General features: G+C 36.0%; 1 protein-coding gene across 5 annotated transcripts; it reads left to right on the forward strand.

Annotated features, from left to right (window-relative positions):
• Window positions 1-469: 469 nt before the first annotated feature.
• On the forward strand, window positions 470-115,410 carry OTOG (otogelin). Of its 5 annotated transcripts, XM_039344645.1 has the most exons (57): window positions 470-735; window positions 911-971; window positions 2,543-2,597; window positions 6,747-6,837; window positions 7,546-7,644; window positions 7,985-8,139; window positions 9,211-9,329; window positions 10,119-10,324; window positions 11,886-12,019; window positions 23,625-23,731; window positions 25,041-25,150; window positions 26,432-26,557; window positions 27,194-27,302; window positions 28,339-28,385; window positions 29,553-29,698; window positions 33,431-33,563; window positions 34,483-34,566; window positions 34,606-34,660; window positions 37,991-38,115; window positions 39,494-39,706; window positions 40,627-40,792; window positions 41,031-41,105; window positions 43,042-43,082; window positions 51,879-52,029; window positions 57,266-57,373; window positions 60,367-60,505; window positions 61,828-61,962; window positions 62,717-62,863; window positions 65,148-65,267; window positions 66,429-66,545; window positions 70,331-70,487; window positions 71,842-71,868; window positions 73,383-73,550; window positions 77,412-77,690; window positions 82,899-83,016; window positions 85,546-85,625; window positions 86,689-89,780; window positions 90,542-90,710; window positions 91,548-91,693; window positions 92,025-92,114; window positions 93,851-94,034; window positions 97,599-97,819; window positions 98,166-98,400; window positions 98,885-99,079; window positions 100,230-100,442; window positions 101,379-101,483; window positions 103,309-103,419; window positions 103,980-104,081; window positions 104,421-104,519; window positions 105,744-105,784; window positions 106,897-106,972; window positions 107,387-107,565; window positions 108,127-108,231; window positions 109,812-109,931; window positions 110,212-110,257; window positions 112,592-112,671; window positions 112,778-112,978. In XM_039344645.1, the coding sequence occupies exons 1-57, from the start codon at window positions 681-683 to the stop codon at window positions 112,976-112,978; spliced, it is 10,068 nt and encodes a 3,355-aa protein (XP_039200579.1). In that variant the 5' UTR covers window positions 470-680. The 5 variants fall into 5 exon arrangements, 4 of the variants coding, with proteins under 4 accessions (XP_039200579.1, XP_039200578.1, XP_039200580.1 ...); XM_039344644.1 differs by having other exon boundaries at window positions 34,483-34,660; window positions 112,778-115,410; XM_039344646.1 differs by having other exon boundaries at window positions 34,483-34,660; window positions 98,262-98,400.
• The last annotated feature ends 338 nt before the right edge of the window (window positions 115,411-115,748 follow it).

The raw sequence follows: 115,748 nt of genomic DNA on the forward strand, positions 1-115,748 counted from the left end.
TTGCAGGCTATTTTCTCAACAGGGTTATCTTCGAATATTCCCAGTGAAAGGAAGCGGAAGCCATCAAATGATGGCTCTTTTGGGAGGAAAAAAAAATGCAATGAATTCAGTGGGCTTTTGTTAAGGCACAAAATCCTAAATCACAGGTGGGTGACTTTGGGCCAGTCGCTTTCCCTCAGTTCTAGGAAAGAGGCAATGGCAAACCACTTCCAAGGAGGAATGAAAAACAAAGCTTCTACTCAACCCAGCTACTGTACTTAATTAAGAAAAAAATATTGTTTTGTTCTCTTTCCTTCTTCTGACCAGCGTAAAAAAGCTCCTCAAGCAGAAATCTCCTTAGCTGACGAGTTCCTGTTTGAAGACCAGGCGTGCTGTTTGCAAATAGGGAGAAGGACCTTCCAGAGAGGGCAAAATTATGCTAATCAGGGTGGCACTCCCCAAGCGCCCCTTCTGGCGGTTGCTGCTGCCGTCACCTTCACCCTCACGCGGAGAACAGAAGTTCTGGAAGAAGAAGGGAAAGCGAGGCAGGCAGCGGATCCGCCCCTCGCCTCCCCCCGCCCAGCAGCCGGACGGGCTCCCCGGCACGGAGACCTTCTCTAACCGTGGGAAAGAGGAATCAAGCGCGCTCCTCCTCCCAGGCTCGAGCAGCCGTTCCTGAAGCTTCCCGCGGCGACGCCCAGATGGAACCGTGCTCCGGGCGTTTCAGGGCGCTTCTTCGCGCGTTGCTTCTTCACGGTGAGTTGCAGAGTTCGTGGGCTTTCGAGCAGGCGGGATTCCTGCTCCGACCGATCTGGGGCGTGGGGTGATGAGCACGAAGAGCCGGAGGGCCGATTCCCGGGGGAGCAGGTGAAGGAGCCTCAGGGAAGGCACCTTCCACTTGGTCCACGTCGATTCGATTCCTCTTTTGCAGGACTCTTCTGGCGCGGCGCGGCGGCGCAACTGTCCCCGGTTTCGGTTTCCTGGCAGTCAAGGTAAGAAATGTGGGCCGTGCGTGTTCGGGTCTCAGCCGTTTCGCCGAAATTCTCCCGCCGTCTCTGGACCAGAAGGCACCTTTCTTTGCCCTTTTTGCAAGGTGCAATGCAAGAGGGCAGTGAAGAGTGTCTGGCATTCTCGCCGCCCTTGTGATGGGTAAAGTGATACCTGGTGAAATTCTGCTCCGGCGCTTTGATTCTTGAGTGCTCAGGACTGGCCTGGTCCCTCGTGTGTATGTGCTGCGGTTGTCCCAAGAATGTGGTCCTGATTTGGAAAGTGATGCTGAAAAGTTTATCAAGCTTTGCCACGACTCTGTTAAGACTTTCTACAGGTGTTAGGCTATGGCTCCAATAATTCTCTGCCTATGCTAGGAATTATGAAAGTTGAAGCCCAAAACATCCTGAGAATACCAGTCAGGGAACAATATTTTGTGTTGTACTGAAATTTTTAGAGATGTGTTTAAGATAAAAGAAGGGCAACAGTCAAAATCCGTACACAGGGAAGCTATGAATCCCTTACAGAAAATCAGTAAAACGTGTTCTGCAACCTTTGAAGTCCAACTATGAATATGATTTAATGTGGACCATGGTGCACTTTTCCTGCAATTTTGGGGAAGAAAGTCCCATTGAATTTTTCAAGTCTAAGCAAAGATGTATTCTGATTCATGATGGGTGAATCAATTAGTTTCCTTATGTAGCAAACTAATTACATAACTAATGACTTAGCATTGCATAAACTTTGTCACAGATTGAACATTTATTTCTAAAGAAATGTGCTCTGATCTATGAAATAAAAAATAGTGTTTAAAAGTCACAAGGTTTTAGATATCTAGTAATCGTAGTCTAATAATATACAATTATATGTATATGTATTTTGCAGGTTAAGAAAGGGAATTTAAAATAACTATTTCATATTTTAGCATCCTGTAGAATTTTATAGATGAGTCATAGAGCTTGAATTTTTTTTGATGTGCTAAATATTGAAAAGTATGGAATGCTTTGGAAAATATATGAAAATGTAAGAAAATTGATATAAATATAATAAAATGAAAGTATTTTTCTATTTTTCAAGTAATTTGGGTAGAAGGATTTTTTTATTCCCAAGAAATGATTTGGTGATTGGAATATGTGGTATACAATCTGCTGGGAAAATTTTCGCATAAACACAGCATTTCTACCAATAAAATTTAAACTATTAAAATATTCAACATCAATTAATGCCTCCCAATTTCAGAAGCGAAGAATGTTCTTACTTCCTTTAAAAGTAAGTTAAAGTGTCTTAGGTTATATAAAGGAAAAATAGGATTATAAAAAGACACTGAAAAAAAATAAAGAAAGGAATTCGTTATTGCTGACTGAGTAGTAGCAATCAAAGCTCTCAAAGACAGGGCTTTATTTTCAGCAGCATCAAGAATTAAGGGGCACCCCTTAAATTCCATTTTTTTAATCTACTGATTCAGTCAGGAGGCCTCAAATTGAGTGGAGGTGCAGTTTTCCTAAGTTCTGCATGAGTAAGAAAGGTGCAGATTACCTCTGCTCAACAAATCCAGCCTTGTTCTTTTCTTCCTTAGGAATGACAGCAGCGCGGTTCCTCAGAAACGAGATCCTAGTGTCCTCAGCAATCAGGTAAGGCACCAACTCTGCAGCTGTTTTTAGAGTTTTAAAAGTTGGACTGATAGAACGAACAATTCCCAGACTAGCATATCCTGTATGTAAATTTATAATTCTATGATTATTTTCCTTCTGTCTTTTGACACTGAGTTTTTAAACTCCTGATCTGAATACCTTTACTATTTTCATTTTTGGCAGGATTGAGGAAAAAACTTGAGCTGTAGATAGCTTTGCAATTCAAAAAGAGTTTACTTTCATCAACAGACATATTTGTTAGCAGATGCCTTGACCTCTGTTCTTTTATTGGAATGGTATGATGAACAGTCGGATCATTTATGCACTTAGCATTAAGCAAAATGCTTCCCCTTTTATATTTTGAATGGAAGAAATGTATTAAAATGTATGAATGTGTCATACAACTGATTTAACAGATTCAAGAAAAAACAACTATGTCACTTTAGAAGCAATTATTACTACATACATTTAATAATACATCATACTTAAAATGTATTTTTTCCAAAAAAAAAATTAATAAAAAATTAATAAAAAGATTACACAGCACAAGGAGATATGAATTTTTGGTCCATTTTATAAATTTACAATTATAAAAATGAATTAGATTCTATAAACTTCATTTTATAAGATTTAGAACAAAATGTATAATGTGAATGGCATTGAAGGGTTGATTTAGTAATGTTGATATTAGTAGTGATACTTTGTAATCATTGTATATATATCCTTGTTTATGTGCAAGAAGCTTTGTAGGTGCTTTATATTGGGAAATTATATAGAAGCAAATGTTTCATGCTTTAGGTACAGGTGATTGCTTACATGAAAAGAGCACGGTAAGGGGAGGGGGAAAAAGGAGTTATGGATGGAGCCTGGGTTGCTGCGTATGAGTCATCTTGGAATTATTTTTCTGTACTTTTTTGTTCCTGATACAAAGACCTGATCTCTTTGTTCTGGAAAGGTATAAAAGATGGAAGTCATCTTTCCAGGTTGTTGCCTTCATCTCTCTACCAGTCACAAAGAGAGATGGGGATCACCCAAGTCTATTTTGATCAAAATAAAAGTTGTAATTCTTTGCTGAAACCTTGCCTCAGGAGTTTCTTTGGCTCTTTTAAATTCCTGAGTAATGCTGGGGCAATTGTGAGGCTAAGTGGGAAACCTTACAACCTGGTGCCCACATGATAATCATTCTTTCAATCAAATTCACAATAATTCAAAGCATATGGCCTTAGGTGCTTTTCTTGCTCTGCCAGATTTTGATTATTACATTTTAAAACAGAGTAAAATGTTACAAGCAAGCAAGCAAGAATAAGAAAATAAACATCAGGGTGAGTTATTGGAAATGATTACTGTACTATCATTTAACAGTTTGTCTAAAAATAATCACTAAAATATATTTCCTGTTTTTAATTGAGAAGGCTTGTTTAACATTTAGGCCTCATTCAGAAGTTTGGGAGTGGTATTTGACAAAAATCAATACGTATCTTGCTTGCTTTCCATTAATTCCCAAGTTAACAAATACTTATTAAACCATATTCCTAATAGTTTGACTACATTTAATAAAAGTACATTTATTATTTAACATATAGTATTTCTACATTGCTTCCCCTTCAATTGAATCTTGCAGTTACAATAAGGATTAAAAACAATCAAGATACATTGCTTTAATTTATTGTACTTTATCAGTGTAAATATGTTCATTGAAAGTGGGAAGAAAAAAGAATACAAAACAAAACTATTCATCCATATCATTTGCACAAAAAACCCTATTCTTTTTATTTTGTGCAGCCTATTTAACTCCTCTAAATTCAGATCCTGTCTTTTGTTTTTCTCCAATTTTTGTTACTGAAAACAGACAGCAAAAAATTATACAAAATACACACAGGAAATTAAATCAACTGGCAGGAAAACTGTGTTTTTGTTAAAAGAGTCCAAGAACTGGAAGCGGCCTCTTTTGTTGCCTTATCTTCAGGTTGTTGATCTTAATTAAGTTGCTCAGAGTACGTGTAAAATATTTGGCAGGTATAAAAGAAAGGTACTAAATATTATTAAAGCCACGTTACTGGAAAAATACGTTACAATGGATATACAAATGAAATTTACTCATGTCTTAATAATTATAAGGAATATAAAGTAGAGTGATATAGATAATTTTGTGACTTTGGCTTGTTAAAGTTTGAGGGATTTCTGAGAAGAGACAAAGAGAAAATGAAAATAAATTCTGGGATACCATTTAAAGGGATTAAAGATCAAGAATGTTAAAATCTAAAGGAAGGAATATAAAGCTGTGTATTTGATCAAGATTAAAATACGTATAGTATGCTGTTTCTTGTAACCCTTAATGGAGTTTGCTGACCAGGACCAAATACTGAGTCTTTAAAGATTTGGAAAAAGAGATTTTTGTTGTATTTTTAGAGAAAATGATAAGTTAGTGTGTTAAAGTAAAGGGAAGGAATATTTGTTTATTGGATTAAGGCTAAAATATATATGTTCTTTTTTGATAACTCTTAATGGACTTTTGTTGACTAGGATAGGTTGACAAGACTTTAAGAATTTGTTTATAGATAGAATATGACATATGAGAGGAAGAGATGTTTTACTGTATTCTTAGAGAAGGTGATAAGTTGTTGAAATTGTTTGTATTTGTGATGAAGAGGAAAATCATCAGATTGGAACTTCTGTTGCTAAGCTGTGACTATTAAGTGAGTTGTGTCCAATTTTGTAACTATTTTTACCATAGTCATTAAGCAAATCACCATGGTTGTTAAATGAATCACATAGTCATTAGGCAAGTCCACTTTTCCCCAATGACTTTGCTTGTTGAAGTTCTCTGGGAAGGTCGTAAATGGCAATTAAGTGATCCTAGAATCCTGCCACTGTCATAAATAAATGCTGGTTGCCAAGTACCTGAATTTTGATCAACATGACCATAGGGATAAACACAACAGTCATAAGTGCAAGGACCAATCATCAGTCACTTTTTTCAGTGCTGCCCTAACTGCAAAAGGTCAATAAACACATGTTTACAAGATGAGGACTACAGTGTACTTTGGTACTTGACTGCTTTGAAATGTCAAATTGCTACTTGACACATTTTTATGTGAAAATTTTGTCCCGGTATTTGCTGTTTGTTTGGTACTTGATAAGCAAGCTAGAACTTGTCGGTGTTGTGACTAATATATTATTCCTTATGGGAAAAATTTGTTTGGAATCAATTAACAACTGTACTTGTATTAGTCTTTTATCTTTATAACTGCAAATATTAATAAAATTATACATACATTTGTGTGTGTGTGCGCGCGCACACACACACACACACACACACACACACATTCATTCCATCTTTTTTCCTTCAGAATTTTTTTGTAAGGCCAAGTTAGACTAGGGCAGTGGTCCACAACCTTTCTAGCTTGGCAGGGGTGAGTGTGAGTGGCAGGTGCACACGTGCACGCACAGCTCCATTTGTGTGAATGCTGCATGTGCATACCCTCCACTCGCCTGAATAGAGTTTCATGCAAGCGGAGGGTGCCTGCGCTCATGCACGAAGTTCCACTGGCATGAGAGCAGGGCACTTGAGTGGAGGGCGCATATACTCATGCATGAAGCTCCACTTGGGTGAACAGAGGGTGCTCGGATTCAGAGCTCCATTTGCACGACTGGAGCTTGCACTAGTGGAGCTTCATGTGTGTGCTTGCCCACTGCTTGAGCAAGTGGAGCTTCACATGCATGTGTTTGCCCATTTCTCCCACAGCTCGGTTTTGAACAGGTTGTGGCCCAGGGGTTGGGGACCCCTGGACTAGGGGATGGAAGAAGGATTTCTATTACTAAAAAAAATAAACCCACAAAAGCCCCACATTGAAGAAATAAATGCAGATAAATACAATTAGAAGGGGCAAGAGTGAAGAAATAACTCCAGTGACATAGATGGCACCATGATTGTGCAACTACAATAAATATATTCTGTAAAGGTTCAATAAAGCATATTTTTGAGGACTTAAGCTTCTATGCTACGCCATACTGAAATATTTTAACTTGCAACAAAATAATGTGTCATAACTTTTTCAATCATTGGTACATTTTTCTAATCCATTTACACCTATGAATAATGGACTATTATATGTTATTTCAAATTAATAGATTTTTTTTTTAATGCAGGTATCTGGATTCTCATCTTATAATTCTTCCTCTACCACAGCATCTTCATACAGGGAAAGAAGATTCCGTAACATATTCTGTGATTCATCAAGTAAGCTCCCCAAGCTATTTGTAAATTTTTAAAATCACTATGATGAACCTTATTTCATCATAGCAGTAAATTAAATCAATTTTCCTTACCAACAATTATTTGAACATTTTCCAAAGTTGAACTTGCAAGGTACAATATTCAGCAGCAAAGTGGCTGATGAGGCTCTGCCATCCTTGTAGAATAATATCAATTTTGCAGTTACCTTATTGTTTCCTGGCTTAATTCAAAGTGCTGTTTATTACATAAGGTATAAAGCATCAATTTGTGTGTGGGTGGCCAGTTGAGGATCTCCAGCATTTTCTGAGGTTCATAGAATATATACCACTCTTTTTCAGTGGTGGCCCTCAGCTTATGTGGACATTTGCGAATGGCCTGTTGAGGGTCCTCATCTCTTCCTAAAGTTATTGGAGCATGTACCAAATGACAGTCCTTTTCAGTGGTGGCTTCCTATTTATGAAGCAATTGATTCTCAGAATTACTGCAATATCTAATGTTTATCCAAACTACACTGACTCTTTTTGTTTTATTTCAAATGATTATGTCATCTTAATATATATTCAGAAATCATTGTCATATAGAATAAAATACCATAAAGTATAATTATTTGCTGAGAAGATTTCTAACATTAATTAGAAGGTATGGTACATTCTAATCATCTGTTTATTATACATAACTTGTAACAAAATATTGCATGTTATTTAAAAATAGATTTAGGTTCATTTGCATGCTTCAATGGAGGTGAATGTGTACACTGGAAAATGTGCAACTGTAGTCGATATAATGCAACTGGATCAAGATGTCAGATAGGTAAGGATATGATATCATTTTAAACCACCCATTTTACCTAGAATGATCTAAGAAGCAGAAATAACCTTTAACAAGATTGATAGACTTATTCTCAGAATCAACACAATTGCCCCAAAGGCACAAATCTGTAGTTTGGAGTTTTCATGCCCTATTCTGAAAAATAAAAGGATGAGGGCAGGAATCCCAACAACCATAAATGTTATGTATCACCATGCCTATTGTGAAAACAAATATTTTCCCTCTTCTGACTACATGTTAACAGTCATCACTTTCTTGGATGCAAGTTAAGCCAAGAGTAGTATCGCTTCTGAATAATTCTTTCCCTCTTCTTTTGCTATAGTACATAACATGGGAACAGAACGAGACAACATTTGCCGAACGTGGGGACAATATCATTATGAAACCTTTGATGGGCTTTACTATTTTTTCTCTGGGAAATCTACATATGTTCTTGTCAGGCAGAATGAATTAGATGAACAGAGTTTTTCCATACAAGTAAGTGAACATAAGAATGAAGGGGTATTGTGTAGTATAGTTGTTTTCCTCAGCTCTGGGGTTTATGAATTAACTAGTTAGTCTAGTAGATGGGCTATTGGTGTAATATGACACTTCTGACACTATCAGTTTCAGAGAAAGTCAGAAAGAATAGGTGTGTATGATGGATGATTTTGTTTTTTTTCTATTGTTGTTTGGTTGAGATTTCATGCACCCATACAAAGTGCTTTTCTGCGCATGATGGTTAAAAACATTGATACTTTTATAACCCCCTTTTGCTTCATGATTTGCGGTCATGAAAATCTTTCTATGCTTGGCAAAGATTTGGGAGCAAGCGCAATTGGAGATTAATTAAACAATGTTTCATGCAAATATTGAAGACTGCAGAGATCCCAGCTTAATAGCGCTCCAAAGAATGTGGATTTTGATTGAACCTAAATGTTCCAAAGTTGGACCATAAGAAAGGCTGAGCACCAAAGAATTGAGGCCTTTGAACTATGGTGCTGGAGAAGACTCCTGCGAGTCCCTTGGACTGCAAGGCGTTCAAACCGGTCAGTCCTAGAAGAGATCAACCTTGACTGCTCTTTAGAAGGCCAGATCCTGAAGTTGAAACTCAAATACTTTGGCCACCTAATGAGAAGGAAGGACTCACTGGAGAAGGGCCTAATGCTGGGAAAGATTGAGGGCAATAGAAGAAGGGGACGACAGAGAATGAGATGGCTGGATGGAGTCACTGAAGCAGTAGGTGTGAACTTAAATGGACTCCAGAAGATGGTAGAGGACAGGAAGACCTGGAGGAACGTTGCCCATGGGGTCGTGATGGGTCGGACACGACTTCGCAATTAACAACAACAACAAAATGTTCCAAGCTTCACTTATATGTACTGTTTTGTATTTTGGGGAATACAGTTGTTACCAGATGTAGTGTCAAGCTATCAATTCAGCTGTAGTTAAGATATAGGCATTGATTTAATGTTTATAATTTCAATGTTATTTAGGATCCTGTTTCTGAAGTTGTATGCAAATTGTAATCTAACTTTTCTTCAAATTTTTATCTCATTTTTTTTGCAGATCCATAATGATCCAGAATGCAGTTATTTTCCATATTCTTGTAAACGATCTGTTAGCTTATATTTTTCTGGAGAAGAAGAAATCAGATTAAGTAATGAAGTTACTTACAAAGGCATTGGGTAAGTTAAACATATATTCACTTTCATGGTATTTTTACCTATGCTGTTATTTTAACATTGCAGATTTAAGTATTCTTTGCAATTTCTAAATATAGACAAGTTTCATTCCTGTGGATAATATATAGCAATTACTTTGTAATACATTGTGCAATTGAGATCAATAGTTATTTTTTAAAAAATAAAAATTTCATATAACTTTCTGCTGACTGACAGGTGTTTCTGGGATCACAGGGATACTTTTGCCGAATCAGTCAAAAGCTATATAGCTGACCAACATAAAAAGCAGGGTTACAGAAGAGCATCTTTAATGCCAATGGGGACTAAAAAAATATTGAAAAATGTAAATTGACATTTCCAGGCAGACTGTAGCAATTGTAGTACAGTCTCTTTGAAATATTTTTGTTTTATGGGCCGCAGCATATCTCTGGACCATGCTGCCTTTTTTTCTACACCAATTGAATTCTTCCCTTTGCTTGCCTTTTCCTATACTTTTTCACAAAGCCCTAGTTCTCCACAAGAAACATAGCTATTCAAAACAAGGGAATTAAGATTGTTCTCCAAGCCATATTAAGAACATTGTTACTAACAAGCCATATTAAGAACATTGTTACTACCATTGTCTTTATTTTCCATTAATAGGAACGTGACTCAGTAATAAGATCTGTGCAGTTGAAGGCAGTAATTCTGCTTGACTTTCATTGGCAGTTATAGAATCACAAAGATGAAAATGGGAATTTGAAAAGAAAACTATGTTCTTTTCTTTATGGTGATGTTTGTTTTGTCTCCTAGAATACAATTACCATATACCATAGGGAAATTACATATCCAAAAAGTAGCTGGATATGTCATTGTTAGACATCAGTATGCATTCTCTTTAGCTTGGGATGGAATATCTGCTGTTTATATTAAGATGGCTCCTGATTACTTGGGCAAAACCCATGGACTGTGTGGTAATAACAATGCCATTCTGCAGGATGAGCTTTCCACAAGTTACGGTGAGTATTTGCTTGAATTACAATGTTTGTTCAGTATTATATATATGTCATGTGTAATCCTTTATAAAGATATCCGAGGAAATGAAATGTAAATAAAATACAGATTAGAATAAATGGGTTAAGTGAAATCTAACACTTGAGGATAATTTTACTTTGGGCAGCTCAGTATGAGATAACAACAACAACAACAACAATAATAAGTTGGAAGGGACTTTGGAGGTCATCTAGTCCAACCCCCTGCTGAGGCAGGAAACCCTATACCATTTCAGACAAATGGCTGTCCAATCTCTTCTTAAAAACTTCCAGTGTTGGAGCATTCACAGCTTCTGGAGGCAGGTGGTTCCACTGATTAATTGTTCTAATTGTCAGGAAATTTCTCCTTAGTTCTAGGTTGCTTCTCTCTTTGGTTAGTTTCCATCCATTGTTTCTTGTCTTGCCTTTAGGTGCTTTGGAGAATAGCTTGACTCCCTCTTCTTTGTGGCAGCCCCTGAGATATTGGAACACTGCTGTCATGTCACCCCTCATCCTTCTCTTCATTAAACTAGACATATTAATTCCAGCAACTGTTCCTATAATATAATATAATATAATATAATATAATATAATATAATATAATATAATATAATATTATATTATATTATATTATATTATATTATATTATTACATTACATTACTGTACTGTACTATACTATACTATACTATATTATACTATACTATATTATATTATATTATATTATTATAAAACTGAACATAGAAAAAATACACACCTATCAAATTGTTCTAGTTTTATCTGCATGGAATATTTAAGACATAGGAACATTAGAACCAAACTAATGTAGTTTAGGAATTAAGTAAAGGGAATATTGTGCCAGCAAGGTATTTTTTAAATAGCCTGACCTTCTATTTTGGGTTATAAGTACCGATTTCATTATATGGAAAAATGGATGAGAACTGGAAAGTCAGGACTCTTGTAATCAGTCAAATAAGAGAGAAAAATCATGATGTCATCTATTATACTAAAAAAAATGTCCTTCCAAGGTGTATGCAGAAAATTTCTCATGATACTCTTCCCCACAGCTGATACAGACAGGTTGCTTGTGTTACGGGATCGTAATCAGTAATGTATGTCCTATATTATGCATTTTCTGTGTATTTGCATCTATATGCTTTATTGATTAGAGACTCATCCCATGATTGTTAGATGCCCACACAGTATGGCAGAAAATCTCTAAAGAAGATTAATGCAAAAAGAATTTTTAAAATTCATACAAAAAACATCATAAACTCCAACATTATTCTGAGTGAAGATTCCCAGTGTATGTTACAATACTATTCTATCAACAGCAATTGAACTGTCTTCAGTGGATCTGATTAGCATAAGTATGATGATTTCATTAGACAGCATGGTATTAATGGCTAGATGACTGAATACTGACTCTGTTTCAGAACTCATTAGAACTAATTTAATATTACTTAAGAAGTTAGATGGAAATTATGAAAGAAACATAGTGATGATAAAGTGAACTTCCCGCATTTATGCATCTGTGTATTTGCCCCCTAGAAAAAATTACAGAAGATATTGAAGAGTTTGTGGAAAGTTGGAGGGAAAATCCTCCCCAGGAGAACATCCGTTCCTGGGGCACATCTTTTAGTTATGAACCACCCTGTTTGAGTCGAACTAATGCATTTTTGCAGGTAAGTATGATTATTCAACACACCACACAAAATAAGATTTAGTTTTAAATATGAAGCTTTTTTGTCTATTCAGTCACAATCATCACCCTTTTATTATGTAAGTCTGCCATACCGGCTTATATTTTATTCTTAGTTGACATTGTGTTGAGAGACCCTGTGATCTAGAAGACTTTATAAATGCCAAAAGTGTCATAGGAGCTATCAGTGAAGTATAGTGAAGTAGTTATTGGATTGTGACAAGGAAGACTGTGATTGTAGTTATTAGATTGTGACAAGTTTTTGACCATGCTCTTCCACTGAGGCTGACTAAGGCTATCTCTCAGCTTAATATGCCTCACAAGTTGGTGGCTGTGGAATTTGTACATGTTGTTTAGATTTCCTGAAAAAAAGACAACATAGCAATCAAGCAGTCAAACAGAAAAAAAAATCTGATTCTTATCTAATTTCAACTAGTTTTTTATATACTGTAAGTTTTACCTCAAAAGATATAATTCTTTCCTTTTGGAACAAAACAAGCTGAGGAGTTACATTAGCTGATGAATATGGTTAGCTGATAGATTATATTCTTATTACGTCTGAGTTGGTTTTAATACCTTATCCTTTATTATTTTTCAGAATTTAGTATTTTATCATTTAAAGCTGTAGTCTGTAGATACTTGGAAGTGCCTGTATCAGAATTTAAGTAGATTTCAGCATTTAGATGAGCACCTGTGAAACAACTTTTCTATTTATAGGCAATTGTCAGTAACAAACAAATAAAAAACCAGGTACATTTATTACAATTTTGACCAATGTAGTTCAGTTTTCCATAAATTTCTAGAATTTTTTTCCTAGTGTATATATTAATAACATTCTTTATGTATCCTGGGATGAGTTTGCAAAATTTATTTACCTATGTGTAAAATGTGCCTCTGTTAACAGAGCATAGTAAGAATGCATTTTGCACAGGTAGTCCTCGACTTATGACCATAACTGACCCAAAATTTATGTTGTCAAGTGAGACATTTGTTAAGTGAGTTTTGCCCCATTTTACGACTTTCCTTTCCACCGTTATTTTTTTTTATTAAAAAGTTTTATAAGTTTTACAAAAAGAACAAAACCATACAAAGACAAAAAACAACATGTACAAAAAAACCCTAAACATTACATAACAAAACCCCCTTTCCCCACCCTCCACCCAAACATCCCCCCTTCCCCCCCCAGAGCTTCCCAGAGCAGAATATAGGCTTAATTAAAAAACAATTAAAAAAATTATATTTATAAAAAGGAAAATATAACATTAAAACATATATATATATATATATAAATGAAGATTATGAAAAGGCTATATAATATTTTTTTATATCCAGTTTAAATTGTATAAATTTTATCCACTTATCCCAAACAGCAAGAAATTTCTCTTGCGTTTGTTCCTTTAAAAAAGCCGAAATCTTTGCCATTTCCGCCAAATGAGACACTTTAAGAAACCATTCCTGCAATGTAGGCAAAGATTCCTTCTTCCAAAATTGTCCTACTAACAGCCTCGCAGCTGTAATCAAATTTAACATCAATATAACCTCCTTTGTATCACAATCAGTAACTATACCCAACAAAAATAATTGCGGAGTAAATTTTACCCTCCTTCTAAAAATTCTCTGGATATTCCACCATATCTTAATCCAAAATGCTTTTATCTCTCTGCACGACCACCAAATGTGATAATAAGTAGCATCCATGCAACCACATCTCCAACATTTAGGTTGTAAGTCAGGATACATAAGAGACATTTTTTGTGGATCAAGGTGCCATCTATAAAACATTTTATAAAAATTCTCCCTTAAGTTCTGTGCTTGTGTAAATTTGACATTTCTGACCCAGATGGTTTCCCAGGTGTCCAATGAAACTGGCTCACGAAAATTCTGCGCCCATCTGATCATACAATCTTTAATTAGTTCCGTTTCTGAATCCAATTCAACTAAAATCCCATAAATCCTCTTAATGTGGGTTTGTCTTTGATCCTTCACTTGCTTAATAAGATTTTCATCTTCTCTAAGAATACCCACCTTACAATCCACCTTCCATCTATCTACTAATTGCCTATATTGGAACCAAGAATAAATAATATTCTCTTGTGCTAACTCTTCCCGTGATTTTAACTGCCAGTTTTGTCCATCCTATCTAAGTAACTGTCTATAAGACACCATATCCATTTTAGCACCCCTTTTTATTCCTTCTATCGCATGCCAAGGTATAGCCCATAATGGTACTTTAAAATCACTTTTATAATATTTTCTCCAAGTCCTGAGTAAAGAAATTCTTAAAATATGAGCTTTAAAAACCCAATCCATTTTTTATTAAATATTAAATAGGCATGCCACCCAAAAAGTAAATCCCATCCCTCTAGATGGAGTATCTCAAGATTTGTCAAATTTACCCAGTCACTGATTAGTGTTAAAACCACCGCATCATAGTATAATTTCAAATTCGGTGCCTTGAGTCCACCCCTCTCACGGAAGTCTTGCATAATTTTAAACTTAACCCTTGGCTTTTTCCCTGCCCAAATAAATTTGTTAAGGCCTTTCTGCCATTCGCTTAAATTAATCTCATTCTTCAAAATCGGTAGCATTTGAAACAAAAAAAGAAACTTGGGTAGAATATTCATTTTTATCACTGCAATTCTTCCCATAAGGGATAATTGCAACTTCTCCCAATTCTTCAAGTCTTTCTGTACCCTAACCCACAACCTTTCATAGTTATTTTTAAATAATTTTGCATTAGAAACAGATAACATCACCCCCAGATATTTTACCTTATTAACAATTTCAAAACCCGTCAAATTAACCAAGGTCTGCTTCTCCTGGCTAGTCATATTTTTAGATAAAATTTTAGTCTTGTTAACATTAATCTTAAAGCCCGAGACCAAACCATAATAATGAATTAATTGTAATAACTTTACTACAGAATGAGTAGGTTGCGACAAAGTAACCATCAAGTCATCCGCAAAAGCTCTTAACTTATATTCTTTTTTATTAACTTCTATTCCTTTAATTTCCTGCGACTCTCGAATTTTAATTAACAATATTTCCAATGTTAAAACAAACAGCAACGGTGATAATGGACATCCCTGCCTGGTACCTTTCTCTATTGTGAAAACCTCTGACAACCCTCCATTAACAATAAGTTGTGCCGTTTGTTTTTGATATATTACCGTAAGAGCTTGTACTATCTTTTCACCAAAATTCATCTCCTCCATTACTCTTAACATAAAATGCCAATTCAATTGATCAAAAGCCTTTTCAGCATCTAAAAATATCAACCCTGCAGGGACTTGGTTGTTCTTGTCTAAATATTCTAATAAGTTAATAATTTGTCTAACATTATTTTTCATATACCTTCCAGTTATAAACCCAGATTGATCTTTATGCACAAGATGATGCACAACCCTCATAAGCCTATTTACTAAAATTTTTACAAATATCTTATAATCCACATTTAAAAGAGATATAGGCCTATAATTCTTTGGTAAAGTAAGATCTTGATCCTCTTTTGGAATCAGTGATATAAAAGCACTACGCCATGAAGGAGGAATCTCTAGACCCTGTAAAATATCATTAAAAAGATTACCTAATGGCTGAATCATCTCCTCCATTAAAGCTTTATAATAAACAGCTGTTAACCCATCCGTACCCGGTGCTTTCCCTGGTTTCAATTGCTGAATTGCTAACGTAATTTCCTCCTTGGTAATTAAGCCATTAATTTCCTGCTTCTGATTCTCTGTCAATTTGGGAAAACTAGCCTCATTTAAATATTTATTTATATCTAAAATTTGAACATTGGTAGATTTATATAATTTTTGGTAATACTCCAAAAAAGATTTCTTAATCAATTCCTTCTGAGAAACTAATTTACCCTGATAATTTATTTTATCTATTATTCTCTGTCTCTGTTTCTTTCTTAACTGGTAAGCCAACCATCTCCCTGGCTTGTTAGCATTACAAAATGTATTTTGTTTCATAAACAATAAGTTGGTTGCAGCTTGATCTGCTAACAACATATTGAATTGTGTCCTTAATAACTTTACAGATTCTTTAATATTTTCATCAGAAGGATTTAAAATCAAAGACTTTTCTTTTAATTTAATTTCATCTTCCAATTCTTTACGTTTCTGAGTCTGCTTTCGCTTATGATAATTGTTCATTTTTATCAAAATACCACGCATAAATGCTTTACCTGCATCCCCTTATACATATTTAAAGCAAAATAATCCTTTAAACACTCCTTTAACTTTTGAACATTCTTTTCTTGTCTAAATAAATTTTCATTCACTCTCCAGGATCTTCTCTCCTCTTTTTCTTGAGTCAGCTCCATCCAAACTGGGCTATGATCCGTCAGCGACCTAGGAAAAATCTTTACATTCTTTACTCTATTATATAAGTCCGTTGTAATAAAAAAAAAGTCAATTCTTGAGAAGGATTGGTGTCTATCTGAGAAAAAGGTAAAATCTCTCTCCTCTTGATTACATTCCCGCCAATAGTCCCTTAGTTCCCAGTCCTCTTTCATATCAAAAAAGGCTTTAGGTAATTTTGCATGTTTAAAAAAGGGAGAAGAACCTTTCATGTCCCTTTGTGTATCTAAGACACCATTCCAATCACCCATTAATACCACGGATCTATAGTCCAGCAAAGTTATTTTTTGATGTAACATCCTGTAAAATTGTTCCTGTTGCTGATTTGGTGCATAAAGTCCCACTATAAGTACTTTCTTACCATATAAGCCAAGTTCAATCATCACATATCTTCCTTGGGGATCCGATTCTACCAGACAAGCTGGTAGATTTTGCTTCACATAGATAACAACTCCCCCCTTTTTCCCCAGAGCAGAAGATACAAAATGAGATCCCAAACGAGCATTAACTAAATATTTCTGATCCTTAAGTAAAATATGAGTTTCCTGTAAACAAATAACATCATTGTTATGTTGCTTCAAATAATAGAAGATTTTTTTCCTTTTCTGAGGAGAATTCAATCCGTTAACATTCCAGGTCAGAAACTTTGCCATCTCCCTTAGGCAGGAGCCCGGAGAAGACACCTTGGAGATCTGCCATTGCTGCATGTGTTGCATAACTCTTGGGTCTTGCTCCTCCCACCGGCAATGATGCACTTTCAGAAGAAGCTTCTTTAACCTCTTTCTTACGTTGCTCCTTCTCTTTGCGTCTATAAGATGCACGGGTCATTCTCTGCTCTTTAACCTCCGTTTGACGTTGCCATTCAGCTTGCAGCATCCCAGCAGAGACCAAACCTAATGCCTCAGATTGCTGCTCCGACTCTTTGCCACTCAAAGACTTCTGAACAGGTGGAGCTGAGCCTGCACCCAGGACCGTATTATAAAACTCTCTGGCTTTGTCAACCGTATTCAATCTATAACGTGTCCCCGCATGGCTCAAAACAATACCCATCGGGATTTCCCATCTGAATGGCATCAATCTGGTTTTAAGCTCATTAGCCAGAAAAGAAAAATCTTTCCTGTTTCTTAAAATCTTTGATTGGATTTCCTTTAAGATAATAATATCTTGAGTAGCAATCTGGAATCTCTTATTATAAAAAGTTTGTACAATTTCATTACGCAGAGACTTCTTTGTAAAATAAATCACCACATCTCTGGGCAAGTTCTTCTGCTTCGCAATCCAAGAATTGACTCTATAAATTTTTTCAACTTCTCTGCGTAACTCTCCTTTATCCTTTATGGTTTGCATCCATCAAAAAAAGGGACTGAGTTACTCGGCTATAAATTCACAGATTTTCTGGAGGGAAATTTAAACTAAACAGCGGGGACAGGGAGTTAATTGATACGGAACAACCCTGTCCCCGGCAATTTAAAAACTATAGGGCTATCAGTGCATGTAGCACAGATGTGTGTGTGGACAAGAATACCAACCTTGCTACCAATCAAAATGAAGCCTCTAATAGCGAGTGCCATATAAAGTGCACTAACCAAATAGGTGGTAAGACAATAGGGGAACTCAGGCACCACACAGGTTATGTAGAAACGAAAACACAGGGCCACCCACAAAGGACTCAAATGTTTATACACCAATGCACAAAGTATGAACAGCAAACAGGGTGAACTAGAAATTCAGGTTAATGAGGGCAGATACGATATTGTTGCCATTACGGAAACATGGTGGGATGAAACTCACACATGGAACACACAGCTAGAGGGATTTAAATTATTTAAAAGAAACAGACCAAATAAAAGAGGAGGTGGAGTTGCTCTCTATATAAGAAATAACTACATCTTCACAGAAATAGAGTACAACAATGATAAAAACTGTCTTGAATGCATTTGGGTCAATATAAAAGGGGGGGGAAATGACATTGCCATAGGTGTATACTACAGACCACCCAACCAAACAGAGGAAATAGATGAACTTTTTGCTAGTCAGCTAACTAAGGTATGTAGGAAGCACATCACAATAGTAATGGGGGACTTTAACTACCCTGACATCAACTGGGAGACAAACTCCGCACCAAGTGGAAGATCAAACAGGTTCCTGGCAAACCTAGCAGACAACTTTGTCTCCCAAAAAGTAGAGAAGGGAACTAGGGGATTAGCCATTTTGGATCTAATTCTCACTAACAGAGATGAAATGATAGACGGTGTTGAAGCCATAGGAACCCTGGGAGGAAGTGATCATGCAATATTAGAATTCAACATTATAGAAGCACAAGCAATAGAACACAGTCAAACTAGAGTCTTGGACTTCAAGAGAGCTAATTTCAATAAACTTAGAGAGGGCTTGGGAAGGATTCCATGGATGAGAATCCTCAAGGGGAAAACAACTCAAGAAGCTTGGGAAATTTTGAAAAATGAGATAATAAAAGCACAGTCTAGCACAATACCAACAAAGAGGAAAAACAACAGCTCTCAAAAGAAACCAGCATGGCTGCATAAAGAACTCTCTGACAAATTGAAAGATAAAAAGGACAAGTATAGAAAGTGGAAAGAGGGGAACATAACTAAGTCAGAATATCAGCAAATAGCCCGAGCCTGCAAAGATGAAGTGAAGAAAGCCAAGGCTCAAAATGAACTGAGGCTTGCGACCAAAGTCAAAAATAACAAAAAAAGCTTCTTTCAACATGTAAAAAACAAGAAAAAAGTGAAGGAAATGATTGGTCCATTAGTGGGTGGAAGTGGCAAGAAGGTGACAAGCAACAGGGAGAAAGCAGAACTATTTAACTCATTTTTTGCATCTGTCTTTACACAAAGGGAAAAAACAGACCAACCTATCAAAAATAGTGCCACAAAAAACAAAACAGAAACACAAGTTAAGATAGGCAAGAAAATCGTTAGTGAGCACCTGTCCAGCCTAGATGAGTTCAAATCGCCAGGACCAGACGGATTACACCCCAGAGTTCTCAAGGAACTGGCAGATGTGATATCGGAGCCACTGAACTATATTTTTCAAAGATCCTGGAACACAGGGGAACTACCAGAGGACTGGAAAAGAGCTGATGTAGTTCCCATCCTCAAAAAAGGAAAAAAAATGGATCCAGGAAATTACAGACCTATCAGCCTGACCTCAATACCTGGGAAGATCCTGGAAAAGATAATCAAACAACGAATCAACGAACACCTAGAGGCAAACAAAGTCATTACTAAAAGCCAACATGGGTTTGTCAAAAATAGATCATGCCAGACAAATCTTATTGCATTCTTTGACCAAGTGACAAAATTAGTGGATCAGAGGAATGCTGTGGACATAATTTACTTGGACTTCAGTAAGGCATTTGATAAAGTAGATCACAACCTACTACTTGACAAGATAGAAAAATGTGGGGTAGACAGAACCACCACCAGATGGATCCGTAGCTGGCTGACCGGCCGTACTCAGCGAGTGGTCCTCAATGGAACTGCATCTATATGGAGGGAAGTGTGTAGTGGGGTGCCCCAGGGCTCTGTTCTGGGCCCAGTACTCTTCAACATCTTCATCAACGATTTGGATGAAGGGATAGATGGGGAACTCATCAAATTTGCAGACGACACCAAGCTGGCAGGAATAGCCAACACTCCAGAAGACAGGCTTCAGATACAGAAGGATATGGACAGACTTGAACACTGGGCACTAACTAACAAAATGAAATTCAATGGTGAAAAAAGCAAGGTTCTACATTTAGGCAAGAAAAACCAAATGCACAAGTACAGCATAGGTGGCACCATGCTCAATAGTAGTAACTGTGAGAGGGACCTCGGAGTCCTAGTAGACAATCACCTAAATATGAGCCAGCAGTGTGCTGCAGCTGCCAAAAAGGCCAACACAGTGCTAGGCTGCATTAACAGAGGGATAGAATCAAGATCACGTGAAGTATTAATACCACTCTTACAATGCCTTGGTAAGGCCACACTTGGAATACTGCATCCAGTTTTGGTCACCACGATGTAAAAAAGATGTTGAGACTCTAGAAAGAGTACAGAGAAGAGCAACAAAGATGATTAGGGGACTGGAGGCTAAACATATAAGGAACGGTTGCTAGAATTGGGTATGTCTAGTTTAACGAAGAGAAGGACAAGGGGGGACATGATAGCAGTATTCCAATATCTCAGGGGCTGCCATAAAGAAGAGGGAATTAAGCTATTTTCCAAAGCACCTGAAGGCAGGACAAGAAGCAACGGGTGGAAACTCATCAAGGAGAGAAGCAACCTAGAACTAAGGAGAAACTTCCTGACAGTGAGAACAATAATCAGTGGAACAGCTTGCCTCCAGAAGCAGTAAATGCTCCAACACTGGAAGTTTTTAAGAAGAGACTGGACAGCCATTTGTCCGAAATAGCGTAGGGTTTCCTGCCCGAGCAGGGGGTTGGACTAGATGACCTCCAAGGTCCCTTCCAACTTTACTACTATTACTATCCATATTCAGAGCAACAGCTAAGTCAGTAAGCACCATCTCCATCAAATCTTGATTCATATCTTCCTTGAGGCCTCTAATCCTCAAGGCATACTCCATCTGTCTATACTGAACCATAAGCATATCTTCTTGTGAAATCTCCACCTTCCTTTCCACATCTTGAATTTTGTCATCAAAGGAGTCAACTTTATCTTCCACTTCCTCCAATCTTGCATCCAGTTTCACTACCACTGTAGCCAAGCCTGATACTGCTGCAACTATATCTTGTCGCAAGATGGTATTATTAGCTTCTAATAAGCCCTTTATCCCACTTATCTCTTCTTTAATGTCAGATTTAATATCAGATTTAATCTGCATAACAAATTGCTTCATTTCATCTCTCATTTGAGACATAGCATCCCCCATTATCCCTTTAACCTCTTGTGCTGACAGGCCTGGCAGAGGAGGAGAAGGTGGTGGCTGAGCCGGTGGTACATGTTTAGGTTGTTGTTGTGGTTGTGCAGCAAGAGCTGTAGGAGAAGAGACCACCTTAGGTGTTGTCAAAGGCAGCTGTCTCTTTGAAGCCATTTTATGTGACACTGTTCTCACTTCCCTTCTCCTCAAAGAAGGGGGAGGAGGAAAAGATTTTTTTCAAAAAAACAGCACCAACATAGTCCTTTAAAAAAATCCAAAGAAGTAAAAAAGAAAAAAATCAAAAGAAAAATCCAGTAGCAAGAGCAAAAATATCAAAAGCAAAATCATTAAAATCCAGTCCTTTAAAAATAAAGAAAAACTAAAGAAGGAAAAAAAACTCCGACACTTTCAAAACGCCATCTTAATTCCTCTCTCCGTACCAAAAAAAAAAAAAAAGAACAAAGGAGAAATAACCAAGACTAACCAAAACTAACTAAAAGAAAAAAAAAATAAAACCCTAAATTATAAAAAAAGAATCCTTTAATCCGCTCCGTCCGTTTTAAAAGTTACTCACCAAGACACTATACTCACGGAGATAGAGGCGGCGGTTTCTTTTGCTTCAAAGGAAGCAAAAACAGCTGGGAGGCGGAGATCAGCAGGCGCTCCGAGGGAACACTCCTTTCACCCCCTCTAGGAATAAATCCAGAGGGGGTGAAGGGGTTCTACCTCTACCCCTGCGTTCTCTATCCCTTCCCTTTGCCCGGGAAGGGATTTGCGAACCGCGGGCCAGCTGATACGCGCTGGACTCCGCGATTCCGACACCTTCCCAGTTGGACGGCTAAGAATTAGCCACCATCGCCGTCGCCCCGTACCGGAAGCCCCTTTCCACCGTTATTAAGTGAATCATTGCAGTTGTTAAGATCATAACCTGGTTATTAAGTGAATCTGGCTTCCCCATTGACTTTGCTTGTCAGGAGGTCACAAAAATTGTTCACGTGATCTGGGGACACTGCCACTGTCATAAATATGAACCAGTTGCCAAATATCCAAATGTTGGTCACGTGACCATGAGGATGTTGCAGTGGTCATAAGTGTGAAAAATGGTCATAACTCACTTTTTCAGTGCTGTTGGAACTTTGAATGGTCACTAAATGAACTGTTGTAAGTTGAAGACTACCTGTAATTATAATAGGATATATATTTGATAAGAATGAAAAGTTATATTATAGTTTACCTATTTATTTCTAAATCTAAAATCCTCTCCCAAAGAATCAGAAACTACATCAGATTGGTAGATGATAACACATTTCATCAGCAGATTACTGCTGATGAAATGATAACACATTTCATCAGCAGATTACTGCTGATGAAACGATGTTGGTTTATATTCTGATGTATGATGCATAAATGGAATGGCTTCATTCAGAGAAGAGAGGTGATCAGACACATAGTTTAAGAGAACAGCATCCGCTATTGGGAATCGTTACATATTATCTTCTCTGTCCATAACTCTAAATGCAATTGTTTGTGTCATGCAACAATACTTTGGGCCCAACATTATTCCCTGCACAGTATTGATTTAAAGTAAAGTGACAACCTGTTTCTTTAATGCTAGGGTTGTTAATTATTCTAGATAGAAATAGAGTAGAGTAGAGTAGAGTAGAGTAGAGTAGAGTAGAGTAGAGTAGAGTAGAATACTTTATTGGCCAAGTGTGATTACACACAAGGAATTTGTCTCTGGTGCAATAGCTTTCAGTCTATATGCAAAGCAACAGAATCATCATCATCATCATCATCATCATCCTAATAAGATGGGAGAGTAAAGAAGATAACAAGAATGTGCTAATACTACAGCCATACCACATGGGCAAATATATATAGATATTAGACAGCACTGTGAGAATTAGTTGTTCAGCAGATTGATGGAGCAAGGGAAAACACTGTCCCTGTGTCTAGTTGTTTTGGCATGCAGTGCTGTGTAGTGGTGTCCTGAGAGGAGGAGTTGAAACAGTTTATGTTCAGGATGCGAGGGGTCTTGTAGATATTTTCTCAGCTCTCCTTTTCACCTGTGCAATATACAGGTCTTCTATGGATGCAGACTGTTGCAATTGTTATTTTTGCAGTCTTAACTATCTGTTGGAGTCTGAACCTATGATGTTGGGTTGCTGTACCAAACCAGACAGTTATAGAAGTACAAATGATGGCACTCAATAATTCCTCTGTAAAACTTGTATCAACAGCTCCTGGGATAGTAGGAACTTATTGAGTTGCTTTTCAGTTTTCTGTTTTGGTACTGTTAAAAAAAAATCTCTACTTTTTTTCTGTTTTCAGAGGACATACACATTATGTAGTGTATTGCTTTGGTCCCCCTTTAAAGACTGTCATGAATTTGTGAGCCCATTTCCTTTCATGGCCAGTTGCACAAATGATTTATGTATGTAAGTATCCATTTTTTTTGAAGTCCAGATTTAGAAGTGGATAGCCAGGATCCAAAAGAGCTAATGAATACACATGGATCTATTTATTATATAATTATCTCCTCGTACTATTCATATCTCAGACAGCATCATGATGTCTAGGAGCAAGTTCTCAACATGTTCAAGATGACATAATATATACACATAGCAGGATTAATTTTGGCCAAGTATTTATTTCCCACCTGCTTCTTTTTCAAGCGTTATAGAGTGATATTCATCTGTTCATTCCCATAGAATTGAGCGGTTTAAATTTATGTATTTTGAATTCTCATTAGCTGATTATATTTTGATTTAATACTAAATCATGGTTCAGTTCTAGAATAAGGAGCTTAAGATTCCAGAAGTGGGTGTTACTCAAACCTCTGTCTCTGAGATTTATTTGTGAAGACCAGATCTGAAATATCTGTTTTAAGTTACTTGCAGTTTAGTCTGCCATTTGAGCTGTGAAATTAGATTAATCTATTTTATTTTTATTTTTTTTAAAGCCTTGTTGGAGGGGGGTCAGGTGATGGCTCAGCAGTTAAATAGGTTGAGCTTGTCAGCTGGAAAACTGACAGCTCTGGTTTGTGACTTGAGCACCATGTAATCGGATGAGCTCCTGTTACCTGCCCACCTAGCAGTTCGAAAGCACGCAAATGCGAGTAGATAAATAGGTACACGTTCCATGCACCTCGGCGTATAGTCATGCTGGCCACATGACCTTGGAAAGGGTCTTTGGACAACGCTGGCTCCCTTGGCTAAGAAATGGAGATGAGCTCTGCCCCCTAGAGTCGGACATAACTAGACAAGGGAAACCTTTGCCTTTACCTTTAAAGGCACTTTATCTAACTTATGTGTTGTGATTCATTCTGAAAACCTTTCACATAACACTAAAACGAGATTTAGAGTTTAGCTTAAATTCATTGAAATAAGTATGTTTGAAAATACAATTCAATTAAGAGCTTATATAATTATAAATAAACAAAAGTTATGATTGTACCTGTGCGATACTGATTTTCTATCAAAATACTAATAAGAATGATAATGAATAGATAGCTGTATGTATCCTTAGTACTGACAGCTTTTGACCTTCAAATAAAATATAACTGCTATTTGTATTGCTTTTATAATATGTTGTTTTGCATTTTGTGCATTGCTCAAGATAATAATAAAATAATAATGAATACTGTTATCAATAATATCTCTGGATTGCTAGTAACAATATTATTATTACCATCCTGCTCTTGTATGGAAATAGAGATAATGATATGTTAATTTTAATGTTTTTAAGGTCAGGCATTGATAATACCACTTGGTGTCGTGCATTAACCGAATACGCAAGGACTTGTGCTCAAGCAGGAAGACCACTCCATGAATGGCGGGCTAATTTTGAGCAATGTGGTATGCACTGAAGGGTTTCAGAATGTTTTACAGTCTCTGTAGTTTCCCCAAGTCTTTGTCTCTTCCCTCCCCCGCATTTTGTTTTCACATTCTTAATCAGTTCAGCTTTGACTAAGTTTACAATGTTTAAACCCCGATTTTTAAATTGCTACATTTACTAACACAGAGTGGCAATGATTAAATAAATTGGTAGCATGCAAAACTAGCGAGAAACACGTTTCTGCATGTATTGTTATAATAGATAAATAAATAAAATTTGTATATCAGATCAAAAACTTAATACACTATTTCATAATATACTATATAATATCAAGTTAGGAATAAGAACATTTAACATTGATGCTGTGTGATAATGATTTTCATTCCCAAAGAAAGTAGGAAATCAATGTTCTCTTGAAGTGTTCAATGCTTATATATCATATAGTGCAGTGATGGCGAAACTTTTAAAGACCGAGTGCCCCAAAACCGGCCCTCCCCACCACCTCACCCGCGCTCTGCTCCCTGCTCCTGCCCACTCCACCTCCATGTCCTTGGCTGCACTGCTCCACGTGGGCCATGCTCGGGGGCGACTCTCCTCTGGGGGGGCTGCTGGTGAGGAGGGGGCTGTGGGGGGAAGTGGGGCTGGGGCGATGGTGCGTGTGCCCACAGAGAGGGCTCTGAGTGCCGCCTCTGGCATGTGTGCCATAGGTTCGCCACCACTGATATAGTGTATATCTTAACTATTTACTCCCATCATCTCAGCTGCCCAGAAGCAGTGCACAAGGAATCTGGGGAAGTGAGCTTCTTGTATCTATTATCTTTATCTCCATTCAATCATCCTATTTCTTGTACATCCAGATTTTAAGATTACAAGTAATTTAAACTATGGGATTATAGGAGGCACATAGAAGGAAGATATAACTACTGTGTGTTGTGCACCAAAATGAGGGCAGTGAGAAAAAAAAGTCTCACAAACTTATCTTTTCACAAGTCTGTAGTATCTTGCAGACATTGTTTCAAATGTTAGGCAAATGATTTTCTATTTGGTTCAGCTGTAGTTTTGGAAAGCATTTTAGATATGAAATAAAATCTACTTCTATGATTGGTTGCAAGGATGGAAAAGGAAAATGACACATCAATTTTAAAACTAGCTTTCAAATGCATTATATATATATCTCAAGAGACTTTAAAGCTTTAATGGATTTATAGAGGCATAAACCTTTGAACAGAACTCTTTTCTTAAATGAAGTTGGAACAACAGCATAAATCACATAACATTCTCTGTGTCTTCTGTTTTTGCAGTTGTTAAATGTGAGGAGCATCTTGTCTACAATGAATGCATTGATTGTTGCCCATTTTCCTGTCGCCAGAAAACTCACTGTGTTGATAGTGAACTTCCCTGTGTTGATGGATGCTATTGTCCAGATGGTAATAATGGCTATTGTGTGGGTGGCGTTCTTGCAAATCTACAGCAGAACAGCTAAAAAATTATATTTTAAGAGCTCGCCACTCAAGTTAATGTTCATGAAATTGTAAATTCTTATGGGGATAGATCAACCTAAGGGGATTCTAGGAATAATCTAACGCCCTTGTGTGTTTCAAATTGCATTTTCCCCTTTGAATCTGAATATTGTTACAATCCTATTTGTTGGTAATGTATTTCTACACTTGTCCTTTATGATAAGAAATAAATAGTAACTTGCAGCATAAAACATTTCAGATTTGACCTGTTTTAAATCTGAAATGTCATTTTCCAAGTGTAAATGAGGTTGTTTCAATCATTTTCAAAGTGCTTAAAACTTAAAACCAATGTTTTGCTTAAAAAAAGACTTTTTAAAACTGAAAACCTCCCAATCAAGCAAAAGAGTTTTGCAGCCTAAAAATCTTTTTTTTTGCATTTGAATCAGAGCATTTTTATACTTAAAAATGGAAATTGTTCATATTTAGCACATTTTGCAGTGTTAAATAATATTGTGCATTGTGAAGGATTTTTTAAAAATATTATGCAGTCAAAAATATGTTACTGTTGTTACCAGTCACATGACTATTGAATATACATTCTAGGCCTTATTTATGAAGACAGATTATGTGTGAGGCCAACTGACTGTCCTTGTGATTACCATGGAACTATCCACAGAACTGGTACAGTTGTTCAAGAGGAATGCAATAACTGGTAAATAACTTCCTGAAAATTTTATGTATGTTTTACTAACCTCATACAACAACATATATATTACTATTGGACAAAAAGTTGTTAAAGTCATATGGGTTTGTAAATTACATTTCCAAGGTAAGGGAGTTTCTTCTCATAAACATTTAGCAGAATTCCAGAGCTTTGGAAATTTTAGCTTACCCTGATTCTCAAAAATATTCTCTTTGGGAAAACCTTGAAAGTAACATTTATAACCTGGTCTATAACAAAACTAAGGATGCTTTTCACTATAGTATCTTAGAGTAATTTTCCTGTATTGTGCTTCCATTTCCTCAATTGTTTTCCTTACAAAAAAAAAATAATCTTAAGAATACTTATGGAGTGCAATGCCTTCACTTTTGGAATGATAGTACTTTGAGTCCTCTGTATAGAAACATATGAAGTTCACTAAGTAGTATATTCTCCTTTCAAGAATGTAGAAAGTTTTTGAATTTGATATAAGTCAAGATCCTTATTATGTTTATACAGATACATACTAAGAATGTATCTTAAAGCATGGTTTGTTTGGATATTTTCTTTCATCCAAGAGAAAGTTGTTGAATTTATTATTATGAAGAGAAGAGAAGCAGCCACATCTCTGAGTATAAAAAAAAAAATGCAAGAGTGTTTCGTAAGCAGAAACAAGATTGGTAATCCCACCAATTGTCTTAGCTAAAAATTGTGTATTTCTATGGGTTATTTTTTTAAAAAAATTAATAATATACACTACACAAAATCCATAGTGCTGAGGATTTTTATGTTGCAACATACAAAGCAATTTTTTTTACAGACTGTAGGGCATGCTGTGGTATTGTTCAAGATTGCTTGGCAGTTTATGTAATAAATAATTGTATTCTATATGCATGAATTTAAAATTGTATTTTTCTTATAATGGCATCTGTAAATTTATCTAAATATCATGATTTGTTGTTTATATTGTTATTGAGTTTGATGCCTAGATTGCATACTGTACTTACAATGGCTACTTTTTCAAGTCTCAAATCTTTTTCTCTTTCAGTACATGTTCTGGAGGAAAATGGATTTGCACTAATCTTACCTGTCCAGGTAAATCAGTTTTTCGATAATTCATTGTTTTTTAGTTTGGTATATTAGTGGCAACATTTTTGTAGGTTTTCTCAATTGTCACCTTATTATTGTAAATTAATATTTGTTTCTGATTGCCTGTCTATTAATAAGCTATCTACTTATGAACATCATGTCTAAGTTTGCAGCTTAGGTCCACTCAATTTCCATTCATTTCATGTACAATTTCCATTCATTTCATGCTCAGTAAGAATATGCAGAGGCCAGTTTTGTTTGATATAGAATACCCATGATCAGATCTTCCAACTTAAAAACAAACCTTTTAAAAAATATTTAACCCTTTCTTTGTGCTTTATTTCTTAATGCCTCATTTTCCAAATATAAATCATATTCTCTCCCCTCATCTTCTATGAACTTTCACTTGGTGTCATAATTGTGCTGTGGATTTAGAAAAAAATCCCTTCAAGTTACTGCTTTAATTTTGGAAAACTGCCAACGAATGGGCTTAGATCGTTCCCCCAAAAGAAGACCCAACACTCGATTAAAAATCTAGACATAGATATCTTTCACACAGACTAAATAGTGAACCATGAATTCTCCCATGCAGAAATTCAGCATAAAAATAATGTATACTGTACATGTATGTAGTCTTTCATTCAATCATCTCAGATTGCTTGGATAAGCCCCTGCAGTTTTCTTGGCAAGGTTTTTCAAAAGTGGTTTGCCATTGCCTCCTTCCTAGGGCTGAGAGAGAGTGACCTAAGGCCACCCAGTTGCTTCTGTGCCTAAGAACTAGAACTAGAACTCCTAACCTCCTTCTCATTTCTAGCCTGGTGTGTTAATCACTACACCAAACTGGTTCCTTAAGATTTATTTTACTCATATAATAAATAGGGATAGAATATTGCTTTTTTTGGGGGGGGAAGGTTTGTGTCTTGGGCCAGGTGAAGGAGGATGAGATCTATTCACATTTATACTATGACACTGAAACAGGTTCTTAAAGAAAATAATCATTTTTAAAAATAATGAAAGGGCTATAATATAAGGAAGTTGCTTTATTTATCTTTGTAATCCTTGTATGGTTTGTCTTAATATCATTCAGCATTTAATATCAAATACAACATCACAAAACATTCTTGTAGCATATTGGGAAAAAAATCTTTTTTTTTTTTCATTCTTTGTTGCCAGCTCAGTGCTCAGTTTCAGGAGATATTCACTTCATGACATTTGATGGGCGCAAGTTTACTTTTCAAGCACCCTGCCAGTATATCTTGGCAAAAAGTCGTGTCTCTGACAAATTTGCTGTGACTCTACAAAATGCTCCTTGTGGACAGGTGAGCTGATGAAAGCAAGCATGCTGATGGCTTAAAAAATAAGTCACCTTTCTGAGAAATACATCTCTTGCTACTTTCTGATGAGTGAATCTCTGAATGTTGACAGTTTTGGTTCCAATACAGAAGTTCCATTCTGAAGACACAGGTGTGACCTGCCTTATGGATTTAATGCAGGACAAATTAAAGAAAGGTGGATTCACCTTCTACCAAAGATCACTTGCTAGTGGAAAAAATAAACACTATTTGCCCTTCTTAGTCTGGAAGGCAGGAGTGAGCAAGTGGAGGCAGGAATTTAAAACAGGGTTAGCTGCTGATTGTGTTGTCAGGTTGCAGATATGGAACCACAAGATGAGTGGTATATAAATTTGATAAATAACTAAAATAATAAAAGAGTGCGAAAGGCATGTCTGAAACAAGCTCAGCTGACTGTTCACCTATGAAGAAAAAAAAAGATGCATATTTAAATGTGGGGAAACAATAATGAGCTGTGCTGCAAGAGAATAGCAATACTAGCAGCAGCTGCCATAGACCATAGTACCTAGAAGTGGGCTATGAAGAAGCAAAATAGTCTAGAATAGGTAATATGGATCCCACTCCCCAAGTAATAAAAATGCTTTAAAAGCAGTGTCCCCAACCATTTGGGCACCAGGGACCGGTTCCGTGGAGAGAGATTTTTCTGCGGACCGGAGGGGGCGTGGTATTGAATGATGCCTGCATCCCACAATGGGGCTTCGCTTGTTTGCGGGGCCTGATTTCTGGCATGCTGGTCCTGGTCCACGGACTGGGGGTTGGGGACCTTGCTTTAAAGTATAGCCCTGAGAAATTCCTTATTGTCAGAAGAACCAGAAAATATATACTGCATTTATTGGTAACAATACCAGCAACACAGTGGTGGTAGAATCCAATTCTCCTTCCCACTTTAAACACTTGAAATGTCAAGCCTGTTCCTCAAAATAAAACAGCAGAATTATCTTGACTTCAAGAAACAGAACAGAACACAGCTTTCTTCTAGTTAGGTTTTGATAGCATTGGTTTTCATTAGCTTCTCTTATTTACTTGATGTGGATGGTTTAATCATATTGTGCTGCTCCTTTATGTTCATCTGGTTGCTTAGATTCCACTCTTTATTGAACAGTTTTAAAGTGTTTCATAGATTGTCATGTGATTTCCAGATAAAACTATTTGGGTCTACCTTTCATCATTCGACTGTGCATTTCAGATTGAGAATATGTAATAAAGCAGATTGTCTTCCAGTGAAGCATGTCTATCACCACTTTCTAACTAGTTGACCAAAAAAGATATAAAAACATGGAATGATAAGATCTAGAAGCAGTAATTACCTGAGGTAGCTTAAATTATTCTGGGAAAAAGGAGTTTTTACAATAGAAACTCAAATGCTGAATTGTGAAAGCTAAAACAGGCTGTAATTTCAAATATTTGGCTTTGAGTTATTTACGAAAAGTGATACTTTAAAAAACTTAATAAGAGCATAATTTCAACTTTAGATTGTTGTCTGAGAAAGAGGACTCAGAGTTATTCCAATCCTTTCATAGAGGTTTCATAGATTAAAATATTTTTTGAAATTAAATTAATTTGTAAAAGGACATTGCCAGGAAATCTAGAAAGCAAGTTTGGATGTGCACATTTCGTAAATTTTCTACATCTGAGAAAAAAAGGAAGTGAAGCTTTTTGTGGTCTATTGGTTAACATGGTTAGAATTATTTTATATTTAAGATATTTGCATCTAGAAAGTACTCCATAGTTCTCAGCAATGCTACAGTATGTCCATTATTACATTCATGGCTTGTTTTGAATTACTCAACCAATCTTATTGTCTCCCACAAATGCTTTGAGATGGCAGCAATCTTTATAACTAAGTATAACACTGATACCAGATTCCCATGTTTATTAAGGAGAGAATTTGCTGGTGGCCTATGACTGTTCTGATTGGCCTTACTTACCCCAGGCATGCAGACCTTATTCTAGGTTTGCACTTCCCCACTCAGGAGTAATGTGGAATTTAGGGATCCTTATAGACTCATAGGTCCTATTCTAAGAACAGGTGGCAGCTGAGATCAAGCAGGACTTAGTACAATTCGATCTGATGTACTAGTTGCACTACTTCGTGGTTCAGGCAGCCCTCTAAACAGTAACTCACACTCTTGTCACCTCACGATTCAGCTATTGGAATGTATTCTACATGGCAATGCCTTGAAGATGCCTCAGCAGCTTCAACTGGTGTAGAATGTAGCAGCACGAGCATACTTCATAAGTGTATGGCACAACGTAGCAAAACGAACCCATCGGGACAAGATTCAACAGTCCATCTGCATTTAAAAGACAAAAGCACTCTTTCAAAGACAGCAAAGTCCACATTTTGGATAGAGAGGATTGCTGATTTGAAAGAGGGGTCAAAGAGGCCATCTATGTCAAAACTGAACAGTCTTCTCTCAACAGAGGGAGAGGGATACAACATCATCTATCTTCAGTCTACAACACAGTCCTTTCAACAGTTTCAAGAAGGCTCCACACCCATTTGCACTACTCAGGTGACCTGATGACACAGATAAGCCTCTAGCTATCTGCAAGGAGTATAAATCCTTCCATTCCCCATCATCCATTCAGAGCTGAAGAAGTTTCTTGGATGAGAAGCAAAACGCCTTCAAAGAGAAAAAAGAAAGTTCAGTTGCTTCATGAAAAAGCACCCTTGGGACACCTGTGTATTTGATTTTTCTAGTCTAAATGTAGAACCTTACTTTTTTCACCATTGAATTTCATTTTGTTAGAGCCCAATGTTCAAGTCTGTCAAGATCCTTCTGTATCTTAATCCTATCTTCTGGAGTGTTGGCTATTCCTGGCAGCTTAGTGATATCTGCAAATTTGATGAGTTCCCTATCTATCCCTTATCATTGATGAAGATGTTGAAGAGTACTGGGCCTAAAATAGAGCCTTGGGGTGCCCCACTGCATATTTCCCTCCATGTAGATGTAATTCCATTGAGGATTACACATTGAGTGCAGTTGGTCAGCCAATTATGAATCCATCTGGTGGTGATGCTATCTAACCCATATTTTTCTATCTTATCAAGTAGTAGGTTGTGGTCTACTTTATCAAATGCCTTACTGAAGTCCAAGTAAATTATATCCACAGCATTCCTTTGGTCCACTAATTTTGTTACCTTGTCAAAAGATGCAATAAGATTTGTCTGGCATGTTGTTTTTGACAAACCCATGGTGGCTTTTGGTTATGACTTTGTTTGCCTCTAGATGTTCACTGATTCATTGCTTGATTATCTTCTCCAGAATCTTCCCAGGTATTGAGGTCAGGCTGATAGGTCTGTAGTTTCCTGGATCCATTCCCCCCCCCTTTTTGAAGATGGATAATACTTTGATTAGATGTGTTTGACAAATGCTTCATAGATTTTGATGCCAAAAGTCTGAATTTTCTATCATGTATTTTTTTACTGTACTTATTTAACATATTGTAAATGCCATGTAATATATTGTATTCATGTTTTGTTTTTTATATTGTGAGATGCTTGGAGTCAGTGTCGGGCAGCATCAAAATTGAATTAAATAAATAGAGTGAAGCAGCAACTATATGTGTCATCATAGCTTATCTCATTCATTTACAACTTTTTTTCTTTTTCAATATAAATTATTACACTTTATCCTTGATCCATTATAAATTCCATTTTATTTTAAGGCATTGTTTGTTTTCATCATCTTTTAGAATCACGATGGAACATGTATGCGATCAATCAGTCTTATTTTCAGTCAAGATTTTAGGAGGCAAGTAACTCTGACCCATTCAGGAGATGTTTTGGTACATGATCAATATAAAGTTAATCTTCCATATATTGATGGTAAGTTAGAATAAATTATAATGAAAATAATATTACAAATATGGAAAAGTAATGATTTTAGTTATATGCTGATTGCTAGAGTTTCATGGTCCTCTGTGCAATTTAGATGTTTCTTTCTATTTTTATGCTAAATTCTGTATTTGGCCAGAATTAGGGATGAGAAGTGAAGTGATTGACCAATATATTGCAGCAAAATAAGTCATTAATAGACCATCATTCAAATAGAAAAAGAGATACTGTATATACTCACAAATAAGCTGAGGATTTTAGGTTCCAAAATTCATCACCCAAATTCGGTTCAATTTTGCCATACATGGCCTTATTTGCAAGTGTTATGATAATATCATTCCATGTAAATTATCAACTATCAATATTCAATATTCTCAGCTCTGGTTAGGTTAGCTGCTGCTCTCTATTTTAAAGGATGGATTATATTTTTATGTGGTTTTAAATCCAAGGATTTAGTAGTCTATATTACATTTCCTTGTTTGTATCCCTGCTAGCAATCACAAATGGAGGATTTTATTTTTTACTGATGGATGAAGTGGCTTCAGTTCAAAGCTGAAGGAGCTTGTGTAAAATGAATTATTTTTGGAAACATTTTATATACCTTCAATATAAATATTGTAAAGTCAGTCCTACTGTAAATGATCCCATCACTTCATCATATGAAATGATGTAAAATATTTGAAGAAGCATCCAAGGTTTAGGTTTAAGGCCATCATTGCCATGAACAATCAGTGCCATCAACTTGGAAATGAACTTAGAGACTGCTTAAGCTTGAATTGGGGTGAACTTTCTGTAATGTGGAGTCTATGGAGATCCATCTCCAACAAGGTTTAACAAAGGGTAAAATAAAATGAGCTTTTCAACCTGTATTTTAGGTTACTATTGATATATCTTCCTTTTTGTTTTTTAGATTCCTTTGAAATTAGGAAACTTTCCTCTGTATTTTTACAAATTAAATCGTACATTGGATTACAAATACTTTATGACTGGAAAGGTTTAAGACTCTATCTTGAAGCTGATGCTCAATGGAAAGATGACACCATTGGCCTCTGTGGAACTTTCAATGGAAATACTCAGGATGATTTTTTGTATGTATAATGGTAACTTTTAGAAATACATTTTCATAAACTCTAAAATAAGTTTTTAATCAGTGCAGTTTTTCAACAAGATAGAAAAAAGATAGAAAAAAAACATTATTAGGAGAAAAGAAATAGTCACACTTGTAAGCCACTCATTTGAAGTGATTTTGGGTGGTGGTCTTGGGTAGCAAGAAAGTTAAAAAGCGCTGGACATACAATCTGACAACCTATTGCAGATCCAAGCAGTGTACCCTTTTGTAATTAGTAGATGGAAATTTTGTAAGTGCACAGATTTTCTAAGTGCCATTCAAGATTTTTTGGCATGGCATCCAGTGTGCCAATAATCCTTGTGGCCACCACAGCTGGTTCAACTTAATCTTTCAACTTCGATTTTCAGATCTTGATACTTTGTGATCTTCCCCAATTCTTTGTATTTTACTCTACTATCCCCCCATGTTTTTTTCAGCCACAGTTATACCATGAGTTTTTTTCAGCCACAGTTATATCTGGTGTGTCATGAGACAAGACTTTGCCAGTCTGCATTGGGAAATCCCACAATATTTTAACCTGATTATTTTTTTATTATTATTTTTCAACTATGCTTTCAAATATTCACTTTAAGTAGTCCTTCCTTTTTGTTGACGAAGTAATTTTCAGTACATTTACTATTAAGGTTCATTGCAGATATTTAAACTGGATTTGGCATTTTTACCCACCTATTGAATTCTTCCTACAGACCTGGGATAGGTAGATGTTGTTTGGTGGAATTAAAGGGACAGTCACGGGACATAAGCTATTCCAAGTAAAGCTACCTTTTGCAGTTGACTGATAGTAATTTTGTTGATGCCAATGGTGTTTGAATACAGGTAGTCCCTGACTTACAACACTTTGTTTAGTGACAGTTCAAAGTTGCAGTGCTACTGAAAAAAGTGACTTATGACCAGTTTTCACATGACTATTGTAGCTTCCCCGTGGCCAGGGGTGGGGAACCTTGGCTCTTTTGGACTTATGGACTTCAACTCCCAGAATTCCTGAGCCATGGCTGGCTCATGAATTCTGGGAGTTGAAGTCCAACAAGTCATAAAAGAGCCAAGGTTCCCCACCCCTGACCATGGTCATGTGATCAACATTCAGACACTTGGCAATCGACTCATTGATGATGGTTGTTGTGTCCCGGGGACACATGATTCCCTTTTGCGACCATATGACCAGCAAAACCAATGGGGAAGCCAGATTCCCTTAACAACGGTTTAATTAATTTCACAACTGCAGTGATTCACTTAACAGCTGTGGCAAGAAAGGTCGGAAAATGGGGAAACACTAACTTAGCAAATGTTTCACGGAGCAATAGAAATGTTGGGCTCAACTGTGGTCATAAGCCGAGTGTCATGCTGCTGAGGTGCTGGCCTCAAGCCATCTTTCTCCTTCCATAATGAGATCTTCCCTGAATCTTTGTCCGTCTATCCCCCTTAGAGGGGATAGGAATAGTGACCGAGGTCCGGGACCTCTTAATTGGTTTAAAAAATTTGTGGATCTTGGCATGATGTCATGTGTCTGACTAATGAAACACTTCAAAGAACTTTCAGGCATGGTTTAACCTAAAAAGCCTTTATTAATGTTAAGGAGTGTCAGCACGGCATGGAGAATGCCAAGATCTGAATTTCCGTTCCTTTGCACATAACATTCCAGGCATTTCCCCTCCCCTATTTTGGGGTCATGATTCACATCTTCCAATTAACCTGGAGGGCAAAGATTCACTTCCATTCCCTTCCGCAGGCTTTTCTCTCCTCTCTCATTCTCATCTGAATTAACTCTAAAAGTACCAGACAGTTCTGCCTATTTTGTCAAAGCAAGAATATTCAATATTAGCAGCGTTGACACCGAGGACTACCTGCAATGCACCCAAGGCTCCTATTATTATCATCGATGCTATCTTCTTTTTCTTTTGCCAAGTCATTCTATTCCTGTTTGCAGTTGTTTGTAATTGTCTCCAGTTCTTTCTCTTCTCTTCTACTGTCTCAAGGTTCTTCCACATTCACTATCCAGACTTTTTTTTTTTTTGTCTTATCCACAATTGGTATTAATGTGGCTGATGCTGGTCTGTTTGAATTCTAAAGTCCCAGAGCATTTTAGCTTCTTCCTTTTTATTATGGTTCATTGAACATAATAAACATTGAACATTAGACTGGTTTTAACATTTCTATCCATCTATCGTGTGCATTATTATGATTATTATTATTAATCTTGTGCCTCACAAAGCTCTGTTGCTTAGAAGAAAATGATTCCCTTACATGTTTTCTCTAATACTCTAAACATTGTCCAGTTCTAGCGCTAATTCTTTTTAATCCCATTGTCATAATGCTATGGGCACTGACTAGGAGATATACTGCCAAAATAAAGCAAAGTATAGAGCATATTTTATATGCTGTCAATAAATTTACTGTACCATAGTTAATAATGGTCTTGCAGGTAAAGCAAAACAGTTCCCCAGCCCACAGATGGCAGGCATTATTTTGTCGTTGTCAACAGTAGTTTGGCAAATCTGGGCTTTATCATGCAGCCTGTTGTGATGAAGAAGGGTCCTACACATGGCTTTTTTTCATAAGCATTTGGGCCACTGTTCATATACAGAGTTCAGAACATTTCTAAATATTTGACTCACCTCTTCAAATACAGGGTTGGTTTTTTGTTTTGGTGACCTCCAGATCAAGAGTTTCAAATGTTCAAGTAACAAAACTTGTTAGTAAAAAAATAATAATAATTCTCTCAACTCAAGAGACAAAATTCTGATGACAGCAAATTGGCTGTATTTGAATGAACCTCATCAAGTTTTCATAGAATACTAGAATGCTAGGCTTGTTTGTGGAACATAGTTTGAAAAAATGTGTTATAAATAGTTTAAAGTGGTGTTTGTCAACCTTGTGAACTTTAAAATGCATAGACTTCAACACCCAGTATTCCCTGTCTTGCATGGAGAAGTCCATGTATCTTAAAGTTGCCAAGGTTGAAAAACACTGCAGAGCAATGGCTACTTTAGAATTTTTCAATTCTTTCAAATTAAATTTAGAAAGGTCATGATTACCGTAGTTATACACTGTATAGAAATCAAATAATTGGATTGCCTAACTTTTTATAAAATGAAATATTTTTGCACACAAACCTGATATATTGTTTAACTTGTCACACCATCTTCTTTTTCTGCACAAAAGGTAATAAATTAAGTAGTCAATTCTATTAATGTCACTGTATGCACCCAATAATTGAAGTATGTGTTTTTAATTGGTGTTACTGCTTATTTTCAAAACCTATTATTTGCTAAAAATCAATCAATAAAAAAAGATCTCCAGTTGGAGTGCCAGAAACTACACCTCAGCTTTTTGGAAATTCCTGGAAAACATCATCATCCTGTAGTCCTGGGTATGACAGTTCATCAATAGATCCATGTGATGTTCATTTACAAGCAGGTGAGTATGACTATGGAGAGTAAGAGTGAGAAAATGTTTAAGGTTTAAGGTTCATTTTGTGCTTCTGCAACTGTGATGTCTGTATTCATATACTTAAACTTCAAAATCAGTTCTTGCATTACACAGATTAAGAAAATATCTAAGATGTCCAGGCCCAATATATACAGGTAGCCCTCGACTTACAACAATTCATTTAGTGACCGTTTGAAGTTGCAACAGTACTGAAAAAAGTGACTTATGACCATTGCAGTATCCCCATGGTCACATGATAAAAATTCAGCCGCTTAACAATTGGTATTTATTTATGATATTTGCAGTGTGATCACCTTTTATGACCTTCTGACAAGCAAAGTCAATGGGGAAACCATATTAATAATAATAATCTTAACAAAGGCATTATTAATTTAACAACTGTAGTGATTCACTGAACTGTGTCAAGAAAGGTCGTAAAATGGATCAAAACTCACTCGACAAATGTTTCACTTAGCAACAAAAATTTGGGGCTCCATAGACGCACACACACACACACGCACACACACACACACACACACACATTCACACTATTTTTATACAAACAAGATGACTGCTTATAATGCCCTCCTCACGGCTGTTCTATGTAGCACTATGGATATTTCTTTAGAAGTTACAGCTATCATTTATCCTTAATTTTTTTTCTTGCATTCAGTGTTGTTGTAATTCAGGCCTTGAATAGTTTATTCCCTTCTGTGGCTAAGCTAGATAAATGCATTCTGAAATGCCTAAAATAATTAAAGGTGTACTGCTTTTTGAAAATATAAATAATAATTGCAAAACTCCTTGCACAGATTAGGTGCCTAAGTGAAATCTTTTCTTGTCGTAGTTTCCACAAAACAATAGATGTTTTAGAGGTTACATTTTTTGGTCATATATAAAATTTGTAATTTGCATAGTGACATTATTAGCATTTTTATGTGAAATGACAGAATTTAAGTTTAGCCAGGCAGTGATTAATTGTTCAAGCAGGTCATCCTATTAAACTCAAGTAGGTGTTGCTTAAGTAGAATTCTCAGCATTCCTCATAAATGATCATCTGGTGGAGCTACTGCAGCTTATATCTCTGCAATATGTCTAGTGTTGTATGATCCCCGCAGCACTCTAAATATGAATATAAGAATGAGTAGGAGGTGAAAATATTTATGGCGATTGCAATTCAAGTTCTTGAAAAAATTCAACACAATTTACATCTACAAGTACCATCAGGAACAGTGTTGTTTATCAGAGAAGCTGAAACAGACATTTTTGTTCCTCAGGATAAAAAAAAAAAAAAAGACTTTACAATGCTTTTAAATTAAAGGATCCCACACTAAAACTTGGTTATTTCTATTTATTACTTTGACAGCTGCTTATGCAACAGAAGCTTGCAGCATCATTACCAGAGAACTCTTTGCCCCATGCTATACCTATCTGAGTCCTCTTCCCTATTTTGAACAGTGTAGAAGAGACACCTGCAAATGTGGGCAGATCTGTATGTGTTCCGCTCTCTCCCATTATGCCCATCTGTGCCACAGATTTGGAGTGGAGGTCAATTTCCGGAGTAGTGTCCCAGAATGTGGTAAGTTATTTTTCAATATCCAAATTTAACAACTGTCTTTGGCGCCGTGACTGAAGATCACAACAAAGCTAAATCCTGTGAAGTGGTGAAATGTCTGAACTTAATTTCTTTGCTTGTTTCCATACAACTGTGGGCCTTAGTAGAAAATTATGCTAGAGCTCTTCCATGAATTCTTGCAGTTAAAGATTCCTTCCCCCTATCTTTCTTAGACTGGTTATATCTCAGTACTGTATGGCAAATATGGAGTGCAAGAAAGATGAAGGCTTCTTTTCATCTGTAAAGTGGTTGGAAGTCTTGTATAGGACTTGTGTAAATGCAAGGTGTTTTATCATGTAGTGCTCTTCTCCTAAAATTGGAAAAAAGCCTCTGTACTGGAGATGACTTTATATGATTGCAAGACTGGGAAAGCTTAATTCTCAAGGCCACAGGTGGCTATCAAACTCATTATTATATCTTCCAGATTAAGGTTAGGCCAAATGTTCCATCATGGAATATTCCTGAGTTAGGTTGTTCTGAGATCTGAACCTGCCTTCTGTTGTCAAACAGTTATTGGAACATAATTGCTGAAAATATATTCGTGATTTTGTGATATTTTGAGATGAGAGCTATGCAGAAATTACGCTGTAAATTCTAAACAAGTGTCAGTACTCATCCCCAAAACTAGAAGACAAAAAATAAGAAAAGGATTCAAATCTACACATGTTGAATGTAATAAGCCATGAAGGTTTTAGTTCATGTAGTAACGTAATTTATTGTTAATGAAACAGTTTCTTATGATAAAGTCCTGTGCTTTACCTAAATATGCTGGATCTAACTTCTGAGTAAGCATACATAATATTTTGAACAGCATCTTATGTCCAGGTGAATGTGTGTGCATTTAGCTTGTAACATGAGAAGTTTTCTTCTTCTCATTTGAGCAGCTCTTTCATGTGAAGATACAAAGGAATACAGTACTTGTGTATCTACCTGTGGTAGGAGCTGCCGAGCATTCTCCGTGCCAGAGGCATGCGATGGTGATTGTGTCGAAGGCTGCACCTGCCCCTCTGGAATGTATCTGAACATCAAAACTGACAGATGTGTGCCACAGTATGTTTAATTATTATTTCTTTATAATTATATGTTTTCATATCTAAGTGATCAGTGAAAAAAAAACTTCAAGCTTTCACATAAACAGACTTGAAAAATAAATTTCGAATATATTGAGTAATTGAACAGAAAGCAGTGGTGGGCATGAAAGAAGTAATGTTTTCTTTACAACACTTAATATTTCCAGCCATATAAATTGTATACCAATATTCAGTACTTTTTTTCATTTTTACTATAGAAATGAATGCCCTTGCTATTTTCATGGTATTGACTATCCCCCTGGAGAAAATATAATCACATCTTTTGGAAAGTGGTAAGTTACTCTCATATTGCAGATAGTTTCCAATCAAAGTTTACAAATGTCTTAATTTTCCACTGACTGGAGTTTGTTTGTTTATTTATTTATTTATATCTCATTTTTATTAATTGCCATCTCCTTCCCTGAATTTTCTTCCAGAATTTTTTTGTTTTTCTTCTTCTTAAAGAAAGAAAGGCAGGATTGACATGAGGCATCTTGTTATCAAAGGCAAAGATTCTCTCCTCCATTTCTCATCATAAGGTGGATGGGATGACTGATAGGAGGAATCTGAGATAAGATGGCAGCTGGTTCAGTTATCTAATATCTTCCCAATCCAGACACTTCATTTTTTTCCTCCTCAAATACTTTTTGTAACTTCCTTTTATTATTGACTGTGCTGTCATGATTCAAATATGCTAAATATTTTCAGAAATCTTTGTCATTAAGGATATCCACTTTCTATTTAAAGTATGGACCTTATATTCTAACACATAACACTGGACAACAAAAATTTTGCTTACTGAACACTTTTGTATGTATCTTATAGATATTTGGCTGCTAATCCCGAAAACCAGTAATTTAACCTATTATATATGTTTATAGAAATCTGTTTTTACATGATGATACCAGGGCACCTTTCATTGGCTATGCTACACAAATGAAAGAAACATACAAGAACATGGAATGTTGTTGAAGCACATTCAGTACATCAAGTACAACTGGAATATCTGTGGACTTCTAAAAGTAATGGCTCTGCAGGACTTCTGGTTTGCCATTGCAGCTCCTGCAGATGCATGGAGGCGAGCTCCGTCTTCAGTGTCCAATTTTATCCTGCTGGGGGACCCTGGAAAGGGTCAAAAGTCACCCTTTAGGGGCGATGAGCAAGGAGGGGACCCTCGCTTGATCGCGGGAGGGCGGCAGCTCTCCAAACCGGCAAGGGAAAGACCGGCCATAGCAATATGGCTCGTCACTAAGCTACTGACAGCCGAAGTCAAAATTTGAGAGATCTGATCTTCTCTTTAAGACTTTAAATATCTTTCCTGCAAAAGCTGCCCAAACTATTTTTCCCCCTGTGAGGAGAGAGGGAAGGGAATTCAATAACAAGCGATTCAAAGATCTGTTAGTGAGGCCAGACAAGTCAGCTGGAAAGCATTCAAGGGTGTCATCGAGAATTTTCTTGGCAGTTGCAGAGTACCAAACTACATTTAGCTGATTGATAAACTACTTACAGCATACAAGACCATAAAGTGCAACATGTCACTGAAGATTCATGATCTGCATTCACACTTGGACTTCTTTACCAAAAATCTAGATGCAGTCAGTGATGAATATGGTGAAAGTTGCCATAATGGGGAAATGGCACCAGGGCAACTGGAATCCATCAATGCTGGTTGTCTTTCTTTCTTTCTTTCTTTCTTTCTTTCTTTCTTTCTTTCTTTCTTTCTTTCTTTCTTTCTTTCTTTCTTTCTTTCTTTCTTTCTTTCTTTCTATCTATCTATCTATCTATCTAATTAGTTTCTATGACTGTCCATTTCAACCAAGTGACTCTGCGTGGCATTACAGGAAGATGCATCAGACACTGAGTACAAATGAAAATCAGCAGCAAAACACTTTTGGTCCTGTTGAACTCAGTGTTTTGGAAACATTATGTGATTAAGTACACTTCAGTCATTAAAAGTTAATTTCATATTTCTCAAGATTCCTACATGATACAGTCATCATACAAATTATATTTGTGTTCAGTTTGAAGGGGTCTATCATAATCATCAACATTTTTTTAAAAAAAATTGTTGTCCAGTGTAATCTATAGTCTAGCCGAAGAATTGTTTTAAAAGTTATTTGTGAAAACAACTGATGATTTTTTGTTTGTTCCAAGAGACATAAGGTTAGATTTCAAACTTTTTTAAAAAAATATTTTAATTTTTATTTATTTATTGCAATTTTTCCACAGCCACTGCAGAAATGGGATGATGAATTGTGAAGACGACACTGGTATGTAAAGTAAAACAAAAACAAATTTAACCCAGATCATTTTTCTCCAAACCCTAGTCTGTTGGATACTTATGGGTTGTCTATATGCAAGAAGACTGGACCAGGAATAATTTAAGAAAGTACTATTGCGACTAAACAAATTTATGATTTTGGTGAGAAATATTTAGTGATACAGGTAATAGCCATACTGTATACTCCATAACCATGAAGTTGTGCAATGCTCTTAAAAATATGTGACTGCTAGGATAATAATAATAGTAATAATAATAATAATAATAATAATAATAATAATAATAATAATAATAATAATAAGCCCCCAGTGAGGCACTACCTTGACGTGGTTGTGGGGCTTGTGTACTCTGAGGAAGATGAGAGCTATGCCAGAGGTTCAACCATACTGGACAGGTCTCATCAGAGGAGTCAGACAAAGAATGTCATAAAAAATATGGTGAGACGTAAATTTCAGAATGCCATACAGGCTCGGATGTCGCCCGGGTTAACAAGGTCCGCGCTAGATATTGGAGTTCCTGGATATCTGGTGAAAAATGGGTTACAGGACTCAGGACTGTTGGCTGAGCAACCAGAGCTAGCAGCTGCAGAACTACTGGAAGAAAAGGTGTTTACCCATTGCAGATACACAGTGATTGAAAACAAAGAAATAATGATCTGTTACTACAGATCAAGTCCAACAAGAAAAGGATATCTAAAACGAATGCACCAGCTCTGGAAAGAACAACATCCAGAATCAGAAATAATAGAACAGAGACTAGCAGATCAACGCAGATTTATAATACGAAATAAAGTATTCACAGAAACAGAATTGGACGAACTGCAAAGAAATCAAAGCCTTACCAGAAGTAATTCAGAATGTAGAGGCAAACCAGGGAGAGTTGGCAGTGAAGGAATCCAGCAGAGATATACAACTCTTCTCATTTGGAAACCAGGCACCTCTTCCTTAGGAAGAACAAAACCCTCTAACTAAAGAAATAAAAGAATTGAAACAAAGAATAACTGAGCATCTAGAACAGCACAAAAACAATAGAATAAAACTGCCTACATTGAAGCTTGTTCCAAAGAAACAGCTAGCACAAGCATTAAAAGATGCAAATACTGCAATATCAAGTATAAGCACCAATTCGCTGCAAGAAACAAACCAACTAATGTACAGCACAGCTGCAGTTATAACTGAATACCTGGGATGTAAAATCAACAAAGAAGAAAAACAAACAAACAGTGCACCACAAAAATGGAAGGTTAGACTAGAAAATAAGATCAGCAAGTTAAGATCACATGCAAGCAAGCTAGAACAGATGAAAGAAAAGAAGCTGAAGAACAAAAAGACCAAAGAATACCTAATCAAGAAATACCACTTAGAAACAAGGAAGATCAAGGAACCACTGGAAATAATAAAGCAACAAATAACAGCTATAGCCAGGAAAATCAGTAGATATGAAGCTCGAATTGCAAACTATAGGCAGAACCTACAATTTCAATCCAATCAGAAACGTTTCTACCAATCCATCAATGGAGAAACTGCAATTAATCAGTCAGTACCTGAGAAGGAAGAAACAGTGCAGTTCTGGAAGCAGATATGGGATAACTCAAAGAAATACAACAAGGATGCGGCTTGGTTAAAAGAGGTGGATGCAAATAAAACAGAAGTTGAAATGAAAGAACTAGTAATAACAACAAAAATGGTAGAAAAAAGAGCAAAGAAAATCAAAAATTGGTCAGCACCAGGTGAAGATGAACTGCATGGGTTTTGGTTGAAACATCTAACTGTTATACACCCACTCATTGCCACGCAGTTCAACAATATACTACAAGGAGGAGAAATTGAAAAGTGGCTAACAACCTGGGGCAAAAACCTACCTAAATAATGAAAATCAGCAAAAGGGCAACCACCTAGGCAAACAGTGCCAATTACATGTTCACCAAACAACTTTCAAATTACTAACTGTTGGAGCTGATGCAGTACAACAGCATCTAGTTGAAAACAATCTCCACCTGAGCAGAAAGGAAACCGCCCCAATAGCAGAGGAACAAAAGATCAACTCCTAATAGACAAAATGATCTTGGAAAACTGCAAGAAAAGGAAGACCAACTGAATGTGGCATGGATTGACTACAAAAAGGCATTTGACTCTCTGCCACATGACTGGATAATCAAGTGCCTAGAAATAACAGGAGTCAGTAGAAACATCACAAAATTTGTGCAAAGATCAATGGCACAATGGAAGACACAGTTGCAAATCAATGGTGAGAGACTGAGAGAGGTTAATATCAAGAGAGGAATATTTCAAGGAGATTCATTATCACCATTACTATTTGTTATTGCACTGTTTCCTCTGTCAACAATACTGAATAACTCAGGACCTGGCTATCAAACATCAAAAACATCTGCCAGACTATCCCACCTCCTTTATATGGATGATCTGAAGCTGTATGGAAAAACATCATCTGAAATAGAATCGCTGCTCAACACTGTCCGTATATATAGCCAAGATATTGTAATGGAGTTTGGCTTGGACAAATGTGCCACACTTACTATCAAACAAGGAAAAATAATGAAAACTGAAGGAATCAAGATGCCCCACGAAAATAACATTAAGAGTCTGGATGAGGAAGAGTACTACAAATACTTGGGTATCCTTCAAGCTGACAACATCAAGCACACTGAAGTCAAGAAAAAGATTAGAGGTGAATACATCAAGAGAGTGAAGAAGATCTTAAAATCCAAACTCAATGGAGGAAATACCATAAAGGCAATCAACACCTGGGCAATCCCAGTCATTAGATACACAGCTGGAATAGTGGACTGGACTCAAGCAGAACTAAAAGCAATGGATAGGCAGACCAGAAAAATAATGACAATGAATCATACCCTTCATCCACGCAGTGACATTGATAGACTTTATCTACCAAGGCAAATAGGTGGGCGTGGAATGCTACAAGTACATCAGATGGTTGAAGAAGAAAAAATGGCTTTGGAAGAATATCTGAAGAACAATGATGAAGATGCACTGAAATTAGTATATCAGGAAGGCTTACTGACTCCTGGAGAGACCAAATGGCCTACAAGAAAGACCAAATGAAGAACAGAATAGAGGCATGGGAAGACAAAGCACTACATGGCCAATACATGAAAAAAATAGCTGGGAAAGCAGATAATAATAAAACCTGGCAATGGCTAAGAGCAGGAAAATTGAAGAAAGAGACCGAGGTAAGCTGTTGCAAGACGATTGCACAGACTGACTAGAAGCATCGGCATGACAAAGTAGCAACAATGGTGCATTGGAAGATCTGCAAAAAATATCATTTGCCTGTAATAATAATAATCCCTTGATTATTATTATTACTATTACCTTGACGTGGTTGTGGGGCTTGTGTACTCTGAGGAAGATGAGAGCTACGCCAGAGGTTCAACCATACTGGACAGGTCTCATCAGAGGAGTCAGACAAAGAGTGTCTCTCCCATAAAAAATATGGTGAGATGTAAATTTCAGAATGCCATACAGGCTCGGATGTCGCCCGGGTTAACAAGGTCCGCACTAGATATTGGAGTTCCTGGATATCTGGTGAAAAATGGGTTACAGGACTCAGGACTGTTGGCTGAGCAACCAGGGCCAGCAGCTGCAGAAATACTGGAAGAAAAGGTGTTTACCCGTCGCAGATACACAGTGATGGAAAACAAAGAAATAATGATCTGTTAATACAGATCAAGTCCAACAAGAAAATTGAAGAAAGAGACCGAGGGGACTAATTCTGGCTGCACAAGACCAAGCCTTAAGGACAAATGCATATAAAGTCAAAATTGAGAAGACAGCAACAGACAGTAAGTGCCGCCTATGCAAAGAAGCTGAAGAAACAGTGGACCACCTGGTAAGCTGTTGCAAGAAGATTGCACAGACTGACTACAAGCAGCGGCATGACAAAGTAGCAACAATGGTGCATTGGAAGATCTGCAAAAAATATCATTTGCCTGTAAGCAAAAACTTGGTGGGATCATAAAATAGAGAAAGTCATAGAAAATGATAAAATTAAACTGCTCTGGGACTTCAGAATTCAAACAGACAAGCACCTGCAACATAACACCCCAGACTTAACAATTGTCGATAAGAAAGACAAAAAAGTCTGGATAGTGGATGTGGCAGTGCCTGGAGACAGCAGAATAGACGAGAAAGAACTGGAGAAGATAACAAAATACAAAGACCTACAAATAGAAATAGAAAGACTGTGGCAAAAGCAAGCAAGGGTAGTACCAATAGTAATAGGCTCCTTGGGTGCAATCCCAAAACAACTGGAGCACCACTTGAACACCATTGGCATTGACAAATTCGCTATTAGTCAATTGCAAAAGGCAGCCTTACTAGGAACTGCTTCCATCCTGCGACGATACCTGTAATACCATCAAACATCCACATCTGCCTATCCCAGGTCCTGGGTAAGGACTCGATAGGTAGACAAAATGCCAAATCCAGTCTGAACATCTGGCTGACTGTGCGATGATTAATAATAATAATAATAATAATAATAATAATAATAATAATAATAATAAACCCCCAGTGAGGCACTACCTTGACGTGGTTGTGGGGCTTGTGTACTCTGAGGAAGATGAGAGCTATGCCAGAGTTTCAACCATACTGGACAGGTCTCATCAGAGGAGTCAGACAAAGAGTGTCTCTCCCATAAAAAATATGGTGAGACGTAAATTGCAGAATGCCATACCGGCTCGGACGTCGCCCGGGTTAACAAGGTCCGCGCTAGATATTGGAGTTCCTGGATATCTGGTGAAAAATGGGTTACAGGACTCAGGACTGTTGGCTGAGCAACCAGGGCCAGCAGCTGCAGAACTACTGGAAGAAAAGGTGTTTACCCGTCGCAGATACACAGTGATGGAAAACAAAGAAATAATGATCTGTTACTACAGATCAAGTCCAACAAGACGAGGATATCTAAAATGAATGCACCAGTTCTGGAAAGAACAACATCCAGAATCAGAAATAACAGAATAGAGACTAGCAGATCAACGCCGATTTATAACACGAAATAAAGTATTTACAGAAACAGAATTGGACGAACTGCAAAGGTTTACCCAGGGTAAAGAAATCAAAGCCTTACAAGAAGTAATTCAGAATGTAGAGGCAAACCAGGGGGAGTTGGCAGTGAAAGAATCCAGTAGAGATATACAACTGTTCTCATTTGGAAACCAGGCGCCTATTCCTCAGGAAGAACAAAACCTTCTAACTAAAGAAATAAAAGAATTGAAACAAAGAATAACTGAGCATCTAGAACAGCACAAAAACAACAGAATAAGGCTGCCTGCATTGAAGCTTGTTTCCAAAGAAACAGCTAGCACAAGCATTAAAAGATGCAAATACTGCAATAGCAAGTATAAGCACCAATTCACTGCAAGAAACAAACCAACTAATGTACAGCACAGCTGCAGTTATAACAGAATACCTGGGATGCAAAATCAACAAAGAAGAAAAACAAACAAACAGTGCACCACAAAAATGGAAGGTTAGACTAGAAAATAAGATCAGCAAGTTAAGATCACATGCAAGCAAGCTAGAACAGATGAAAGAAAAGAAGCTGAAGAACAAGAAGACCAAAGAATACCTAATCAAGAAATACCACTTAGAAACAAGGAAGATCAAGGAAGCACTGGAAATAATAAAGCAACAAATAACAGCTATAGCCAGGAAAATCAGTAGATATGAAGCTCGAATTGCAAACTATAGGCAAAACCTCCAATTTCAATCCAATCAGAAACGTTTCTACCAATCCATCAATGGAGAAACTGCAAGGAATCAGTCAGTACCTGACAAGGAAGAAACAGTGCAGTTCTGGAAGCAGATATGGGATAACCCAAAGAAATACAACAAGGATGCGGCTTGGTTAAAAGAGGTGGATGCAAATAAAACAGAAGTTGAAATGAAAGAACTAGTAATAACAACAAAAATGGTAGAAAAAAGAGCAAGGAAAATCAAAAATTGGTCAGCACCAGGTGAAGATGAACTGCATGGGTTTTGGTTGAAACATCTAACTGTTATACACCCACTCATTGCCAAGCAGTTCAACAATATACTACAGGAGGAGAAATTGAAAAGTGGCTAACAACTGGGAAAACCTACCTAATAATGAAAAATCCAGCAAAAGGGGCAACACCAGGTAACTACAGGCCAATTACCTGCTTACCAACAACTTTCAAATTACTAACTGGTGTGGTAGCTGATGCAGTACAACAGCATCTAGTTGAAAACAATCTCTTTCCACCTGAGCAGAAAGGAAACCGCCCCAATAGCAGAGGAACAAAAGATCAACTCCTAATAGACAAAATGATCTTGGAAAACTGCAAGAGAAGGAAGACCAACCTGAATGTGGCATGGATTGACTACAAAAAGGCATTTGACTCTCTGCCACATGATTGGATAATAAAGTGCCTAGAAATAACAGGAGTCAGTAGAAACATCAGAAAATTTGTGCAAAGATCGATGGCACAATGGAAGACACAGTTGCAGATCAATGGTGAGAAGCTGGGAGAGGTTAATATCAAGAGAGGAATATTTCAAGGAGATTCATTATCACCATTACTATTTGTTATTGCACTGTTTCCTCTGTCAACAATACTGAATAACTCAGGACATGGCTATCAAACATCAAAAACATCTGCTAGACTATCCCACCTCCTTTACATGGATGATCTGAAGCTGTATGGAAAAACATCATCTGAAATAGAATCGCTGCTCAACACTGTCCGTATATATAGCCAAGATATTGTAATGGAGTTTGGCTTGGACAAATGTGCCACACTTACTATCAAACAAGGAAAAGTAGTGAAAACTGAAGGAATCAAGATGCCCCACGAAAATAACATTAAGAGTCTGGATGAGGAAGAGTACTACAAATACTTGGGTATCCTTCAAGCTGACAACATCAAGCACACTGAAGTCAAGAAAAAGATTAGAGGTGAATACATCAAGAGAGTGAAGAAGATCTTAAAATCCAAACTCAATGGAGGAAATACCATAAAGGCAATCAACACCTGGGCAATCCCAGTCATTAGGTACACAGCTGGAATAGTGGACTGGACTCAAGCAGAACTAAAAGCAATGGATAGGCAGACCAGAAAAATAATGACAATGAATCATGCCCTTCATCCACGCAGTGACATTGATAGACTTTATCTACCAAGGCAAATAGGTGGGCGTGGAATGCTACAAGTACATCAGATGGTTGAAGAAGAAAAAATGGCTTTGGAAGAATATCTGAAGAACAATGATGAAGATGCACTGAAATTAGTATATCAGGAAGGCTTACTAACTACTGGAGAGACCAAACTGGCCTACAAGAAAGATCCAAATGAAGAACAGAATAGAGGCATGGGAAGACAAAGCACTACATGGCCAATACATGAAAAAAATAGCTGGGAAAGCAGATAATAATAAAACCTGGCAATGGCTAAGAGCAGGAAAATTGAAGAAAGAGACCGAGGGACTAATTCTGGCTGCACAAGACCAAGCCTTAAGGACAAATGCATACAAAGTCAAAATTGAGAAGACAGCAACAGACAGTAAGTGCCGCCTATGCAAAGAAGCTGAAGAAACAGTGGACCACTTGGTAAGCTGTTGCAAGAAGATTGCACAGACTGATTACAAGCAGCGGCATGACAAAGTAGCAACAATGGTGCATTGGAAGATCTGCAAAAAATATCATTTGCCTGTAAGCAAAAACTGGTGGGATCATAAAATAGAGAAAGTCATAGAAAATGATAAAATTAAACTGCTCTGGGACTTCAGAATTCAAACAGACAAGCACCTGCAACATAACACCCCAGACTTAACAATTGTCGATAAGAAAGACAAAAAAGTCTGGATAGTGGACGTGGCAGTGTCTGGAGACAGCAGAATAGAAGAGAAAGAACTGGAGAAGATAACAAAATACAAAGACCTACAAATAGAAATAGAAAGACTGTGGCAAAAGCAAGCAAGGGTAGTACCAATAGTCATAGGCGCCTTGGGTGCAATCCCAAAACAACTGGAGCACCACTTGAACACCATTGGCATTGACAAATTTGCTATTAGTCAATTGCAAAAGGCGGCCTTACTAGGAACTGCTTCCATCCTGCGACGATATCTGTAATACCATCAAACATCCACAACTGCCTATCCCAGGTCCTGGGTAAGGACTCGATAGGTAGACAAAATGCCAAATCCAGTCTGAACATCTGGCTGACTGTGCGATGATCCATAATACCTGGCAATGGCTAAGAGCAGGAAAATTGAAGAAAGAGACCGAGGGACTAATTCTGGCTGCACAAGACCAAGCCTTAAGAACAAATGCATATAAAGTCAAAATTGAGAAGACAGCGACAGACAGTAAGTGCCTATCCCAGATCCTGGGTAAGGACTCGATAGGTAGACAAAATGCCAAATCCAGTCTGAACATCTGGCTGACTGTGCGATGATTAATAATAATAATAATAATAATAATAATAATAATAATAATAATAATAGGAACTGCTTCCATCCTGCGACAATATCTGTAATACCATCAAACATCCACATCTGCCTATCCCAGGTCCTGGGTAAGGACTCGATAGGTAGACAAAATGCCAAATCCAGTCTGAACATCTGGCTGACTGTGCGATGATCCATAATAATAATAAAAATTGGAAGGGGCCTTGGAGGTCATCTAGTCCAACCCCCAACTCAGGCAATAAACCCTCTGTATTGAAGAGATTGATAGAATATAGAAAATTGACTATGATGTTATCTATGTTGTATTTTTCTAGATCATGATTGCCCAGAAGACCAAATCTATGTTAACTGTAGCCATCCACCAACTATGGGACTTGACAGGGAGAGAACCTGTGAAAATCAATTGCTAAATATTTCTGTGTCTACACAGCTTTCATGCTTTTCAGGATGCACGTGTCCTACTGGGTAAGTAAAAAAAAATGCCGATAATATTTAGTCTATTTTTATCATGCAACATAGCTTCTACTTCCATCAGCACTGAGTGCCTACAAATCCATTTATGATTTCTCATTCCCTTTTAAATAACTGAAAACCTTTAATGAGCATGTCCAGCTCCAGAACTAAGGAATACTTTTGCTCTCTTGCTCACCTTTTTTAGGTTGAGACAACACAGCACACAGAATGGCACAACTCACTGCAGCCAACTCGCCACGGCCAACTCACTGCAGGACAACTTTCTACAGCCAACTCATTGCGAAGCAACTAGCAGCAGGACAATTTAACAATTCAATTTAATTATTTAAAATAAATAATTTTTTAAAAAATTTTGTCATTCACATTTTGTTCTGTCCCTTCTTTTGCATCCTTTCTTTAATGTTTCTATTTCACCATTTCTTTGATATTAGTGTAACCTTGTCCTGCAGCAAATTGTCCCACAATGAGTTGACTGTGGTAAGTTGTCCCACAGTGAATTGACCACGGCAAGTTGGCTGTAGCAAGTTGGCCATGGCAAATTGTCATAGACCCCACAGCATGAGGCAATACAACCAAATCAATAGTTTAAGCAGCACAAATATCTATCTGCAGTACTTATATTTATTTCTTCGTATCCTTTTGAGTTTCAATGTCTATCTCTTTAAAGCAGGATATTTCCTTCTCGTTAATGTTAGGACATGGTTAAGTTGGTGAAGTTTATGTTTTTATACTTCATGCCCAGAGTTCTATTTTCTTAAAAATGGTTAGCTGGAAAACTATGATTTTAAGTCCTGAAATTTCAACCTTTGTAGTAGTTCTAAAGAAGGGAGAAGAGAATATGTGTTTGTAAGTCCTGCACAGAGAGATTGGTTTTCACACATTCACCAATTCAGTAAACATTCTTTATTTGGTGCTGCATCCTTAAGGCCTCGTAATTGTGAACTACGCCTTCTTTGTATTTTGTATGATGCTTCCCATTAATCATGGATGTCAATATCTACATTTAATGTTCAGTCTATGACTAAAAAATAAAAACTCATTAAAATCACAGATACCAAGATGCCAAACATGTTTCTCTCATTTTCTTGAGCTGCTATTTCTGGCAATAATTAGCACAGAATTTTATGACAACATTACTGTTTGTTCATCATTTGTTTTTTTTATCTGTGGTAGCATCCCAATGAAACCTACTTCTTAGAAATCCATACTAGGCACATCTACAGTATATCATGGCTGGATAAAACAGAAAGATATCTGTTAAACTATGTTTTCAGGATTCCTGATTCTTTAACTCCTTGGAGTTAAAGTCCACAAGTTTTAAGGTTGCCAAGTTTGGAGACCCATTGCCTTAAAGGCCACAAGGGGTGGAAAGGACAGCAGTCTCATCTGCTACGTAGTATTGTAATAAAGCATTGTGGTACATTTCAGCACAATCAAAGTTTAAAATAACTCTGAGAACAGAGGATATCTCAAGTTCCTCTATCCACTCTCAATTCAGAATATTGCAATCATCACTAGTACTCATTTGAAAATGAAATATTGAAACCTCTGTGGCAATCTGTATGTATGCCTGTTTTGCTCTAAATGTTTTTCTTGCCCTCAGTTTAAAATATCTTCCCGAACAGATGGCATAGCAGATCAAATAACTTGTAAGAAGCTTAAATAAATTCCTGGAACATTTGCTAAAAAAAGAAAAGACAAAAAATCATCACTTTCTAATTTATCCACAAACACGCATACAAAAATAATTTTAATGGAATCCAAGAATGTCTCTTATCAATGGCCAGAGAGAATTAGGGGATTAATTGCATAGAAGGAATTTAATTTTGAAGCCATGTTTTTTGAGAGTCCCCTTAGGTTACTGTTGGAGTGAAATAATGAATAATTTTTGGTGTACTTTTTATTAAATAAGCAGCAGTTTCCAAAATGATACGATTCAGAATCATGCTCATACATTAGAAATATAACATTAAAATAGCCTGGAGTATATATCATAAAATGAAATGTCTTTTTTTAAAAATCCATACAGTATTTCAAATAGAAAGCCTTAAACTTATAGATTGCATTCAATGTAACATTAGCATAAAAAGTAAAGAGACAACATTGCATGTTGCATTTAGTGGTTGTGTCTTCATATACCAGAACTCAACAAATGTGAGATTTTTCTAAATAATTTGTAATGAAATATTTACTCTTCATCTTAGAGACCGTACTTCTGAAACTCAAGAACCAAACATATGAAGTAGTAATTCTGCTTGGTAAAAGCTTTTTTAGAATGGTGAAAATAGTCCTTAATAATAAATATAAGTGTGGGTTCTTAATTTTTTCCCCTCTAGGATTTCATAACTCTTTAAAATGAATAGCAATTAAGTGCATTTATCATTGGGTGGAGGAATGGTGCCAGGCTATAACTATTGTTTAAATTCCTGCAAAAGCGCCTGACTGCAATGCCTGTAAAATTAAATAGTATGTTGATCAAATTATAGTATTTATAAGTGAGTGCCTTCATTTAATTTTAATCTGTAAGTTGTACATCAAACATTGACATTTGTGAATAATGACCATTCATAGTAAAAAGAACTCATTTGTCATCTTCTTTTTTATGAATTCTTAGATCCTTGCAATCAATCTGTCTGCCTGACTTTTCAAAAGAGAAAGCTGTTAGCACTTGTTTTATGTAGGATTATATTTCAGAGATAAAACTTGCACTTTTGTCTTGCCTGGCTAAAGTGATGCTCTTTGTTTCTGAATGCAACCACTTTTGTTGGTAGTATAAATCAGTGGGAATTTTGTAATTCAGAAAATGTAGGAGGGCTGTTTTAATAAGTTTTAAATAAGACCCTAATGTCAAAAGGTAAGAGAAACTATGACGTTGTTACTGATTTTCTTTTCTTTCACAAAAATTGGAGAAACTAGAAAATTATTTTAATAAAATATGTTAAAGGCTTTGTTTTCTCATGCTAAGTTTATAAAAGGTAACTCCTATAAATACAGCCAAAGAAATTCTATGTATTTATCTGAAAAGATTGATTGAAAAGAATAGTCATGCCAAAATATTGCATCCTTTCCCTCTTCCTTTTGGATTTGATGTATTGAATTAAAATATATACAGTTTTGTTTTGTGGAGGAGGAACATAAATTAAAATTAAGAGAAATACTCACTATGTCTTATTTTTTTCCTTGAAAATGTTTTATTAAATACAAAGCAGTGCAAGATGTATTTACTACTCTGGTATTGCTGGTCAAGTACCAGTTTCAAAAATACTCACTGGATATATTTTTGGGTTTCTTCCTCCAGAATTAAGAGGATATTTAAAAATTGCTCTCTAAAAATATTAGAAGACAAAAAAATTATATATGAAAACTTATTTTTTATTACTGAGAATCCTAGGTGACAGCTATTTTTCTGCTTTGTTGAAAACATTTTCTTTTTAATTGTTTTTGTTTAGTGATAGAACTGTTACATTAAGCCAGTGTTTCTCAACCTTGGCAGCTCTAAGATCTGTGGACTTCAGCTCCCAGAATTCCTCAAACAGCAATTGCTAAGGCTGAGGAAATACGGCATTAAGCACATTTGGAATCCAGGAACATTATAACTGGGAACATACCAGTAGACAGCCCAGGACAATCCATTGCCAACCCATTGCCAACAACTTGGAGATATAACAAGTGTTCATTTCTCCTACAGGGTCTAGTACTGTGCGGCTTTCGAACACTAATAAAATCAGATCCAATCCCAAAATGACACAGCAAAATCCAATTGAATCTAATTCTTTTTTTTGCTTTCACCTAATAGACAGAATCTTGCCAAACTAAAACTACAATCTTATAAACTATTTGATATGTCCTAAGAGATTCTAGGGTGTGGCTACCCTGAACTTCTTTCCCACACCTCCAGCTTAAGATTGTGCAGTGTCTTAATCTATGGGAACCCTCTTTGTTGCCAAAACTCTCTGACCTCCGCTCCTCCGGGTGCACATTCCATCATAAATATACAGAAGTTTGAAGTGGTAGGCACCAAAAGAAGGTCCTCTTGACAAGTTCAATTTCTTTATTGCTTTTGCTTTTGTGTGGGAGATCGGCACAAGCTATCTAAAGGTGAGGCCTTTAGCTGAGAGAGGTGCCCAGTGTTATATTAGCCCATCCTCTGAAGTCCTGAGAGTCCCACGTACCTCCCTATTTACATAACTGCAGCTGCAAAAGAGATCGGGAACATGACAGAAGAAGCCATTCTGAAGGGGGAAGGAAAACATATAGGGTGAAATTAAATAATGTGGAGAGTGATTTTCATTAAATTTGCAACACAGTAATGTTTAGTCCATTCTTTACAGTGTATATTTTCGATAATTGGTATAATACATTGGTATAATGGTGCAATGCTTTTCATAATCCTCATTTGATTTGAATATTTGATAGATCTCTTATGATAGTAATTTTGTAATTATTTGATGCTGCCTGAGAAAGACAAAATCTTGCCTGGGCTTGAAAACTAAGCAGTGTGCAGCTTAATATTCATTACTGGGATGGGAGATCACTATGGAAAATCAGTGATTTGGGTTAATTTGAAAAAGATAGAGGCAAATCCTTTCTGGATTGTTGCCAAGGGAAGTACATGGTTTGTTCATGAAGTCATAAGGAGTCAAGCTTAACTCAAAGGAAACTGTCCTAATGCTAAGAATATCAGCTGCCCTATTTTAGTTATAGTTCCTATTCATGTAGAACATATTGGGTTTTATTCAGGATATTATATATCAGTAAAACAAAACATATTTTCTGGCAATTAATAGTCATATTTTGTTATGTGGTTATCCAGATCTCCTTAAGAACCTTTGCCTAAAGTGCACAGAGATTTCTCTAGAGGAAAAAAAAAGTGGGGAAAATACATACTTTAACTGCAACTTTCTGATGATGCTATTAAATGTCAGAGTTCACAATTCTTAGTTTGATGAAAAGTTCTTTAGCTGAAACTGACAGACATGATTTTGCTGCATTTGAGCACACACAGTTTCATAAAAAAAGAGAAAGAATACTACAAGCCAAGTCTTATTATTCTCTGCAGTAAGGTTTTTTCCTCTTTCACAGAAGCTTTTTGTCTTCAGTGATATGGGGTGGAAGATCAGCAATATATTCCAGTAGGATCTGTCTCGCTATTTAGTTATCTATCTTTCTATATCCAATAGTATTAAAAATATAACTGACAATGAATGCCTATCTGCTGTTTCAACAGCCTTTTTAAATACGGCGATATGTGCTTCAAGCCAAATGAATGCCCATGTTCTTGGAAAGGCAAAGAATATTTTCCTGGGGACAAAGTAATTTCTTCTTGCCATACCTGGTCAGTAGAAATCATTTCCTTTATTCATTAATGTTCATTTTATACATGCCTCCCAGTGTGATATTTTTGAATGTTGTTTTTTCTTCTTAATGGACTCGAATTCCATTTTGTACTAACAGATAGTTAAACAAACCTTCAGTGGCTCCAAAATGGATTAGGAAAGAATGAATACAAAGGGACTACTATTAAAATATTTTATTTGGGTTATGATTCAGAAGCAGACTCTTTCTCCTTTTTACAAATTTAACTTCAACTTGAAATCCTGTGTGTGTGTGTGGGAAAGCCATTAAAATTAGTGGAAAAAAGAAAAGGTCAGACACATGTTTCCTCACTAAGGCCTTCTTAAAGTCCTTCCTGCCAAGGCTATTTTTTAATTTTTTTTTAAATTATACAATATTTTTTCATATCTTAATATGTAAAATGTAGTTTATCTCCAAGTCTCTGCAAAATTTGAGGCTAATAATTTTTTTCCAGTTTAGTCCTCATTACCTTGTCATACTTGAATTTAAAAGAGGGGTTTTTTTTGACTCAAGAGTGTAAGAACTTTCTGATTATTATAATTTCACCTTTAATTTTATTGGCACTTTCACAGAGCCCTTGGGTTTTTAAAAAAGAACCTAGGTCTTTCACCATTTCTTTTCATAAACAGTTTCATCTAGGTTCATCAGCCAAGAGCTGAAAACTGCTTTTCCTATGAACCATATGAACAAATTTATTAAAATATAAAGTAGCATCTCATCACCAGGATTGGCAGGAATGTATTATATAAGTAAGTAAGACATGGCATTACTAAAACCCACAATATGCATTAAGCGGTAACATATTTCAATCCTTTGCTCCTTACTTTCCTATCAAACTTCTATTAATTGGACTTTTGATTCTGCTGGGTAACCAGGTCCTATTACAGCAGGACCAAAGGAAAAATAATCCAGGCTGTTCCAGTCAGCACTTGTCCATGCCTTGACTGGATGTCTTTGCCCACTCCAGCCTTGTGCTGACTGACTGCATCTGCCTTTTGTCAGGTCCTCAATATCTGCTTAGAAGACATTTATAGCCTTTTGGCCGACTGGTGAAGCGACTTACAAGCCATCTCCACTTGACAGGAAGGTAAATGACCCCCCAGATGCCTCCCTTGTTCCCAAACCTCTGTATAGATATAGCTGTCATTGATACTTGGCATACAAACACAGAGAAAAAGAAAAGCCTTTAAGAACCTTACTTCAGGGGGCTGGGGGCAGTTCTGAAAATACAGTAGTAGGCCACAGCTTTCAGCTTAAAGAAGAAAACGTATTTGCTGAGAAATCTAAACATAATTCTTAACGTGTAGTGCAAAGGAAAAAGTAAATTGTTGGCATATCCTCTTATGTTCTTGTTAAGAAATGGATTCTTATCACAATATAAACTCCCTCCACAAATCAGTAGGAAATTAACTTCAGGTCTTCCATGTGAATTAAATCTCAGTCTGTTTTATGGAATTTTCAAAATGTTTGATAAAAAGTTATCTTCTATGATTATTATGGACTGTTCTTACATTCTAGAGTCACCTCTTGATGAGATGGGCAGCATATAAAACAAACAAACAAAAAATAAATAACCTGTTATTGAGGCCCAGGGCTCACTTGCAACACAGATTACATTGAGGATTACATATGATGGTAGACCCATTTTTTTTTCTTATATAAATAATATTGAGAACAAAAGGACCTGTATAGGAAGATGCTTTGTTGGCTGCTTTGAAATAAGCCACGTCTGCTTTTAAAATAATCCCGTTTTGTACAAACTATATGACCATCAGAGACAGTGTATGGAATTCAGTGGCAGGTTTGTTGTCAGTGGGAGTGGCTTCCCTCATCCACCGAGGAGGGACAGCAGTGCCACCTTTCCTACTGCTCTCCCTTCTATGTCAGAATCTACTCTGAAGAAACCCCCCCCCCACTGTTTTCAGGCAGAGCTTTGGGACACAATAGGGACTTGCAGGGTTGAGAAGAAGGAATAGTCAGCTCACGGAGACTTCTGCTCATTTGCTTTAGGATTCAGCTCGATGTTTCAACAATAAAAAATTGAAAGTAAATAATCAACTAAAGAAACAAGACATGGGTTTTGTAACATTCATACAATGCAGGTTCTTTTTCTCTCCTTTTGACAGTTTGTTATTTTATGCTTTAGTGCTTCTTTCTTTATTTTTCTATATTTCTTTGGTTTATTGTTAAACATGAGACATGGAAACAACAATAAGAATGCGTGAAAAACTCATGTTTCCCGATCTAATTATATCAAATGGGAAAAAGAAAGGTCTCATAGCGAGTTGCATGTTCTGTACATTCAGTGGAAAAATGCATGCCACAAATCAACACACTGAAAATTCATTGAAGAAAAAGCTAAAATAAAAAAATGGCTGATTTAACTATGTGAATTAATTAATTTAGTCTTACTTGTTCTTAAACCTCTGCTTCCATTAAAATACCTTAAAATAAGAATCTGAATTAAAATTATTGTTGATAGCATATGGGTACATAAAAGAAGTTGAGCTAGATTGGCAATTAGCAATTAATATGCTAATTGCCTAATAAAGTCAGTCTGTACATTATAATATTTTTTACTTAAAGGATTTAGTTTCTGATATAAGATAGATGTTTAATCAAATTAATGAAATGTTTTATTCTTTTGAATGTGGGATGTCATGATAAAACTGACTTCTTTCATGACAGCAATATGTTAGAGTGTGCAGTCTGTTATGGGCATAAGAATAATTACAATTTATATTTGCAAGGAATTCTGAAAATGAATTGCTTTACCTACATAGATCTTTTCTGTTCAAATAAATATTAGCTTAGCTGCACGTACAACAATTTTGTACAAGTTCTGAATTAATGGACTAGTGAGTAATTTGTAGGATCATTTTTAACAGAGTCATGCTATCTGGTTACAGATTATATCTAGAAATTATGGTTTATATTTGATACTGTAACTGTTATAAATTTATCCTGTTTTAGCATCTGTAGTCATGGCTCATTTAAATGCAATTTCCATCCATGCCCATCAATGTGTACTGCATATGGAGATCGCCATTATAGAACTTTTGATGGCCTGTCTTTTGATTATGTTGGAAACTGTAAGGTTTACCTGGTTAAGGTAAGACTTTATTTTAAAACATGTTCAGTTTTTAAATTACGTATTGTGCTCTGCAATTAAAAAGAAACCTAAACATCTGTAAACTGAATAGGAAAAGTGTTTAGCTTAATTACTTAAAATGAAATTAAGTTTGGTCTATTCCAAATTTTAATTATTATATTGGGAACTATTCATATATGGCTATATTGTATTGAATTCAGTTGTATTTGGTAATAATATGTATTAATAAATAAATAAAAAGTAATTAATAGATCAAAATACAGATGAAATAAGTGATTCTGAGGCTAAACCAAACCATGATATAAAATACCAAGCAGAAGCTGTCCAATCTTCAGAGGAAGAGAAAAGCCAAACAGCGGGTGACTTGAATCAAATGGGAGGAAAAACATAGAGTGTAAACATTTGAGCAGACATAGATATATAGCCATTGATTCAGCAAAGGAGCCTATCCTGGAACCAGTCTTTGGAAGTCCTGATTGCTTCCCCAATAGTTGCTGCTATCCTTTTTCTCATTGACTTCCTCCACGTTTATGAATATGTGGCTGGAAAACACAGCAAAGACATACCCCTATTCCTGATTCATTGCTACCATCTAATGGTCTTCTTGAGTTTCATAGCCTAGATAAAATAATAATAAGTATTATTTTCAAATGGCTGAGTTTAAAAAAAAACCCGAATATTTGGTGGGACTGGAAAGGTGAGAGGAGAGCCTTGCAGTGTTCGCATCTGGTGTTGCTTTTGTTGATAAGAAACAGCTATGTGACTCTTGTCTTTCATTGCACTCTCTCAACATTCTCTCAACACTCCCAATTGTTGCAGCTTTGGAAAGAACTCCTGCCACTCAAGCTCTTCTACTAATGTTGAGCTCCATCTGCAAGATTTTGCCTTGGGAGCCAGAAAGCTCTATGTCAGGAGTTCTCAAACTTGGCCACTTTAAGACTTGTGGACCAACTCCCAGAATTCCATGGCTGTCTGGGGAATTCTGGGAGTTGAAGTCCACAAGTCATAAAATAGCCAAGTTTGAGGACTCCTGCTCTATGTATTGCTTTGCTGCTATCTTGTGAGACTTATCAATATGAGGTCGTTGAATTTAAAATCGTACCTGAATATAAGTCCTGAATTAACAATCTTATTAATGGCTGATCAGTGACGTGGGGACATCTTTTTCTTTGCTGCATCTTGTAAAGCAGCTGTTCCTGCATTTATGCCACAGATGGTAGAAAAAGAAGAGAAACTGTTAGGCTGAACAGTTGGAGAGGTCTAAGGTGCATTTCATGTTTGCAAATTGGAATCAGCTGCCATATTATCTTTTTTTCCTGCAGAGTTCCTCAATTACTAGTTTCTCAGTCATCATAGAAAATGTTAACTGCTTTAACATTGGAATCATTTGCAGAAAGTATGTTTCCATTAACGTAGGAAAATCGTTCATAATATTTGATGATGACACTGGAGATCCGGTAAGCTATAGCAGAACAGAAGTTAAGATATGTAGATAATCAAACCCAAAACACTGTCATTCATTTTCATATTGCATGATAAATATTAGCAGTCCTTGAACTTCAAGAAACTCTTAAAATTAGTCATGCTTATTTATTTATGTTTTAGTCTCCCTTTTCTTTTCTAAGCATTATGGAGATACATTTTTTCATGCACGATACTTATAGTCCATCACACAGTACATATTTGCTTCTTTTGTTTTCCATTACCATGTTATACCAGCATCTGGCATTATCTAGTATAGCGGTCTCCAAACTTTCTGGCTTGGTGGAGGCAAGATAGGGGGAGAGAAGGGATGGTTGTCTGCGTGTGCTGCTTTCACAAATTCAGTTTTGCATATGCATGTGCTCACCCACCACTTCTGCGGCCCAGTTCCAAACGGGCTGTGGTCTGCCAGTGGGCCACAGACTGGGGATTGGGGACCCCTGATCTAGTGGAAGAGTTCTGAAAGCAGCTAGAAAATAATAAATAGCTTACAGAGGAAGACAAAGTGTAATCCTCATTTTAAATCTACATCCAGAAACATTTTCTTAAGAAATCCAGTGTCTCTTGGGTCATATCAAATATTTCTAAAAGTAGATCCACATAAAAAAATAATATGATAATTCTAGACAGAACTATTATAGCGTTGGTTTCCTAAATGCATGTTTATAAGACATTGTAAAGCTTTCATTAAATGCCTATAATTTATTATGCATGTCTGATATTTAATAGAGTCATCTGAGTTACATAGACAAACTGCAGCAAGTATATATATGGAAGGCTGGGTTTTTCACCATTGTGCATTTTCCTAATGAACACATCACAGTAATGTGGGATCAAAGAACAACTGTTCATGTGGAGACAGGGCCTCAGTGGCAGGTAAGACAAAACTTTTCTTACACTTTTAATTTCTTATTGACTTCATTGGGAGAGCTTTAAGTTTCCACTTATATCATCCACTGGAATAAATTAAATTTCAAAGAATGTGAAAATTGGTTTGTGTTTGTTGGTCATTGAGGGGCATATGGATTCTAGTGGCCTAATGTGCCTGCTATTTTCCTGGTGTAATCCATCATATGGAATGAGTAAAAAGGGAAAGTAGCTCAGGAGTAGCAGTGCTGTGGTAAGAACTGATGATCTGTTCTGGCTGCTAGCCAAGGCTATTTTAGTGAGATATTGGGATAGCAGTATCAGTGGTCCAACTGATACGAAGGTGTGGGATATTAAAGCCATGGGAGGGCATCATCTCCTTAATTGCTGGGGGGGGGGACATAACCTCAACATTGGAAAGAGAGAAAAAAGGAGAAAAGAGGGAAATTCTATGCATGGCCTGGTTAGAATGATGTGAGAGAAAGGTTGGAGAGTCAAGTTAAGTGTATAGTTCCTGGTTGAGAAAGGAAAAGAAAGGTTTAGGGTGGCTTTCATGGAAGAAGGGAAGTGAAGACCCAGAGGGATAAGAGCTCCACCCAAGAATAGAAAGGAGGGACTTGGGCAACTGTAGGTATCGGCTTCAGTTAAGACTAAGAGAGAAAGGAAGGGATCAGCATTGCAGAAGTCCTGATTTCTGAGGAAGGATTGGGCAGAAGACCCTAGAGAGTCTTCTCCCTCCAACAGAGAAGCAACAGGTGTTTGCCTGAGCAGGATAAGGTCATGCCATGCTGAGCACACTGCAGTAAATTCTGGCCTATTCTTTTCATTCTTTTTCTTGTCATGCTCAGAAACGGAGGTTGGCTAGTCTCTGGGAGAGGGACTTAGGAGGAAACTTGACACCAGTATTGTTTGCATTGTGTTGCATATAAATGTTGTAAATGCTTGCTGTAAATAATATCACTGTAAATAATAACAAGCATTAAAGCTTTCACACTCTTCTTTTTCTGTATCTGTTGCCACCATTGGAAAACAAAGTACCTCCAGTTCAAAAAAGAACCTGTTTCTCACGCTCTGAAAGTCTTTCATTGGCTTAAACAACAGTAATAAGGGGGGGTAGGGGTGGGGGATGGCCCACAGGGCAGGGGGAGAAGCTTAGATTTACACTAATAGCATTTTTTAGTGATCAGCTTTGGCAATAAAAAAATAAGATTGAAGGGGGATGGTAATGTCACTGATGTCACTGGAAGAATGGGAATATTTTTTCAGCACCTTTTTCAGGTTGAGGATTTAATTTATCTAAAGCGAATGTGTCTATTAAATCTATTGGAGAATTAACATATCTATTTTACTATTTGGTTTTTTTTTAGCTGGCATTCAATTCAGTGATTTGCCATGAAATTTTGGTAGCATAAGCTTAGGGTGAAAAGGGGCTGACTGGGGAGGCTGCATGCAGATTGTGAATCTATTGGTTGTGCAATAGAATTTGGGTTGTGTGCCAATTGCACCGATTCTTCAACTGGGAAACTACTTCCTGTCACTCATGTCCTTGTGACCTCCTATCTGGAATACTGCATTATGCTGTACATGGGGCTGCCCTTGAAGAGCATTCGAAAGCTTCAGTTGGTACAGAATGCAATTGTATGGGCAGTAAATGGTGCTGGGTACTCGACATATGTAATACCACTGCTTTGTGAGTTGCATTGGTTACCAGTCTGTTTCAAAGTACTGGCTGAACTTCATAGCTTGGGACCAGGTTACCCAGTTCAATAGGATGGTCAAACTCTGAGTCCTGTCAGCCAAGAAATGTTGCATAATAGGGACTAGGAGGCATGTCCTTTCTGCAGCAACATCCTCCCTCCAGAAGTTAGGATGGCCCTGATCCTGCTGGCCTTTCATAAGGTCTTGAAGACCTGGCTGTGTGGCTGGGCCTGGGGTCCTATTTGTGTTAAGGGTGTTGTTTCCTGCTTATGTTAAGATCTATGGATAATATTTTCAGCTGCTGTATGTATTTATTTTCTATTATGTTTTAATTGATTTTATGATTGTTTGCCACCCAGAGTCATGTGTTTGACATGGCTGGCCATATAAATTGAATAAATCAATAATACTCCTGCCTATTTTCCCCACAACAACCATCCTTGACCTGAGAGACTTACTGGCCCAAAGTCTCCCAGCCAGCTGTCAAGCCAAATAGAAGGCTAGATTCCATGTTATTAGTGCGAAAAATAATTATATCAGATTTAGAGTTATAAGTATCTGTAATTAAGAGTTATTAATTTTATCTCGTGTCTAGGGTGAGCTGACTGGATTATGTGGAAATTTTGACTCCAAAACAATAAATGAAATGAGAACTCCAGAAAATTTTGAGTTAACAAATGCACAAGAATTTGGGAGCAGTTGGGCAGCTATTGAGGTAAAGTGTTGTTCTTTATTGCATAAAATTAAACACCAACAGTATTTATTGATTTATAGTAGGGTATAGGAGCCGAATTTCTATCAATACAAATACTTGGATGGAATGGAAAAAGAAAGAAAATGAATTCTCTGTTGTTGTTGCTTAGGAACTTTTGAAGTAAGAAGCCATTACCTGTGAACCCTGTTTTCCATATGCTATAACATCCTGATTTTTCAAAGATTCTGTACATTGCAGAGTCTTTGCAAACTACACAGTCAAAGAAGTCACTTGGCAGCAGAAATTATTCTTCCATTGATAAGGAGGGTGAAAACAAGAGACAAAATGAACATTTGCACATTTATTCACAGATGGAATAACCATGCATGTTGCTGGTGTAAACATTGCTAAATTTGGGATTAATGACTATTCTTCTGAAAGTAAATTAGTGCTCTTTATACTGTTGCAAAATTTGTAATTTTTTTCATTTAAATCTTAATATAATCATGGGGTTTTGAGACATGAGACATTTTCAGAAGGCTAATCATGCTTAAGATATATTTTTAGCTAGGTTTCTTTTTCTCACATCATTCCTTTAATTTGTTTGGCATACTATTTTTCCTCTGTTTCAGTGTTTTGTATAATATTGCTTCCCAGAAAGGGAATTACATGCTGGTTATACATGTAAATTAGCTTTTCAAATCGCCAACATTCTTTTGCTAGCATGTATTATAGATTTTTGGCACTACCTGTAAAGGAATTTTTGTGTATGAGATCACACCACTTTTTTTTCTCATGCTTTTCATGATAATCTTAAGAAATAGAATTATACCAAAAAAAATCACATTTCCACAGAAAATTAAAATATGACACAATTTTCATGATCCCACACATCAACTTTTCCCCGACATGTTGCTTTAACAAAAGCAAAAGATATGGCAATATACCAATATGCATCATGTTTGGTGGTTGTTAGGGATATAATATTTCCATGCTGCAAGTAGTCAAAGTATCTGCTTTTACTCAACTCAAACTGTTTTTCTGAGATGCAGTATCAGATTCAATAGGCAGTTATGTAGGAGTCTGTATCTTCCTCCTAAGAAGTGTACCTTACACATAGTCTATCTCAGAGAATACCAATTGATGGTCCTTCTTCTTTTATTCTTTTGTTTTTGGATTCAGTGTGCTGACAGCTCTGATATTCGGCATCCCTGCATTTTAAACCCACTCAGAGAAGCATTTGCAAAGAAAGAATGTGGAATTCTATTAAGTGAAATATTTGAGTCATGCCATCCAGTGGTGAGTAACAATACAGAAAAAAAAAGTTAAGGGTGTAGCATTTAAAAGCAAGATGTATCCAGGTGGTCCAGAAGTTGGTCCTGGAACACTGCTCTTTGAAACCCAAAACATTAATAGTTGGTGTCCCACAGGGTTTCATCTTGTTCTTCATGCTGTTCAACCATATGAAACTGCTGTGGGGAGGGCATCTGGAGATTGTAAGGGGAACATGAGCTGGAGCTCCGTTTCTCCTAACCATCCAATTCCAAAAAAGCAAATTATGTAACTTCTTTCAATAACAGGCTGGAGGATGGAGAGCAAGAGGAGATTAAACGCAGACAAGGTGGAGTTTCTGGTGAAAATGAGAAATTCTACGTAATGTTGAAAATGTAGCCTATTTCTGTTGGGGTTGCACTCCTCGGGAAGAGCAAATGGCATTCTTGAAGTGAATGTTTCTTGATTTTTCACTGTCCCTGGACTCACAAATAACTGGGGTATGGCAGCTACATTATTGAGCAGGCTGGATTTGCTGCCTTGGCTGCATCCTGTTTTGATTATTGCAATGCACGCTACATGTGCCTACTTTAAACAAATATCCAAGCATTACAAATATAAAATGTATATTACATCTAATTGATGTAATATACAAGGATCATGTTTAACCCCTAAACTGAAAGAAGTGCACAGGTTGCCAGTTTTACTGGATGACAATTTAAGATGCTAGCTCACGGGTCGGCAACCCGTGGCTCCGGAGCCGCATGCGGCTCTTTCACCAGTCTCTTGCGGCTCTCTATCCTCAGCCACCATGTTCAGTCTGAAAAAAAAGTGGGACTAAAAAAGTTCAACCAATCAATTCAAACTTCTCATGAAGTTTGAATTGATTGGTTGAACTTCTTTGAACTCTTTCCTTCTTTGGACTGCACGTGGTGGGAGTGGAGGAAGAGCCAGGAGGATTGCTGGAAAGGTATCCCTCCTCGTCCTCCTGAGGCAGAACCTGGGTAAGGAGCCGTGGGTGCCCAGTCTCGGGGTGCCTCTTCCCTGCCCAGCGGGTCTCCACTTGCCCTGTTCCGCCGCCGCCTCTGTTAGTCTGGGGGGTCACCGGGGGTCTCTGTAGCTCCCCCTCTCCACCTGCGCCTTTCCACCATCTCGTGGGTAGCGGATCTCCATGGCCTCTTTCAAGAGATTCCCCCATGGCACCTGCCCAGCCCTTTTCCCACCTGCTCCACGACGCCTCTTGGCCGTCCTCCACCTCTGCCCGTCATGCTGAGCGAGCTGTGCCCCTTCACCGTCCTGCTGTCACTGCCGATGCCGCCGCTGCTGGTTTCACTGAGCAAGGCTGGAGAGGCGGCAGCGACCAGGCAGCCGGGTCCTTTTGTTGTCTTCCAGCTGCCACCACTGCCACCGGTCGCGCTGAGCAAGGCCGGAGAAGCGGCAGCGACCGGGCAGCAGCAGACAAAAGAGAGAAAGAGAGAGGAAAGAGAGGGAGAGAAAGGGAGAGAAAGAGGGAGAGGAAAGAGAGAGAAGGAGAGAAAGAGAAAGAGAGAGGGGAGAGGAAAGAGAGAGAGGAAAGAGAATGAGAGAGAAGAAAGAGAGAGGGAGAGGAAGAGAAAGGAGAAAAAGAGAAGAAAGAGAAAAAGAAAGAGGAAAGAGAGAGAGAGGAAAGAGGGCGAGAGGGGAAAGAGAGAGAGGAAAGAAAAAGAGGGAGAGTGTGGGAGAGAAAGAGAGAGAGAAAGAAAAGAGAGAAAAGAAAGAGAGAGGAGAGAGAAAGGAAAATGAGAGAGGAGAGATAGAGGAAAGAGAGAGGAAGGGAGAGAAAGAAAGGGAGAGGAAAGAGAGAAAGAAAGAGAAAGAGAGATGCGGAAGAGGAAAGAGAAAGGGAGAGGAAATAGAGTGAGAAAGAAAGGAAAGAGAGAGAAAAGAAAGAAGGAGAGAGAGAAGGAGAGGAAGAGGAAAGAGAAAAAGAGGAAAGAACAAGAATGAGAGGAAAGAGAGAGAGGAAAGAGAAAGAGGGAAAGAAAGAGGGAGAGAATGAGAGAAAATAGAGAGAGAGTAAAAAGAGAAAGAGAAAGGGAGAGGGGGAGAGGAAAGAGTGACAGAGAGGAAAGAGAAAAGGAAAGAGACAGGAAAGAGCGAGAAGGAGAGGAAGAGGAAAGAGAAAGAGGAAAGAGAGAAAGCGAGAGAAAAGAGGGAGAGAGAGAGAAAGAGAGGGGGAGATGAAAGAGAAAGGGAGAGGAAAGAGTGAGAGAGAGGAAAGAGGGAAAGGAAGAGGAAAGAGAAAAAGAGAGGAAATATACATATACATATACATAATAAAGGTAAAAAAGGATATGTTATCTTCATTTTTAGATATTAAAAGGGTTTTGTGGCTCCCAGTGTTTTGTTTTCGTTGGAAATGTGTCCAAGTGGCTCTTTGAGTGTTTTGGGTTGCCTATCCCTGTGCTAGCCTTAGTCTTTAGAGAGTTTTGTGTAGTAGTTAAAATATCAGACTAGAAACTGGGAGATTGTGAGTTCTAGTCCTACCTTAGGAACAAAGCCAGTAGGGTGACCTTGGGTCTGTCATACCTTCTGGCTCTGGAAAACAGGCAAGGGCAAATTACTTCTGAAAAAATTTGCCAAGAAAACTGTAGGGACTTGTCCAGGCAGTCTCTGAGAAGTGGACACAATTGAATGGAAGATAAAAAAATTTGATATTTAAAGCCCTAAATGTCTTAGGATTTGATCTTCCAAGAGATTGCCTTTTTCCACGTTTGTCCAGCTGTTAATTCAAAAGCTGTCTATTTTGAACTGTGAAAAACTTGCCTTTCTTGCCTGCTTAAGTATAATGACATTATTCAAGTTTTATTCCTTTCATTTATTTAATGGCATTTCTATCTGTCTTGCTTCTGGTAAAACCAGTCTATGAAAAGAAAAAAAATGTGAATGACTGACCTACCAGTTCTAACTTCTAGCAAATGTAGTGTATCAATAAAGGCCTGAGCAGAGTTCCAGATTTGAAAAGCAAATCTGATGCAAATCTGAAAAATACTTCAAATGAAAAATGTCTTTTCTCTTGGACTGCCATCAGCTGCAAAAGCAGCCATGCAAGCCCAGGAAAAGACAATTATTTTAAAGTGTTCTGCCAAGATGCAAGAGCCTGCCCACAAATACAACATGTCATATTTTTCTTTTGAATCCACGTTTTTGTATAATCCTCTATAATAGGAGGTCAGTTATCTTTATACGGGCATATGTTCTTGTCAATACAGAAGTTATTTTTTTTCTCAGTAATAATTTATCTCATTTCACTAGTTAAATAATATAAATGTCAGAAAATTTACGTATGCATAGGATGTAAACTATAAATTTAAATGTTCATTTAATTAAATTTCACCAAAGAAAATCTGCTTTTGGATACCAGGAAACTCTAAAAAAGGGGGAGAGGAGTAGATAAATGAGAAGGTTTTAGTAGTAAATGGTTACTACTAAAACCTTCTCATTTATCTACTCCTCTCCCCCTTTTTGAGAGTTTCCTGGTATCTAAAAGCAGATTTTCTTTGGTGAAAGTGACTGTAAAGAGAAGGAGAAACTGGCTAAGGGCATCTTCTTCCCTTAGTTGGAGCATCTGTGGATTGGAATTCAGAGAATGTTCCCACCAGCAGGAGAAAATTTAGGATTGGACTGTAATGTCAAATGCAGATAAGTAATAAATATTACATGACATGTTTCATAGACATGTCCCTAAAATTTACTTCAGATGCTTGCTCTTTATGTATAAGTCAGTATTTAAGTAGGGAATGATTTATTACAGTAATGTTTACATTTTTCAGGTTGATGTCACTTGGTTTTATTCAAACTGTTTGATTGACACATGTGGTTGTAACCAGGGAGGGGATTGTGAATGTTTCTGTACAAGTGTTTCAGCCTATGCTCATCAGTGCTGTCAACAAGGAGTTACAGTAGACTGGAGATCTCCTAGACTATGTCGTAAGTATGATAATCAGAATACATTTACAAACCTTGCAAACCTATACTATCGGTTTGATTTTGCTTTTTCATCCATATTCAGCTGGATTTTAATTGTATAATTTTCCTTTCTTGCATCCTTTCTTGCATTCAAGAATTGGCTAAAACTCCTGCAGTTTTATGAATCAGGCATATTAAATATAATACAAAAGGATCAGTCATTGTAGTTCATCCATCCATCCATCCATCCATCCATCCATCCATTCCAAACTACTGATAAGTCACTGATATGTCTCAGTGACTTTTATCTTTCAGTTAATTATGCTATCAGTGATATCCTATCCCAGTGGTGGTGAACTTATGGCATGGGTGCCAGAGGCGGCACTCAGAGCCCTCTCTGTGGGCACGCGCGCTGTCACCCCAGTCCTAGGCCTTCAGCTGGGTTTTATAAAACCTTTTCACTTTAGATCTCCGCCGCCATGGGCAAAAAAAAAGGTTTAATCAAATTCAACTTCTCGCGGAAAAAAAATCTTGCAAAGTTGGAATTGATTGAACTTTTTAGTCCCACCCAGTCTGCCGTTACCACTGCAGCCACACCCACCCAATGGCCACACCCACTCAATGGGACACACCCACTCGACACCTGACGATGCATAAGTGCGTTTTGTGTTGCAGTTTGGGCATTCGGTCTCTAAAAGGTTCGCCGTCACTGTCCTATCCTATTATTAGAACTGTTAACAGGTGGCCAAGTTTTTTATATACTGTAGAAGCTTCATTATCACACTTGCTGTAGGCTCATATAGAAATACAAATTCAAAATTGCAACCGCAGACTGCAGACAATTTGCCCATTTCTGATTTATATCTGGAATTCTGTTTTTAGTATCAAATATAAGTGAGATGAGGAAAGTAGGGAAATATGTGTAAAGATTTTTTTATGTCAGGTTAAACTGTAGACTTAGGAATAATTTGAATAATATCTTGCAACAAACTTTAGTCTGAGAGCACAGCTCTTTTTTCTCATTCTTACAACTTATTTTTTCTCATTCTTACTTGACTGATGGGTTAAAATGATATCCTGCACTTAAGTATTTGGAGAATGTCTGTGGTTGCTATTTTAAATTTGGATTATTATTCTGATACAAATGTGATTTGTGTTCATAGACAACTGTTATATTGTTCATTATAGGAAGGACAACTAAACTTATTATTATACCACTAGAGGTCATAAAAGGATAAGTATTTTCCTATTACAGTCAGAAAAAAAAGTTTAATTCATTTCTGGTAGCTTTAATTTGTCTTCTCAGTGGAGATGAAAGCAAAATGACTTGTGTATGCATACATACATTCTAATTGTTTGCTTTTGTTTTTTATAGCATATGATTGTGAATATATCAATAAAGGTAAGCAATAATGTGAGAACTAAGTATTTTTCCTTATGCCCCCTTCCATGTTAGTAATATTTTGTGCAATGCATTGGAATATGTGTGTAACTGTGTCATTATAGTGTTGAAATACAGTAAATAATCTAACAATTTGTCAGGCAGGCTGATCCACAGAATTATTCTTTGCATCTCAGACCTAGTTGTTACATTCCTATAGACTTGATCAGTTAGCTTTTATTTTGAGAAGTGTAGAAAATCAGGTAGAAAATCAAGGAGAATATGAAAAGAAAAAGTTGAAGACAGTAAGCATACTGTATCTCAGTAGAAATAATCTATAGCAGTTTTTCTTCTCCTTAGCAATTTTATGCTCTGAATATTTTATGTTTAGCTTAACTGTTCATATTTAAAAATCATTCATTCGTTTTCCATTAGGAAAAAAGGGGTTTGTTTTTTTATTTAGCCCAATGCTTAAGTACTGATATATAATGTTTCAACTATTTTCTGATTTGATTATTTGGGTAATATGCTATATTATTTTTTTAAAGTATCACTATATATTGCAACATACATCTTTGGTTTTGCCATGTAGATTTTTAGTCTATTAATAGCACATAGTGCCTTGGAATCTATCAATTTACTTCCTAAGCAGTTACAAACATTTCATAATATCACAGAAGCTCAGTCAATATTTAGAAGGTCCTAATTTCAAAAATATGAGTCCAGATATTTGCCAGATTGAACCCTCTGGGCTTTTGTGATAGTTGAGAGTGCCCCACATGTTTTTTTTTAAATACTTTTTCCATATTGCTGTTACATTCTTAAAAATAATCTGCATGCCCAGCCTATGTGCCATAAGATGTACAATGGGGAAGTATGAAAACAGGGAAGCAATTAGTGTTATAGCATTTTCATAATTAGAGCCAAATAATCTCTTTACCACATCTTAATTAACAATAGCTCTCACAAAATGCTGCTTGGGGTATATGTCCCAAGCAACTGAATTTTGATCATGTGACCATGAGGCTGCTGCAATGGCTATAAATGAAAAACGGTCATAAGTCACTTTTTTCAGCGCCATTGTAATTTTGAATGGTCACTAAACAAACTGTTGTAAGTCAAGAACTACCTGTACAGATTTACTGCTTACTACTCCCAATATTTGGAATATGTATTTAGTGTAGATAGATAGTTCTTTTTTTGCCTGATTTTGGTTAAGTAGGCTGACTTTTGTTTTCTTCATTCCTTCTTTACTTAATTTTACCCTTTTCACCCACTTTAATAAATGTGTAATGTAATTATCTTTCAATCTGAAAGATGAAAATAAGGTTCAGGCAGGTCATTTATGAAATCAAGTTTGCAAGAATTCTGTAGTTTTAAATCAGTGTTTCTCTAAGAACCGTAGTGCTTATTAATGGGAATGTTTGCTAATGATTGTGTTTTCTTTTTGCTGCTGTAGGACTGACTAGTAAATTCATGATACAGACATTGAGACAAACTCATCAGAAAATGTATTTTTTTTTCTTTCCTGACAGTTCTGGGAAAAGGTCCCTACAAATTGGTTAGCTACTTGGATGGAAAAACTATAATTGCAGCAAAACTGCAGGATGGTTCTGTTTTCCCAGCAAAAGAAGAAGACTTAGCTTCGGAGGATGCTTTAACCTTCATGCTAACATCACCACTGTATAAGCCCAAAGCACATGGTAAATCTAGTAACTCTATAAAATAATTGCTTTAGAGCTATGGTACTCAACCTCAGCAACTTTAAGATCCATGGATTTTAATTCCCCAAATTTTTCAACTAGCATGCTGGTTGAGGAATTCTGGGAATTTAAAGTCCATACATCTTAAAGCTGTGGTGGTTGAAAAACACCACCAATACTTATATCAGAAGCAGTTTTTTTTTTTTAAAAAAAATTCAAGATACTAGTTCACAAATAAGAGGAGCACAATATAATGGTCATATTGTATTAATAAACATTCAGAAATATCTGACTGGTTAATATTGCTGGTAGAAATTGTGTTTGTTTGCTTTTGTTCAGAGCCAGCAAAACAATTTTTATATTCTCACAGCCAAATCACAAAAGTGATTTGCCCCACTTCTGAAGTTAAGAAAGTTTTATAGCTGAAGCGCTAAATTTTCCTAATCAGCTTCAGTGTTTTTTTTTTATATGATCATCTGCCAAGGTCTCTATTTAGAGAACAGATTTTTACAAGACAATTGCTGATTTATAAATAACATGACACTTCGTTTTCAGATTGACAACTTTGTAAACACAGTAGGCTTAAAATTCCTAATACAGGGCAGGTAGAGAAACCTAAGAGGAAATCTGGAAATTAACATCAGCTGGCTAGCTATGAAACTAATGAGATACAAACAGGTTAGCTGAAGATATAATATAATGGTTGGCAGCAAATTGAGATTATGGTTAAGTGAGAAGCTACAACTGTACAAAAATACCTTTTTAAAGATAATTGCCGTTAATTGTGTTCTTCACTAAAATATGGATTTTGCCAACTTCTTGGGATTACTTAGTTGGATGGATGTCTTGGCTGTGTACATGTATTTCCACATTTCTAAAATGTACATTTTATCCATTTTTGCCTCTCTGCCTTTTGAAATAAAAGTAAATGCAAGCATTAGAATCAGTGATACTGATTTACATCCTAAAGTTTAACATAACTCTTGTTATAGAAGAAATGCCCATTTATCTATAAAGTGGCAGGTTAGCTGCAAAACTAATGAAATACAAACAGGTCAACTGAGGATATAATATAGTGGATTGACAGCAAATTCGATTATGGTTAGTTAAGAAGGAAATAGAAAGGAAGCATATTGCTGAAAAATATCTGGGGGAAAAGGATATTACTAGAATAATGATAAAAGGTAGTCTATTTCACATCACCAGTTGAACAGTAAATGAATATTTTTATAAGTAACGTTTATTTCTAGATATGCTTTCTTATGCAATTTCTGGAAAATGTTTTGATTTTTGATAGAAAATCAGGAAAAAGAAATATCTCTCCCTGATATAGCATATATATATGGAAAGACTAGAGTGTTGCTATCAGAGTGGCCTAGTGACAGTGAAAGAGTTTAAGGCAGGCGTCTTCAAACTTGACCCTTTTATGACTTGTGGACTTCAACTCCCAGAATTCCTTAGCCTGCATGCTAAGGTTTAAGGTCTTGACACAAACCTTTTCAGCTACATTGTTTGAATTCAGTGTTTGTGAAGTTAATAATGGTTCCAAGAATTAGTTGTCAGTTCTGGAATATTTTTTCTTGAAAATCCACTTTTGGAATATAATCTGTTCCTTTTCAATTTTAACATTCTATTTCAACATTCTCTTCATAATTTTGATTCGGAAAATACAAAGCCCTTACATTCACCAATCTTTATTATGATTCAGCAAACAATGGCTGCCTATGCTACAATAAGCAAATTTTCAGCTTCAGTAGTTAAAGAAAGTATTAGCTGCTTCTCTCTTTCTTCATACACTAAATACATTTTATGTTGGAAAATTAAATACTATTCTAGGATAATGAATTATAACATTCCTTAAGGTCTGTTTAATGGATGAGGATCATTGATTTTATAGTAATCTTATGATAATGTTAAGCAGAATTATGCAGTGTACTGTGAAATAATATTTGGGACAAAATATGTTTAGTTGGATCAGAATTCCATCACCCTTTTAATAAGCATTACTTTAAATGCTATTTAATTACTTTTCATCTACTGGAAATCAGTATAATCAGTTTTAAAAAGCATTTTTACATTTTAGTTATTTGAATAATGCATTGGTTGAGAGAGGGAGATGAATGGAAAGTTTAGCATCTTAGAATGTGTAATTTTGTTAAATGTAATTTTGTTTCAAATTTCTTCATTCTGTGTTTTCAGAAATTTCAGAATTGAAAGAGTGGCAATATTATAAGTACACAGCTTTGGATTAAGTTGAGTTTGAAAGAATCTGGCTATACTTTAGCAAAATAACAATAAAAATAGCTTAAATAGTTTATTATTGCAGAAACAGACTAGAATAATTTCATAATAAAACAGGTACATCAAAATCAAAACATAATATAGCTAATAATACATCAAAATAACAATTATTTACAATTGTATTAATAACAACTGTATAAATGACATTATTTAGATAAGACATTACTGGCCTTTTCCCAATTGAAAAAGTTGTTCACGTTCCATCACAGACAGTATACAGAATATGGTTACATGACCTGAAATCACCTCCTGATCAACTAATAGGACATCTTTAGTCCTGCCAAAATATCATGTTGCATTGGGAAATATACCCCAAATACCTCTATGAAAGACTCAGTGCAATGATATAGTGCATCATTCTCAGTTTTGATCTCACCCTTCCATAGAGACAGAAGCAGCATTCTTTAGAATTGCTGCAAAAACTGCCCTCTAGATATTAGATTGGATGACAATCAACTTGCCAATGTAAAAGTTAATCTAGTATTCCGGGATGCAATCTTAAAGAAACAAATAATGGGATTGAGATCAAGCAAGGTGGCACCTAACTGAAATTATTCTGGAGGTCAGAATATCTGGCACGTTGTTTAAAGAATAATCTGACCTATTCAAAACCTATTGAGATCACTACATTAATTGAAAATCCCACAATACCTTAGGGTGCAACTAAGTAATTTCCACCAGGAATAGTGGAGTTTCTTTTACAGTTGAAAATTAATTTAAGTCAATAGCTAATACATGCTGTTTGCATTTGAGTTTTAACTGATATCATATTAGTTTCAGCTGAAAGGCTATTTGGATGCATCATGGACTCAGAAATAAGCCTCTTAGAAATCATGATTAAATAGCCTCAAATGGCCACTCTGACCTTAGAGACATATATTTGAAAATATGTCACAGGATAGCCAGGATAATCATTTGGCCTCAAATATTTTTAGTTCACCTGGTATATAATTACCACCTTTTCTATAGAACAACATTAAGCTGAGAACTACATTCCTTGCTACCTTGTCTTTTAATGATAGTATTTGGACCCTTTAAGTGGAAAACATTTCTGAGATATTTAAAGATCTTAACCTGCTTAATAACATTCCCATTAATTTGCTATTTATGTTGTTATATAGGGGGACTCTTTGAAAAGATTATTTTTTTTGTAATTGATAGGTAACAGCCAAGTCTGTGTGATTAATGGTTACAGTTGATTAATGCTCTCCTCAGTCCTATAGGTGAAATTGAGGTAATGGCTATATCATCTGCACATAAAAATAAAGCATCAGGTCTATCAATCAAGCTTAGCAGGGATGTTTCAGTTTTGTCACTTTTGCCACCACATCTAAAATTAAATAGCAAAGGAGCTAAATTACACCACAGCAGAATGCTGACCTTGGTTGTTCACCCAAATTTGGATGTAGATATCACCATGCAACATTTTAATAAGTGTCAGCAGCCACCTATTAATGGAATTATAATTGACATATAACCTAGGTATTAGAAGCTAATCACTAAAAACTATCCTTGGCCATTTCATCATATTTCTTCATTGTTTTTTTTTTTGCTTTTCAGACCCACACCTGGTTTCACTGGAAGCAGCTGACAGACCAAATTATTTTCTTTATTTAGCTTCTAATAATACCCTTGTTCTTTCCAAGTGGGAAAGAAATGAACGTTTTCAGAACAGATCAACATTTGCCATCCACAAAAACACATGGTTCTCAGGATATAGTTCTTTTGAATCATTTGCCATACCAGGATTATTCATCTACATTTCAGCTTCCTCTGTGACTGTTGTTAAATTTCATCATTCTCAGGCATTCAGACTCTCTACACTTTTTAAACTTGTAGGTAAGTAATTGAATATTGAACACACTGGCTGTATTTTCATATGGTTTTGCTATACTTTATATGAAACCCCTGCATTAAGAAAGTGAAAGCTATAAAAACTTTCATGGAGAGGAGGCCAGTATTATTTAGGTACTGAAGTGCTTATTCATTACAGGATTGATAACTGATGGCTGTCCAAAGGTTACTGAAGTTTTAACAACTGTAGTCAACTTGATTAGTAGTGATAAATGCTGGCACTTTTATTCAGCATATATGGAGGGCCAAAAGTCCGTTGCTTTTCTCTTAGAATCACAGATTCACTTGCATATAATCTATATGCAAGAAATATCTTTATGTGTGGATAAAGAAATTTCTGAAAACCTTTTTTTTCATCAACACTGATTTCAACATGGGGGGGGTGTCGGTCATTATAAAATTAACATCTAACATGACTAACATTTCTTAATTGATTTACTACATTATACTCAATTGTGATGTAAATAAATAGCAAGACAACAGAATAATACAATAAGTTTCATTTAATGTGAATTTTTCTACATGGCAAAATTAAATAGAATTATAAGGAGAGGAATGAATATACTGTACATGTCCCAGGATAATGTTGCAGGATCCAACAGTTACTGGAACCAGAGGTTTAGTCTTCTGAGCTTTTGGACTTAAGCTGGAGCCCATCCTCAGGGAACTTTTTTTCTACCAGTGTGTGTGCTTTGGGCTATTCTGCATGTGGTATTTATATGATGCCTGTTGTGTGTGGCTTTTTAGTTGTTGATTGGGGTGATGGCTGGCTCTTATGTTGTTGGCCGTGGTTTCCTTGCCCTGGCCTCCTAAGTACTTAATAAGCTGGTGTTAAATCAGCACTCCTGTTGATTGACGAGGGGCCTGTTTTCCAGGCTGTTTTTGTGCCTGCTCATCCAATAATCTTAGTAGCTGCAAAATTTAATGCATGTTCATTGCAGTGTGAGGCTACCAATGAGTTCAGGCCTCCTCGACTGACCGCTTGCTTGTATTCTGGCAAACTAGTGGTTAGCTTCCTCCCTATCTGTCCTATATAGTCACATGAGCAATCCTTGTAGGGGATCTGCTAGATTATATTGGAAGTATCTCCCACCTCCAAGTGACTTTTATAATGCATAATTTGTCCTTGTATGATAGCCTCTGAGCAGTGTGTGGCGCCTACTTGCAGATCGTGGAAGCTGTGTTCTATTGCTTCTGAAATGTTTTTGATACATGGCAAGGTGTGTCCTGTAATTGGTCTTGTGCTTTGTTTTTCCTTTCTCTCCCCATCATGTTGTGTAGACATCTTGTAACAAATGATTGTAGGTACCCATTCTGCCTACAGGGGGAGATTTTTGTGTCTGTGCAGAATGTTTGGCTGCAGCAAAATATTTAGGTCACTGAATGTGGTGGAATGTAGTTTGGAGTCATAGCAGGGATAGGCTCTTTCTCAAAGGGCAAAGACGGTGGAGCTTGGAATAACCTGGTAGGTAGGGTGAAGGGGAACGTCCCTCCCTAGCAATTCACAGAGTATATCTAATAGTTACACAGAGAGTTGTTTTAATCTGGCAAGATTCTGTTATAGGCAAACAATAAAGAACTGCTCAGAGTAATTCCATATCTTGCTCATGGTACTTTGGACCTGACATTGCACTTCATGCAAGATGGTATGGATCTTAACATGCAAACCCTCTACTGATCAAGTGTTAATTTTCTAAAAAGTATTTTTAGAAAAGTATTTAATGTAAATGCAAATGAAGAGAGCACTTTCCACTTTTCAAAAAAAAAAAAAAAAAAGTATAATTCCTGTTCCCCAGCATCCTTGTTCAGTTATTTTTTGAAGAGATTAAAAACTCTCCAGAGACTCCTGGGGAAGCTATAGGAGATGCAAGTGAGAGGAAACAAAAGGGAAGAGAAATCGTGCTGGTAAGTTAAATTTACAATGTTTCTCAACCTTGATAACTTTAAAATATGTGGACTTTAATTCCAAGAATTCACTATCTTTTAAAATTGCCAATGTTGAGAAATACTGAGAATTGAAGTAGTACTTTCTATTTGCTGATAGAAAATCAATCTCAGTCATTGCAGTTTATCAGTTCCCAAACCACTTTAGAAATTTGACTGAATTAATTCAAGGTAATTTGCAACTTTCAAGACCTCCAAGCATTCATTTTGAATGCCTCCCCATCTGCAAAAATTAGAGACAGATTAGTAATCATTCAGATAAGAGGAGGCAACGAACATTTTAAAAAATGTTTAAGACAAGTTATCTACCGTTTAGCCAAGCATACTTTGAATGAAGACATATACATATTAAATGCTACAGAGTCTCAAGAATTTCAGAGTTCTTCAACTGATCAAAATGATTTCTATCAAAATTCAATAGAGGCGATATATCCATAATATTTCTAAAGCTATTGAAGTTATAGTGTGTTTCCCTGAAAGTAAGACCTACCCCCAAAATAAGCCCTGGTTTTGGGGTGCGGAACATGCCTAAAAATCAAGCTAGGATGGGGGTGGGGGTGGAGCTGCCCCACATGCCCTGCACCCACTTACCATTGCAGCCAGGCCTCCCATGAATTGACACCTGCCTCTCTTCGCCGGCCCACTTCTTCTGCAGTGCCCCTGACCCTGCATTTTGCCATTCCGGAAGGCCTCTGTAGCCGAGAACTAAATTACAGATTGAATCCATAGCTCGATTATCAGCTGCAGAGGCCTTTCGAAAAAGCCTCTGACAGCAAAATGTGGACTGGAGCTCCATTCTCAGCTGCAGAGGCATTTCCTTTGGCCGCAGAAGAAGTGGGCCAGCTGGGTGGGGCTGTCTGTTTTGCCGCTGCAAGCTGAGTGGAAAAGACACTCCCCAAAAATAAGACCTGGTGCCTCTTTTGAAGGCAAAAAAAAAAAAAAAAAAAAGACCGGGTCTTATTTTTGGGGAAACATGGTATGTTCCCAAATTCCCAGAGAACATGCTCTTAATACTTTCTTCAAAAGCTTCCAATATGTGCTTTTTAATCAAACATAAATATGAAACAAAAAATGAGGTTTTATTTAGGTGAGTTGTATGGTCACAGGTGGAGTGACTTTTATAATAGAATGGATGAACTATATGCTTTGTTATCAAATCTATTGAATTAAAAGGTTAGTAGTAGTGCTACTGAGACCCTTACTGGTAAACTATTTCTGAAAAACTTTGGCAAGAAAACTGCAGTGACCTGTCCCAGCAGATTGAGAAGTGGACATAACTGAATGGATGAAAAAAGTAAATAAATAAAGATAAGAATTTTTATCAATTTGGGACATTATTTGGACCAAGCACAAATGTCATGCTTCTTTTATCTTTAAGAGGGAAAGGAGGAATTACAGACTTCTCCCCTTCTCTAGTGTTCATATGTAGAAAATGGTGTCTGTTTTTTTTAAAGGGAGAACCTTTTGCTTTCTAGTTGTGCCAAAGAATCCTATCCACGCCGGTGGAAAACTAAAACAATTTACCTCAACAAGTAAGGTCGTATCAGATAATGGCGAGGCATTTCATTAATCTCCACATCTGTGGATTTGGGTTTCAGAGTTTTATGAGCAAAGAAACCTTGGGCTTGAATCTTCAGTGTTCTTTCGGAAGGCTGGGCTAACTGATGCAGGTTAATTACATGATCTAAAAATATAGCTGCATTTGTTAATGGAAATGTTACACCAGTTGTAGAGTGCAGAGGGAAAGGCAGAGTAAATTTCCTGCTGATTATCATAAATTGCATATTAAATCAGAACCTTTCCAAGTGAGAACTGCTATTCCGGAACATAAATATTGTGAGTAGGATAATATATTGTTCAACTTCCTTCTCAAATAAACGTCTCCACAAATTTGTTCATGTATTCTGAAACTTATCAAAAAACTACCAAAGAACCTTTGATAGAGATAAACGTTTTCTGAAAGTTATGGGAAGATTCGGTTTTCATAAAAAAAAGAACAGATTAATAAAATAATCATGATGAATGTGTATATTTTCATACATATATGTCTATCATGATGAATCTTGTACATGTAGTTCACATGTAGTCATGATATATTTATCAGAATATTTTCAGTATAACTGTTAGCAGTAATAAGATAATGAGTTTGCTATAACTATTTAAATTACTATCTCCAGTTTGTAACATATATAACTGAATTTGTTATTATACAGTAGATTACGTTTCTCTCCCCATCTATTTATTTTGTGCATAAGTAATAAAAAAATAAAAATTCACTGAGGTAAGCTTCTGTATCAGGTTTCCTCAGATGTTCTGGATGAAAATTTATCATCTTCAACTATTGTATTAAGAATATTCTGTTGAAATTGTTTGGGCTGTTTATTGCAACTTGATAACTATTCTAAATGAAAAAACAAAACAAAAAGCACCTGGGTGAGAGTTTTGGAGAAGATCCTTTTTTGCATTTATTGAACTGCTGACTTAGAGTCTGTACTCCAATTTTGTTGCTTTATTATTTTGATAGTGATGTAGATATAGCACATCAGAAGAAATTAATTCTTTATATTTGTGTTATTAAAGTGTGGGAATCACTTTTGCAAGAGGTAGTGATGGAACATATTTAAAGAGGCATTACGTAGATTAATGGACTATAATACTGTCAATACTGGATAGTTATTATCACTACATGCTGTCTGCAATATAGTTATGATCAAATAATGTTTCCTATGGGGCATGAGCGAAAAAGTGCTATTGCATTCCTATATGTAAATACTTTCTCACAGAAAGCTGATTAGCTATATATAGTGTATGCAGAATGGTTGGGTCTGATCCATTCTAGTTCTTAACCCTTTTCATCTTCTTGATTTACACATGTTGAGAAATAGGATTCTTTCACAGGTACTTGAAATTCAGTTGGGATTGCTATAAACTATAAATAGATATTGTTGCTGCATTTGTAATACAAAAACATTCCTTCCAACTGAGACAAACATAAAGGAACTCCATATTGGCTCACCCAGAGATGTAACTCCTAAATAAAATGCAATATAAGGACATACATGGAGGTTTAGGGTTAGCTGAACCTGTAATAGAAAAACTGTGTGCATTGCCACCTACATTTCTTTCCACTTTGGGGGTGGAGGTGGCACTTGGGGGCTACGAATATGTTCCTGCCATATATTTCCAACATTTGTCTTTTCTCAAAACTGAATGATTCAGATATTCATACAGATAATTTTTTATTTGTAGATAGCAAATTTAAATTTTTATCCCGCTCAACCTGTGAATGGCGCTATGATGCTTGTTCAAGTCCTTGTTTCAAGACATGCAGAGATCCTTTTGCAAAACATTGTCAGACTGTTCCAAAGTAAGTATTTTTATAATTTAAATAATACCACTCTTTCTAAAAGGGAAATGATACATTGCCTATCAGTTTGGGAGCAAAATAAAGGCTCTGTGAAAAATATAACAGTTTCTACATACTTGAGGACTATGTTATTGTTAAGGCTGTGTAGCTCTTAAAACTTTCATAGATACCATAATATCCTCCTCTGTCTTTAGTATTATCTTAGACCAGACTACAGGTAGTCCTTGACTTATGGCCACAATTGAGCCCAAAATTTCTGTTGCTATGTGAAACATTTGTTAAATGAATTTTGCCCCATTTGATGACTTTTCATGCCACAGTTGTTAAGTGAATCACTGCAGTTGTTAACATAATAACACTTGTTAAGTGAATCTGGCTTCCCCACTGACTTTGCTTGTCAATAGGTTGCAAAAACTGATCACATGATCTCAGGACACTGCAACCATCATAAATGTGAGTCAGTTGCCAAGCATGTGATTTTGATCATGTGACCTTAGAGATGCTACCGTGGTTGTAAGTGTGGAAAACGGTCATAAGTCACTTTTTTCAGTGCTGTGGTAACCTTGATTAAGATAAGCATAATATACTGGTAATACAATGAACTGTTGTAAGTTGAGGACTACCTGTACAAACAAAAGAAAGGCAGAACCTCTGTGGAATGGGAACTTTGCAGAAGCTGTCATTTAAGTGTGCCAAGGGCAGAGCACTGAAATGAGCTTTAGAGAATTTGGCATGGAGATGTATAAACAGGGAACCTGCTGGAGTAGATTTTTGGAATTTTCTAAGAGTCAATAAATCATTTTAAAAGTCTTAAGTTCTGTCTCATCCCTTTGGTAACCTCCTTAGCTTTTTTCTGATCCTAGGGAGAATTATGCTCTGGTAAGAGCCTGTATGAATAATTTGCTTGTGATGCTCTTCCTTCATGTGGATTTAAAATGACCTGCTAAAAAATTGCTTCAGTTCTAGGTAACCTGCCATCTAATCTAGACACACATCTGGGGGGCTGAAATAAAGATCTGATTGCATTTTTTCAATAATACATACTATATTGAAAACAAGTTTTTATTATGTCCTATAGGGTAAATACTGTATACATTGGATTTTATACAAAATGTTTAGTAGCTGCTGGATTAAAGTTCCATTCATGCTTTTTGACAAAATTTTACTGTTGCTATAGTACTTTATTGAGCCACAGAGGAAGTACAGTTAGCATGAGCAGTTGTCCTAAAGTTTGGAAAACAAGCCCCAGATATTTAGAATATGCAAGTGGTTCTATGTCAGAGTTGAACCTAAATAGATAATAACTTGGCTTTTAATGCTTATACAGTTGTATTTGTTTAGTTTATCCACCTTATTTCTATGGCCTAGAAATAAGGACCTAGCAACCCCAGGAGAAAAAACAATGTTATACTCTGTCCGTTATAGAATGTATTTTAAGTTTCTGTTTTTCTTTCTGTAACATAAGGTAATACTAATAGCACTGTTGTAGCCAGGGAAGTTGAATCATGTCCATTTTTGTTTTTAAAATGTATATTTAATAAAATTTGTAAAAAAAAAACTATGTAGGACAAACAGGCAGAAGACTGGCAGAAGGCATTCATAAATACCAACTAGCAGTCAGAAGACATGATGAAAATTCTTTAATTTCACAACATATAGACAGATTTAGTTTCAGTTGGGAAAACGTGACAATCCTAGACTAGGCCAAGTCCAAAAATGCCAGGGCTTTTCTAGAAGCCTGGCACTCTGACAAATTAACCATCAATAGACACATGGACATTAACAACATCTATAGATTGTGCAGCCACCCCAAAAGAGAATCAAAAGAACCAAACACCTCTCCGCCAGCAATCAGCACCAGATCAGCATAGATCAGTGGTTCTCAACCTTTTTAATGCTGCAACCCCCAACCAGTCGTAAGTCGAGGACTACTCAACCGGTCGTAAGTCGAGGACTACTCAACTGGTGCAGCACCGTTTGCAGAATGGGACTTGTGGCGGGCTCAGCAGGGCAGAGACAGCCTGGACAATTCCTATTGGCTTTTGAAAGCCAATAGAATTAGACTCTATTCAAGAGAGTCTATTCTATTGGCTTTCAAAAGCCACTAGAATAAAAGGGAGTAGCACAGCTAAGAAAAGGGGAAAAAATGGCGGACTGCGTTGTTTGGCGACCCCCGTGAAATGATCATTCGACCCCAAATGGGGTCCTGACCCACAGGTTGAGAACCACTGGCATAGATTAACTCCAAGGTTTACTTCAGACCAACAATCAGGTAAACAATACCCCAATCAAGAAACTGGCACCAGAATATAAACTGACAACAAATACTCCTTACTAACACTGATGATGTTACCTAGTTTGGGTAATGAAACATCTGCAAAAAAACAAGCAAGTTCAGAGAGTATCAGGGACCCCTCATTTCAACCCTGAGCTACAACCCTGAGCTCCTTTATTGGTACATTATTCAGTACTTGTTTCAATGACACATTTTGCTGTATGAGAAGTTAATTATTATTAATCTTGTTTTAGAGTGGAAGGATGTGTTCCTATGTGTCCTTTGAATATGGTGCTGGATGAACTCACTCAAAGATGTGTTTATTTTGAAGACTGTACGTATCAAGTAATATTGATTCAAAATTATAATGTTTAAAAGCTGTTAATTCAGGCTTAAATTTAGGAAAGCAATCCAACTTAGTTATAAAGTTACGTCTTCCCAATATAACAAAATAACAGAGTTGGAAGGGACTTTGGAGGTCTTCTAATCCAACTCCTCGCTCAGTCAGGAAACCTTATACCATTTCACACAAATGGTTGTCCAATCTCTTAAAAATTTCCAGTGTTGGAACAATATCTTGTGCAAAGGTTCAACATCTTGACAAAATGAAGATCCCTTGATTGTTGCAGTTTCCCTACTATATTAACTGAACAGGTCTATGAATTCCATTGTAGCATCTGGAGCAGTGGTTCTCAACCTGTGGGTCGGGACCCCATTTGGGGTCAAACGACCATTTCACGGGGGTCGCCAAACAAGGCTGTCCACCATTTTTCCCCTTTTCTTTGGCCACGCCCCTGGCACCTGGTGATGTATAAGTGGTTGGGGGTCACCACAACATGGGGAACTGTATTATGGGGTCGCGGCATTAGAAAGGTTGAGAACCACTGATCTGGAGGAATATAGACAAGGTGTTTTCTTAAAAATATATACACTGTTCTTTTAAGAAAGTATACTCAAGTAGGTTAAGGTAATATCTTCAAGTCACTTTCATGTCCAAGGACCTTAAGTCTAAGTCCTTATTCTGTGAGAAAGCTAATTACCTGAGGTTTCTTCCCACAAAAAGAATTTTAGAATAGATACATATGGAACAGCTACATTTGGATTTACAACTGCTAAGGAAAAAGAGGTTTTGACTATCAGACACTGAAAAGATATGAAATTATAAATGTGCCCAGTAATGGATTAATTAAATTATATTTTTGAAGTCAAAACATGTTTTGAAATGTTAAAATTTAATCTTTTAAAAATTTCTTTCCAAATAGACATATTAGAAATTAATAACAGTATATTAAAACTGTGCTATTCCACACACTTTTAATTCTGCCAAATTTAATTTTGTGCAGTATTGCACTAAATATGTCTCATGTACAAGTCACCTGTTTTTATCTTGTTTTTAGGCATTGAACCAACAACTGAAGTTCAAATTCTACAATCTACTTTAAAGACACATACAGTGTTGGGGGCTCTTCAATCTTCCGCAGCAGTTCTGAGTAAAGAAATAGCTTTTTCTGTGACCCCAGCATCAAAACTTAGAGAAACAACACCTGCATCCAAGCAGCAATTCAGTTCAACCATTGAAAAAGCTAAACTTTCAACATTTTCATTGCCAAATATTACTTTAGCTACATCAGCTCTTTCAGTTCAATCAACTTTCGATACAAGTGCATTGCCAGGATTTTCACACCTGCTAACTGATGTTAGCCCCATATCTGTAGTTCCTCCTTCAGCAACTGATGTAGTTATTGACACTTTGCAGACAAGCAGTATGACAAGCTTTTCAATCCCCTCAATATCTACAATTACTGAAGCAGAAATTAAATTAACAGCTACTCCAACTTCCATTGTGACTCCATCAATTATTACAGAAGACAAATCATTAGACACATCTAGATTAGTTTCACAAATAAAAGCAATAAGTGCTCAGAGTTCCCCTACAGAGGACATAGAAAGAAAGCTTCAGAACATTACAGAAAGCCAAACTTCATCTATAATAGCAAAAAGACCAGAGCATACAAGTCAATTTTTTACCAAATCAACATTGACATCTTTGGAAATATCTTCCCCTTTGCCAACATCAAGGCAAACAACTCCAAGCAGCATTAAGTCAGGAGTAACCCAGTCAACTCCAACAATCACCAATGTTACTGAAACTTCATTTGCTCCTTTATTTACTACTTTAGTAGCTGAAAAACCAGTTCTAAAGCCAGGTTCTTCAGAAACATCAAAGACAACAGTTGCTTTAATCAAAGAACAGCCTAAAAGTACTATTATTCCAATAACTCTAGTACCAACACAGCTTCCCCACATGTTCCTGACATATCCAAGTGTTTTAGTTTCTACTACTAAGAAGGAAGTGCCACAAACATCAAATGTTACATATCAAACAAGTTCATATTTTTCTTTGTATACTCCTTTATTCTCAAAACCTCAGTTTTTTACTTCTAAACTTCCCAGAAAAACTGATTTATCTTCTACTACAATAGTTTCCAAAAAATATTTACAAACAGAGCAGCCACTGTTTATAGTGCCAAACATTACAGAGCCTGCAACTGCTTCATCTGATAGAGTTACACCTTTGTCTACAATAGTAACCTCTAAAACCTCAACTTCATTTGAATCATCAATTCCAATCTCCCAGAAAATATCTACAGAACACAAAATACCTTTGCTCCTGAAAACTACAAAGACAAGTGTTCCAGATTCTGGTGGTGTAACAAAATCAAAAACAGAATCTGCATTTATAACAGAAGTCATAGCCACAGTTGTCCCGGGTCCATTGGTCGCTAAAAAGGTAGAATCAGTTGGAACAACTGAATATCCATTTATTCAGCATGCTGTTACTGATATAGAAAAAGCAACAGAATATCTTAGTAAAAAAGAATTGGAAAAAACTACCAGGTTATACACAAGAAAACCATCTATTTCTCATCTTCCAATGTCTCTTTCTACAATTATAATGTCAAAGATAGACACTGCCCTTGTTCCTTCATCACCTGAAATTCAGGTTCCTGTGGCTGCAGCTATTCATCCAGTTACTTCAAAGACCACCTACAGGACAGTACCACCAAGCACAATAGTTTTAAGTTCAACTCCAGAATTGACAGTAAAAGAATCTAGGGTTACTTTATCTCCATATACTAAACTTAGCAGCAGGTCACCAACTGAAGTAGCATCCATCAAAGATATATCGACCTTGTTTTCTTCAGCTACTCTTTCTGTAACAACATTTCCTCCTATAATCTCTCTAGTGAACAAAACATCTTTGTTTACTTCAACACAACAGATAACTATAGTACCAACCACTGCAACACCATCAGTTGAGCCAACAAAGTCATTTGTAACTTCCAAGTTTGCCACCTCCTCTGTTTATACTTCTGCAGCAGAAAGCATTTCTACCCAAGTAAAAGACAAATCTGTTCTTCCATATTTGATAACACAAACACCAGGGAAGCATGATTCTTTGCTGGCCTCTAAAGCTTATTTAACCACAAAAGGAACTTCTATAACATATCAGTTTCCAGTTGAACAAACTGGTATTTATTCCCAAAGTACTTTAAGTACAACAGAGTCAGTCAAAATAGCAGTGCCTTCTGTCTTCCAAAGCACTTCACATCCATTTGTTACCCCTTCAGTTGCTTCACATACTTCTTCATTTTCACCCAAAATCCCACTTGTAAGTGATAAAGAAACTACCCAGCAAATAATAGAGTCCTTTTCCACTGAAAAGTTAAGGACTCATTTACCCACCACAAAGCAAGCATTAAGTCCTTCTCAGTTATCTGCAGAATCCACCACTTTGTTTCATGTATCAAAATCAACATCACCTTCACTATTTATATTGGAAGCACCAGAAACTTCAGTTGTGAGCCAAACAGATTCACAAGAAAGGGTATTTGTAACGCCTGTATCAACAGCTTTCACATTCGTGAAGACTGGTACTACAGAGAAGACATTAACTTTGTCTAAGCAAATGCCACTTTCTGCTATTTCTTCTAGTTCAGCACCCATAGGACTAAGTGGTCTCACAACTAAGAGTGTCACAAAAACATTAGAAAAAACAGCAGGAACAAAAGAATCTATCACGTCTTTATTGTCAGTACTTTCTGATATTTCAGAAATAAAGAGCAGACCTTCCAAAATAGTAGAAACTGATGGAGAAATATTGGCTACAAAGCTTACTCTATCACCTTCAATTAGCAAACATTCACCAACGTTCCTTGCTCCATTTAGTTCTACTAATGAAACTGTAGTACCCAAGTCCCCATCTGTGAAGGAGGCAACAGTAGCACCAACAAGCTCTTTGCCAATACTAACAATTCATCCAAACGCTACAAGAGCTACAGCCGCTCCTATCTATTCATCAACCAAACCAGTATATGATTCTGGCACAATATACGCTGCAAATTTTACTACTGTTGAAACTATGTCGGGTGCTTCAGCACCAGCTTTCATATCACCTGGAGAGATAGCAACTCAGCCAACATGTATAGTGAGTAACATGTAATTGATCTTTATCCAACCCTAGGAAGGGAGGGGTTGTGTGTGTTTTAACTCAGAGATCATGGATGTATGATGTATATTAAGATATAGCTTCTTACATGTAGCCATCCAGAGCTGTTGAAAGTCAGATAGCATCCAAGCTAAATAAATAAACAAACAAACAAACAAATAAATAAATGTGGCTTTTACACGATTATCCTGATATTGCACTTCTTTAAAATCTCATATGTCATGGTCATTAAAACATAACTAGTGATGCAAACAAGTGTTTCTAAATTTTTGGTGACAGGTTTCTTATGTCCATACCTAGATCATTTATATACTTAGTTCCATTCTAATATGATATGGAAGCATTTTCTTGAACCAGTTTTTTGACAATTCTGCTCACGGGTTAAATATTATTGATGAAGAATATATTCTGGGCTTTTGAACTACTCAGTATGATCATTTGGGGAAAAATATTTGTGTATGTATGTGCTATTATTTTTTTTATTTTAACAACTAGCTTCACTTTGTAATCTTGTCATTTTTATGATCTGCATACTATTAATGTTGAATTAAAGACTGAACACTTTTCAAGGCTGCTATTTCAGAATTCAGCCTTAATTCCCCAAAAAAGTTCCTGAACACTTAAGGGATATTGGATACTTGGGCTCCTGTGTTCTACTACGTTGATTTCTTGAAAAAATATTTTCTCATTGTTTTTGTTTTGTTCAGAGTTGTAACCAATCTTTTCTAAATATGCCTTAGCCTGTCACAGAAAATGACTGCATAAAACATATTTGCTTAGATGGACAATTAATTCAAGTTAACCAATCACAGTACTGCCCATACAGTGCAACACAAACCAGCTGTGGATTTCTCGGATTTGCTGTTCAGATTAATGGTGACAAATGCTGCCCCAAATGGGAATGTGCATGTGAGTTATTAGTCATATAATGTTTATTTTTAAACTGCATAAAGCCAGTGAAACCTTGAACTTCAGAATAGGTATGAAAGGAACAGATGGTAGGAATTCTTCCTGCCTTGCATACAAAACAGTAGCAGTAACAAAAAGAAATAATATTGCACAAAAGCTGTGCAATGTGTAATGAAACAGAACTCAATGAAGAGGGCTTAAATTGGAAATCATACTGGTAAACGGTGGTTTACCAGTATTACTGGTAAAACTTGCAAATCCTCTTTTGGCCAATTCACTGGATACTGAAGAGAATACATATTATATAGAGATGTTACAGAACAAATGTTATGAGTTGGATTGAGACTCTCCAATTCCGGTTCTGAGAACATTTCTTTTAGAAGAAGGCAAGTTATATTTTTCATTGAATTCTTCCATCAGTGCCCCTTAAGATTTTGATACAGATTGTAGAAATTTCTGAAGTAGCATGAAATGTGAAATGGGTATCTTTGTGGGAAATGGAAATAAAATGCTGGACATTAATTTCAGAAAAGCAACCTTGAATTCAACTTACTTTGATCCCAAGTAAAATATGGTATGGAGACAAAATAATATTTTAAGATAGGAAATAGCAGAATTTCTTACTTTTCAAGCATTGGGTATGAGCTGCACACATATTAGGGTTCTTTTGCAGCACAGACCTATTTATTAGGAAATCACTTGCCAGATTTTCAAGAATTATTTACTCTATTTGTTACATATTTTTATCTAATTTAACAAAACAGTAAACTTTCATTTGCCAATGATCTTCTGTCTTCGTAATTTTTTTTAATTAATAGTGCACTTTATGTTTGATAGGTCGATGCACTTTCTTCTCTGATCTGAGCTTTATCACCTTTGATGGACATCATATGGCTTTATTTAAAGAAGCATCTTATATAATCAGCCAAACGCAAGATGAAGTTATAAGCATTCATGTTGTTGACGACAGAAATACTAATATGGTACTAAACTTTATTTATTATTTTGTATTTATAGAATGTGCGCAAATAAATAGTGTTAAGCCTCTGATCCAATAGAAGCTTTGAGGCTAGAAGAGCATTAATTTTGCTTTTCTTGGGTGCTGATATTTGAATAATCCTTTCCATGTATTTTCAGATAGCGACCCTTTTTAAACATTTTCTCTTAAATATCAAGACAATTGAATAAAGGCTGCAATTGAAATTGGGATTTCATGGGAGAGGAATATTTTTATCACACTGCTTACTTTATGAGACATGGAAACCACTTTATAATTATTTGTGAATAAATTCTTATTTTTGTTGTTTTATTCAGGGGAACGTAACCTATTTCAAGCTAAGTCTGACAATGCTGAATTTAACATATCTATCTAACCAGATTATCATTGATCGCTTAAATAGAAAGGTAAACTTTACTTCTTCTGTTACTTAGTCATAGTTGTTGACCTGTGATAAAATGATGTATTAAAATTCTAAATCATGATTCTTTTATTTTATGATTTAAGTTGGGTGGCATAACTTGGGATCACCATAGCATCTGAAAGAAATGAAGAGTTCCTAATGATATTTATGATCTAAAATCCAATTCTAAGGAGAAATTATTAAACCCATTAACTGATTGAGTTGAACTGATATCATTTGAAATAAAAGTTAAATTAAATTCAAATGGATTCTTTCAACAATCTTTTGTTTTGTTTTGTTTTTTGGCCTAGTAATTTTGGGCATTTCATTTGAGGTGGCCAAATCTCCTAAAATTTGTGTGGTCCTTTTTATGTCTGTGTTCAGGTCATGTTTTTGATTCTAAAAACCAAAGTTTCCAAATAAAGACAGTAACTTCAATAATTAATATTAATTATTGCTTATTAATTAATTTTATTATTTGTAATTAACCATAACAATACTAATTATTAATATTTTTATTTATTTGTATCCTGTCTTTATTATTTTTTTACAAATAACTCAAGGCAGTGAACATATCCAACATACCTTCCTCCTCCTATTTTCCTCATAACAACCCTGTGAGGTGGATTAGTCTGAGAGAGTATGACTGGCCCAAAGTCACCCAGCTGGCTTTCAAGGCTAAAGCAGGACTTGAATTCACAGTCTCCCCTTTTCTAGCCTGGTGCCTTAACCATTAGACCAAATTTACTTTATTAATTAATTATTTTCTGAACATACAGCTGAAGTAGGGAATAAGAACCTTTTAAGCAGTGATGGCATATTAAATCTACTGTCCTTTATGTAATTATTTAACAAACTGTATTTGGTATGTATTCCTGTATTCCTGATGTATTCCTCAGCAATCATGCATAGGAATTCTCAGTATATACATATACTTTGCAGTTAGTGCTGGAATATTTTCCGTCCTCTTTTTTACATGTCTTGTAATTTTTATCAGTTTTATAAGGCTGAATAAACAGAATATATTTGATAAAGGTTTATTACTGCAACTGTAGGTTAATATGAAAAAGCAATGACCCAGCCTTGAAGCTAGTTGTGACACTTAAGTTAGCTAAACTGTAGTGCTATTGAGAAACAAGGATCTTTTTTTTTATTTTATTTTAGCCATCCAGAATTTTTGGAATGTCCAGTTAGTTTTTACTTCTACTGTGAAACTACATCAGAAATAGTTGTTTGAATGTGCTGTTAAGAAATATATCAGCCTCAGTATGCAATTTTAGACCTTTTGGGGAAAAGGGAAATTACAACAACATCCAGCTTTGTTGCTTTTCCCCAGTTGGAATATGTTTTGAATTCTCTTGTATTATATCCTCTATTTCCTTTCTATAGTTCAATCAAATCATATCATCATTATGCTTCTTAAAGAACTTAATTTCTCACTGGCTTAAATAGAAAAAGCTACCCATTATCCTAATGGCATTAAATTATACTGACATAACTTGAGTCATAATTCTCTAATCCAAATGCTGCCTGCATTTTGATTGCTTCTTCCCAAGATTTGCTATCTAATTGGGACTTAGGAATTTAATATGCAAGTTGTACAGATTTTCATTAGGAATTTATTTGATTAAAAGATTTGTGTTTACAGAAAAGGAAAACGACTTGTTAAAAGTATTATTATGACAAAATACAAACTGTAATCTTAAGTGTTGCCTAAATATCTTTTTATATGTTTTCTAGATAGTGGTCAATTCAAAATATGCTTGGCCTACTGTTAAAAAATATGATTTTAAAATTGAGGACACTGGCTTTATGTATCTTATTAAAACCCCAACAAATACTAAAATTCAGTGGTTCCATAATACTGGGATGATGATAATTGAACATAATGCAACCAGTGATCAAAAAACAATGGGATTGTGTGGTAAGTAAACTTTAGTAAGATTTATTTTGCTATATTTTACTTTATTTCTTTTATCTTTATATACTCACCTACTCAGTATACAATTTTATTAAAGGGGAATATCACGTTTGTTTATAAATTACGTATATTGCAACTTGAAGAGTAATTCTGTAAGAAAATAGAAAATGATACTTTAATAATTGCTCACCAAAAGTATTTATAGCTAAAATGAGGCTAATTTTCAAAGTGCAGAATAAAAATGCTAAATTTGCCAACAAACTATCTGCAGTACAGATCTTAATGCCTCTCAGATCGTATTACAGACAGCTATAGCTCAGTGAAAATGTTCTTCTACATTTAGAGTTTGTGAAACAGAAGTATGGAGGCTGAAGTAATGTGAAATAAATAAATAAGCAGAAAATGTACTTTACATTATGCTTTCCATAAAGTCATATAAGGTATTTGAAAGATGAGTGGCCTGATCTTTGCTACTATACTGAAGAAAATGCATAAAGATAAGATTGTTCATTATGAGATAAATTTAAAATAGATGATATAATCTTCTCCCTCACTAAATCTAAATCAGGAAAAGTGCTAATGGAAATCTGAGCTGATTTCTCCTATTGAGAAAAGGGTGAAGACGAATATATAGGCTATTGAAATTAAATGTAGGAACAAGTATTTTTTTTGAATTGTAAGCAATATGTATCATTAAACAAAACACAGAAGGACCTCACTATGAGATGTATATGGCATAAATGTGCAATTTATTATGAGGTACATTGAAAGTTCAATTTTCTCCTATCTATAGTTTGTTAATCATGTCTATAAACTATTAGAAAAGTGGGCCTCTTCTAACTTGATGGAGGACCAGAAAGGAAAATGTGATTAAGTATAATTTCTTTCTTATAATAATGACCCATCCTTCTGAGGTAGGTAAAATGAGGACACAGATTGTTGGGGGCAATATGCTAACTCTGTAAACCGCTTAGAGAGGGCTGTAAAGCACTGTGAAGCGATATATAAGTCTTAAGTGCTATTGCTGTAATTGTGCCAATGTGCATGTTTGGCTCTACCAGCCAGTGGTAGTACTCATTTTATCATACCTAGACTTAGACTGTAATTCTGGATAGGGCCTTTTTGAAAAGTCAATCAGACAGAAAGCCTGGAAGAAGTGGCAAAGCACTTCAAGAAACCTGCATTGATAGGTCAGTTCCCAAGACCATATTAAGCTTTCAAGGTTTGAAAGGCTTCCCTATTCTTCAGCCTTAAATAATGGGTTGCTCAATGACCCTTTCCAAAATTGATTTACAACAGCCGCAAACAAGCATTAAGTGCAATCAGCTGCTTGAAGGTGAACTTTAAGAAACTAAATACCATAAATGCCGGCGTACAAGGCGACCCGGCGTATAAGACGACCCCCGTCTTTATAGCCGGGCCGCATTCCTAGAACGTCGTCTTATATGCCGGAAACTACCAGTATTTCTGGCGTATAAGACGACTCGGCGTATAAGACGACCCCCGTCTTTGGCGCCGATTTCAGCGCTCGCGGAAGTCGTCTTATATGCCAGCATTTACGGTACTGGTGTTCTAACTTATCATCAGTCTGGTTCAATAATTGATGCCTTTACAAAAAATTTTCCCAAACCTGCCTGAAGACTTATGGCAGCAAGACTTCTATGAAGTTTCAGATCTTACAAATAGTAATGTTGCTATAGGGAAGAAACACTTGAAATAAATATTAGTGACAAAGGAAAAAGACTTGTTAAAAGTATTATTATGACAAAAGACAAACTCTAATCTTAAGGGTTTCCTAAATATCTCTTTATATGTTTTCTAGATAGTGGTCAATTCAAAATATGCTTGGCCCATTGTTAAAAAAATGGTTTCTGGTTTCAAATTGTTGCTTTGACTAGCTTCTTATTTTTGTTTAACACTGATCTTAAAACAAGAAAAAACAATGTTTCAACAGTCTCTTGAGTTTTATTTATGCTGAAGTCCTACTCATATTTCAGCAACAAACATGCAGAAATTTATGTAGCAGAAAGACCTATTGATTGGAGTCAATTCTTGCCTTAATATTATATATTTAAACTTATCTTTGATTATATCTGAGAAACGTAAGACAGAGTTTTTGATTTGAAATGCTCTCTTCTTAGAGCAGGGGTGTCAAAGTCGCAACGTCATGTGATGTGTCATGACGTATCGTGACTTTTTTGCCATTGCCAGCAATGGGCTGGGCGCAGTTTTGCTATGATGCATCCAGCCCATGGGCTGGCAGTTTGACACCCCTGCCTTAGAGGGCTGTTTGTTATCTACATTGACATCTTTTTTGAGCTTGGCAAAAATTGTATTATTATCCCAGACTTTCAAAACTTTTATTGTTTAGAATTTTTCAGTTCAGTTGATATCAGAAACATTGAAATGTATAAAAATCTGTTTATATTAGTGTGCATATATGTATTTATGTATCTATGTGTGTATCAATTATTAGAATAATTTCATATTTTTTTCTATAGTTTCATAAACAAATGATTAGGAATTGGCGAAACCAAAATGTGAGACAACATATATAACTAAATGAGGTTTGGGGGCAGATATCTTTGAAATGTTACAATGTAAAGATGGAGTTAGAATTCATCAGTTCCAATTCCATTGACACAGGGAAATTGTATTAGCCATGTGTAGAATCCTTCAGTGTGTCCAAAACTTTCTATCATATATACTGTAGCAGGTTTTTTTTGAATGCAGAGTGTTCAAAATATAGCCACATAAAGTTTTACTTCTTCCAATGGTGCAATGGTACTTTACATTATATAGTCTTAGTCAAAATCCCTCCTGTGACTTCATGGACATGTCCTTATTGTTTTCTTGGCAGTAACACAGATGTGGTTGCCATTCCGTTCAAGATCTATCATAGAGTTCCAATGCTTCTTAATGATCTCTTACTAAATACTAATCAGATCCAACTTTATTTTGATTTTTTGAGAGTAACCAAGGTCTGCTAGGTGTTGTAGTTATCTGAGCATGTTAGACACTGCATGGAAATTGGCTACTGCTATAGACTGAAGATTTTACATATGAATTGGATGAGTTTGGTTAAATCATCTGGAGGCTTTTTCAAGGTGTGATAATTACAATGAGGCCAGTTCTATTATCCTGTACCACATGGTATGTAGAATAACATATATTGGAATTTTATCTTTGCTTTCGGTGCTTATTTTCTGTTTCTGATACTGTTCCAGTTCCACATGATTACTTTACAATAGAGTAGAATTAGCTCATCTGGTCATGTTTTCTGTTTGATCTACCTCACAAAGCTGACTAAAGTTCTGTTTGTGGAAGAACTACCAAATTTAAATACCACTTATTCTAGTACAAATGGCTGTAGGTCCTTTCTAGATATTAACTGCAACTGTAAAATTAAGCAGTTTTCCTCAAGTCTTCAGTATTGGCGGGAAAGATTACTAAATTTTCCTTTTATTTCTTTTATGCTCTATGTTGCTTAGAATCCTTTCAGATTGAAGTGGGTTATAATAAGCGTTATAAAATAAATAAATAAATAAATACTGTTATCTTTTGCAGGTTTCTGTGATGGAATTTCAACAAATGACCTCATGTTACCTAATAATACAGTTGTAAGAACTGCAGCTGCTTCAGTTATCTTCACAGATAGCTGGTTGGTGCCAAATACGTTGAAGTATATTGGAGAACCAAGAACCCATGAAGCTAACTGTTCAGCCATGAATTGTTCATTTTGCTTAAATATGTTGTTGAGCCAAACATTCAGCAGCTGCCATCCTTATGTATGTTATCTTTGATTTCTACTTCAATTATTCTGATTGTTGACAAATCTGATTTTATATTAATACTGAGCAGTCAACCTATAGATTGCATTATGTTTATAAGAAGTTGCCCACCATTGCAGTAGGGCCAATGATATAGTTATTCAAGGAAAAATATTTTGGTAGTTTTGACATAGCTTGAATGCAATGGAATATTTCTATTTGAAGTGGGATCCATAATTCACAATAATCCAGGAATCTCAATCAATTAATCTCTCTCTCTCTCTCTCTCTCTCTCTCTCCCTCCCTCCCTCTCCCTCTCTCTCTCTCTCTCTGTGTGTGTGTGTGTTTGTGTGCTTTCCATCAGATTACTAATGATGCTGGTTTTCAACTCTGTCAGTTACCAAACCAAATATATATTTTTATGTTACTAATCCAAATATATGTTTTTATGTGTGTTAAGGTTTCTCCAGCTTCTTTTTGTGATTTATGGATCCAAGACACTGGATATATTCAGGATCCATGTTTAGCACTGTCTGCTTATGTCGCCATGTGTAATAAATTTAATATCTGCATAGAATGGAGGAATTCTAGTTACTGTTGTAAGTATTAGTATTGAGACTATATACATTACTGGAAGTTGATAAGACAATGTAGTCTATGAAATTGAATAATATACTAGAGCTTAAGTTCAAGTCCAAAGTCAGTATTTTTTTTTTGAAATGTTGTTAATCGCTGGGCACTGTTTGTACTGCAAGTGCAAGTAAATATTGGAATAACTGGATTTTTTTCAGCACAATAAAACTATATAAACAGAAGTACTATAAAAAACATCACAGAAAATGATAAAATACATTAGCCATGAATTGTGGGAAAAAGGCTTTGAGCAGGGAAATTAATGGGATGAATGGTGAGCACATGAAGGATTAAGCATTCCCAATTCTTCAGCTCTAAAACTCCTTTTACTTTCAACTGAAGAAGGGGATAATATCACTGCTTATTAATGCCAATGCATGTGTTACATAACCTGGTGATTCCCATATCAATAGCAACACTATATTAACACTGTATTTCTTGTCTTGCTAGCCTTTCCTTGTCCAGAAGGTTTCTCTTATAAGGCTTGTATCCATCCATGCAACACCCCAAGCACTTGTCAGAGTACAGAGTCCACAGCAGAAGATTCAGACTCTTGCTTGGTGCTCACTGAGGGCTGCACCTGTGCAGAAGGAACCATCCTTCACAGAATTCATTCTGCTCTCTGCATCCCGGAAGAGAAGTGTGGTAGGTACTGCCCTTTTTTCTTCTGCAGTCTATGAGAAATATGTAATCCATCTTTCCAGATAGCAGTGATGAAATTCAAATAACATAATAGCCAAAAAATCTCAAGTCATCTATATAGGTAACTGTCAGGTGCAAGTAATCAGGAACAGGAGTTGAATTGAGTTCAAAGCACTTCAAATTTATTACATGCTACCTATACAGAAGAATCTCATCTACTAACAGTTAAGGCAAATTGATATTAGCTAAGAGTCAGTGGAATTCAAGGGGAGCTGGATTTAGGTCTCTTGCGAGAGCAGATTTAAGACTCCAAACAGATAACACATTTGACCCTGCCCTCCAGCTCAGTAACTGTTGAATGGAATGGAAGCAACTTTCAGTTTGTGAACTGTGCTTATAAAGAGAGAAGCTATTTCTTATTTATTTATTTATTTGTCTTTGGATAGTATCTTACTCTACAGAGGTTCTTCTTTTGTAATGTCTATTTGGATATTGGGAATATTCTGCATATTCAGAAAATACTTCCAACTTTATCTCTTGTGGATTATAAATAGACATTAGAGACAAACCCAAAGGTGTTTTCCCAAAAGAGAACTGGACTTTTTTGGTTTTTTTTTCTTGAAAAAAAATTCACTTCTCATCCAAGAAACTTCTTCAGTTCAAGGAAAACACTAAGAAATTCCAATTGCCTTTTGGAAAAGTGCCTTTGGGACAACCATGGCCTGTATGATTGAGAATCTCCATAGACTCTAGAGACAAACCAATAGTTATAATAGGTGGCATAACAACGACTGTAAATAAATCAATAAGCAGAGAGATGAAGCTAGAGATTACAACTGTAAGCATCCTAATGATTCAGTTTCTTATGAATTAGACTTACCTTATAACTGTTTACATAGGAGTTGAAGCATATTATCTGCCTACTTCTGTAGTGCTGCAGCTGAAGGCCATATTTATTTGTTGACATTGTTCATTCTAGTCTAGAACTTTGTTGGTTGTCACTGTTTTTATTAGTTACAGTAGATTTGTATATTGACTTATTCCCAACAACTTTGGGTTTTGCACTCATGCAAGCATTAGACACGTAATAATGCCAGAGCCAAAAATATTTTTAGAAAAATGTTAATGCGTGTAGTTTTTCTAAACAATTCAGCCTGTACAGATCATTCTGGAGTGCCTCATGCAGTAGGTGAAATTTGGAAAAGTTCCAGTAGTGATTGCTGCATGCACAAATGTGTGGACAGTAATACCATTGCTGCTGTGGAATACAACTGCTCTGTTAATTATGATGTCAGATGTCAACGCTTTGGGGAAGTGGCTTTAATTGTCCCTGATGATCAGTCCTGTTGTCATCAGAAAGTCTGCAGTAAGTATTCTTGCATATTCCAGTATCTGAATGGCTTTCTTTTAGAAAAAAATAACAAGAGCAGATGTTTTGTTTTTAAAGTGCATTTTTTAAAAAACAAACCACACTAGTGGCAAGTGACTTGATTAGTATATGATTGTATATAATTTGAAGATTGTTTTTCATTCGTTTATAAGGCTGTGACATCCAGAACAAGGAAGAAAGTTGATAACGGATGCATGAGATAATCTGGAATTGTTTGCAGCCTGTCAAAATAGCTATTTAATTGCCATTAAAGTTGCTAAGGTTACCAGGAAAATATACTGCACAAGGAAATCATGTTTCAGAAGGTTACCTAAAGAACCTAAAGAGTTGCAATTATAATGTTTTCTCAATTTGGTCAACGAAATTTTACCAGTGAAACCAGTGTAGGCAGAATAAAGTTTGAACAACAATCTGGAGAAATTTATACTTTCTCATTTCAGTTATTGTGAACCAAATTGAAAGAAAGAGCAATATATAAGCTGCTTTAACATTTCTGAAGAAAGATAGGATAGGAATCTAACCAAACATACAACAAAACATTAGAAAGTTGATATCCCATTATGTTCCTATCCTGAATTAAAAGAATCTTGTTATGTAGCTTGTTTCTGAGAGACCTATATGTATGTATGTATGTATGTATATATATATATATATATTATATATATATATATATTATATTTATATATATATAAGCACCAGTCCAATCTAATTGCCTATTGGATTCTGCTTCTGTTTGCTTGGCTCCAGAATCTTTTACAGGGCATGGGAGTACTGAGACGTTTTTTCAATTTATAATTGAAAATATTTCTGTGGCAATATTTAGTGCGGGTGCCAAAATGTGGCACATTTTTAAAGCTATACTCAGCAGCATTTTTTTTCATTCTTTTTGGGTCTCTTTGCCTATCTATAAAGCTTGCAATCAAAGCCTTTGTGACACCCTGGTTCCTGAATGCAAAGTCTTAGAGAAACTGGTGACCTATTATCAAGATAACTCTTGCTGTCCAAATTATACATGTGGTAAGTACTGAATTTTAAAAAAATCATTTTCAAAGCAGTCTTTACTGTCTTGCATAAAGACACACACACAGAGAAATGCAGATATGAAAGGAAGTAATCCCTAAGGAGTAGATTAAGGAGAAATGAACATCTGGAAGAGAGACTACTGATATAAGGAAAAAGGGATTGGAAACAACCACATGGTTGTGAGAGCTAATTTGCAAGAATAACAGAATAATAGAGTTGGAAGGGACCTTGGAGGTCTTGTAGTCCAATCTCCAGCTCAGGCAGGAAACCCTATACCAGAGGTCCCCAATCTTTGGGGCACCAGGGACTGGTTATATTGAGAGAGGTTTTTCTGCGGACCGGAGGGTGCGTGGTATTGTGTGCTGTTTGCATCCCATGGATGGGGCTTTGCTTGTTTATGCGGACCAGTTGCTGGCATGCCGCAGCCCGGTAGCAGTCCACGGACCGGGGGTTGGGGACCCCAGCCCTATACCATTTCAGACTAGAGAATTGTGCATGGGAGGAATTATGGGAGAACCTTATCTGGGACTACTAGTGAGAAATGAATCAGAGTCAAAAAGAAGGCCCAGGCAGCTGAGAATAAGTCTTTCTTAGGTAGATAAGTCTCAATGAAGAGAATGAATGGTTTAGGGCCCAGGTGAGATCAGAGCTCAGTGTTTTAGGGCTGAAGATGAATGAACTCACCAAACTGGAATTCAGAAATGACTGAGTCTCAATGGGAACAAAGAGGAAATGCTCTTAAAACTTTTATTAAAAATTGAAAACTCTGTTAGTCGAGGATTTTTCAGGATTAGCTATCTGCAAAAGAAAGCTGAGAGCAATTTCTCCTCACAGAATTTCTAAAGGAGAAATTCTAGGCCAGAATTTGCATTGAGATTTATTTCTTTTAAGGCATACTAGTCTGCTTAACGAATCCCGTCATTTGGAAATTGGCCTCTGGTAATTTTTAATTGTCTTTTGTCTAGTTAAAAGCTATTATATGTTATCTGAACTCAAATATGGACCATCAGATCTGTCATCTGGTTTTCCCATCGCTTTCAGTTTGAGATACTGTATTGTTTGTATTTTTGGCAGAATTCAATGTTTTATTCCATCACCATCATTATTATTCCTCCTCCTCTCCAGTTTATGGGACCACCCCTCTCTCAACAGCCAAACCAATCTTAAGGGGGAGGACCCTGGATAAGATAGTTTCTTTCTCCAGGAAGTGCTATGTAGCAATAATAGGAAGATGAACCAAGATGCAAGGGTGGCAGTCCTGGTCAGGGGCTCTAACAACAATTCTTATTATTAAAAAAAATAAAATGGCAACCCTGCGTATACAATTAGTTGTTAACTTATGACTACAATTAAGCCCAAATTTTATGTTGCTAAGTGAGAAATTTGTTAAATGAGCTTTACAACTTTTCGCACCCCATTTGTTAAATGAATCACTGCAGTTCTTAAATTAGTAACATGGTTGTTAAGTGTATCTGGTTTCCCCATTGACTTTCCTTGTCAGAAGATTGCAAAAGGGGATTGCATGGCTCTGGGACACTGCAACCATCATAAATATGACTCAGTTGTCAAACATTCGAATTTAAATCATATGACGGTCATATTTAAATCATATGCAACAGTCATAAGTGTGAAAAATGGTCCTAAGTCACTTTTTTTCAGTGCCGTTGTAACTTTGAATGGTCACTAAATGAACTGTTGTAAGTCGAAGACTACCTGTACTAGATATTATTCTAGAAATTAATAATAGTACAGCAATACAAATGAACACTCCAAGTTTTATTTTACTTCATTTGGCTTGTTTATGCTCTGCTTATTTCAGAATGTGATCCAGAAAAATGTAAATCTATGGAACCAATTCCCCATTGTCGATCAGATCAAACTTTGGTTGCTGCCCATGTGGAAGGCACCTGCTGCTTCTCTTATATTTGTTGTATGTCAGATTTAATTCTTACTTATACTTTAAGGCCTCAAAGATATAAGAATAGTATCTTAGATCAACAATACTTGTTGTTTCATGCTTCATATCATACATTCCTGTATCCATATTGCTTCAAAGAAACATTTGGTGACTCAGGGCCATTTTAAATTTCAGGTGGAGGTAATTTGAAATCTAGTTAGTAATGAGAGTGAAGGGGAAGTTTCTTTAAAAGGAGAAGGAGAAGAGAAAGTTTAACTGAATAAGAGCTTGTACCTCCCTCCTTCTTGTAGTAAAATTTGTATCAACCAGCTTGCATAAAAGATAAGATAAGATAAGATAAGATAAGATAAGATAGGATAGGATAGGATAGGATAAGATAAGATAAGATAAGATAGCCTTTATTGCCATTTTTTACTGGGACACATTAAAAATGAAATTGTGTTTTTATTTGTTGTAGACTGTGGTTAAAAGGAAATAACATGTAGTTCACAAAACTGTATGCAATTATAGAAAACTGAATAATAAAAAATAGCTGACCTTATTTTCAGATAAATTATATATTTCTCTTTTAGCCTGTAGCATTTGTTCTGATCAAATTCCCATGTGTCAAGAAGGAGAAAGGCTCACTGTGGATGGCAATACTACTGACAGATGTTGCCCTGATTATCAGTGTGGTGAGTTTGTTCTCAGAGGTTATCTTAATTATTTTGCGGTGATTGTTCTGATAAATTTACAGATTTGTCATGAATTAAACTTTTTTATTAATCTGCATTCATTTTCAGTTATGCAAGAAAGATAGAAGGTTAATATATTAGTATTAATATAATCTATATATATACATTAAGATGTACATCAGTAAATAGTTAAGACTGAGACATTAAACACACAATTTAAACATTTTTATTTATATTTGATTAGTAAGTATCATCTTGAGTATTTTTCATTCAAATGAAATTCTTCCATTTCAAGAATATGAGGATAAAAACCACATGTCTTCTATTTTTAACTTGCAGTCTGTGAAACCTTTCGTTGTCCTGAATTTAAATGTATGTTAGGAATGTCCTTGATAGAAGTTTGGAGTCCAGAAAAATGTTGTCCATATCGTAGATGTGGTAATTATGTTTTTTTCTTTATTTATCTTCAAGCAATTAACAGCAATTTGTTTTGAAAATACAGAGTCAATGGTGTTGGATTAAAATTATAACTATAGTTCAGAACAATCTAGAAATGTGGTAGGTTGATACTGAATAGTTTTTAGAGTTGTTTTATTGCCTAGAAAGTTTTCTTTAGTTTCCAAAATTATACAACTTATAATTAAATTCTTTGTAAAATAGCAATAGCCATATATATTGCACCCTGTAGAGCTTTACAGCACTCTCTGGACAGTTTATAACATTAGCCTATTGCCCTCAACAATCTGGACCCTCATTTTACCAAGCTCAGAGGGATGGAAGGCTGAGTCAACCTTGAGCCCGTCAGGATCGAATTCCTGGCTGTGGGCAGAGTTAGCCTACAATACTTCATTCTAACCACTGCACCACCATGGCTTATAAATTATCGTTATTGTGCTTTGATCTACAACCAATGTTACTATTGTGCAAAATCATCCTTTGCAATGAATGGAGTTGTAGTCAGGATAAACATAGACAAGGTAGACATGAAAATTCTGTTGAATGATTAGAAAATTGTTTACATACACTGAATAAATATTGAATTATGAAATGTATTTATTCAGTTTATATAGTTGCTCATCTCAGGCACAAAACCAAATTTTCAAGATCTTATAAAAGACTGACAGGGGCCAGATCAATCTAATCTGAGGGTCGGGGAGGATAATATACCAAAGGGTGGGTGCCACCTGTAAGTACAAATGACCTTGGGAGACAAGATTAAATGCCACAGACTATGCGATGGTCAAATAAGAGAAAGCTGGGCCCACAGAAAGAATGAAGGTATGGCAAACGTCTCAGAAGGAAGCCTCCTAAGTTTCTTGGACTTGTAAAGGTGAAGCAGAAGAAGTGCATTTTCAGACTTGCAAGACTGATGTTTGCCTTGTGAGGTAGTGGAGACAAGAAGTGGTTGCTCTATCCTTATTGTAGGGTTACGTTAACAAAATCATTGTTACAGTACTTACAAACATTAACCCATTGGGTGAAGTGGTCTTTCTTCCTTGAAAGTTTATACTATATTGAATCTTCAAAATATTTACAGTGTCACAATTTTTAGTGCAATGTTGGTTATATTGTTCGAACAATATAATTTTGAAAAATGCATTTGATGAATGTTTTGCTGTATTCAAAGGGACTGATTTTCCCTTCTTCAATTTATTATTTTAGAGTGTGCATGTAATACAATTCCAAAGCCTCAGTGTAAACTGGTAAGAAATTTTACTGAAATGTGCCTAAAGTATCTGCAATCTATTGTTGTTTATATATATGTTATGTATATGTACATTTATGAGAGCAGGCAACAGAATTTCATTTTTAATGTGTGCCAGTGTGCCCACAGTAAAAAATGACAAGGTTATCTATCTATCTATCTATCTATCTATCTATCTATCTATCTATCTATCTATCTATCTATCTATCGTCGTTGTTTTTTAGAATTTAGAGTATACCAGGCATGTCAAACTCGCGATGTCACATGATGTCGCGCGATGTATCGGAGCTTTTTCTCCATTTCTGGCAATGTGGGCACAGTTTTGGGATGATGCATCCGGCCCGCGGGCCGAAGTTTGACATCCCTGGAGTATACTAAGATCTTTTGAATTCACCAATATTTATATATAAAAATAAGCAGAACACTCAACAAGAATTGGTGGTTTATTTATGTTTCATCAATTGTTGTAATTATAGTACCTGTTTAATAAAACAAATACATATTGCAAATTAATGCTCATTGTAGCACCCATTCCGGTACATGAGGGTTTTATATGTTAATTAAAATACTCTTGGTAGAACTCAACAAATTGAAAAGAGAGGTTGCTTATTAATCTGACATGCATATAACAACATGTATATTTGGGACTCCTTGAGACTCTTTGGACATGCTGACTCAGTAGGTTCAATAGGAGTAAGTTCTATGGGTCTCATCAGCATTGACTTTTGTTAAATAAGTGCAGAATTAATTAGTGAATGTGTAATTCAAGTTACATGTCCTAGAATCTCAAAATTAGTGATTTATATAAGACATCTAGGACTCAGATTTCCTTCTGGATATATGTATGTGTAAAGTATACTTTTAGTAAGAAACACTGATATTGAAGAACAATATATGTGGGATAATATTGATATTTTTCTTTTTTCTTTTTTAAATATATTTTATTAAATTTTATGAGGGTAAAGAAAAAATAGGGTCAATAAGGATATGACAAGGGGTAACAAACAAAAAAGGTTAGACCAGGGGAAGGGATAGGCACACTAAATCAACGCTTCAACAAGTAAATTGTTCAATTTTTGTTAAATATTGATATTTTTCTGATGTGAACAGGGAGAGAAAATGGTCTTGGATGAAAAATTCCAGAACAGCACAGAAAATGTTTGTCACTGCACTAAATATAAATGTTGTAAGTAAACCCATTTTTCTTTTGAAAGCTCTAATTTATGCCAGTATGAATAATTTTTATTTATGAACCAGGCATTTTAAGGCAGCATAATATATAATTCATATTAAAAAATCATGTTAAAATAAAGGAGTTTTTATAAGCAGATGCTACTTCCCTATAACTTGAAAAGACTTGAAAATAGTTAGCTCCATTGTGACTTGCTCCATTGTTTTATGGCTGCGGTAGGATTCTATTGATAGAAGTCAGGAGAAAGTTATGAGTAAATATTAGTGTATTCATTTTCTTTCATCAGTGATGTTTATGAATATTTAAGCATGTTGCTTGTCTCACTTTCTTTGCTTGAAATAGCAATGATATTTCAAGTACATGAACAATTTTACATAATGTCTTTTGTATTTATTGACATTTTTCTAGCAAAAGACAAAGTATGTCTGAACAATGAAAGAGGCGTTCTGCTTCCAGGACAATCCATTGTTGAACACTCATCTGGTGGTATTTGTCACACTTCATACTGCACAAATATACTTGACCCTGTTACCAAGTTCTATCGGATGAATACCTCCATTATTGATTGTGCAGCAAGGTGCAAATCTGTAAGAAGTTCAGAATTAAACTATAAGTTTTCACTGAGAAGTTAAAAAAAGAAAGAGGGGACATTATTCACATTTTCTAATCTGTTGTGATGGGAGAAGTGAAGTAAAGCAGTAGTTGCCCTTTCAATTCAAACTGCTCATACAGAAAGACCAATGAATTTTGGTTTTAAGCACCAGTAAACCTAGATAATCTAAGCCCAAGTCAATGTAACCATTGAAGTACACAGTAGTTTAAAAATAAATAAATAAACAATCCCAGTGAAGTTTCCAGTGAAGCAAAGTGTCTCTGTGCACATACATTTTCAGAGAGCTGGGAAAGCCTTTCAGGGAGGACTGGGGCTTTAATGCTTTGAGGACAGCTCATTTGCTCATACCAAGACATTTTGTAAAGCTCCCCTTTGGAAAGTTTTGGATAGTTTCAGTTTCTTATATACTTTCCATAAACGTATAGTGAATACAATACGGAATAATTATAGTATCGTTGTGGGATTTTTATTCTTGTAATTTTGCTATTTGCTTTATTGTAAACTATACTCAATATTTTATCCTTATCCTTTTCAGCATCAAGTATATGAACGTCCAAAGGATCTAACAACTTGCTGTGGAAAATGCAAGAATGTGTCTTGTGTTCACACATTCACCAATGGAACAATTTCATACTTTAAGGTACATTTTTTTTAAGAATGTGTGAGAGGTCCTTGGTGCTGTCTGAGTTTGGTTGATTTCTTGCAGACATTTCATTACCCAAACGAGAAACATCATTAGTGCAAGTAGGGAGTTGGATTTGCTCCCATTTTATATTCTAGTGTCTTGCCCTGTCATTGTTTTTGGAGTGGTATTGGTAGTTCTTTGATTGGGTTGTTGACTGTTAGCTTGTTTGGCAGTTCCTTAACTGGGGCATTGTTTGCTTCTTGATTGTTAATATTAATCTTGGTGTTAATCTCTGGGTGTTGATTGTTGGTGAGGAGGGGTTTTGGTCTTTTTGTTCCTTTTTGGGCTTGTTGATTGTCTCTTTTGAATGGTTTGTAGTTGTTGTTTATGTCTATGTGTCTGTTGATGGCCAATTTGTCAGAGTGCCAGGCTTCCAAGACTTCTCTAGCATTTTTGGACTTGGCTTGGTCTAAGATGGTCAGAGTTTCCCGGATGAAACTATGGTTAAGTCTGTGTTGTGAAATTAAGGAGTTTTCATCATGTCTTCTGACTTCTAGTTAGTGTTCATCAGTGTAGTACAGACATGTCAAACTCACAACGTCACGTGACGTCGCGCAACGTATTGGGCCACTTTTGCCATTGCTGGCAATGGGGTGGGCATGGCTTCCACATGACACATCCAGCCTGTGGGCTAGCAGTTTGACACCCCTAGTGTAGTATGTCAGTCTTCTGTCTGTTTATCCTACGTAGTGACTATTGCAGTCTTTATATGGTATGTTGTAGGTGACTCCTGTTTTTTCTTCCTGGGCTGCTGGGACTTTTGGTTTATTTGAGATGTTTTGGGAGGCTCTGTAAAAGGTGTTCATTGATTAACTAAGTCAAATCCTGAATTTCATTTGCAATTCCAAATACTACTCTTATCTTGGCTGGCAATTCTCTTTTCACTAATCACAGTGATCTGAAATCAGATGGTTTTCTGGAAATACAAAGTTGTGCATACTTAACTATATGATATATTTAATAGCATGATAGATTTAAAGTCACGAATCCTGAGTATGTTTAATACCTGACCATAGCCATTCTATAACCTATTACAAAAGACCCAACTGTGCATAACTCCCAAATACTTCAAATCCTAGTGAGCATTACTTTGATCAACTTATAGCTCACAGAACACAAGGAAATGCTGATCTTGGTGGTGAGCTAACATAATTCTTCATGGTGGCATTTCTTCATAGTGAAAGTTATGTATACAGTATGGTAAACACTAAGTCTAATTTGCTATCCAAGAATAACGATTATTCTATGGCACTGTTCTTTGGTACTGATTCACTCTTCACATGGGCCTACATTGTTGTGAACATTATATCAACCCTATTCAATGGTGGAAGGATTTGCTAAGGTTTAATATAATTACTGCATACAGCTACAAAAAAAAATTTCTCAAAGAGGCCCCAAACATACATAGCAGTGTAGATTAAGAAAAAGGGTAATAGCATAATAGAGCTTTTGGTATTTGCTCCAGTTTTTCTAACTTTCTGCATAATACCATGGTGCTTTTGTATTTCTGATAATGTTTTTTAAATATTTTGTAGCCTGGGTCAAGTTGGACCTTAAACTGTCTCAAATATGATTGCATAAATACATCAGTTGGATCAGTTCTAATTACATCACCCATCAGCTGTCCACCTTTTAATGAAACAGAATGTGTGAAGGTTAGTGCTTCAACATATTTTTTTATATGATTTTATGGGGACCATAAAATTATTGTATGCAGATACATCACCAAATATTTATAGCTGGACACCAAAATATAGATTAGTTTTCCCATGGAAAGCATTATTTCTCCTGACACTTACATCTACAGCTATATAGCACTTCTATCTGTATTAGTTTAGGTTTCATAATAGCGGCTAATTATGTTTTTCATATACAATTAGAATTATAACGAAGAATTTTACAGTGCATCTGACTTTTGTTTTTGTATATATTTAGATTGGAGGATACATTGTCCCATTCCTTGAAGGATGCTGCAAGACATGTAAGTTGCTACTGAAGCGTCAGTATTTGGGGGCATGAAAGGGAAGAAATTTTAAACATTGATTATCAGCAATAGCAAAATTCAATACAAAATTCAAAAATATTATTGGTTACATGCTCATAAACAGATTCCAGTCTTCGAAGGTAACTTTTCTGGTTACCTGAAGCTAGGATGAAACAAAGTGTATCTGTAATAAAAAGTAGTAAGTCACTAGTGATGACTAGATAGTTTGTTAATAATGCTTTTTTAAAAATTGTCATTTTAGTGCATATATTTATTCAGCATAATCACTCATAAACAATCCAGTTGAGAGGCTACTGTTGATAGCATAAGTAAAGATAAAATGCTGAATATTGATTTGGGGCATCTATTCATCATGTATAATATGTTCAATTTGTAATGTCCTTAGGTTCTGGAGTATCATTTTTGCTCCCATTCCCTGTTAGCCCAATTACACCTACACCTAGCCTTAAGTGTACAGGTACATTTTCTTGGAAATCAGTAGGAATGAACCAAACAGAGCCATTGTTGATTTCCAACAATGTACTCCCTCCTAGAAGCATAATGCCCCTCCCGTCACAAAAGAGCTGCATTGTAGTACTAACTGCTCATTCTTCAGATTTGCTCACATCTTTTCATTTTGCACTGTATGGGCAGTGCATTGTTGTTAGCCAACAATGTACTGTTGGCAGTAAGCATTTGCATAACGTTTCATTTGCTGCACGATTTATTTATTATTTGCTTAGCTGAATAATTTCAACACTGCTGTAGAACATAGAAAAATATTTTTTTGCTTATTAAAGCTTGCTATTCAAATAACACTTCTGCAGGGAGCATGGCATGTTTCTCTATCCAATGTTATATCCTCAATAAATATCTGAATATTCTCATTTATTTTGTTATGATACAGAAGGATTAAATATAACAATCTGGCAATAGGACAAAAATGAAGAACATGCAAATCTGTAGTTAAACATACTAAATATGATATGAAAATGCAGGATTCAGCCATCCAGGGAAGCCAAATATGGAGCCATTTACAAACATAATTATGGCTTTAATAAAGGAGAATATTTGTAGCTCAGAGTTGACATGAGGGGTCCTTGGTGCTCTCTGAATTTGCTTCTTTTGTTGCAGATGTTTCATTACCCAAACTAGGTAACATTATCAGTGCTAATAATGCTTTAGACTAGCACTGATGATGTTACCTAGTTTGAGTAATGAAAGATCTGCAAAAAAACAAGCTCAGAGAGCACCAAGGACCCCTCAATTATGGCTTTGTTATCATTCAGGCAGATGAAACTACAGTCCTATGCTACATATTGCACTGAATTTAATTAATCAAATTATGTTAGTTACACATGTTGGGGATAGGAAACGCCTTTCCTGCTATGCCAATCTTACAGCTTATCCTGATTGAAAACTGCTTACTGTATTTAAAACAGACAGCCAATTCAAGAGAAGTGAGATAAACAGAAGGTATTTAGAAAATTGTATAGCTGAATTGTCCCAATCCTACAGTTGCATCTCATTTGTTTAATTTTCTGTGACCAGTTAGGTAACAATGCTCTTTTTTCCATCACATTGTTGAATTGTGGAACTGAATTGAGACTTGACTCACAAGGTCATATGTATCAAATCATTTAAACACAATTCTCAAATTCCTTACCTATGTTACATTAAACATTATTACATTACATTAAATTCCTTACATTTGCTAAATATGTTGTAAATTTCAGCAGAATAGCATATATGCATAACTATGTATGTTAAATGTTATAAATATTGAATAGACACATTATCTTGATTTATATATTTATCATGCCCATTTTGTTGTACAGTATTACTTTACCTAGATTAAACTACTATCAGAACTGTATTTCAGATTCTGGAGTAAGGTATTAATACTACATAGTTTGAGGACTTTGGTTTAAATCTATTAACTTATGTTTGTCAATCTGAATTCTTAGTTAGAACTCTGAGTTGACATCCCAGGATTTTAAAATAAATGCATATGATTATGTTTCTGCCACTTTAGAAAGTGGACATCTGGTAAGCTGTGTAAGTTTCACTCCCCTTGGTGGCAATTGTACTAGAACAAAGCATAATCTTTATAGTATCTAGACACTGCATCTCTAGTGTTTTGGGCAAACCTTTTTTTAAACCCTTATTTTAAAAATACCTCATTTAAAAGTTATAAATACAATAGCATCAGTAGTTACTTCATTTCTTTTCATAATTATTTCGTAATTTTTACTTAGCATATTTTATCCCCTTTTGGGGTACAGCTATGCATAGGGATGTTCATATTTTCCAAACAATTCATTATTATAGGCAAAGAAGATGGAAAATTCTGTAAAAAAGTGACTGTTAGAATGACAATACGCAAAAATGATTGTCGAAGTAATACACCGGTAAGCATTGAACCATTACTGTTTGCATCAGCTCTGTTAAGGTTTGGAAGTCATGCACATATTAACCCATTTTATTTACTGGAGTTTTTTGTGTATTTATTCCCAGGTAAATATTGTTTCCTGCGATGGAAAATGTCCTTCTGCAAGCATATATAATTATAACATTAATACATATGCAAGATTCTGCAAATGTTGCAGAGAACTGGGACTACAAAGGCGAACTGTACAACTATATTGCAGTGGTAACTCAACCTGGGTCAGCTATACAATTCAGGAACCCACAGACTGTTCTTGCCAATGGTCATGAAGCAATGCTAAAAGAAGTCTTTTTCTTAAACAGCTTTGGAGGCAATTAATTTTATTCCCAAAATGAATTCAGAATGTTAACAGTTCATCACTTGACAATGCAACTATCTATAGCTAGAACTGTATAGTTTTAAAGATGATGTTTAATGTTAATGTTATATATTTTTAGTATGCATCCCCATAAGAAAATGATGCTTCACTGGAATGTTCAGTATTTTTCAATATTCTATATAATTGGCTACTTATATAACTGTATAAATGGTTTACTTACAGTATGTGAACAGTAGAGTGTGTGAAAAGATAATGGACAATGCCTTGACAAATATAGCTGTGGGTCAAATTACCCTATTGATGGAAATTATTGCCATTCTTTACCATAAGTTTATCATTAATGTTGCATTGTTCACATGAAGAGACTGTATTAAATATGAAAATAGATTGAGGATTATAATCCTTTAGATCCACTTAAAAGAATGGTATGATTCAACTATATGGTAAGAAAATAGTTGCATATAATCGTCTTGGATGATGGGATGTGGTGATTCAATCAAATAGGAAGCATACACATTTAGATATGCACAGTGAGATGCGTCACATCTCTGACAGGTAAAAATGGGATGTTTTATTCCAAAGTACTTTTCATTGAAACAAAATCAACAAAAAAACCTCTTTGTTAGTTCATAATCAATTGCTAACAAAAACATTCCAACCTAAAAGAGGAGAAATCTGGGCCCGTTTGAATTTCATAAATGTAAGTTCTTGCCTTGTGCCAACTTTCAGAAGAGAAGTTGCATGTAAAATAATGCAAACCGTGTAATTATATGCATATTTATCAGGGAAATGTTTTCAGCATGGATAAGTGTATATATAAGCTTGATCTCTGGTGGGAAACATGGCTTAAAAATAGTTTATGGTGTTATAAGACATATTTTTATAGGAAATGTACGTGATCTATTTCAATTATTTAGCATAACAAAGAGCAGTCAATATCTCTTAAAACATTGGGACAGTTTAAAGAAATATTACAATTTATCACATTAAAAATAATTCTGTCATACAAACAGAATATTTGAAAAATAAATATTTAGCCATCTAAAGTATAATATTTCTGTTATTTGTGGGGTTCTTTTCTAGTCTAGTAATTACAAATAACAAAACCATGGATAATGAAACTTTGAAAAAAAAATGTACTTTAATCAAGCACAAATGTCCACCTATCCTTTTGCATGTCTATAACGTAACAGAAAGTATAGAAAAATTATAGGTACACAACAAGTGAATCTATTCCCATCTCTCTTACTTACATCAACTTAGTTATTCCTACAGAGAATGAGTTCCATAGTGCTCCAAATCTTCTATGGAGTTTTGAAACAAATTTCAAAGGATTTGCTCACCCTTCCTTTTTACTATTCACAAACAGCTTTTATTATCTACAGTTCCATTACCCAGAGCTTTGCAGATCCACAGTTCCTAAAAAGAGATCAGATTTTCTTATTCACGATAGATTCATTTTTCTCCAGCCATATGCTCCATTTTAAACTACTTTTGAAACTCTTGAGAATACATAATTTGCTGTGTGATAATCAACTAAAGTAATGAGAACTTAAAAAGAGCCCAGAGTAGTCAAATTGTCAATAAAAAGAGTTTCTGTTTTTCAAAAATGTACTTTTCTTTTGCAGAGATTATTTAATCAAAATACTCATAAACCAGAAGTCCAATGAAAACTTTTATCTATGCAGCCAGTTTTAATGTAATATACTATTAATATATTCTACCTCCTGGTTTTAAAACAGAGAATCCTTTTTCTGCAGTAGGGGGTATTTTATAAGTAAGAAATTCCCGAAAAACAAAAGGTTCAAAAGTTCTGTATTATTTACATGTTGAGAGCCAGTTTGGTGTAATGATTAAGGCATCAGGCTAGAAATCTTGAGTTCTTGTACCATTTTAGGCACAAAGCCAGTTGGGGTGACTTTTGAACCTGTGACTTTCTCTCGGCCCTAGGAAGAACGCAATGGCAAACCACTTCAGAACATTCATAGGTTTTTCCAGGAAGTTGCCAGAAATGAAGACTGACTTGAAGACACCAAAACCAAAACCAAAAAAATGATATTTAATGTTTATGCTTCAGGTATAAGGTGTGGCTGCCTCTGTCTATTGAGAAATCCACCAAAATGTCCCTTCATTAACTTAAACATTCTAGTGATACAAATGGATTCTGACCACTCATCGTTTCTTAGAATTAAATTCAAAGATTTTGGAAAGTTTACACCATTTGCTTTTTATGTATGTTGCATGATAACCATTAATTTATTAGGAAGATCTGTATTTTTAGCTTGCTATTCTTTAAAGTGTTACATATCACGATTCTGCTGTACATATCTTTATTTCATTTATATCATATTTAATAACCCTTAACAGCATATTATAAAATATAACAATCCAATGTTGGTTTTAAAAATCACATTAAAAAAACGAATTAAAAGTGTGTCACTTTTCTTTAAATCTAATGCAGGTGAATAAATTGTTCCTAAAAAAGTCAAGAGGCAGGCAATTTTATTCCAGGATCTCTGACTTTCAGAGATTATGTATTAATCACTGAATTAATGTGTTCTAAAGATGAAATTCATTCAACAAAATATCTTTCATGTTTATTGGACATCACAAAAAATGTTTAAAAATAGTTGGCTACAAACCTCATTAGTGCTAGAAGTATACTATAATAGAAGGGTAGGAAATTCCCCCCCCCCAATTGTCCCATTAACATGATTTTG

This window comes from Crotalus tigris, unplaced genomic scaffold (genome assembly GCF_016545835.1).
Source record: "Crotalus tigris isolate CLP2741 ecotype Arizona unplaced genomic scaffold, ASM1654583v1 scf7180000017933.3771270, whole genome shotgun sequence".
In the NCBI taxonomy this organism is placed as follows: domain Eukaryota; kingdom Metazoa; phylum Chordata; class Lepidosauria; order Squamata; family Viperidae; genus Crotalus; species Crotalus tigris.

What these genes read in the sequence shown, in the direction of transcription:
- OTOG (XM_039344644.1), top strand. Translation starts at nt 681, where the DNA reads ATGGAACCGTGCTCCGGGCGTTTCAGGGCGCTTCTTCGCGCGTTGCTT. An exon ending in TTGATCGCTTAAATAGAAAG is followed by an intron (nt 92,115 to 93,850) that starts GTAAACTTTACT and finishes TATGTTTTCTAG; the next exon opens with ATAGTGGTCAATTCAAAATA. An exon ending in ATTGTCGAAGTAATACACCG is followed by an intron (nt 112,672 to 112,777) that starts GTAAGCATTGAA and finishes ATTTATTCCCAG; the next exon opens with GTAAATATTGTTTCCTGCGA.